General features: G+C 44.1%; 1 protein-coding gene across 1 annotated transcript; it reads right to left on the minus strand.

The window, feature by feature from the left end:
• Positions 1-11,949: 11,949 nt before the first annotated feature.
• Positions 11,950-110,932, minus strand: LOC311101322 (CXADR-like membrane protein; the record flags this gene model as incomplete). Its single annotated transcript, XM_084142449.1, has 8 exons — positions 11,950-11,996; positions 12,268-12,652; positions 13,472-13,613; positions 14,168-14,290; positions 18,491-18,658; positions 20,926-21,127; positions 24,282-24,439; positions 110,902-110,932. The coding sequence occupies 7 exons, from the start codon at positions 110,930-110,932 to the stop codon at positions 12,304-12,306; spliced, it is 1,173 nt and encodes a 390-aa protein (XP_083998575.1). The 3' UTR covers positions 11,950-11,996; positions 12,268-12,303.
• Positions 110,933-144,179: the final 33,247 nt, after the last annotated feature.

Here is a 144,179-nt window from a genome sequence, read left to right on the forward strand (position 1 = left end):
ATGAGGAAGGAAAATTATGTGGATATATTGAAGCAACATCTCAAGACATCAGTCAGGAAGTTAAAGCTTGGTCGCAAATGGGTCTTCCAAATGGACAATGACACCAAGCATACTTCCAAAGTTGTGGCAAAATGGCTTAAGGACAACAAAGTCAAGGTATTGGAGTGGCTATCACAAAGCCCAGACCTCAATCATATCTACAATTTGTGGGCAGAACTGAAAAAGCGTGTGCGAGCAAGGAGGCCTACAAACTTGACTCAGTTACACCAGCTCTGTCAGGAGGAATGGGCCAAAATTCACCCAACTTATTGTGGGAAGCTTGTGGAAGGCTACCCGAAACGTTTGACCCAAGTTAAACAATTTAAAGGCAATGCTACCAAATACTAATTGAGTGTATGTACACTTCTGACCCACTGTAAATGTGATGAAAGAAATAAAAGTTTTTTTCTGACATTTCACATTCTTAAAATAAAGTGGTGATCCTAATTGACCTAAGACAGGGACTTTTTACTAGGATTAAATGTCAGGAATTGTGAAAAACTGAGTTTAGATGTATTTGGCTAAAGTGTATGTAAACTTCCAACTTCAACTGTACATGAGGACACTACAGAAAACACGACCGCACTGCTATGCCATCTCGGTTTAGCAAGCTCAGAGTCCATGTCATCAGATAAGACCTTGTGTGCCTCCGCTACTCTATCATAGCCTCTGTTTCGCACAGGTACATGTTCATTTTTGCCAATTTACCTCTTCAGTGTCATTCAATAAATGTTTTCATCCCTTGCTGCTGTTCAAATGGACTTCTTCCTTTCTCTTGGTTGCTCTCTCAAGAACCTCAAGGGGGGCTGGATCCCTGCTTGTTTTACGTTTGTATACACAGGGCATGATGATATCTGCTCTGTAATAATACAAATGCTCATATAAATGACACATTGCACAAATACTATGCATAAAACAGACAAAATGTAATCATCATTTGTATGGGGTATGGTGGCCATTGGCTCAACTTACCCTGAGGCAAACATTTTGACTATATTAGCCCACACAGCTACAAGGATGAACTTTCATGTTAGGTTTAGGACCTCATATTGTAGCTTATAGAGACCCCAACTGATGTATAAAACAATCTTAAAACAATCCACAGTACTTTGGTTTAGATACAAGAATCATGAAACCTATAACACGATAATTTCATTTGACTTTGTGAAAAAAAAAATATATATTTTTAGCTAACTTGCTTACCCCTTTTTCCATGTGGTTTCATCCTTCAAATACTCCATGAAATGATGACCTCTTCCTTAATATTTGGTCAAATTATACATTTGATGTGTGGTTTCCTAGAAATAAGGGGTGTCTCAACCTTTCCTTCGGCTCAATTTACCCCACTCTCCCCTATATCCACAGTTTATCACATAGTGTAATGTAGGCCAATGCAGCACAATTATGCAACTCTTTCCCATAACTTAAATCACAAAGCCAACCTCAATCTAATATTTAGTTGGAGTTTATCACCTGTTCGGCTCTTAACTCACAATACCATGCATGTTTGGAAACCTCCGGTTTTCAGTATTCTACTGTTAGTAAACAGAATCAAAACAAGCATGTAGGTTACCTGTGTTGTTTTCTGTCTCTAGAAGGGGTGGTTGTTTTCCCATGTTGGTTTTGTCCCTGCTGAAAGAGAGGGAAGGAGATGCTCTTGAACAAACCCTCCTCAGCCGACTCCTCCAGCCTCAGTTGTTTATCGCAACACGTGCGCACTGTGTTTACAACATATAAACAGCCTACTGATGAGGAGGGCGCACTTCGAGAGACAAGTCTACAACACTATAAAGGCCTAATAAAAACAAGCGTTGGTACACCTGTCGCTCTTATATTTTGGTCTCCCTCCCTTCAAGCTCCTTGTCACAGCATCCTAAAGGCTCTACCCTGCCGAAAAGTATAATTGGGATGCTGATTCGCAGTTGGTGCCACGCGTCACACAAAATGCTTCAATGGAGTCGCGCACGCACTTATTCCAAATGATGAGACAGAATCCTTATGGAGGACCGCGAGCCACTGGGTAGAGTGAGAATGATTTGTTTGTTAATGGATCTGATGAGTCCCTCTTTACAATTCTGTGAAGTTTCAAATTTGTTGATTTCGTTAGAACTTAGGACATTAAAATGCATGTTTATTTAAACTGTTCTTATTTGCCTGACCTGATGCTGTCTGTCACCCCAAACTTGACACAAGGTAGGCTACCACAGACTTTCCTTTATGTTTCGACCTGAGGTTCAGCCAATGACTGTAAATACATCTGAATCCCTTCAGGTCTAAATGCTTCTCACCCATTATGTTTGCACCATGGTGATGAACGCGGGATTTGGCTAGAGAACGTACCTCAATCCAGGGATGAAAGATGCAAAATCGAGAAGATTGAAATAGGCTAGTTTTTAATTAATCTTGCGTTTTCTTCCTCATGCTAGGCCAGCTAATTCTAAAGCAATCTATTGGATTCCACATACTTCTGGTAGAAGCTCACCCCAACCCTAGGTGTTGCATTTTCATGGAACCCAATGGGCAGATTTAGGACATTTTTCCAGTGCATGTTGTTTATTTGTCCAGCAGTAGAGTCTAGCTCTCACCCATCCTCACGCTTTCTCCCCCTCAAGTAAGAGATTGCTATCACCTCCAGCTCCTGGCCTTAGCCAATCTGACAGTCCCCATTCACCTCACCCCTGTGCATGAGCTAGCCATGCTGTCTCTTCAGGCCCTGCTTGGCTAGCCAGCCTGATCCACAATCTCCAAGGGCATAAGTATGGCCCTTACCCAAACAGTCTTTGTCCAGTTTGTGAGCATAGGTGGACAAACAGATGTAGGATCTTAATTTGAGCCCGTTTGCTACAGCAATAAAATAATCCTGCAGCAACAGGAAATGTGAATTATTATGTGGATTATAATTATAATTAATGGACTGAAATTTCAAAGTGGAAATTACAAACTTCAGAAGCCTTTTTAAACCTCAAATATACTACACGTTTGCAGGAAGGTTATCCTGCAACAGGGTGATCAAATGAAGATCCTACATCTGTACATACACCCAGAATCAAACCCTGCGGTACCCAACATGACATACTGTATGTTGTCTGTCCATATGTCATCGACTAGCCTATGGTTAGAAAATAGAAGACTTCTCATATAGAATTCTGTAGACTGTCGCTAATAGCCTAATCCTCACAGCTCTGCTGATTTTTGTAGTTTTCCTGAGGAGTCTCAAATAAATTACTTTACTGTGGGCGGATAGCCTGGTCATCACTTGTATTCAATTAGCTCTCCTCCATTGAACTGCATGGAGTCAGCTCAGCATCTGCCGAATACACGTCTTAAGGGCCCAGAATAATTGTATTATGAAACCGCATGGCATGCCAATTTGGCCTAGGCCTACTCTTACTTTTCTGCACTCTGCCTCATTAGGATATTTTATTAATTGCTTTAATTTACAATTAGGCCACACAAACAATGTTGTTTTTTAAAACTTTTTTTACTTTATAGATATTAATATAACAAGTGCTCTACTTTCTTGTTTAGCATCAATCAGGTTTAGTGAATTAATTAGAATCTCGCAGATGAAGCCTAATGCAAATGGCTTAACTAAAACACATTTATGTTTACCAATGGCCCCTAAAAGTCACATGGGCAATCCTTTTGCCCAAAATAACATCTTGACCGGTAGTTCTAGGGAAACAAAACATTTGTAGCTGGAAAAGATTCCACAATATTGTGCAGTTCACACACAGGTCAAAAGGAAGGTTGGCCGCCCAAAGAAGACATGGAGAAGGACGAATGAGGAAGAGATAAGGCAGGAACCACCTGGAATAAGGTCATGAAAACTACCCAGAACAAAGTTAGCTGGAGATGCACCATTGATGCCCATTGCTCCACTAAGAGCTAAAAGGAATAAGACAAGTAAGTCTCTTCCTTTTAGCACTATGAGCAGGGCAGTATCAAGAAGAATAGTATCAAGGAGTAAATTGTGAGCAATTGAGTGTCTTCCGACTGGAATGATGTCTGCACAGTTCATCTGGATCAAGGGGGAGTCAGGGTCTCTTGATTTAAAAAGGGAATTATAATGCCAAGCGGATGTTAAAAATAGCATCCTATTAACCTCTCCATTTGACTTTATGGCAGCGCTGTAATTAGTGTAGTCGTCAGACAGTGAAATGTGCTTTAGATGCGGGTTACACTGGAATACCCATTATCCACTGAGAATCACTGAGAGAACTGAGAGGCAGACAGACATTGTTAAAAGTCTACTATGTGTGTGTTAAGTTTGACACAACCTTCAGACAAATGTATGATTTGCTCAATAGTCTTCTTTCACCAGCTTTTGGGCTTTTATATAGAGCTATAAGTATAGGTGAGTGAGGCTTTGTTTCCTATACAGCAGCAGTTACCATTTTAGATGGGAATCAATGGGCAGATGGCAGATGGTTACCAATTGTCATTTAGGCAGAATATATTATTGTCCAGAGAGATACATGACCATGATAGTTGCATGTGGGATGTCAAAATGTGTGTGCCCAGTGGGTACATACTACATTACTGTAGGTCTATATCATCATGTTCTTATCAATGCCATTTTTATTGAAGTACTCCAGTTGTTGCATTAGCAACAGATTCTCAGCAATTGTGTGAATCAGTACTGATAAAACTGTTCCTTTGTAAACTGACAAGCATATATAACCATATGTGGACAGTGACACATGCATCTCTTTTGTGTCTTTAGCTAGGTTTCCATCCAATTTGCGACAGACTTTCATCTAAAATATGCATAAAACAATATGCGCATTTTCCCACCAGATGTTTCCATCAAACTGACATTTTGCGGATAAAAAGCTGTGCGTGATGACGTAGTGCACATAAAAAATACCTTTTACCGTAGGCTACCGAATGAAAAATACAAGTTAAATGGGTTTCCATCGCATTTTCAACTCTACTGATGGTTTTGTCTCAAAAACTGTTGCGTTGTATAGCAAATGTGCCCATTCTGGTCATCACACATGGGCTCTAGCCAACACCTAGCAAATACAGTGCGGTAGGCTACCTACATTATGAGATTATTATGGATAAGAGCGATAGGTTTATTATTTGTATTTGTCAAACGGCAGGAAAGCATCGATCATCATGTCACCAGAATAAGACCCTCGATATTTATTGGAAAGGTGCATCAAGCTCATCACCTTGCACATTCACCACCCTGTGAAGTTCATCATAATTTATCTAATCTGTAGCCTAATAAACTGCATGCATTCCCGAGTCGTAGTGGGAGGACCACACAACATATCATCGCGTGACTCCAAGTTTACTTCGATATGATGGTTATTATATCAATATTTGCGCATCAAGGCGTTTCCACCGCCATTTCTCGCATAATTAATTTTACCGACATAAAAACATCCCACCATGTCAAACGAAGAAACTGTCTGTCGGCATTTATAAAATTGTACCGGCATTTCATGTTTCCATCAGCCCGGTCGTGACTTCTTTCATGCGTCAGGTAATTCATCAGCATGAAATGGTTGGACGGAAACGTGGTTTGTGAAAACCATAATACCTCTGGAGGAGGCCATATTTGGAACACCAGAGGGAGCCTCAACCAAAGCTATTCATGATTTCACTGTTTCCATCCCAATTCCCACCACCATACTGTAGTCTAGATAGTAATGTGTGGTCACTAATCACCTTGAGGATTTGTGATAAACTGATCAAGTGACTCATTTATTTTATTGCCTGATTTCTTGGTTTAATAAGTGCATGACTGTTATCACATTAGGGTCCAGCAGCATCATCACAGATGGGGTAGTTTTCGCAGAGATCTTCAATCAACACCAGGGGGCACAATTCTATAACTGATGAACAGAATCATATTTTCAGCGCTACAATTATGTACTATGGCAATCTACATACATTAACTTTCAAGATTACCACAGGAATAGAAAACACATTGTTACTTTAATGGGTTCTAACATAAATATGATAAAGAAGAGTCGTTGTGTCCTTATCTCGATGAGGAATATCTTAATCTGATCTTTTTGCCATGAGAAAATGTAATCAAACCTTATTCAACAGCAAAATGAGGTTTGATACAATTTTCTCATGGCAAAATCGAGATAAGGACTCATCTTTATCATAGTTATGTTTGAACCCATTAGAGTAACAGTGTGTTTTCTATTCCCGTGGTAATCCATTATAGTATTCCACACAAGGACTAGAATAGCTTTTTTCTTTTTCAATTACATTTTTCTAAAATGAGAGACATACAATGGCCAGTGCTTGTGTTATTGATTTTCACGCCAGATAATTAGATTTTGAGGCTTAAGTGTGTGTGTATGTATGTGTGCGCATGTGTACATGTGTTTACATAATGTGTACGTGTGTTTTTCTGTGTCTGAGGGGGTGTGTGAGTGTCATCACACACTGTTAATCATGTGGAATCAAAGGGCACAGAGGCATGGAGCAGAGAGTAAAGAAATGTGATGTGGGCTTGAAAATCTGACTCAATCTTGTTGGATATGTATGAGGGGCTCTGGAATTATGGTAACGTTTAAACAAATAGGATCAGCAACAAGCAGATGTCAGATAACACAGTCTAATATGTGGTATGTAGCCTAACCAATACCCATTTTATTGCTCTCATATCTACAGTACATTCACTTTATATCTCTTACCATTTACTTTAGGAATATATTCCATAATCCCTGTTTGTCGTGACTTGTTAACAGACATATTTTTGTATGATACCTGTGTTCCTTGAAAAATATATAAAAGTCACCCTTTATCTATGGATCCGTATACTTCATCTTGGCAGTTCAATAAATTGTCAACATAGGAATATATTTTCTGAGGGAAAATGATGAATGTCAGTCAATAAAAGGCTGACAGGTCAATAGATATCTCTGACCTTCCTGCAATAGGCATAAGTGGCACATCCAGGGGCCTGGAGAGTAGCAGTTAGGTTGAAGCCTCTGCTACTGCCATCACTGGCCATTCTGTCACAGGGAAACTGGAGATCATGAGCCCTATTAGCAACACAGAGAAAGGTGGTCCCTAGCTCTCTCACCTAAGGCACCATGAGTCACCAGTATAATACCATTACAATGTCACACACATAAGAGGCAGCTGCTATTGAATGTCAGTTTCACTGCTAGCATTTGCCTTGATTGAAGCAAAAAAAAAATGCCATATAACTTGTCATTGTATATTTTATTTGCAAATGAAATAGTAATAACTCAGGAGTCGTAAAAATATACATTTTTTACTTGTGATATTTACATGGATTGTTTTCGTCAAACAAACTGTACCGCTTTAAAAAACCAAAGAGAAGCGACTGCGAAGAAGATGGCAGATGAGTGAAAAGTAAAGAGTGGTTTATATTTCCCTTTATCATGCCGTGCTGAGCTGTCTGACATCCAGGCAAGGTCTTTACAGACAGACAACCCCCCCAACCCCCAACCCTCACCCACGATGAGCACAGCACACAAAAGTGCAAACTACATGGATTCAGAAGAAAAATAGAAAACAAAATAAAGTTTCATAAAACTTTCTGTGATATATATTTACAATAACATGATTTTAGCCAAATACAGGTATACGTTTATATCAAAGCAAAGCATTCCCCTCATCTGCTCGATGGCCTTTGACATGCAGCAACCTTTGCGTTCCTCCTTGCTAAGATGGACTTCCACCCCTCCACTTTCAGAATGTCACAACGCATCATGTTCCCGTTACAGAGGCTGGCCAAACACAGTCTGAGCTTCAATCTGTCATGCTAGACTGCTTATCCGAAAAACTGCTAAAGAACACAAACATGGTGGCTACATGAGATTAATATTCATATAATATAATGCAGGACAATCAGAATCATGAATCATTTCACTTACGTCTGAAAGCTGATAACAACATTATAGTGGTGCCACTTTAAGACCCATTTTTGAGTGTTGCAAATCTGGGGGTGGAGAGAAAGCCTAGTTTAAATTCCCGACTGCTCAGACAAAAGCCTATCAGGATTCATTTGGAGAAGCAGGTTTGACAGTTGGTAAAGCTGGCACAGATGAGGAGAAGCAACGTGAAGGCTCATAAACTGGGGAATATGCCACCTGAGACCTCCAGTTGCTGGAAAGCAAATCAAGAAGCCGGAGGAATTTAAGACAAAGCATCCTATCCTCCACCGAGCTGCTCATATAGCAGCGGAGGGAATTTAAATGGAGGAGCCTAGAGCTCTGGCTCGATTTAAATCTTGTTATACGTCCCCTCCTCTCCCACTACTCTCTCAGGTTCCCTTGAAAACTGTGTTAGAGCACTGTTTGTGTGTGTGTGTGTGTGTGTATTGTCTCCTGGGCTATGCAATGGTTATTTTTGTGCTCCCTTTGATGGGGAGCACCATCAGTCAGTCGTAATGCCCCCCGACATTACATCCATCAAATGTATTCTGAAGGAACAGAAATAACAAGGCTGACTGTTTGGGCTTTCGGTTCACTGTGTACTGTGTACTGTGTGTGTGTGTGTGTGTGTGTGTTTCTGTGTGTGATGGGAAGCTGTCAATACACAGAGACCGGTGCATGGCTATATTCAAAGACAGCATTGCCAGGCATATAGCTTCCAGAGGACTAGATGAGTATGGATTATGGACAGGCATTGTCTCGAGACACCGCTGCCACTAGCGAAGACAAGATTGCTGCCTGTGAAACTGAATTAAATTCAATAATAGGCATATACTGTAAGTCACAGAAATAAAATAACACTGTGTGTCTGCACTGCAGCCTTATCCATTCAGATAGGTTATGTCTGGCTGGTCCCCCTATTCTTCTCCGTTGAATGAGCGGCTAACATGAGAATGTGTGGGTGTGGCCCTGAAGTTTTGTACCGAATTAAAACACATCAGCTTCCCTGGCCCAATACAAACCATCTTGTTCTCATTGAAAAGGCATTTCTTTCCTCATTGGACATCTTACCACCACCACCTTGTCTATTAAATTAAACGACATCATGTGCGTATATCTATCCGTATGTACAATATAAAAGAACACTTTGACTACATAATGTACATTACTCCCTTGGCATAGATTGTTGTCTCATGTACACACTCTGCATTGTGATTGGGTTACATATAATCACACAGGATTGGCTTACGCCCCTCTCTCTGTGTTTTGTCTGTAGATTCCCAAAGCTGGATCAACACAGAAAACTCAAACCACTTCATTCACGATAAGGACAGAGAAAGAAACCGTCAAAGGGGATAGGGATTGCAAAGGTAGACTAAATTGCCTACTTGTCCTTTTATTCTAAACTTTCATTCAAACTGCACTGGGTCTGACAGATGTACAACAAATGGGATGGCTGATGCCAAAGCCTGGCCAACGTACTGAGCAGCCATCAACACAATGAGACAGTAATCGAGTGCCACTCTGTTGTTGTGGACCCAAAGGAGAGTACCTACCAGGGGTGGAACCATGCACACTGTACAATACAAGTCCCTAAAATCATACTCATTCCTCCTTTCACTCATCCACAGTATTTGGGAGATTAACTTCAAGGTCATTTGTGCCTCTGTACCTATCTTTGACTTCCTTCCATTCAGTACCTTACAAAGCAAATACAATTATTGTAGCGACCATATTTGTTCAACACACATTCATGGCGTTTTTGACAGGTTTTGGTTTCAGTAACATTGCTAAACAGCGGAGGTAAATAAAATGATTAAAAAAGCAACGATGACCCATCCTGGGGATTGGTGGCACTTCTTCAGGCTGAGACACAGCTGTCTGTCACCCTTCACAACGTTCAGACATGCGCCGGTGGGGGGAGTAAAATAGAAATAGAATAGATACTAAGCCCCCCTTGTCTTAAAGTTATTCTTATCCAGTATATTCAGTCATGTATCTCTATGTACTGTACTTTAACACTTAATTCACCCATATGTTAATTTGGGGAGGAGTTTCCATACCATACCTAACTTCAGTCCTCGGGGGCCTTATTGGTGTCACATTTTTGCCCCAGCCCCAGCTAACAAACCTGACGCCAATAATCAACTAATCATGATCTTCAGTTTAGAATGCAATTAGTTTAATCAACTGTGTTTGCTAGGGACGGGGGGGAAAGTGTGACACCCCTCCAGACCTGGGAGGCCGGAGTTGCCCATCTCTGATGTAGGATGTCCACAGAGCTGAGAGAGAGGATGTGGAGAGAAAAATAAAGGTTTCATCAGAACTCTGATTACCATGTCAGTGATACATCCTATGAATGTGGCTAAAGTTTCTCCTGTTGAGAAAAGCAGATAAGCTGTTCTCTGAATGGGGTCAGGACCATGGAACATGATGTGTCTTAGATGTCGTCATGGAGTCCGTAAAGGATCACAGCGCGTCTGGAGCACAGGAGGCTGCTGAGGGGAGGATGGCTCATAATAATGGCTGGAATGGAGTGAATTGAATAGTATCAAACACATGGAAACCATGGGTGTTTCTCAAAATGCATACTACCTTGCTCCGAGCACGCAAATTGGAGAACGGGAGGGTCGGAGTATGAGTCCAAATCAAAGTATGCGAAACGGAGTGCGGAGGGCACTTCTCGAATGTGTACTCTGTTAATACATATTTTGAAGCATGCATCGATCCAAGCTTCAACAGAAATTATGCAAAGAAATATGACGCAACCATGTGAAAAATGACACAACATTTCTTGAATTCAATGGCAGCCATTATTTGAGCTGAAGCGAGAGAAAATACACTCCGACTTCGGAATTAAATGTTGCCTATTCACATCTCATATGTTGCCTGACTATAATATTTTATCTTGATAGGTTAATAAATACATGTTGTGTTAATTTTGGCATGTTTACCTGCCTACGTCCGTAGAATGCAAGCCCATAATAAGTCAATAGGGCAAACTAGATAGCTACTACTGTTAGCTAGCCAGATAGCCACGAAGAATTGTTAGCTAGCTACCCACAAAGAATTGACATCTACGTTGCATAACATTAGTTTTAGGTCCTTTTTGCCTGTTAAACTATGTGGTTAACTACATTATTACGACTCACATATAGCTTTGTGTATATCTTGTTTCATCTCTGTTGCCATTGTCCTGGCTGGAAGAAGGTTCAGTGAATGGGTAAATCCATAGTAAGTCAGTAGGGCTAGCTAGCTAGCCACGAAGAATTGGTAGCTAGCTACCAACTAAACATTTTTCCCTGTTTAACTAGCTGGCTAGATAGAGTACTACGATTCACATATTTCTAGCTGATAATTATTAGGTAAAACGTTTGCTTTATTTCTATATTGTTTCGTCTATTGTTGCCATTGTCCTGGCTGGAAAAAGGTTCAGTGAATGGGGAGATGCAGCGTGAGGTAATACAGTAGGGGGAGTGCTTCTCAAATGTAATGTTTTATGCGTTCTCCACACTCTCTTCCTCACAAGAACGTACTCAAGAGAACATCACTTGGAGCATGAGAGTGTGGAGCACGGTAGTATGCATATTGATATATTTGATGTGTTCGATACCATTCCATTTATTCCATTCCAGCTATTTCTATGAGCCCGTCCTCCTCAAAATTAGGTGCCACCGGCCGCCTGTGGTCTGAAGGGGTGATCTAACGGTTTCTCTCCTCACAGGGAAAACAGTCTGCTCTCTGTCAGAGGGCCAGGGGTATGTATGTGGGTGTGTGGTTTGTAGCAGGAAGCTCCGGTGTGTCTGCCTGCTGGGATTGGTGCGGTTGGATGAGTTAGAGGCGTAGTTCTCTCTCAGTATTTCATGCCCTCATCCCTCCGTCAAGTCGTCAGCTGCGTGTCTCCATCGGCATCTGGCTCTGACTTTGGATCTCTCTTTTCTCATCCCATCCCTTCTTTCTTTCTTTTTCTCTGCACTCCTCCCGTCCTTTTGATTTGATAAATAAATTAAAGCTCCACTCGGGGTTTCCTTCCACCTCACCACACACAGCGCTGTGCTCGCTCACTGCTTCCCATGCCTTCAAAGTTGAAAGAAAAGTGTAAAAAGAAGTTTAGCCGAGAGACATAAACAGAAATGTTCTGTCTCTGTTTTTTTGTTTTGTTTTGTTGTTTTTTATTCAGTAGGGGGCAAGCATTTCTTATTTTCCCTTTTTAAGTATGCATTCATTAAAAGTTTTTTTGGATTTATATAATTGATTATTTTAATTACATCCTTTTACTAGTAGCATTTCATTGTTTAACGGAAGAGTTTGTGTCTTTGAAGGGGGGGGGGGGGGGGGGGGGTCTTACACTTCAACACAGCCAGGATGGGTTCTCTTCTCCTTCCTACACAGTTTGAAAGGCCTTGGTCTGGGCAGGGACCATGAGAGTGGGGGGAGTGGGCCCAGACATCTGGTTCCTGGAGTTGATGTTGTATTTGGGGGTGCCGGGGGGCTCAGGGGTCTTGTTGGGGGTTACCACCGTGGTGTAGGCTGGGGGGGACTGGGGGAAGTCAGGGGGCTGTCCGTTCTCCTTCAGGGCAGCAATGGCTGGGAGGCGAGGGCGGTGCCCGCGGGGGGCGGTGTTGTGCACCATGGACTGTGTTGAGGAGGCCCCGGAGCGGGAGCTGCCAGAGCGGGACGAGGACAAGGAGTTGGGCTTCACCAGCTTGGCCTTGGGAGCCTCTGCATCCTCCCTGTATGGAGACATACAGCAAAAACAAATAAGAGCTACTTAGATTCGGCCAGTCGTGACCCCAAGCATGCACACAGAGACAAACATAAACTTAGACAAAGTCTACGGCCTTTCTGAGGAAATCCAGTGGAGAAAACTGTCTTATACAATCAGGGAAAAGGGTTTGGTGATGCTCCACTGCACTTGCTGCATTATCATCTGGGTCTGACACAGTGTCTAAATAAAAATAGTCTTATTCGTCTTGGTCTAAATTCACCACATTACACCGGCGCCACCGTCACCAACCCCACTTCAGAAAACTACGTCACCTAGCCTGCGAGCTCCATCCCATCCCGCCCGCTCAGTGGCTAAACATGGCATGTAAACAGGAAACACCTCCCCGTAGTCTGCATTATTTACTACACAGTCTTCCCCAGTCAAGCTGCATTATTCATCTGAACACCGGCAAATAAGCAGCTACACAGCCTCCAAGCTGTGACATTTTTTTTTCTGCTGTAACTAGCTGTGCTATTAGCAGCCTGGAGGCCCCAGTTTACTGTAGCTCTCACTCTGGGAGTCAAACACGGCCTCTATCCATACCTAGGCCCTGCCGCCTGCTAAGGCCTGCTCTGGAGAGAAGAGAAGCGCTGGGCACGGGAGCAGAGAGGTGTGAAAAGGAGGTTGTCAGAAACCAATCAATACTACGCTTGACAATGAGGGATGTACTACAGACACACACGCATGTGTACATACACACGCACAGAAGTTGGTGCTTTGCTTTAGTACTTTAGTTAGACAGAAAGAGCGAAAGAGGAACAGAATAAGAAGAAAAATAACTGACCTGATCTCGTTGGGAGTCTCCTCCTCCTCATACTTCTTCTTCTCCTTCTTGCGGAAGACGAGCCAGATGATTAGGATGATGAGGAGAACACCAAAGGAAACGCCCACCACGGCACCTGCCAGCACGCCCATCCCTCGAACATCTGTGGATCATCACACATCTGTGACATCAGAAGGGCAGAGAAAAACCACCACAAATGCACCAGCACGTACAGTATCCATACTGTGCTGTGCACACATGCAAATATTGATGCTTCTCACATAAACAATCCCTTTGAAAATAATGGTTTAGTCCCGATAGGTAAATCCTGTGAGTTTGTGGATCAAATATTTTTTGCTGGTGTTGTGTGTATTATGTGTTCAGTCCCCTACAAAGCTATGAATCTAACAAAATGGTATCAAACCATTTATGTTGCTGTGTTAACTTATAAATCATGTCCCCAACAGTTCACCCCTTTGTGACCCTAAAATTCCTGTGCTTTTCTGGAAATCTATTACTATGACATTGAAACATGGCTGTTTGAGCGAAGCTGATGACCAATGTCCACTGTTTTAACGGTACAGTCCCCAGTGTTGGTTCACTGAGGCGGGGTGGGGTGGGGGGAACGAATTTTCAGGTGCTGTTGGAAACTACAGTCATTCATCACCATCGTAGCACGGTGTGGTGCGGAGCCGGAGAGCAGTTCTCGCTACTCACACTGCATGGTGACCTCGATGATGCAGTTCTCCTCGCCCACGTCATTGCTGGCAGTGCACTTGTAGACACCTGTACTGTCCTTCGTCAGGTTCCGCAGGGTGACGATCTCTGGATTCTTCTGATCTGTAGGAGAGATAGATAGACTGTGATTTAACAACCTGCTCAACCCGGGAAAGCCTAGAGGACTGGGGTCTGTGGTGCAGTTTGTATTTCCACTACAATGGTTTCATGCACTTCTACAGTTAGCGTGACCTTGAAGAGTAATTTGATTAACAGCATGTAGTAAATCCTTGCAGTGATGTACTGTACTTCATATCAAAGTCTACTCAACTCTGATCCACTCCATTCTATGATAATCTAGTAACAGACCAGCAGCAAGAAAAATGCATTATTAGGCTGTATTAAGGTGAAATTGTATTGATGAGTGTTGAGCCTAGTTAGACCTGACTCATGTTTTGGGCTAACCATTCCTGTCTGTAATAGTGTGTCAGCTCTGATGTATCACACTTTGTGGGACAGAGCAGGAGGAGACAAACTCACAAATGTTGATCTTGGCCTCTGAGAGATTGGATGTACTCAGACTCAGCGTGGCTCTGGTGATTGAAGAGCGGGCCCGTAGACACTGGGGGAATTTAGGGGGAGTTTAAAGAGTTTGTCTGAGAGAACGATGGAGCTTTACGGGGTTCAGAGTCGCTTAGTCATCCCGTCACAACAGCCACGTGATATTACCTTTCACCACCACCAATAAATAATGGCCCACAACGATGTGTTTTATCGCCCAATGAAAACTAATTAGACTGTACAGGTGTTGTTTCATGGAGGTAATTAATTTCTAGGCTTTTGGCATGGGCACGTGCCATGGCTATTGCGAATTGAGTGGGGAAATATTTAATGAAGGTGTGTTGTTGTGGCCTTGAGGGGTAGATGCATCTAGTATAGGGATCATCAACTAGATTCAGCCACGGCACAATTTTATTTTTAGCGGATGGTCAGGGGGCCGGAACGTAATTACTAATCATTTGTAGAATGCAAAATTGACCACAAGAAGCCCAAACAGATATATAACATAATAATTTCAAACCTTGCTTACATTTGTATACGATCACATATATCTCTCTATTAGGTGTGAGAATACTTTTGGACACATTTTCTAAATAAAAATCACTTGGAGCTGATTTGCTGGTGTTTTTACAGTCTTTTATGTCCCCCAATTTTTTGGCAGGAAACTTGCGGGGCCAAATAAAATCACATGCGGGCCAAAATCAGCCGCCAGTTGGGGAACCCTGGTCTAGGAGGTGGATGAAGAATGGCGGAATTGCCATTATTAGGAAGTTTTCATGCTACAGTTGAAGTCGGAAGTTTACATACACTTAGGTTGGAGTCATTAAAACTTGTTTTTCAACCACTCCACTATTTTCTTGTTAACAAACTATAGTTTTGGCAAGTCGGTTAGGACATCTACTTTGTGCATGACACAAGTAATTTTTCCAACAATTGTTTACAGACAGATTATTTCACTTATAATTCATTGTATCACAATTCCAGTGGGTCAGAAGTTTACATACACTAAGTTGACTGTGCCTTTAAAGAGCTTGGAAAATTCCAGAAAATGATGTCATGGCTTTAGAAGCTTCTGATAGGCTAATTGACATAATTTGAGTCAATTGGAGGTGTACCTGTGGATGTATTTCAAGGCCTACCTTCAAACTCAGTGCCTCTTTGCTTGACATCATGGGAAAATCAAAAGAAATCAGCCAAGACCTTAGGAAAAATATTGTAGACCTCCACAAGTCTGGTTCATCCTTGGGAGCAATTTCCAAATGCCTGAAGGTACCACGTTCATCTGTACAAACAATACTACGCAAGTATAAACACCATGGGACCACGCAGCCGTCATACCGCTGAGGAAGGAGACGCATTCTGTCTCCTAGAGATGAACGTACTTTGGTGCGAAAAGTGCAAATCAATCCCAGAACAACAGCAAACGACCTTGTGAAGATGCTGGAGGAAACAGGTACAAAAGTATCTATATCCACAGTAAAACGAGTCCTATATCGACATAACCTGAAAGGCCACTCAGCAAGGAAGAAGCCACTGCTCCAAAACCGCCATAAAAAGCCAGACTACGGTTTGCAACTGCACATGGGGACAAAGATCATACTTTTTGGAGAAATGTCCTCTGGTCTGATGAAACAAAAATAGAACTGTTTGGCCATAATGACCATCGTTATGTTTGGAGGAAAAAGGGGAAGGCTTACAAGCTGAAGAACACCATCCCAACCATGAAGCACGGGGGTGTCAGCATCATGCTGTGGGGGTGCTTTGCTGCAGGAGGGACTGGTGCACTTCACAAAATAGAGGGCATCATGAGGAAGGAAAATTATGTGGATATATTGAAGCAACATCTCAAGACATCAGTCAGGAAGTTAAAGCTTGGTCGCAAATGGGTCTTCCAAATGGACAATGACCCCAAGCATACTTCCAAAGTTGTGGCAAAATGGCTTAAGACAACAAAGTCAAGGTATTGGAGTGGTCATCACAAAGCCCTGACCTCAATCCTATAAGAAAATGTGTGGGCAGAACTGAAAAAGCGTGTGCGAGCAAGAAGGCCTACAAACCTGATTCAGTTACACCAGCTCTGTCAGGAGGAATGGGCCAAAATTCACCTAACTTATTGTGGGAAGCTTGTGGAAGGCTACCCGAAACGTTTGACCCAAGTTAAACAATTTAAAGGCAATGTTACCAAATACTAATTGAGTGTATGTAAACTTCTGACCCACTGGGAATGTGATGAAATAAATCAAAGCTGAAATAAATCATTCTCTCTACTATTATTCTGACATTTCACATTCTTAAAATAAAGTGGTGATCCTAACTGACCTAAGACAGGGAATTTGTACTAGGATTAAATGTCAGGAATTGTGAAAAACTGAATTTAAATGTATTTGGCTAAGGTGTATGTAAACTTCTGACTTCAACTGTATATTGAATCTCCACTACATTTTGGTGTTTGGAGGCAGACTGGAATTTAGGTGTTTGGGGATGAAATTTATTCTGGGAAATACTATCATCAAAGTAACATATACAGTGCCTTCGGAAAGCATTCAGACCCATTGACTTTTTCCACATTTTGTTACATTACAGCCTTATTCTAAAATGGATGAAATAAAAATAAATCCTCAGCAATCTACACAATACCCCATAATGACAAAGCGAAAACAGGTTTTCAGAAATGTTTGCAAAAAATAATAATAATAATAGCAGAAATACCTTATTTACATAAGTATTCAGACCCTTTGATATGAGACTCGAAATTGAGCTCAGGTGCATCTTGTTTCCATTGATCATCCTTGAGATGTTTCTACAACTTGACTGGAGTCCACCTGTGGAAAACTAAATTGATTGGACATGATTTGGAAAGGCACATGCCTGTCTGTATAAGGTCCCACAGTTGACAGTGCATGTCAGAGAAAAAACAAGGCCATGAGGTCGAAGGAATTGTCCATTGAGCTCAGAGACAGGATTTTGTCGAGGCACAGATCTGGGAAAGGGTACGAAAATATTTGTTCAGCATTGAAGGTCCCCAAGAACACGGTGGCCTCCATCATTCTTAAATGGAAGAAGTTTGGAACCACCAAGACTCTTCGTAGAGCTGGCCACCTGGCCAAACTGAGCAATCGGGGGAGAAGGGCCTTGGTCAGGGAGGTGACCAAGAACCCGATGGTCACTCTCACAGTGCTCTAGAGTTCCTCTGTGGAGATGGGAGAACCTTCCAGAAGGACAACCATCTCTGCAGCACTCCACCAATCAAGCCTTTATGGTTGAGTGGCCAGATGGAAGCCACTGAAAATAGATGTGCAGCAACGCTCCCCATCCAACCTGACAGAGCTTGAGAGGATCTGCAGAGAAGAAAGGGAGAAACTCCCCAAATACAGGTGTGCCAAGCTTGTAGCGTCATACCCAAGAAGGCTCGAGGCTGTAATCTCTGCCAAAGGTGCTTCAACAAAGTACTGAGTAAAGGGTCTGAATACTTATGTAAATGTGACATTTCAGTGTTTTATTTTTAATAAATTAGTAAAAATATATAAAAAACGGTTTTTGCTTTGTCATTATGGGGTATTGGGTGTAGATTGATGAGGGGAAAAAACAATTTAATCCATTTTAGAATAAGGCTGTAACTGAACAAAATGAGGAAAAAGTCAAGGGGTCTGAATACTTTCCAAAGGCACTGTTCTATGTAACATCCTCTTTAGGGGACCCGTGCTACACATACACATGGATGAAATGGGGTGCAGCGTGTGTACTTGTGGACAATCTATTTACCTCTCAGTGCCAGTAGGGGGAGTTTCCCAACACTCTTTCCCTTATCCAGCACCCTCTCCCAATTGTATTTGATAGGGTCTGAGCCGTCACTGGATTTGCAGCTCAGTTTAACGTCACTGCCCTCCAACAGCCTGCCGTCCATCCAGCATCGCGGCTTAGAGGGCTTCACTGTAGAAACAACAGAACAGTAGTTATATAACACTACAAATAACACTATTATACAAAAATAACACAGGATGGTACCTACTACGGATAATGATTAATTCATATAATATACTGTTTAGCTCAGAGTATGACATACTGTAGCAGCATGTTTAAACGTGAAATAATAGTAAAAGATTCTTGAGTGTAACAATAGCTTGCTTGTTTCTCATGGAAGTCAATGCTGGGATTAAGAGCAGTATTAAAGGCCCCAGGCCTAGATCAATAAGTGACTGTGAGTTGGTTTTGAAAGCTTGCAGACAGAGACAGGTCAGGAGAGAGTCCTGTGCTCCTAAGTTCCTGTGGCCTGGAGGTCACTAGATGGCCAGCCATGCTCTAAGCTCTGTATGGCTGCTTCACAGCAGCTGCTCCAGTCCTCCCTATATCTCTCCCTCCATCCCTCAACCCATCCCTCTATCCCTCAAGCCATTCCTTCATCACTTCCTCCTTCCTTCCATCCATCCATCCTTTCCCTCCATCCCTTCCCTTCCAGTCTAACTGGCCTGGTGAACATGCTGCTCACATGCTCAGTAAGGGATGTAATAACGGGGCTGAGGAGAGTGCTGTGGATTCTGCAGTACATCTCACAGCTCTGTCAGAGCCAGTTAGGCCGCTCTCTCTGCAGCAGGAGCAGCCAGCGCGAGGACACACACACTGACACAGGGGCCCAGCCAGCCGTCAGCTCCTCTGCCAACCCATTATCTTAACGTCGGGACTGCGAAAGAAAAATGCAAATGTTCGTCTCTCAAAATCGAAAGTGTCACTGCAAAGCTGAGGGCAATTTGTAAAAATCTAGGCGCTAACTCAATGAAATGTCTTTATGGAGGAGAGAGAGAAAAAGAGAAAGGATTAAGAGACTGTTCCATTAAATAACAAATAACCACCGGTTGAACTAATCTCCCATGATGTTTTAATAAATTGCATGGTTTCTGACATTGAGAATGATCTCACTTCCCCCACTGGACTACTAGACGGCTTTGTGGTATTGCTTCTCTCTACTTGCCTGTCTGTCCTTCAAAGCTGTTTGTCTATTCAAAGATATGCAGAGACACATTTACCACAGAACCAGTTAAAACTAAACCTTTTCAAACAGATCAGCCAAGCCTCTGTGTATTGGGGCAATGAAGAAATTTAACAGAACAGAGAATAAAACAACCATGGGGTCTTTGCCTCTGCTAAAGCAGCCCAACTGGCTTTGTCATCATACTTATGAAAGCTGAATGACGGCTCAGAACTCTGTCTGGTATTTAATAATTAAAAAAGAGCTTGTCTGCCGTATAGTTGATGACAGAAAACACATTTTCATATCATGGTAGCAAATTTTATTCCTAATGTTTAAAGGGGAAGTTCACAAATTTTTACATGTAGCCTTATTTTCACTCTTTCTGTGCTTCTAGTTGATCCCCAAACAGTTTTAATTTGTTTTGTTTTGTTACAGAGATAATTGTTTGTCACAATTTGCTGAGTCATCACTTGCCATAGACTACAATGCATTGTGAAAATGTGTTTAAAACATGTTATAAAACGCTCGAAAACACTCCAAACCACCTCATATTACATCAGAATCTCATTCTGGAGAATGCCTCTGCACTCAATTTGGGATTTTCTTTCCACCATGCCATAAACCCATGTTTGAATGATGCTGTTTACAACAACAACAAAAATATGCAAATATGGATTGATGGGACAGTGGAAAACGTTTTCTAATATGGATTACAGAGGCGTTATCCAGAATGAGATTCTGATGTAATATGAGGTGGTTTGGAGCATTTTATAACATGCTTAGACACATTTTCATAATGCATTGTAGTCTATGGCAAGTGATGTGACAACCAATTTTCTCTGTAACAAAACAAAATATAAAGAAATGGTTTGGGGTCTCAACTACATGCACAGAAAGAGTGAAAATAAGGCCACCTGTAAAAATGGGTGAACTTCCCCATTAACAACTAAATTCTGCATCATCTGTTTCAAGCTGACAAGCGGTCAATCCACGTCAGCCATTTTTAGACATAATATATTATTTACGATATGTTACTTCAATATGCCTCAACAACCACACATCTCAGAGACCCTTGCAACAGAGAAACAAGGCCAAACAAAAAATCTAAATCGAATCACTCCGTCTAAATCATATTTAATTATTAGATCAGTCAGCATGAGAGAGGAAATGTGCCGGGCTAATTCCCTATTGATTAGCGTGTGTGAGAGACAGAACTGGAGAGCAGACTCACCCAGCACTATGAGGTTGACCTGGCTCCAGTGGTACTTTCCCCCCGTCTTGACCTTGCAGTAGTACTCTCCAGAGTCGGTCAGCTGTAGGTCACTGAGGAGCAGGGAGGCGTCTCCTTTCAGGTAGTCTCCGGCGAAGGACAGACGACTGGCCTCGCTGGTCACCTCGTTGGTGTACACCTGGCCCCCGAAAAACGTGATGATCTGGGTTGGGGAGAGAGACAATGAGACACACTGAGAGAGCTGTACGCAGAGACATATGTAAAGACATTAGATCTGTATCTGGATTTAGACATGCATGGACACCACTTGCTCATAAAGACACACACACAGTACAGACATGTACCCTCTCTTTGTCTTTTTCTCTCTCTCCCTTGTAAACACACACACACACACACACACACACACACACACACACACACACACACACACACACTACTACAACAACATCAAACACAGCTGTCACAGCAGCCTATTACTCAGGGCAACTGAGAGCCTGCAGATGGGGACTGCTAAACGCTGGTGCCACAGCACATCAGTGCCACAGGAGCTGGGTTTACCTGCTGCGCTCGCAGGTGACGACTGGCCATTTACACACACACACACACACACACACACACACACACACACACACACACACACACACACACACATTCATGTACAACTAACCTTGTGGGGACACAAAGTTCAGTCCCATTCAAAATCCTATTTTCCCTAACCCCTAACCCTAACTCTAACCCTTACCCTAACCCTAACCTTAACCCCAAAACCTAATCTTAACCCTAAATCTAACCCTAGCTCCTAACCCTGAACCTAAACCTAATTCTAACCCTAATACTAATTCTAACCTTAACCCTAAACCCCCTAAAAATAGCATTTGACCTTGTGGGGACTAACAAAATGTCCCAAATTGGTCAAATTTTTGTTATTTTACTATTCTTGTGGACACACACACACACACACACACACACACACACACACACACACACACACACACACTGAGCCCTGCCACAGGCACTCTGTGATATGACCCTGGCACCTGCGCAATGCGTTTCAAGTTACTGTGCATTTGCCAATGGGCACACTCCTGCTGTGTTCATCCATTTTGGATGTGGAGTGTACAGTATTTGCAGGTGTGTATGTGTTTGTCCTTCTGGCTCTGAACATATGTTTATGAGAGGGGGAAAGAGGGGTCTGGATGATGTGTATTTGAATTGAATACAGCATCCAACACCAGAGTCTGTGGAAGGCCTCAGTATATGGGCCTATGGGTGGTTAGCACCATTAGCATTAGCATACGCACCCCCAATTTTTTAATTTTTTAATTTTTAGAGTATATTGGTAGAAGGATTACTTTTATACTATCCCAGGTATTCCTTAAAGAGGTAGGATTTCAAGTGTCTTATTTTAATTAATGGTACTTTCAATTTTATTTCCCAGTTAAATATTCAATGCAATGTGCCAGCCCCTTCAGAAGTTTTAATGTGTTAGTTGTTTTCCCCTTTCTTCCCTTCTCTCCCTCCTCCCTTCTCTCCCTCCTCTATTCTCTCCCTCCTCCCTTCTCTCCTGCCTCCCTTCTCTTGTGGAACCAAATCTCTCACTGCTAATCAACAGATCAGTGTGTTAACGAATGACTTCCATTTCCCCCTGTCTGTTGAAGTCCTCAGTATATGGGCCTATGGGTGGTTAGCACCATTAGCATTAGCATACGCATCCCCAGGTTGGCACCAGTGAACCTTGCCCTTGCTCAGGCTTTCTCTCCCCTCTGTGCTCCTGACACATGTAGCCTGTACGCTCAGCAACAGAGGCTAAATGTTGACAAGCTGCTCTTTTACATTTCAACACGGCCTTCCAGCAAAAATAAAATAATGAGTTATTCATTCCGCCACAAGCACAGTCTCGTTCCTAATCAAATTATCAGACGTTTTACATTTTTCATTTACATTTACGTCATTTAGCAGACGCTCTTATCCAGAGCGACTTACAAATAGGTGCATTCACCTTATGATAGCCAGTGGGACAACCACAAAAAACATTTTTCTAATTTTTTAATGTTTTAATTTTTAGAGTATATTTTTAATTTTCATTTGTTTTATATATATATATATATATATATATATATATATATATATATATATATATATATATATAGAAGGATTTATTTTATACTATCCCAGGTATTCCTTAAAGAGGTAGGGTTTCAAGTGTCTTATTTTAATTAATGGTACTTTCAATTTTATCTCCCAGTTAAATATTCAATGCAATGTGCCAGCCCCTTCAGAAGTTTCAATGTGTTAGTTGTTTTCCCCTTTCTTCCCTTCTTTCCCTCCTCCCTTCTTTCCCTCTTCCCTTCTCTCCCTCCTCCCTTCTCTCCCTCCTCTCTTCTCTCCCGCCTCCCTTCTCTCCCTCCTCCCTTCTCTCCCTCCTCCCTTCTCTCCCTCCTCCCTTCTCTCCCGCCTCCCTTCTCTCCCTCCTCCCTTCTCTCCCTCCTCCCTTCTCTCCCGCCTCCCTTCTCTCCCTCCTCCCTTCTCTCCCTCCTCCCTTCTCTCCTGCCTCCCTTCTCTTGTGGAACCAAATCTCTCACTGCTAATCAACAGATCAGTGTGTTAACGAATTACTTCCTAAGAGAAAAGAAATCTCTTTCTTCTGATGAGGCCTGTTGGGATTTCACAGTCTTAATGTTATCAGATGATGCATTTCATTAAGAAAAAACAGGAACAAATCAAAACAGAAACTGATACTCTAACATCTTCTGAGAGCTACAACACAAGTAATTACATTAGGGCTGTTTTTAGACTCGGGTAAATGATTCAAGGTAGGTGATAGGATGGATCCATTTTTATTCTATTAAGAACTGGCAGTATTGATGTGGTCTAATTCAAGTGTCAGGGACTGGAAGGTCTAGGTATTCTATTTTCACAGCTGGTATGGTGTACAGGCATTATTTATTAACTGTGTCTCAGGTGGACTTTCAGCCACAGTAATTTGTTTACTACTGTATCTCTGTCGTTATTGTAACACTTCAGGGAATCTGAAAAAGCCAATGTACAAAACCCTGAGCAGTTTAAATAAATAGAGGCATTAGGAATTGGGAGAGAGTAAGAGTAAACTGTAGGAAGTAGAAAAGGGTTGAGATGGGAAGGAAACAAATTGGAGGAACGTTGTGTTGTATAAGTGTGCCTCTGAAAAAGCCATTAAAATTATATCAGATTGGTTGCAACAAAGAGATTGAGGGGTGGGGGGGGAGAGTGAAAGATGGGAAGAGAGACAATGACAAAGAAAGACAGGAGAGAGAGAGAGAGAGATAGATAGAGAGAGAGAGAGAGAGAGAGAGAGAGAGAGAGAGCAGCTTCCTCACCACTCTCTGCTTGGAGTTGGGTTTCTGCAGTAGCCACTCGATGTCGAGCGACTGCGCGTTGGACTGCCAGAACTGATGGTGGCACGGCAGGGTGGTGTTGTCTCCGACGACTCTCTTCATTTCTGTCTGGGCGCCGGCCGTCAGCAGGCTCAGCAGTACTGGAGAGAGAGAGAACAGAGACACTGTCAGACAACTAGAACCAGATACACCACAAGACAGCAGCCACAGGCAGAAGATAGCTGGAGTAAAAAACCTAGTGTGATAGGAAACAGAATCAGAATTACATGGACATAATATGTAAAAGAAACAGAATTAAACAAACAAAACCATCCAAACCACAATGAGACAAAAACTGCAACTACAGTCAATTTCTCCCAAGCTGACCTAGCTGTTTGCTGTAGGACAGTATGGGTTACACTAGGCTCAGTCAGTAGCATACAGTGAGGGAAAAAAGTATTTGATCCCCTGCTGATTTTGTACGTTTGCCCACTGACAAAGAAATTATCAGTCTATAATTTTAATGGTAGGTTTATTTGAACAGTGAGAGACAGAATAACAGCAAAAAACGCATGTCAAAAATGTTATAAATGTATTTGCATTTTAATGAGGGAAATAAGTATTTGACCCCTCTGCAAAACATTACTTAGTACTTGGTGGCAAAACCCTTGTTGGCAATCACAGAGGTCAGACGTTTCTTGTAGTTGGCCACCAGGTTTCCACACATCTCAGGAGGGATTTTGTCCCACTCCTCTTTGCAGATCTTCTCCAAGTCATTAAGGTTTCAAGGCTGACGTTTGACAACTCGAAACTTCAGCTCCCTCCACAGATTTTCTATGGGATTAAGGTCTGGAGACTGGCTAGGCCACTCCAGGACCTTAATGTGCTTCTTCTTGAGCCACTCCTTTGTTGCCTTGGCCGTGTGTTTTGGGTCATTGTCATGCTGGAATACCCATCCACGACCCATTTTCAATGCCCTGGCTGAGGGAAGGAGGTTCTCACCCAAGATTTGATGGTACATGGCCCTGTCCATCGTCCCTTTGATGCGGTGAAGTTGTCCTGTCCCCTTAGCAGAAAAACACCCCCAAAGCATAATGTTTCCACCTCCATGTTTGACGGTGGGGATGGTGTTCTTGGGGTCATAGGCAGCATTCCTCCTCCTCCAAACACGGCGAGTTGAGTTGATGCCAAAGAGCTCAATTTTGGTCTCATCTGACCACAACACTTTCACCCAGTTCTCCTCTGAATCATTCAGATGTTCATTGGCAAACTTCAGACAGGCCTGTATATGTGCTTTCTTGAGCAGGGGGACCTTGCGGGCGCTGCAGGATTTCAGTCCTTCACTGCGTAGTGTGTTACCAATTGTTTTCTTGGTGACTATGGTCCCAGCTGCCTTGAGATCATTGACAAGATCCTCCCATGTAGTTCTGGGCTGATTCCTCACCGTTCTCATGATCATTGCAACTCCACGAGGTGAGATCTTGCATGGAGCCCCAGGCCGAGGGAGATTGACAGTTCTTTTGTGTTTCTTCCATTTGCGAATAATCGCACCAACTGTTGTCACCTTCTCACCAAGCTGCTTGGCGATGGTCTTGTAGCCCATTCCAGCTTTGTGTAGGTCTACAATCTTGTCCCTGACATCCTTGGAGAGCTCTTTGGTCTTGGCCATGGTGGAGAGTTTGGAATCTGATTGATTGATTGCTTCTGTGGACAGGTGTCTTTTATACAGGTAACAAGCTGAGATTAGGAGCACTCTCTTTAAGAGTGTGCTCCTAATCTCAGCTCGTTACCTGTATAAAAGACACCTGGGAGCCAGAAATCTTTCTGATTGAGAGGGGGTCAAATACTTATTTCCCTCATTAAAATGCAAATAAATGTATAACATTTTTGACATGCGTTTTTCTGGATTTTATTGTTGTTACTCTGTCTCTCACTGTTCAAATAAACCTACCATTAAAATTATAGACTGATCATTTCTTTGTCAGTGGGCAAACGTACAAAATCAGCAAGGGATCAAATACTTTTTTTCCTCACTGTACATGGGGCTTGTGGCTCGGCCCCTGGCCAGTGGACAGACTGTTAGGGCCTAATACGCAGCGGGGGCCACTGGGCTAATTTATTGGAGGATGCTGGACAGCCCCACTGGCTTGAGGGGAATTAGGGAGAGGCGTCGGGGGGATTTGCAGAGGGATGGAGCTCGGGGTGGGGGGTGGGGGGGGGCAAGGGGACATACGACTCCCTCCACCTGGTAGACCCAGCACAGGGAAAACAATGCACAGGCTCCACAGCCCCACTGGGCTTACTCCCTCAAATGCAAGATATATTTTTGGTGCTTCAGCATTAATCTAACTAGCACATTTAATTTAGTCACTTCAGAGAGCGGGCTAAGATCCTGGCTTCAAAGAGCTTTCAATAAAGTTATCCAAACGCTGTTCATGTAAATATTATGACATCTCCTTTTTATTACTCAGTGGTATGTTGCTGATTAGGCGCTGAGTGGTTCAATAAATCACTAAATATACAGTGTGGTATACATACTTACACAAAAACTGTATGGCCTGTTGCCTAGCCCTGAGTGTGTTATGTCTGGGCTTGAGTGATTCAACAGACAGCGACTCATTGAAAGAATGCCTTTGTGCCCTATCACCCTCGATGACATTGTCAATGTTCCTTGGATCTCCAAAGGTGGTCAATGCGTCAGCCGTAGGCACCTTTCTTCTCATTCAGTGGCCACCCTCTCAGGAACAGCACACGTAAGAGCTGTCAGAGCCAATGAGAATGGTCGCTAGTCTGCCCTATAAAACATGTGACTTGGTGTAAGTTTGTGGTAAAGATGGTGCCTTTGGAGAAGGGCGACATCTTACGAGTTCCGTCACTTTTACCCTGCCTTTAGTCCCTTTTACCCTGCCTTCATGTACATATCTACCTCAAATACCTCGTACCTCTGCACATTGATCTGAAACTGGTACTCTCTGTAGTGACTTGCAAAAGTATTCATCCCCCTTGGTGTTTTTCCTATTGTGTTGTATTACAACCTGTAATTTACATTGATTTTTATTTGGATTTCATGTAATGGACATACACAAAATAGTCCAAATTGGTGAAGTGAAATGAAAAAAATTACTTGTTTCAAAGAATTCTAAAAAATTAATAACGGAAAAGTGGTGCCTGCAAATGTATTCACCCCCTTTGCTATGAAGCCCCTAAATAAGATCTGGTGCAACCAATTACCTTCAGAAGTCACATAATTAGTTAAATAAAGTCCACCTGTGTGCAATCTAAGTGTCACATGATCTCAGTATATATACACCTGTTCTGAAAGGCCCCAGAGTATGCAACACCACTAAGCAAGGGGCACCACCAAGCAAGCAGCACCATGAAGACAAAGGAGCTCTCCAAACAGATCAGGGACAAAGTTGTGGAGAAGTACAGATCAGGGTTGGGTTATAAAAAAATCAGAAACTTTGAACATCCCAAGGGGGACCATAAAATCCATTATTAAAAAATGGAAAGAATATGGCACCACACAAACCTGCCAAGAGAGGGCTGCCCACCAAAACTCACGGACCAGGCAAGGAGGGCATTAATCAGAGAGGCAACAAAGAGACCAAAGATAACCCTGAAGGAGCTGCAAAGCTCCACAGCTCCACAAAGGAGTATCTGTCCATAGGACCACTTTAAGCCATACACTCCACAGAGCTGGGCTTTACGGAAGAGTGGGCAGAAAAAAGCCATTGCTATAAAAAATAAATAAGCAAACACGTTTGGTGTTCGCCAAAAGGCATGTGGGAGACTCCTCAAACATATGGAAGAAGGTACTCTGGTCAGATAAGACTCAAATTGAGCTTTTTGGCCATCAAGAAAAACACAATGTCTGGCGCAAACCCAACACCTTTCATCACCCCGAGAACACCATCCCCACAGTGAAGCATGGGGGTGGCAGCATCATGCTGTGTGGATGTTTTTCATCGGCAGGGACTGGGAAACTGGTCAGAATTGAAGGAATGATGGATTGCGCTAAATACAGGGAATTTCTTGAGGGAAACCTGTTTTAGTCTTCCAGAGATTTGAGACTGGGACGGATGTTCACTTTCCAGCAGGACAACGACCCTAAGCATACTTCTAAAGCAACACTCGAGTGGTTTAAGGGGAAACATTTAAATGTCTTGGAATGGCCTATTCAAATCCCAGACCTCAATCCAATTGAGAATCTGTGGTATGACTTAAAGATTGCTGTACACCAGCGGAACCCATCCAACTTGATGGAGCTGGAGCAGTTTTGCCTTGAAGAATGGGCAACAATCCCAGTGGCTAGATGTGCCAAGCTTATAGAGATACCCCAAGAGACTTGCAGCTGTAATTGCTGCAAAAGGTGGCTCTACAAAGTATTGGGGGGGGGGGGGGGGGGTGAATAGTTATGCATGCTCAAGCTTTCAGTTTTTTTGTCTTATTTCTTGTTTGTTTAACAATAAAAAAGATTTTGCATCTTCAAAGTGGTAGGCATGCTGTGTAAATCAAATTATACAAACCCCCCAAAAATCTATTTTAATTCCAGGTTGTAAGGCAACAAACTAGGAAAAATGCCAAGGGGGGTGAATACTTTCGCAAGCCACTGTAGCTCCATTCTCATGTATTTTATTTTAGTCCTCTTGTAATTCTATTTTTAATCTGCATCGTTGGGAAGGGCTCGTAAGCTAGCATTTCATGGTCAAGTCTACACCAGTTTTATTCGGCACATGTGACAAATCAAATTTGATTTGATTTGATTTGGTACAGGGATGTAGGTATCATAACTGTAAACTGCTTATTCAGAATTGGTTGACTGTCTCACAGTTATGACATCATTACTCTGTGAACTTTGTGTGCAGCTCTTTAAGTTTCCTTCACTTTCACATTTTCCTGCTGCAATAACCCTGGGCTCCACGCCAGTTACTCACAATAATCTGAGTCACCACTTAGACACAACCCCAGATGCCCTCTCTGACTGGCACCCAGCACCACAGGAGAGGAGGCCATGATACAGTACAGCAGGGCCCTAAGTCCGCTCAATATGACCCTGGTGACAGGACACATTACTGATGTCCTCCTACTGCTCTCGCTCTCCCCTGCTCTGTTCAAATCACTACTCAGCAGAAAAAAGGGCCACCTCTTCCCAGCCAAGGAGCTCCCAGCCCCTCTGAAGGTATCCCCATTCATGACTTTTTAATGCAGCATTTGCAGAGCTATTCATCTTGTGGGCTCCCCGCAGATATTACTTTGGATGGAAGTCATGGAGGGGAGCCTAGGAGAGAAGGATCCAGCCAGCACAGAGGACTCTGGGTATCCTCTCAGCATAGCTCCTAATCACTTTAAGGAGGAGGAGGAAGGAGGAGGAGGAGGTTGGCTGGAGTGTGTGTGTGCGAGAGAGTGTGAGTGTTGGGGCCCGGTGATGGTCGGTTGGGAGCCCAGTGCCCGCTGCTGGCCAAGGCCTGTCTAATCAGTGCTGTCTAATCAGTGCCCCCACACTCGTCACCCCGGGGCTGAACCCCCTGCTCTGTGTGCTGGGCCTGATAACAGCTAGTAGGCTCACCACTCCACCACCCGCCCACGCCGGGGAGAGTTTTGCATGGGAGCGATACAAGTAGGGCCAGTTATCAAAGGGGGTATATGGAAGGTTGTGTGTTGTATGTGCAATTAACTATTGTGTATATCGCCCACTCCTTTAGCCAACTCTCAATGACCTTCCAACAAGCACACTGAGCCAATAAAGAATGTTTGGGTTTGGAAGTAGGCTTCACTTTGTCATTTGTCAATAGATTTACCACATATGAAATGATCTAACTTTCAGCCAACAACATGACAAACATTTCAATGCCTTTATAGTGACATTACAATCAGCTTTTACATCCTCAGTTTATGGTCTTGGAGAGGGGATTTTGTGCTGTGGAATGGATAACATAGTGGTCCAAAATAAACCTGCCTTGAAGTCTATTTGCACTCAAATTTGGATTGGCCTCATTCAGTGTGCACAGCTGTGGCAGTTTGGACCGATGGGAACCATCATTTGTGAGATGCCCAGTATGCAGCATACCAGGGTGTCACAGCATACTATGGTGACTCTATATAGGAACATCAGGTAGTCTTTAGTTTTATGACATTGGCTTTCAATGCTCTTAATATAGTGGGATATTTCAGCATACTTTAATTTAGTTTATTAATTCAACCATTTAAAAAAACAAGCACAGATAAAACTTGAAAAAGCCATACATGCACATCAACAAAATCATTGAGGATAACACACAATAAAGTCAGGGACTTATTTCCATTGTGGTCCTCTTGAGACAAGATTGCTGGGCAAGACTCAACACGGTTGAACACAGTATGGCAGTGAGATAATAAAGCATAAAAACAAAGAACAACATCTATCTCATCATTACAGTTACATCGTAGGGTACATTCATATGGGCACAGAAGACATCAAACTGTTTTTTACTTAATTTTTAAGGCAACTCATTCCACTCTGAGGCTCCACTATACAAGAAAGTACCTTTCCCAGCATTAGTCCTGAACCTTTATAAGCATACATTAGCAACACCTGATCTGGTGCTGTGGTTTTGTACATCCCTAACACGGGGAAAGTAATCAGTCAGATATCTGGGTGCAGAACCGACAATATGCCTGTATACCAGACCCAGTCTAATCTGGGACACCCTAGCCTCAACAGGCAGCCAGTTGAGTTTCTGAAAGCAGCTCCTGGCTACGTAAGTACGTGGACTAACCTTCAATACTACCCTGATCAGCTCATTCTGGGCTATCTGGAGCTTCCCCTTCAGAAGCTTAGATAAGCCCCAAACCAGGAAGTACTAGCGTAGTCAAAATGGAATTGAATTAGGGCAGTGGCTAGCACTCTCATGGAGTCCTTATCAAGCAGCTTGGACTTTCTAGCCAAAAACTTGATTCCGGCATTAACCTTCCCTAGCACTTTAGTGGCCATGCTTAACCCTAGTGCCTCCAGTTTGGAGATTAGGAGACAGTGGTTAACTGTATCAAAGGCCTTCTGTAGGTCAAGCAGTATCATTCCACAAAGATTTATCTCACCAATCTCTTTCCTGATGAAGTCAGTCAAGTAAAGTAGACATGAATCAGTGGAGTATGTTTTTCTAAATCCCGACTGAAAATCATACATTTGACTTTGTTTGTTGACATATTCATAAATTTGCTCATGTACAACTCTCTCCAGGATATTTGATGTTATAATGGATACAGGCCTACAATTCCCAGGGTCAGACTTTATCCCCTTCTTATACAGAGGTATAACTTTAGCTTTTTTCATGTCCTTGGGAAAGATGCCTTGTTCAAGAGAGAGATTAACAATATGCGTAATACAAGGGGCAATTTGCTCAGCAGAATCTCTAAGAAACCTTGCAGGAATATTATCCAGGCCTGTGGCTTTGGAGCATTTAAGCTTTGCTAGCATACTTGCTACTTTGGCTGTTGCTACCTTTGCAAAATAAAAACTTGGCATAATACTTCTTGACTTGGTCGTTTCCATACGAATTAGAACTAGTGGGCAGCTTGCTGGCAACAGAAGTAAAACAAATGTTGAATTACTATACATACCGATAACATAGTAAATAGTGTGAGACATTACCTACAGTCAGGCATGGCAAAACTATCAAAACATCTTCCATCACAAGCAGACCTCGGTTCAAATACTATTTCAAATATCTCAAATACTTTCACTTACATTCAAAGTAAGTATTCAAATATATTTTATTTGAAAAGACAAGTCCCACTGGGCACACACTGGTTGAATCAACATTATTTCCACGTTAGTTCAATGAAATTACGTTGAACCAACGTGGAATAGACCTTGAATTGATGTCTGTGCCCAGTGGGGTGGTTGAATATTTTAATGTATTTGGAAATACACTTGGAAAGTATGTTACAGTATTTTCAAGTACTTATTTCAAATACTATTTTTAAATTCCTGGGTTAATTGCATGGGAGTTTATTTGAGTCAGTGTATTTGAAATACAATTTGGCAGACTATTTGGTTTTTACAAATAACCATTCAAATACTCAAATACAAGTACTTGTTTTGGGCTGTGTATTTGAAAATACTCAAATACACAAAAAAAGTATTTTAAATACCAGATACTCAAATACACATGTATTTGAACCCAGGTCTGATCACGAGGCATTCATTCACGTCTTCTTGACATTCCATAGGGCCCTGGGAAAGGCCATGTTAAGGAGGCCATCTTACATTTACATTACATTTTCGTCATTTAGCAGACGCTCTTATCCAGAGCGACTTACAAATTGGTGCATTCACCTTATGATAGCCAGTGGGACAACCACTTTACAATATATCTAATTATTTACATACCACAGATTATTGGCATCGTGAGGGAGCTTGTTCAACCATTGGGGTGCCAGAGCAGCGAACAGTTTTGACTGGGCTGAGCAGGAAATGTGCTTCAGCAGAGGTAGGGGGGCCAGCAGGCCAGTGGTGGATGAACGCAATGCCCTCGTTTGGGTGTAGGGACTGATCAGAGCCTGAAGGTAAGCACCATGGTCTTGTAGCAGATGCGGCACCTCCGTACCTAAACTCATAACTGAGAGCTGTGAGTCAAGGGGGTATTTCGCGATAAGGTAACTATGTTAATAACTTCTGGCTCCGACTAGATTCCCCCCCCACCTCCCCCCTCCTCTCCTCTCATTTCCTTTACTCTCTGGACTGTGATCAACGCGGCTGCACATTGTCATTTTTGACGAAGCTCGATTTTACCCAAGCAAAGAAAAGAGCTAAAGAAATGTATTATAATGAACAAAAGGGGAGTGGGCAGTAGCATAGGCTTAGAGAGAAACAAAGAGACAGAGAGAGAAACAGAGAGAGAGACAGAGGGAGACAGAGAGACAGAGAGAGTGAGGGAGAGCTAGTGCGACTGTAGTGGAGGAACCAATTTCCATGGAAATGCCCTAGGGGGAGTTGTGCTCCAGTAAATCCACTTCCCCACAGAATGGTACAATCTTATTATAGAGCAGCCAGTGGGACGCAGGCAGGCAGCGGATCTTTCACATTGCCCAAAGTCAAGCTCCACATCCCATTCAGCACATTGGCTTGGCTGGGGCCTCAGCACCACTAAAGCCCCTGACCTCTGGCTCTCAAAACTGAAGAGATCAGGGGAGGAAAAAGAAGAGAGGGAAAAGAGAGGAATAGAGAGGAATAGAGAGGAAAAGGTCCAATGTCTTGTGTTGAGCCCTTAATAAGTCCACTCTGTTCCCCTACAGATATCCCGGCGTGGCCATCAGATTCTGGCCACAATGAGCTTTAATCTCACCATAGCTATAGGAAAAAGCAGTGGGAAAAGTGGAGGATGCAGAACTAACTTCTTTAGAGTCCTATATGTATTTGTCTTTGTAATAAGAGTGCATCTGTGTGAGAATGAACAGTATGTGTGTGCTGCATGCTTTATGTGAACATATGCTGTCTCAGAAATGCGCTTCCATACTCCTCTATCTGCATAATAGAAAAATAAGGCATATCTCATGCTGACGGTAAATCAATGCCTTTGTGCAGACATGTGAATTAGAGTATAGCAGTCGTGGGGCATTTGGAGTTTCAAATTGCATAGGAGTTACCAGCTGCTCCACACAAGGTATGGGTCCAGACAGGGAGAGAGGACTGCAGCATTCATCTCTCAGCACTGCCACTCTATACTAAACGTTTTATCTTGCGCCACTGACAGGCTCCTCTGGCAAGAGGAGAGAACAGAGAGAGTGGACGGGAGAACTACTCAGAGAACACTGGGCTGGGACATAGAGAAATGCCTCCCGGGTTACCAGGGGCACTGTATTTGGCTTTTCTCTCTGGTATGACCAATATGTGTGAAATGCATCAGAAATGACTGCTGACATACAGTAGGTTTTAGTTGAGCTGGGGAAACATTCAGATGATGGAAAACATTGAAATATTCAGAGTTCACAGCCAGAGGTGCAGTTTGGTGTTTTAGAAAGATCAGTGAAATTAACACTGCAGTAGAGTGGGTGTGTTGACCTCCTGTTGCTATGGCTATACAAATGGTAAATACAGTATATTGGTGCTTTCTTCACAGGGAAACAGAGTTATCAGAGAGATGGGCACAGAGGGAGGTAAAGCATATGCTCTCTCTTTTACTGTTATCTCTGAGGCTTTCCAAAGAGACGGAAGGCTTGAAACACTGAAATCCTCTCACATCTCTCATGGCTCCCCAGACAAGAGCCGTGCTTTGAGACGCTAGTACAAACTGACAGGCTACAAAAACAACCCTTGTCAGAGCTCTCAAAGAGACTCCTTTATTTATACAGCCTCTTATACAGGCTCTTTTTAATTAGTTCTTCTGAAGGGGGTAAATCTTTCTAAACGCTCCCAGAGATCACGCCCAAACATTAAATCGCACACGTCGCGGGCACCAATTCTTGGTCCAAGTCAAGAATATTTTCCTCCTGTGGAATCAAGGAGGGTTGTGTTTTCTCTGACTGGAGGCTGCTCTTTGGAGGGATAAAGTACCCATAATCCTTCCCTGCATTGCGCCCGGCAACCAACAGCCCTTCTGCTGACATGGAACTTTTCTCCATGCCACTTGCAGCACTATTAAAGATCAGGGCCACTTCAAGCATGGAGAGCGAGCCGGGGCTTGAAAGGAAAACGTTTAAAAAGAGGGCCCCATCGTGTCCGCACTCGTCTGCGATGATGGATTCCTAAGAGCCTGGCTAGAGCAGATGAGTGCAAAGAAGGAATGGAATCACTTCCAGGGTAATCCTTAGGACCTGGAAGAGAGGAACAGGTAAAGGGAGAGGGTCTATGGGAAATAAGGAATGGGAGATGAAATTCCACTACGGTCTGAATAATGTAGGACCCTGTGGACGTTTTCACCTCAAGCTCTCTTGTTGCCTTCATTAGCATCTATTTCACGGGCTCGTCATCTATGTCACATCGAGTGAAAAACGGACGCCATCCCACTGACAGAATCCCAAAATAGATGCTAATTGGTTTCATGTCGAGCGCTTTGAATTCCCCAAAAGTTTTCGATAAACTCTCTCAGCAGATAAATGCCTCAAAAAAAGCTAACCCTGCATCTGTTGGCGTCATCCTGTATGCACAGGTGTTATCCAAGATCCTATGGATGTTCCATCAGCCACTTAGCCATTAGCGTTAGCTTAAACGACCAGGGCTCCAGAGTGTACCACATGTGGTACTCGAGACGTTCCAGTAAGCAGCCACCGCCGCCCCACTTCCTCCTTCCTCCCTTTACCTTTATGTGGCTCAGTAAAACCACGGCTCCACATATGACAGAGTGGAAAGAGTGGCACAGGACTTAAAAGGGCCCAAACACAAAGACACCACTGATAGTCATTGGTTGAGTTTTAATTCAAACTCAATTCATCATTTGGAATGGATGTTCTCCATTTACATTTTAATTATGCCAATGCATCTTAAGAGGCTCCAGGCTCCCTCGCAGGATAATCGCTGGAGGCCTGTATGGTGTTAAACCATTTAAGGGGTTATTTTCAGGTTGAAATAACACCATGCAAAGGACCTCCTATTTCCATGATGTGTAGCAAGGAATAGCCTTGCTGCTATTCCAGTTTCAACTGTTCTGCCTGCGGCTACGAAACCCCTACCTGTCCCAGACCTGCTGTTTTCAACTCTTAATGATCGGCTATGAAAAGCCAACTGAGAGACCTGAGCCCTAGGACCATACGTCGGGACTACCGGCCGTGGTGACTCCTTGCTGTCCCCAGTCCGCCTGGCCTTGCTGCTATTCCAGTTTCAACTGTTCTGCCTGCGGTTATGGAACCCCTACCTGTCCCAGACCTGCTGTTTTCAACTCTTAATGATCGGCTATGAAAAGCCAACTGAGATTTATTCCTGATTATTATTTGACCATGCTTGTCACTTATGAACATTTTTGAACATCTTGGCATGGTTCTGTTATAATCTCCACCCGGCACAGCCAGAAGAGGACTGGCCACCCCTCATAGCCTGGTTCCTCTCTAGGTTTCTTCCTAGGTTTTGCCTTTCTAGGGAGTTTTTCCTAGCCACCGTGCTTCTACACCTGCATTACTAGCTGTTTGGGGTTTTAGGCTGGGTTTCTGTACAGCACTTCGAGATATTAGCTGATGTAAGAAGGGCTATATAAAATAAAATTGATTGATTGATTGATTCTAAATAAACAAGCCCCCCAAATATCAAATGGCCTGGCTTGCGCAAGATAACATGCTTCAGCTGCATTGTGGGAATTGGAGAAAGACCCTCTGCTCTGCTGTGGCAATATATCCTCCCCACATCTGTCTGCTCCAAAATAAACCAGCATGTGTGTGCATTCCCTTTGCTACACATGACCAGAGTGTCTACATACAGTATGTGCTTAGCTTTCTCTTCCCAGGAGAGAGAGCGAGAGAGAGAGCGAGAGAGAGAGAGAGAGAGAGAGAGAGAGCGAGAGAGAGAGAGAGAGAGAGAGAGAGAGAGAGAGAGAGAGAGATAGGGGTATAGACCTACTCCTCACAGAAAACAGCTAACATGACTAATGTGACTAATGTGCTGGTCCTTGGCAGAATCTCTGACGCTCTCTCTCTCTCTCTCTCTCTCTCTCTCTCTCTCTCTCTCTCTCTCTCTCTCTCTCTCTCTGTGTGTGTATGTGTGTTTGCTTCACATGTGGTTGGGGTGTGGGCCTTATAAAGGCCACATCCCCCCCGGAACACACACACACACAAAGAGAGAGCGCGACACACATAGAGACACACACTAAGAGAGAGAGAGACACGCACACACACACACCCCTGCACAAATTACCCCCACCGAGTACAGTGTAGAGTATCCATTTTCATGGACAGTGGACTGAAATCCCTTGAAATGGTAAGACATTCCCAGACAGGCTAGAATAGACCGCTTTTTGCCGTTTCCAAAGAAACATTAGACAACTTTGCTGAAAATCATTTTCACTTGTGTGTAAACAATAAGTGAGGATGGAAAACAATGGCAATATTTGAAAGAGTCAGCAATTCATGATATTCAAAGAAAACAATTCTATATCCTGTTAAGAAATTACATTAATTTACCTCTATTAGGAAAACATATATTTTATTCAAGCACTTGGAAAGTTTCTCCAAGAATTCAGCAAAACTATTGTTTTCTGAGCTGGTCCTATTTTTCGCTTGGAGTGGCATTAAGTAATTTGTGTTGGCAAACAGAAAGGTTATATTCCAGGATTGTGTAAACAGAAAGGACATATTAATAACAGAGGACTTATACTGTAACAGTTAGCTGGAAAAGAAACAAGAAACAACACCTAGAAAAAGAAAAACAGTCATATATTTGCCTTTATGGGGTTCAGGCTCGGCTTGACCCTACCATCAAAACAGATGGTGCAGTCAATGAGGAAGCTGGCCTTATGAATTAAAGCACTGTTTAAGACTGCCTCGCCTGCTGCTGATAAACAGGAGCTGTCCTGTTAGGTGTTGGTATGATAGAAGCTAAACTATGCTAGGGACAGACAGATGGAGAAGCCCTGAGACTAAACATAATTGCCACAATAACCATATCAACAACCTTTTTGCATACTACTTCACAACATGCACCTGTGTGCAAGTCTCTCCATTATCCAGGACACAAAATGGACAATGTTTATTTCCCTATTATTTATGCATCTAGCTCCATTTGTGGCTGGCTGCTGGTGAACTCCGCTCACATTGTTGGTGCTGCCTGGACTTGTGCATTGACCTCCGAAGATCATTACTTCATACGCTACGGTGCTGCCAAGTCCATTTAGCTGCAATCTGCAATTTTTTATGTCCATTAGGTGGAAAATAGAGCTGACTAGGTGGATGACCACAGGAAGTGGAATGCATCGTGGTCGCCCAGTCTCTTTGGGGATGGATGCTCTGTAGCAGCGTACTGTACGACCAATAAAATAGTCAAATGCTGTCTGCCTCAAGTATTGTGCCATTAACCTTTATTAAATGCAATTCAATACTTAGAAGATAACGTTTTAAAGGAGTCTCTCTAAGTTATTTTACAAGATGTGGGTAGACAATAAAACACATGAGTGTATACAAAGGATGGTGGTGGTACGTGAAAACAGGGCTGTTTGAAAACACACTCAAAGCCTGGACTCTATTTAGAGCAGTACAAAAGCATGGCTTTAGACAGTGTAAAACAGCCTGGGTTTGGACACGCTAACGCTACATTTTGTGGCCTGAGCATGCTGCTGGGCCTCTGGATCCTTCCCTGGTCCCTCTCCTCTAAACACACATTTAATTCCATTAGTTTGTCCACTGCCACTGTTTGTCACTGTTAAGGCTCTTGAGTTCACCCAGGGTTAGACAGAGCATTTCTAAGCAAAGGCACTGAAGAGCTGGGCTGTTGTCCATGGAAGAATAGGATCTGAACAACAACAGAACAGAGTGGCTCCCATGTTGTACATTTCACAAGTTAATTGAAAACAGACACATGAAACCAGGAGTGGATGCAGGATGCTACTGCTGCTGCATGGGAGTGGAGTCACCCTATCCATCCTGTCTGATGACTGGGAGTCACCCTATCCATCCTGTCTGATGACTGGGAGTCACCCTATCCATCCTGTCTGATGACTGGGAGTCACCCTATCCATCCTGTCTGATGACTGGGAGTCACCCTATCCATCCTGTCTGATGACTGGGAGTCACCCTATCCATCCTGTCTGATGACTGGGAGTCACCCTATCCATCCTGTCTGATGACTGGGAGTCACCCTATCCATCCTGTCTGATGACTGGGAAGGGCACGTCGAGGGACGCCATCTCCATTTTTCTAACTTGATCACTAATAATCAGAATGCTCTTCTTGACCATTGATGGCCTGATAAATCCTAATCTTGGCAAACCTTTCCTCCACATCTAAATGTGATGAGTTTGCAGCATTTTTCAGATAACAAACATTAGGCTGGGTATCAGTCAAGCAAGACCTGATGAGAAGTTTGATGATATGTGCCCTAGCCTACCACACAAAGGCACTATGGATTTATTTCCCCTGGTTGACACAGACAAGTGTAATACCCTTGCTAAAACCCAGTATAGAGTTTATTTGCTATAATTAATTGGTATTAGATTTAAAAGGTGATTGAATTGCTCATGATTTGTAATCTTGTTAATGCATTTCTTTTGAAGCAATGTTTCAAAAATGTACAAGTGAATAGGTTGGTTTACTTTTAAGTTTAAGTTTCCAACGTATCTTGTTAAAGTTTTGACCAATGAGGTAACTTGTTAAGTTGTGGAGGCTTAAATATACTGATCTAGTGAGATATACAGTGGGGGAAAAAAGTATTTAGTCAGCCACCAATTGTGCAAGTTCTCCCACTTAAAAAGATGAGAGAGGCCTGTAATTTTCATCATAGGTACACGTCAACTATGACAGACAAAATGAGAAAAAATAATCCAGAAAATCACATTGTAGGATTTTTAATGAATTTATTTGCAAATTATGGTGGAAAATAAGTATTTGGTCACCTACAAACAAGCAAGATTTCTGGCTCTCACAGACCTGTAACTTCTTCTTTAAGAGGCTCCTCTGTCCTCCACTCGTTACCTGTATTAATGGCACCTGTTTGAACTTGTTATCAGTATAAATGACACCTGTCCACAACCTCAAACAGTCACACTCCAAACTCCTCTATGGCCAAGACCAAAGAGCTGTCAAAGGACACCAGAAACAAAATTGTAGACCTGCACCAGGCTGGGAAGACTGAATCTGCAATAGGTAAGCAGCTTGGTTTGAAGAAATCAACTGTGGGAGCAATTATTAGGAAATGGAAGACATACAAGACCACTGACAATCTCCTTCGATCTGGGGCTCCACGCAAGATCTCACCCCGTGGGGTCAAAATGATCACAAGAACGGTGAGCAAAAATCCAGAACCACACCCCCCGTGTGACCTGCAGAGAGTTGGGACCAAAGTAACAAAGCCTACCATCAGTAACACACTACGCCGCCAGGGACTCAAATCCTGCAGTGCCAGACGTGTCCCCCTGCTTAAGCCAGTACATGTCCAGGCCCGTCTGAAGTTTGCTAGAGTGCATTTGGATGATCCAGAAGAGGATTGGGAGAATGTCATATGGTCAGATGAAACCAAAATAGAACTTTTTGGTAAAAACTCAACTCGTCGTGTTTGGAGGACAAAGAATGCTGAGTTGCATCCAAAGAGCACCATACCTACTGTGAAGCATGGGGGTGGAAACATCATGCTTTGGGGCTGTTTTTCTGCAAAGGGACCAAGACGACTGATCCGTGTAAAGGAAAGAATGAATGCGGCCATGTATCGTGAGATTTTGAGTGAAAACCTCCTTCCATCAGCAAGGGCATTGAAGATGAAACGTGGCTGGGTCTTTCAGCATGACAATGATCCCAAACACACCGCCCGTGCAACGAAGGAGTGGCTTTGTAAGAAGCATTTCAAGGTCCTGGAGTGGCCTAGCCAGTCTCCAGATCTCAACCCCATAGAAAATCTTTGGAGGGAGTTGAAAGTCTGTGTTGCCTAGCGACACCCCCAAAACATCACTGCTCTAGTGGAGATCTGCATGGAGGAATGGGCCAAAATACCAGCAACAGTGTGTGAAAACCTTGTGAAGACTTACAGAAAACGTTTGACCTGTGTCATTGCCAACAAAGGGTATATAACAAAGTATTGAGAAACTTTTGTTATTGACCAAATATTTATTTTCCACCATAATTTGCAAATAAATTCATTAAAAATCCTACAATGTGATTTTCTGGATTATGTTTTCTCATTTTGTCTGTCATAGTTGACGTGTACCTATGATGAAAATTACAGGCCTCTCTCATCTTTTTAAGTGGGAGAACTTGCACAATTGGTGGCTGACTAAATACTTTTTTCCCCACTGTACATGGCGGAGACTGAATCAAGCTAGTCGTCTTGACTTCTTTCTTATCTCATTCTCGTTGGCACCAAAAGTAAAAAAAAGTGTTGATAGGGGACAGAATGCGGTCGGACCATCATATAATAGGCATATACATTACTCTTACTGAATTTCCACATGGACGAGGATATTGGAAATTTAATCAAAGCCTATTGGATAATAATTTATTTATAATTAGAACAAAGGAATTTATAACTGACTTTTTCAAACATAACATAGGTACAGCGAATCCCCTTATTGTATGGGACACCTTTAAATGTGCCTTTAGAGGCCATGCAATTCAGTACTCATCTCGAAAACAAAAGCAATTTAGGTCAAAAGAGTTTATACTAAGAAAGGAAATAGAAAGTCTAACAGAACAGATAGATGGCAATAAAAACTGTAACATAGAGGCTCAGAATAAATTAGAGGAAAAACAAAAAGAAATGGAGAAACTTATTCAAGAAAGATCAAGTGTAATATATTATAAAAATAAAGCAAACTGGATGGAATATGGGGAAAAATGCACAAAATTCTTTTTTAATCTTCAACATAGGAATGCTACCAAAAAGAACTTAATGAAACTGGTTACAATTGATGGAGTCACCCATAATTCACCAAATGATATTTTGAAGGAAGAAACAAAGTATTTTAAGCATATGTTTTCTTTTCAGTCGCCTCTATCTCCTCTAACTGAAGCTAATTGTAGAGATTTTTTTTTCTATTGATAATGTCAAATTAACAGCCACACAGAAAGACTAATGTGAAGGTGAAATTACAGAGGAGGAACTTCTGGATGCAATTAAAGACTTTAAGTCTGGGAAAACTCCAGGGTTGGATGGCATACCAGTCGAGGTATACCAAACCTTTTTTGATATACTAAGAGGACCGTTATTAGCATGTTTTAACCACTCCTATGTAAATTATAGATTATCTGACACTCAAGAAGAAGATCTCATTATTACTGAAACAGGATACAAGTGGAAAATATAAAGATCCAGTCCATTTACAAAATTGGAGGCCCCTTACACTTCAGTGTTGTGATGCAAAAATCCTAGCAAAATGTATAGCGCATAGAATTAAAAAGGTATTGTCGGATATTATTCATTATAATCAGACAGGTTTTTTACATGGAAGATACATTGGAGATAATATAAGGCAAGTATTGGAAACAATAGAACACTATGGAAAATATGGGAAACCAGGCCTGCTATTCATAGCAGACTTCGAAAAGGCATTTGATAAAGTTCGACTGGGGTTTATATATCAATGCCTGGAGCATTTCAATTTTGGAGAATCTCTTACAAAATGGGTCAAAATCATGTATAGTAACCCTAGGTGTAAAATAGTAAATAATGGCTATTTCTCAGAAAGTTTTAAACTGTCAAGAGGAGTGAAACAAGGTTGTTCACTATCGGCATATCTATTTATTGTGGCCATCGAGATGTTAGCTATTAAAATCAGATCCAATAATAATATCAGAGGATTAGAAATCCAGGGCTTAAAAACAAAGGTGTCATTGTACGCTGATGATTCATGTTTTCTTTTAAATCCACAACTAGAATCCCTCCACAGCCTCATAGAGGATCTAGATACATTTTCTAACCTCTCTGGATTACAACCAAATTATGACAAATGTACTACATTACGCATTGGATCACTAAAAAATACAATTTTTTACCATGTAGTTTACCAATAAAATGGTCTGATGGTGATGTGGATATACTCGGAATACATATGCCAAAGGAAATAAATGATCTCACTTCAATACATTTTAATAGAAAGTTAGCAAAAATAGATAAGATCTTACTACCATGGAAAGGAAAATACCTGTCAATTTGTGGAAAAATCACCCTGATTAACTCTTTAGTATTATCCCAGTTTACCTATTTGCTTATGGTCTTGCCTATGCCTAGCGAACAGTTTTTTAAATTATATTAGAAAAAAATATTCAATTTTATTTGGAACGGCAAGCCAGACAAAATTAAAAGGGCATATTTATATAATGAATATGAATTCGGAGGACAGAAATTATTAAATATTAAAGCATTAGACCTATCACTAAAAGCTTCAGTCATACAAAAGTTATACTTAAATCCGAACTGGTTCTCAAGCAAATTAGTAAGATTGTCTCACCCAATGTTCAAGAAAGGCCTTTTTCCCTTTATTCAGATTACAACAACTCATTTGCAGTTATTTGAAAAGGAAATCATCTCCCAAATATCACTATTTCTAAAACAAGCCATAGAAAGTTGGTTGCAATTTCAATTTAATCCTCCAGAAACGACAGAACAAATAATGCAACAAATATTGTGGTTAAATTCAAATATACTAATTGACAAAAAACCTTTATTTTTTGACAGAATGTTTAAAAAAGGTATAATCTTCGTAAATTATATCATCGGTAGGACTGGTGGAGTTATGTCGCACATGCAGCTAACAAAAACATATGGAAATGTCTGCTCTACCCAAAATTACAACCAAATAATTGCAGCCTTACCGCAAAAGTGGAAGAGGAAAGTGGAAGGGGGAGAAAGTCAGGAACTTGTCTGTCGGCCTTGCATTAAAGAACATAATTGGTTAAGGAAAACTGTGATAAATAAAAAAGTATATCAGTTTCACTTAAGGACCAAAGGATTGACAGCCGTCCCATATAGATTGCAAAATAGTTGGGAAGAGATCTTTGACGTACCGATCCCATGGCATAGTGTTTATGAACTGACACGCAAAACAACACTGGATTAAAAAATTTGAATCTTTCAATTTAAATTATTATATAAAATTCTTGCTACCAATAGAATGTTATTTATATGGGGGATACAATCTTCCCAGCTCTGCAGATTTTGCTGTGAAGAGACAGAATCATTAGATCATTTGTTTTGGTTCTGTCCATTTGTAGCTTGTTTTTGGACACAGGTCCAGGAATGGCTAAAGGATTGCAATATTTACCTGGAGCTAACCTTGCAGATAGCATTACTGGGTGATCTGAAAAGTCATAGTCAATCGATCAATAATATAATAATACTTTTAGCAAAAATGTTTATTTTTAATTCACAATCTGTAGAAGCAATGAGAATAGAAAGGTTCAGAACTTTTGTAAAACATCACAGTACGGTTGAAATATATATGACAAATAGAAATCCTATATGGATGGTGTTAAGAGATAGATGGGAGGTATTGAATAGAGTTGAAGGATGGGACTAATAACAAATAACAACAAATAATAACAAAGATAGCTAATAATGTAAGCATACTGTGTCCATAATAAGTATATAGGTTGTATGTTGGGAGCTTTTGGGAAAGAGCACAGTTAGAAAGATATGGCATATAGAAGCAAACCGGATGGACATCATGAAAATGATCGGAGAGGTTCAGAGTAGAAGAAGTTCAGGAGCAAAAAAAAAATATATATATATATATATATATATATATATATATATATATATATATATATATATATATATATATATATATATATATAATAGAATTATTGTAAAATTAACTGTGTCCATAAGGTGTAGATAGTAAGTATAGACCGGAAGTAGAGGCCTGGGCATTGTTGTTCACTAATTTACTCCAAGTAGGGAAAGAATGGCGGGCTTGAACATTAATAAAGGGGAGTATATATATAAAAAACATGGGGGATTGGAAGTGATGCAGACAATTACATTGATGGAAGATACAATCTATCTGCAATATTAAGCTGATCCACCCCCCCCCCCCCCCCCCCCCCAAAAAAAAAAAAAACTTGTTAAGTTGTGGCCAATGGGAGAGTGGACTGGTTGCTGGGAAAGAAAAGAGAGGGAGAGGTTGAAAGAAGAGAGAGGAGAGACGTTAGTGGGGTTGGTGAAGGAAAACAACTAAAGGAAACAATAAAGAGAACAAAATCATACCTACAGAGTTTTGAAGGGAAATCCTGATTTTATTTCTATAAGAGAGTGTTATTATTTCGTGAAGAAAGACCTAGTGGAGACTGAAGCTGCCTTCGCATTGTGGAGACATTCGACATCCTAGAGGTTAGCCTAGCATTGTGTGAGACTTGGAGAGAATTGCTTGTGATGATCAACGAGTTCGGGTTTCCACGGGATGTCTGTTGCTGTGAAGTAGTGCAGTTCTGTTTTTGTCGTGTGTCTGTAAATAGCCTGTAAATACCCTGTTTTTTTGTATTTTTCGTACATATTTCCCTATCAGACTTTTCATCCTTCTACAAAATATACTTTCCTGCAACCCGCCTCACTCAATGTGGAACGGATTCTATTATTGACTTACCTTTTATATAGAATCTCCAGTTGAAACTAGCTAGCCAGCTAACTAGCTACTTTCTATTAGCCACAGTTAGCGGTATTTCACCCAGAACATTGGATTTTTTTTCTGCGGGATTAATTTAATCACTGGATATTAATCACCGGATATTCGGCCAGTCTGCACAGCGCGTTATCGACCCAGAACATATCAGTTTTTCTGCTGGAATCACTGAATCACTGGACCTTTAACTCCGGATTCATCGCTACCAGCTAGCTTCAACTAAATGGACGCTATGGTCTGGCTATTCATCCTGAGCTAGGCCCATCTCCCGGCTATCTACCTCTCTGTCAACCGGACGGGACCACCTAGTGTTGACACGGAGCCCCGCCGATCCTACACGACTGGTCTGCCGACGAAATCGTCTGATGTGGTTACGACGACGTCGACCACGAAGATTCCATCTGCTAGCCCCGGCCCGCTAGCACACGCTAGCCGTGGCCTCTTACCTGCTAGTGCTTTAGCAGCCTCCGAACTATCCTATTGCTGTTCACCGGACCTTATGATAACTCAGCTATACAGCTGATGTCTGCTGGACTGTTCCTTTTTACGGTACTACATCCTGTTTATGTTTAGCCTCAGCCCAAACATGGTTAGCTTATTGTTGTTTCGGTTATTTCTAATTGTACTATTTCACTGTAGATCCCCCAGCCCAGCTAAACCTGCCTTAGATAGCTCCTTTGTCCCACCCCCCATACACGCAGAGACCGACTCAATTGATGCCTCTAGTGATACTATCTCTTTCATTGTTACCCAACGCTTAGGTTTACCCCCACTTTACTCATATCCTTCCATATCCTTGTCTGTACATAATGCCCTGAATCTTTTCTACAACACCCGGAAATCTGCCCCCTTTATTCTATGTACCCAACGCACTAGAAGACCCAGTCCCTGCAGCCCTCAGTATCACTCCTACTCCCCAGGCGCTATCATTTGCTGACTTCTGTAATCGCAAAAGTCTTGGTTTCTTGCACGTAAACATCAGAAGTCTACTTCCTAAGTTTGAGTTATTCACTGCGTTAGCACACTCCGCCAACCCTGATGTTCTAGCAGTGTCTGAATCCTGGCTCAGGAAGGCCACCAAAAATTCTGAAATTTCCATCCCCAACTATAACATTTTCCGTCTAGATAGAACTGCCAAAGGGGGTGGAGTTGCAATCTACTGTAGAGATAGCCTGCAGAGTCTCTCACTGTTGCCGCTTGCTACAGACCCCCCTCAGCCCCCAGATGTGCCCTGGACACCATATGTGAATTGATTGCCCCCCATTTATCCTCAGAGTTCGTACTGCTTGGTGACCTAAATTGGGATATGCTTAATACCCCGGCCATCCTACAATCCAAACTAGATGCCCTCAACCTCACGCAAATTATCAACGAACCTACCAGGTACAACCCTAAATCCGTAAACATGGGTACCCTCATAGATATCATCCTGACTAACATACCCTCTAAATACACCTCAGCTGTCTTCAACCAGGATCTCAGCGATCACTGCCTTATTGCCTGCGTCCGTAATGGGTCCGCGGTCAAACGACCACCCATCATCACTGTCAAACGCTCCCTAAAACACTTTAGCGAGCAGGCCTTCCTAATTGACCTGGCCCAGGTATCCTGGATGGATATAGATCTCATTCCGTCAGTAGAGGATGCCTGGTTGTTCCTTAAAAGTAATTTCCTCTCAATCTTAAATAAACATGCCCCATTCAAAAAATACAGATCTAAGAACCGATATAGCCCCTAGTTCTCCTCAGACTTGACTGCCCTTGACCAGCACAAAAACATCCTGTGGCGTACTGCATTAGCATCAAATAACCCCCGCGATATGCAACTTTTCAAGGAAGTTAGGAACCAATAGACACAAGCAGTCAGGAAAGCAAAGGCAAACTTTTTCAAACAGAAATTTGCATCCTGTAGCACTAACTCCAAAAAGTTTTGGGACACTGTAAAGTCCATGGAGAATAAGAGCACTTCCTCCCAGTTGCCCACTGCACTGAGGCTAGGAAACACTATCACCACCGATAAATCTACAATAATCGAGAATTTCAACAAGCATTTTGCTACAGCTGGCCATGCTTTCCATCTGGCTACCACTACCCCGGCCACCAACTCTGCACCCTCCGCTGAAACTTGCCCATGCCCCCCCCGCTTCACCTTCACACAAATTCAGACAGCTGACGTTTTGAAAGAGCTGCAAAATCTGGACCCCTACAAATCAGCTGGGCTAGACAATCTGGACCCTTTCTTTCTAAAACTAGCCGCCGAAATTGTCGCAACCCCTATCACTAGTCTGTTCAACCTCTCTTTCATAACGTCTGAGATCCCCAGAGATTGGAAAGCTGCCGCGGTCATCCCCCTCTTCAAAGGGGGTGACACTCTAGATCCAAACTGCTACAGACCTATATCCATCCTGCCCTGCCATTCGAAAGTATTTGAAAGCCAAGTTAACAAACAGATCACCGACCATTTCGAATACCACCGTACCTTCTCCGCTATGCAATCCGGTTTCCGAGCTGGTCATGGGTGCACTTCAGCCACGCTCAAGGTCCTAAACGATATTATAACCGCGATTGATAATAGACAGTACTGTGCAGCCGTCTACATCGACCTGGCCAAGGCTTTCGACTCTGTCAACCACCGCATTCTTATTGGCAGACTAAATAGCCTTGGTTTCTCAAATGACTGCCTCGCCTGGTTCACCAACTACTTCTCAGATAGAGTTCAGTGTGTCAAATCGGAGGGCCTGTTGTCTGGACCTATGGCAGTCTCTATGGGGGTGCCACAGGGTTCAATTCTTGGGCCGACACTTTTCTCTGTGTATATCAATGATGTCGCTCTTGCTGCTGGTGACTCTCAGATCCACCTCTACGCAGACGACACCATTTTGTATACATCTGGCCCTTCATTGGACACTGTGTTAACAAACCTCCAAACGAGCTTCAATGCCATACAAAACTCCTTCAGTAGCCTCCAACTGCTCTTAAACACTAGTAAAACTAAATGCATGCTTTTCAATCGAACGCTGCTGGCACCCGCCCACCCGACTAGAATCACCACTCTTGACGGGTCTGACCTAGAGTATGTGGACAACTACAAATACCTAGGTGTCTGGTTAGACTGTAAACTCTCCTTCCAGACTCACATTAAGAATCTCCAATCCAAAGTTAAATCTAGAATCGGCTTCCTATTTCGCAACAAAGCCTCCTTCACTCATGCTGCCAAACATGCCCTCGTAAAACTGACTATCCTACCGATCCTTGACTTCGGCGATGTCATTTACAAAATAGCCTCCAACACTCTACTCAGCAAATTGGATGTAGTCTATCACAGTGCCATCCGTTTTGTCTCCAAAGCCCCATACGCTACCCACCACTGTGACCTGTACGCTCTTGTTGGCTGGTCCTCACTACATGTTCGTCGTCAAACCCACTGGCTCCAGGCCATCTATAAATCACTGCTAGGCAAATCCCCGCCTTATCTTAGCTCATTGGTCACCATAGCAGCACCCACCCGTAGTCTGCGCTCCAGCAGGTATATCTCACTGGTCATTCCCAAAGCCAACACCTCCTTTGGCCGCCATTCCTTCCAGTTCTCTGCTGCCAATGACTGGAACGAATTGCAAAAATCTCTGAAGCTGGAGACTCTTATCTCCCTCACTAACTTTAAGCATCAGTTGTCAGAGCACCTTACCGATCACTGCACCTGTACACAGCCCATCTAAAATTAGCCCACCCAACTACCTCATCCCTATATTGTTATTTATTTTGCTCTTTTGCACCCCAGTATCTCTATTTGCACATAATCTCTTGCACATCTAGCATTCCAGTGTTAATACTATTGTAATTATTTTGCACTATAGCCTATTTATTGCCTTACCTCCATAACTTGCTACATTTGCACACACTGTATATATATTTTCTGTTGTATTTTTGACTTTATGTTTTATGTAACTCTGTGTTGTTTTTATCACACTGCTTTGCTTTATCTTGGCCAGGTCGCAGTTGTAAATGAGAACTTGTTCTCAACTGGCTTACCTGGTTAAATAAAGGTGAAATAAATAAAATAAAATAAAAATAGCTGTGTTTGCTGTGGATCTTGTGAGGACACCTGCACAGAACTGCTATACTTTGGTGAGGCATTATCTACGAGTAGTGAGTAACTACAAATGTGGGGTGGACTTCGGGACTTTGTGTATGTCGTCATTTTTTTTAGCTCCAACGCGCTCCCAGGGTTTAAGCAAGCTTGCAAATAATTTGGACATGGGTTGTGGAAAAATCATTGGGGTTTATTATTTTTATTTATTTTGATGTGGTACATTGAAAATGTGATAATATAGATCTTGAACCTTATGTCTGTTGTATTGGTGGAGTCATTTACTGTTTCAGTTTCATTTAATGCATGGGAAAGCATTTCCTTATAATAATAACCAAGTCTATAATTATTTTATCTGAAGTTAATACCCTATTTGTCATTCACCCTAGCAAGTTTACAATAGGTATTCTTATTTGAGATGTCCTTCTCACCTAATATCCCATGCTGTTCAGATATTCTAAGTAAGGTAATATCGTGAGAGTCAAATTCGAGCCTGGTGAGAGGGTTACCTTTTTGGGGGCTCGTCCGGGATCTTGGTTATTGTTGATGGGATATTTTTGACTCCCCATTTGACAATTTTGAATTGAAATTTTGGATTTTCTTCTGATATTGCTGTATAGGCATAAACCTACAACATGGATGTTGAATAGATTGTTACCTGGTGTAGAGAGAAACAGCTAGCTACTAATCGTGCAGTTGTCCTTAGCAGTGTTACAGATGATGTGTCTGATGAGGTTCTACTGGAAACGCTGACTTGTGTTAAGGCTTTTGGTAAAATCAGACTGCGTGGTCGTTGTTCTTATTCAGCTGGTAAAAAGCAGTATGTTTTGGTAGAGATATCAAACAACCTTAACGAAATAGCTGTGCCAAGTGTTGTTGGGATACCTGGAGAGTTGGGTCCCTGGCCTGTACATGTAGTTTCACATGTCGCATCTCCTGTTAAGAGAGAGGGTGAAGATTTTCAGGCAAAGCTATTATCCTTTCTGAGATATGAAGGGAAGACTGTGGCTGATGTTAAAGGCCTGGTAAGTCCCTCTGGTGCTGACCTCAATGCTGAACTGGTTACTGCCATAAGTTTACTGGTAGAGAAATGCAACAATGTGCCATCTGAGACTCAGAGTTACCGTAAGCTACGTATGTTCTCAGGTGTGAAGCCCACTCCTAGTGGAGAGGAAGAGTATGACGCATGGGCTGAGCAAACCACCCATTTTCTAGAGGAATGGCAGTGCACCGACAATGTGAAAAAACAGAGAATAATATAAAGTCTTAAAGGGCCTGCTGCTGACATTGTGAGGTTCTTCAAGACCGGAAACCCCCATGCTACAGCGATCGAATACATGAAGGCACTAGAAACCGCAATCGGTACCAACGAAAGTGCACTTGATCTCATGGTAAGGTTCAGAAACACATTCCAGAGTGAAGGAGAGAAGCTTTCAGCTTACCTGTTGAGACTTGACAAATTGCTGCACACTGTGTATCGAAAAGTAGGCATTGAGCTGTCAGAGATTAATCGCACACGCATTGGCCAAGTAGTGAGAGGTGCATCCTCACATGACATGGTTGCGCTTCCTATTCGCATGACCTATAAGCTGCGTGATCCACCAACCTTTACTGAGCTGCTGCAGGAAGTATGGGAGGAGGAGGACATGATTCAAGACAGGAACACAACGAAGAGTGTTGTGAAGTCATCACCTGTTGCTCCTGTTGCTACAGTTTGCGAAGAAGCTAATACTGAGATAGAAGTGCTGAGAAAATAGCTAAAAGGTTTGAAAATTGAAATGACACGTCTCATGTCTGCTAACGTCACAGCAGCTCACTCTGACACACAAAGGTCAGACGTTGCATTTAAAAGCAAAAAGAAAAGGGTAAATCCATCACAAGAACAGACACAGGCCGACAGAAACCCCGGAGTGTTCTGTTATAGATGTGGAGAAGATGGCCATTTCAAGAGAAACTGTGAAGATGAAGAGAACTTGAGGAAAGTCAACACACGCCTGATCAAACAAAAGCGGTCTATGGGAAACTACAGAGGGACCCAGTAAAGGAGCGGCCTGACGTCCCGGTGAAGATACGTCCCACAAAGTGCCACAAGTATGAAGACATGAAAGACATGCTACCTACTGGTTTAGTTGGCCCAAGTTCTGTAGTTTCTGTACAGAATGAAGGTGTCTATGCTAAAGCATTACTAGATAGTGGTTCTCAGATTACTCTACTATACAGATCCTTTTATGACAAGTACCTGACGCATTTGCCATTGATTCCTATAGGAAACCTAGAGATATGGGGCCTTAGCTCTGAGCAGTATCCATATGATGGCTATTTGTCGCTCAAGCTTGAGTTCTCAGGATCGGTTGTGGGCGTAGCAGAGACCATTGAAGAACTTGTGTTGGTATGTCCAGATCCGGCCATGAAAGGTGACGTGTCTATTCTGGTCGGCACAAATACGTCTGTAGTGAAGAGACTTATGACTGCTCTGCGTTCTTTCCTAGGATTTTGTGGATATTACAGGAGATTTGTGAAAGACTACTCTAAAGTGAGTTACCCCCTAAATCAGCTCTTATGTGGATATCTTCCCGCAGGCAAGAAAGGGAGAAAGTCCAAGGAAGAGGAGAAAGCCTACCTCAACCCCTCAGAACCATTTGGATCAAGGTGGAATGAGAAGTGTGAATTGGTATTCGAGACATTGAAGGAAAGCCTCACAAAAGCTCTTGTGTTGGCTTTTGCTGATCCTCAGTTGCCATACATTCTACATGTAGATGCTAGCCGCGAAGGGTTAGGTGGAGTACTGTACCAAGATCAAGGTGAGGGTCTGCGTCCTGTGGCATTTGTGAGTCGAAGCCTGACCGCTTCTGAACGCCACTACCCAGCTCACAAGTTAGAGTTTATTGTGTTGAAGTGGGCCATGGTTGATAAACTACATGATTACCTGTATGGGGTGAAGTTCGAGGTTAGAAGAGACAACACCCATTGACATATGTCCTCAAGTCCGCAAAACTGGATGCCACTGGTCATCATTGGCTGGCTGCGTTGTCTACCTATAACTTCAGTCTCAAGTACAGGCCCGGCAGGCAGAACATAGATGCCGATGCTTTATCTCGCCGCCCTCATCAGCAATATGCAGTGGAACAAGATTGGAGAGACATTCCTGCATCCGGTGTTAGAGCCATGTGCCAGATGTCTAATGTTGTTAGAATAACTCCTGGATCATCTCATAGTAGAGCGATTGATCAGTTGGGAGCCTCTATGCATGCTGTGCCTCAAGCATACTGTAACCTGAGCATGCTGACGTCTAACATGCCCAGATTGAGCACTATGGAACTTTCTGAATCGCAACAAGAAGACCCTTGCTTAGGAGAGATGTGGGTTGCTCTTAATAAACATGATATCACCAGGGTGACCAAGACCAAACATCCACTCATCTCTTTGCTCCTGAGAAAGTGGGAGAAGCTAAAGATGGAAGATGGAGTTAAGTACAGGATCACACATCCGCCAAACAAGACTCGTCGTGCTCAGTTACTTCTTCCAGAGAAGTTCAGAACTATGGTTCTCATGTCACTGCATGATGACTCAGGTCATTTAGGATTTGACAAGACGTATGGACTTGTCAGAGACCGGTTCTACTGGCCACGCATGAATATGGAAGTAGAAGAGTACTGTAAGTCCTGTGCTCGCTGTGTACAGAGGAAAACACTTCCAAAGATAGTTGCTCCACTTGGTCATATGCAAAGTGATGGACCTATGTACCTTGTGTGTATGGATTTCCTGTCCATTGAGCCTGACTCCAGTAACACAGCGAATGTTCTGGTCATCACCAGGGTGGGTGGGTGGTCCTCTGTAGCTCAGCTGGTAGAGCACGGCGCTTGTAATGCCAAGGTAGTGGGTTCGATCCCCGGGACCACCCATACACAAAAAAATAAAAAATGTATGCACGCATAACTGTAAGTCGCTTTGGATAAAAGCGTCTGCTAAATGGCATATTATATTATTATTATAACGGATCATTACACGAGATACGCTCAAGCTTTTCCTACGAAGGATCTGAAAGCATCCACGGTCACCAAGGTACTGTGGGAGAGGTACTTCATCCATTATGGTCTGCCCAAGACGATGCATAGTGATCAAGGTAGAGATTTTGAAAGTCGACTCATCCATGAGCTGCTGAATATGCTTGGAGTGGAGAAGTCAAGGAAAACACCATATCATTCTCAGGGAGATCCGCAATCCGAGAGATTCAACCGAACTTTGTTGAACATGCTTGGAACTCTTGATCCTACACGAAAGAACAAATGGAGTCAGTATGTTGGGCATCTAGTGCACTCGTTTAACTGTATTCGGAATGAAGCGACTGGCTATTCGCCATATTTTTGATGTTTGGACGTGAAGCTAGATTGCCTATTCATATCTGTTTTGGAGTCTCGAGTGATAGCTCTTCAGAGAAAACCTACCTCAAGTATGTATCTGATATGAAGAAACAGTTACAAGCTACTTACAAACTTGCTGAGAGCACTGCTGGGAAGAAAAACCAATAAAACAAACAGCGATATGATAAGAAGATTAGTTACACGCAACTTATGCCTGGAGACAGAGTCCTCATACGGTATCTAGGACTGAAAGGAAAACATAAGCTGCCAGATCGATGGGACTCTACGCCATATGTGGTGGAAAGCCAGATGTCAAACTTACCTGTGTTTCATTTGAAGCCTGAAATTGGAGATGGACCCATTAAGATTCTTCATCGGAATCACCTGCTACCACTGGGGCAGAGAGTGCACATAGAACCTGTGGTTAACATAGAACCAACACCTGGTAGAAGGACCCTGCAAAGATGGAGGATACCCAGTATAGAGTTTATTTGTTATAATTAATTGGTATTAGATTTAAAAGGTGATTGAATTGCTCCTGATTTATAATCTCGTTAATGCATTTATTTTGAAGCAATGTTTCAAAAATGTACAAGTGAATAGGTTGGTTTACTTTTAAGTTTAAGTTTCCCACGTATCTTGTTAACGTTTTGACCAATGAGGTAACTTGTTAAGTTGTGGCCAATGGGAGAGTGGACTGGTTGCTGGGAAAGAAAAGAGAGGGAGAGGTTGAAAGAAGAGAGAGGAGAGACGTTAGTGGGGTTGGTGAAGGAAAACGACTAAAGGAAACAATAAAGAGAACAAAACCATACCTACAGAGTTTTGAAGGGAAATCCTGATTTTATTTCTATAAGACATTTTACATTTTAGTCATTTAGCAGACGCTCTTATCCAGAGCGACTTACAGGAGCAATTAGGGTTAAGTGCCTTGCTCAAGGGCACATCGACAGATTTTTCACCTAGTCGGCTTGGGGATTAGAACCAGCGACCTTTCGGTTACTGGCACAACGCTCTTAACCACTAAGCTACCTGCCGCCCCATAAGAGAGTGTTATTATTTCGTTAAGAAAGACCTAATGGAGACTGAAGCTGCCTTCGCATTGTGGAGACATTCGACATCCTAGAGGTTAGCCTAGCATCGTGTGAGACTTGGAGAGAATTGCTTGTGACGATCAACGAGTTCGGGTTTCCACGGGATGTATGTTACTGCTACGGAGTACTGGCTGCATTGATAGCTGTGTTTGCTGTGGATCTTGTGAGGACACCTGCACGGAACTGCTATACTTTGCTGAGGCATTATCTACGAGTAGTGAGTAACTACAAATGTGGGGTGGACTTCGGGACTTTATGTATGTCGTCATTTTTTTAGCTCCAACGAGCACCCAGGGTTTAAGCAAGCTTGCAAATAATTTGGACATGGGTTGTGGAGAAATCATTGGGGTTTATTATTTGTATTTCTTTTGATGTGGTATATTGAAAATATGATAATATAGATCTTGAACCTTATGTCTGTTGTATTGGTTGAGTCATTTACTGTTTCAGTTTCATTTAATGCATGGGAAAGTATATCCTTATAATAATAACCAAGTCTATAATTATTTTATCTGAAGTTAATACCCTATTTGTCATTCACCCTAGCAAGTTTATAATAGGGATTCTTATTTGAGATGTCCTTCTCACCTAATATCCCATGCTGTTCAGATATTCTAAGTAAGGTAATATCGTGAGAGTCAAATTCGAGCCTGGTGAGAGGGTTACACATGCTCAGGAAAGTGATATCACAACTTAAGCCTTATACCTGCCTTCTCGATCCTGTCCCCACCACTTTCTTCAAAACAGTTTTTAATTGCATATCTGAAGAAGGACAAGCTATTGTTAATCACTCCCACTTTCCCCACTGCTTTAAAAACTGCTATGGTGAAACCCCTTCTGAAGAAAAGTAATCTAGATTCTTCAGCTCTTAGAAATTTCCGGCCAATCTCCAACCTTCCATTCTTAAGTAAAATTCTGGAGAAATTGGTTTTCAAACTGCTGAATTATTTTTTAAGTGCCAACTGTATTTAAAAAAAAATCCAATCTGGTTTTCGGCCCACCACAGTACAGAGACAGCCTTTGTTAAAGTGGTAAATTATTTTAGAGCCAACACAGATGCCAGACAGCTCACTGTCCTTGTACTCTTGGATTTAAGTGCTGCATTCGACACTGTTGACCATGATGTCCTTCTGTACAGACTGGAGAGGTGGGTTGGTTCTAAATTGTTTTTTTGTAACCTTTGGTGAACATAACTCAGAGAAAATACATATCACATGTGACATTCCATAAGGTTTGATTTTGGGTCCGGTACTGTTCAGTTTATATATGTTACCCCTTGGCAGCGTTATCAGAAAGCACAGCATTGATTTTCACTGCTACGCAGACGATACACAACTTTACATTTCGGTGCCACCAGAGGATTTTAGCTCCACTGATAAATTATTAGACTGTATTAGTGATTGAAATACTTGGATGGCTCACAACTTCGTCCAGCTAAATCAAGACAAGATCGAGGTACTTATTTTTGTAGCCAAGGCACAGAGAGAGAATCTGGCTGCACATTTTAATTTCACGGGCAATAAAGATAAAACACCAGGTAAAAAACCTAGGTGTTATTTTAGATTCTGAACTCAATTTCGAATCATACATTATAAATGTGACCAAAATAGCTTTTTACCACCTGAGGAACATTGTCAAGGTGCGGCCGTTTCTCTCTCAGGCTGATACAGAGAGACTAATCTAGGCTTTTATTACAAGCAGGCTTGAGTCACGCGTGACTACTGTAATGGTCTCCTGTCTGGTCTACCCAAGAAAGCCATTGGTCAACTGCAAAACATAAAGAATGCTGCAGCATGGCAGTGGAGGCTTGTGGGAGGAGCTATAGGAGGACAGGCTCATTGTAATGGCTGGTATGGAATAAATGGAACCGAATCAAACGTGGTTTTCATATCTTTGATGTCTATGATACCGTTCCATTTATTCCATTCCAGCCATTACAACTAGCCTGTCCTCCTATCGCTCCTCCCACCAGCCTCCACTGCAGCACGGCTAATGACCAAGACGGAGAGCACACTTTACACCGGTTTTAAGGTCTCTGCACTGGCTGCCTGTGAGTTTTAGAATTCATTTTAGGATTCTTCTATTGGTTTTTAAATCAATCCATGATTGTGCACCCTAATACATGTCAGACATGCTTTTAAGTTATGTACCCAGTAGGTCCCTCAGGTTCTCTGGCACTGGACGTTTAACTATCCCAAAGCCTAGGACCAAGAGGCATGGAGAGGCAGCCTTTAGTTATTATGCCCCCAGCCTCTGGAATAGCCTTCCAGAGAACCTGAGGGGGGCCGAAACTGTGGACATATTTAAAAGAGATGTTAAAACACACCTTTTTAGCTTAGCTTTTCCTTTGGGTGCTTTTTAGTCTTTCAGTTTTTATTGTTATTCTTTAGTTGTTTATCCTCTTATGTTTCTTGTGTAGTAAATATTTCAGTTTTTATTTTCATTGTTTTTATTCGTTTATTCCTGTGAAGAACATTGCGTTGCATTCCATGTCTGAAATGTGCTGTATAAATAAAGCTTGATTTGATTTGATCTCCCCTGAGGTGAAGAGGTGCCATGACAGCTTTCATGGGTTGTGAAAGGCGTTGATTTGTGAGGTATCTGACAAAGACAAAGTGCTCCTGTGGTTGTGGAGGGCAAACAGGAGCCAAAGCTTCGAGGAAAGGTCCCATTTATGCTCAGAGGATCGCTAATGGCCCAAGTTACCATCTGTCCTACTGGCTACTCAGGTCCAATGGAGCAGACTGACACTGAGTGCCTGCTAGACACACACAGACACTCCGTCTCATGAGCACACAGAGCACACAATCACTCACATACAAAGTACAGGCATCTCTTTACTTACTACAAGCTGGCCTAAGAAAACAATGCAGCATTTTAGTAGGCCTGATATAGCAGCCTATCAATAGTAAACAATTTAGAGGTAACCCTTAAAATCATAATTACTGTACTTTGTCCATTTGTAATGCACCATACACTAGATATCCAATAAAATAATGTATATGATGTGTTAGGTTTTGAATGGGTATAGCACGTTAAACCGGCATTGCCACCAGGCATTTTACAGCACCAGTAAACAACATGCCTAACAAGCCCTTTAGAGAAGGAGCACCAGGAAAGGCCAAAAACCTTCTCTCCTCTCTGGAGGCCAGCAGCACTAGCAGAGCAGAGGTCCCCATGCATCCATATGTGGCATAAGCTTCACAGCTCTCACACACTCCCCCAATAAAATAAGGCTGGCCTTTGGGCTGCTCAGCTCAGTCAGTCTCAGTGCAGGGTGGCCCCTCCTGGCCCGTCAGCCAGATAAGGAATTCCCACGCGGCCACATCCGAGGGCGGAGAGGAGATTGAAACCAGATGAATGGGACTTTGGTGCAGCAGGCTCGCCAGGCCCATATTTCACTCCCCAAAGCCTGATTAAACGAGATGCGGAGCTCATTGGGCCAAGGCTGAGCGCTCAGCAGGGCGTGGGCTCACTGCGACAACCCAAGCAAGGAAAACAGGGCAAAGGGCAGACCTACAGTCTCTGTGATTTGTTGCCGTAGTCTCAGGAGTTCTTTCCAGACACATCAAGAATGCACTCCGAATTTGCTTCAGACAAAATAATTGATTGACCCTGTTTTAGACTTTTCAGTTAAATGGGAGCGCTGATTAATGTAATGAAATTAGATTCTGCCTAAAAGGGGTTTGGCGGGAATCTGTCACCTTACATTGTGTTTTTATGTGGAATAAAGCCTCGCAATGCAATAAAGTAGGCCATGGGGTTGAAAGTGACAACCAACGGTGCCAAAGAAAATGAGGTCAAACTGCAACATTTTGGGAAAAAGCGAGAAATAGCAACTTCCCTGTCTAATCCAGGAGTCTATATGGATCATGTGAAAAGGGTTAAGAAAACTGACACAGATCTACAATTGCTAGAGTTACTAATTATACCTTAGAGTTTATAAATGTATAGTTAAGTTATTAAAATGACACTTTAATACCCCTGTCTGCAATTACTGTCTGGGTAACATGAATGTAAGACCTTGTCCCATTAAATGCAATCAATATACGGTAACTCACACCCTTCCCCCAAACATGAATGTTTTACAGCAATGTGGTATAAAGTTCATGTTCCAGTTGTCCAGGACATCAGATGTGCACAGGAGGGTGTTTGACTGTGCTTTAGGGGACTAGGGAAGAAAGAGAAAAACTGCACAGGGCTTGTTTTTCCAGCTTGGAGGCGATTTTCTGTTGGCCAGCGGAGGACTCTGCTAAACATGCCACGTGTCCCTTTTCGCTGCCTCACCCAGTTCATGTGTTCAGACAGTGTGTGTGTGTGAGTGTGAGCGTGTGTGTTCAGACCGTGTGTGTGTGTGTGTGTGAGTGTGAGTGTGTGCGTGTGTGTTCAGGGCAGTGGGTGTGTGTTAGTGATTAAGGGTCTACTTTAATTTGTTCTTCACAATGGCCCTCCTGCGCGAGGGAAAGTGGCATACTATTTTCCAGCCCCTGCTCCAGGACCCGTCCCTGTTCCCTCTGACATGTAGCTGGTCGGCCACACTCACAACCCAATGCCAAACACACTTCATATCCCCATGACATTTCAGCTATGTTACTGCTGAAAGAATTGTGGCTGTTTCACTGGCTGCTGCTCTGTGTTAGGCTCGAGCAAATAAAGAAAGACCTCATTTAATTCGCCGTAATGTTTAATCTGCATTTGCTTGGCCAACGAGAGGTTAATCTCATTACCCTGCGCTAAATGGCAGGCTTGGGCATCCTCTCTGACGAGACAAACGTTTTACAGTTAGTTAATTAAGAGAGCCATTAAAAAGACACTGGACCTACTGGACATAAGTAATAGGTTCCAGAGACAGTTCAGCCAGTAGAGAGCAAACCCCCCAGCACTGTAAACACACACAATAACAATAGCAGAACAATTGGGAAACCTGGCACAGGACAGGCTAGTTCTGTGGTTGAACATGTGCTCCTAGTGATGCGGTGGGAGTTTAGTTAGTTGTGGTTTACCTGCTGTGAGAGTGCCCTATTAAACTCAGCCAGCCTTGCCACAATACACATGCAGGCTAAGTTTATTATTCTCCTCCTCCTAATCAATTGGCTTCCTTCATGTGGCTGGGAGGGAGCTGCTGCTGCTGCTATCCTCTCCTCTCCTGTCATCTGGGTCTTCCCCTGTCCCCATTGGATTCCTCATCTCTCTGTGTGAATCATCAGCCAGGCCCGAGCCTCCATGACTTGATCCCCTGTGACATCACCACGGGAGACAGAGTGAGCAACACAAAGGAACACAGCCTCCCTACCTACTCTCTCTCTCTCTCTCTCTCTCTCTCTCTCTCTCTCTCTCTCTCTCTCTCTCTCTCGCTCTCTCTCTCTCTCTCTCTCTCTCTCTCTCTCTCTCTCTCTCTCTCTCTCTCTCTCTCTCTCTCTCTCTCTCTCTCTCTCTCTCTCTCTCTCTCTCTCTCTCTCTCTCTTTGTCTTTCTCTCGCCTTCTCCCTCTCTCTCCTTTTCCTCTCTCTCTCTACTTTCAAATGGGTATCAATTATGAATAATGTGCAAGAAGATATCTGAGGATATGTCAGAGGACTCTAGATATTAATTTAGCATTTGGCAAAAGCTAACATTTTTGCTTTTCGGAGAAAGAAATTAGCCTTTCTCCCTCTTCTCTTTCGTTAAGTCTGGTCTTCCCCCTCTCCTCCCTCTCTTGGTATGTCATGTAAATTCATACTTCCCATTCCTTTGTTAAAATACAGCCACACAGCCCTAGATGAGAGCTTATGTAGTGTGGCTGCTAAACTAGAATCAACACAGGGCCCTTTTAGTCATGAAAAAGCGTACCCTGGAGGTCTGAATAAATTGATTTATTTTAGGCAACAGAATGTAGAATATAAGGCCAGACATGCTAAGTGCTTTGTCTCTTATGCATCAACCCTTAGGGTAATTTCTTCTTCTTAATTAAAAAGGGAGCAAGGAGCAGAGGAGGCATAGCTACTGTTGAGGCGGGTGGAGTGTGTTGTATTTCTTGTTGTATTTCTTCTCAAAGTTTTCGGTATGATCCTCACTCTGCCGTGGAGTCTGTGGTTCTGCTGATGCAGGGACTTTGTCTCAAGATTAATGAAAGACGTTTGGTTCTTTGGCGTTTGGATCCTACACAGAGGTTAAGAACAGCCTCCAACCGGCAAAGGTTTATGCGCTACACTATACAGAATGTTCGGCACACTCAGTGAAGCAATTCTTTCTCTCCTCCTCTCCCATTTTTACCCTCCTAACAAATAAATAAAAAGCTCAGATTTATTTGAAAATGCCTACTTTTTCTCTTTCCCCTGCTGACAAATCGGATTTCAAGCAGGAAAATGAAAACCATTATCCCAAATAATACCGTTAACATGTTTTTGAAGGGCAGCAACCATGTTAGAATAGAATATCATCTGTTCTAAAAGGGACAAGCGACTTCTGATCTGGGACTGCATGTCCTTTATGTTCCTGTGAGCTGACTTGAGTTCAAGGGGCAGGGGTTGATGTACATGCCATTTATATGCCTCCCTGCGCCATGCAGCATCACACACATATCTGGACTCAAGTACTCCATATTCATAAAACATAAAAACAACATGCTGCGAATGCCATCCATCTTATATAATTCTGCATTTGACCGTGCCAGATTAGCCCTATCCCACAGCAGTAGACTGTGGGCTTTGCTTTCTGGGTGTGATGAGTACATCATGGTGTCATGACTTTACAACACAGTGAACCGGTGAGAGCCTGATCCCATCATCGTCTGGTCACATAAAACATCACAGAGAATAGGTACTAAAGCTTATAACACAAAGATTTGGCATCTGCCATTGTCCAACATACCTTTCAAAGACGATTATGTCAAACAGCGAACTGCAGCATCCTCCTATTCAGAACTAGAGTGAGGTCTGGAGGCAGACATAGTGAGGCTGTATAAAGATACTTTGTCATGCTGACTGTCTGACTGCCACCCACCCATCCCACTCTAAGAGGCACTGCATCACTAGTGGTGATACACTTCGCTCTCAGGCTACTCCCTTTGTGTGGAACAGGACCATCTCAAACCACATTCACCATCCCTGTCTGGCTTCTCTGCTGCATTGGGGATGATGTGGGTTGGGAGGCGGAGGGTTCTGGGGGGAAGAGGGTGAGGGAATGTTTTCAGGAGCCTGCAGTGAGATGTTCGTTCTTCCTTCAACCCGTTTCTGTCTCCAATCCTTCTCCACCCACCCCTTTTGCCTTGATGTAGACAAGCCTACAGCGCACACACAGAACACACACCACAACACAAACTGCATGGCGACTGTTCGGTGGAGGGGAATAATGCACTTGCCATGCATGGGTGGGCCAATGCCAGGGCAATGACAACATTCTCCCAGGGATCCAATAAACAAGAACTGATTCAATCAGCTTCGGTTCCGACCCAGATGCCATACAGTGGCCCGGTCCGTGTCTTCTGCTGGAACAGCTAGCCAGCGGATCTGAGGAGAGGACAGCGGAGCCGGGTGGCGCTGGGGTTAGCAGGATCTGTTTCAGACCGGCCCGCTCTGCTCCAGGCTTATTTATCCAACCATGGTCAATCACACAGGCTCTGGACACAATTTATATTCCCTATCGTCGGGCGGATTAGTCCAGTCTAATCTGGTCAACTCATAGAAAAAAACCTTCATCTGTCCCACTTGCATTCCAGTGATGTGCTGCGGCACAAGTCGCTCTGCGTGAGGGACTCCTCTAATAGGGGGTGGAGGGGGAGGTCAGGTAGGCACAGGACTTCATTCTGTCTGAGAGGTGTGCCTGGTTCTTAATGCAGACATAGTTGGGGAGGTTCAGGATGGGACTGCATGCTGATTATGGGTCTGGTGTAGATGAGAGGGAGAAATGCCCTGTATGATTTAATGAGCAGTAGATATTTGCCTGGAGTAGGGTCTTAGGAGGGCGCACACACACACACACACACTCACAAACACACACACACACTCACAAACACACACACACAAACACACACACACATACGCTTGCACGCACGCACAAACATATGAGTACAGAGGCAACTGGAGCTGTAAGGCTGCCCTTAGCAAAGTGCTACAGACTCCATAGCGCGACCTTCAAACCCCAATGTCCTTCCTCCCTCAGATGTCCTTCATGACAAGCCAGGTCCCCTGTCACTCAAACACAAAGGGGGACGGATATCTAGATGAATGTGGATGAGAGAGAGAGAAAGGGAGAGAGAGAGAGAGAGAGAGAGAGAGAGAGAGAGAGAGAGAGAGAGAGAGAGAGAGAGAGAGAGAGAGAGAGAGAGAGAGAGAGAGAGAACGAGAGAGAAAGAGAGGCAGAAAGAGACTTGCCTGCTCGGTATATCAAACCATATTGAATAATAATCGCTGCTGAGGTAAGCACAAGAGACCATCCCTCCCTTTCACTTCATGAAAAGCAGCTTAATTGCCAAAAGCATGGAATAAAAATGTCTAATGACATTTGAAGGGCTTCATATTGAGAACAGGTCCCCAGCTGCGGTTTTGTGTGCTGTAGCAGTGCTCCTGGCCAGTAGGTACAAGCGTGCCTGTGTGTTTGCCGGCTGATCAGCAGAGTAATGTCACTGGGTTTTACCAGAAATGTATCTTAATGTCACTCCGTCTCCCACGCTTGAATGTCACTGCCTTTTAATTGGCCCAGTAAAATGGCAGTGTTGTATGTGACTGGGAGCGACGGATGGGAGGGGACAAATGAGGTGACGGTGGTTTTCAGAGACCTGACAGGTTTTGACCACGAGCCATTTTGCAATTGGGCTGATTCTGTGGTGCATTGTTTCACTTCTGCCAAAGCAACATTAGGTTATACTGTGTGGATGAATAAACATACAAATAAATCTGAATATTCTACTCCAAAGTACATATCAGGGTTGGGTTTCAGAAAGTAAACTGAAATTCCAATTCTCCTCAATGCATTTCAATGATTTGATATGATTGAATTGAAATGGAATTGACCCCAATGATATCATTATCAGGGGTTGGAACCGTTTCGGGGAACAGAACAGATAACCGGAAAATAACTGTATAAGCATTTTTCAAGCAACAGAACCGCGAACGAAAGTGATCTATACTGTTCCGGATCAGAACCATTATTTTAAAAGCATGGGAACCGGTTAATAATGTTATTTTAAGTTCCAGGCATTTTCTTCCAGTCCCACAAAAAATGCAACAAAGTGCCTATGCAAAGCCCTCACTCTGTCACTCAGAAACACATTCTAGTGTCTGCCTGCCTGCCAGGGAAAAACATTGCCTGTGCGTGTGTAGGCAACCCACCCCTCTCCTTCCGAAGCATAGTCTAGTAGTCTACTGACATTACAAGCGTGATTCAGAAATTAGGGAGAGAGATTTTTATTGAAAGAATGGATTAACCTTTTCAGTGCTAACTAAGGATACTATAGTTATCACGTTTCACATTGGATTTATTAACTACAAAAAGGTAAGACGTGTCATATTTTAATTCTGGTGCCGCTCTGCACACACAAGCTTGTTAGCTAGCTAGCTGGTCCAACGTTAAGCCAATTCTGAAGTTCAAAGACATTCAAAGTTCCTTCATAGAAGCCGCTCCTACGTAGGTATATGTCTGTGGGCCTAATTCAGATAATGCAAACAACAAGTTGCCCAGCGCTTCAAGCCTCGTCCTCCACCCTCTCTCGCTCTCTCCCCACCCGCAACATTTCAGTCACATCTCGCGCCCTACACTCGTCTGTCCAATGCATGTAAATAGCTCGCCCGCTCCATAACAAGCTGCTCTATCTGAAATAATTTAATGTTGAGCTAAATGTAAACAAAATGACAATTTCTGAGGTTTAAAAAGGAACAGAAAGGAACGATATAAACCATGACGTTTTATTGTTAGAACTGGTTCAGAACTTTATTTTGCTGGTCGTAACGGTGGAACGGAACAAAAAAAATAATGGTTCTGTTCAGAACAAAATGATTGGAAAATAATTCAGGTTCCGGTGGGACTGATCCTTATGTAAGGTTATATCTACCCGAGTCAATAGTGTACATACATAGAATAGCGGATACCCTATAGTATTTAGTGATACTGTATGTAGGGACCTGATTGGTTGTCAGGATGATGTTGTAGAGGGGAATTGTGGGGCAGAGGTCAAAACAGTCAGCACTGCCCTTAAGCCCTGCCTGTGGCCCACCAGACCCTGGAGACACTGTTAGAGTGATATGACACACACACATCAGCCAGTCAGTCAGCCACAGCAGCAACACAGCACTGAGCATCACACGCCAACCTCCCTCCATGTCCCTTCTGACCACACTGACATGGTGATATCCCCGCTCGGCAAGGTCCCAGACTGGTGCCAGGACTATGAAAATGATCCATCTGGTCATAAACAAACAGCTCACAGTCGGAATCGTGAGTCCATTGGAAGATTAACGCAAGGAAACAGTTGTTATCTGTGGTTTGGTTTTTGAAATGCAACAGGAATGTTAGGAAAGAGCCCACTGTAAATGTGCTAGCACTAATGTTTTTGGAATGGAAATAAAATTATATCAGGTTTCTGCGTAATAAAAGTGCTTGTTCTCTGTTAGCTCGGAGGAGGAGCTCTGAATCAGAGAGCCACATAAACAAGAATCCCAGGGACGTAGAGAAGGAAGGAACAGGCTGATGAGGTTGGTGTTGTGTGGGGGCTCCCTGGCGTGTAATCCACGTGCAGCCTGAATATCTAGTCGCAGGGTGAATTTATCATCTCGCTATGACTATACATGGAAATCAGGTGAAACTGGGGATAGCCTGTCTGCCAAGAGGCTCCAGGTTCAAGTTCAGAGTGTGTTTCATCTCAAGCACTCACACTTGGATACTGACACACACACACACAAACACACTCCTTCACAACCTTCTCTTTCGCCATGACAAACAGAGTAGCCATTTGTCATTGCAGCTCCGCTGAAGCTCTTTGTTTGGATTAGCTGAGGCAGAGCAGAGCCCCGTCAGTCCCTGTGGCTGTGAACGCCACACGTCCGCCTGCCTGCTGTTTTATACACACACACGCACACACACTGCCACTCTGCTGGCCTTATACAGGCATGGTGGTGTCCCATTGCCTTTCATGGTAGAGCTGACTTCCTGTCCTCCTGAGTGGTTCTGGGATGATCTGAGCTACATCAAGATACACATACTGCTCTATTTACTATAATGTGTATGTGAGGCCTGCTGTGAAGATAAACTCTGTCTGTATTGGTTTCTTCCTGCTTTTTCTGAGCTTCAAGTATGATTTGATTTGTATTGAAGTTTGATTTGTATTGAAAGCACAGTATGCTCACACTAAAACTGAACCGGTTGTCACTATCTTTAACTGGCTTAGCTTCAAATAGGATAATGCTTACATCAACTATACTACAACACTATGCCTTACTATGATTAGGCCTCATGTACTGTATATGCTCTGCATACATTCTGACACTTCACTGGTTACACTGTCCAACAGGAGGTTCCAGTTCAGCGTACAATAAGACTCCAGTCTCCACTGTGGCTCCAGGGAGTCATAACAGGCTCATTATAAATGAATGAAGTGCTACATACAGTAACGGTATGCACATCACAACTGACATACTTTAATGGAGGGCGTTTAGATTTTTAAAAAACTAGTCATGGGAATTATGGTCAAGCCTATTGATTTGATTGAAGTAAAATGTTATGATGTCACTTGAAAGCATTGGGAATAGATGTGTGAACAGCTTGAGGGTTTTGTCCATTAACGACCATGCAAATTAAGCTGTTACACAAACCACACATTACATGAGGAAAATTAAAGGGACATGGTGGATTGTGGCTTGAGTTCCATATGAATACTGTATGTAAATGAATGACAGCAGGGGCTACGCTTGTGTAATGTCACAGGGCTGATGAGTCATGTATCAACATTGCTGCAGCCAAACTCTGTTTCTGCCATGGAGACTGGCCTTATGTACATGTTGAAGCCTAAATCTGGGATATAGTCCTGTAAACAATGTCTGTTTCATGTACATGTTGAAGCCTAAATCTGGGATATAGTCCTGTAAACAATGTCTGTTTCATGTAAATGTTGAAGCCTAAATCTGGGATATAGTCCTGTAAACAATGTCTGTTTCATGTACATGTTGAAGCCTAAATCTGGGATATAGTCCTGTAAACAATGTCTGTTTCATGTACATGTTGAAGCCAAAATCTGGGATATAGTCCTGTAAACAATGTCTGTTTCATGTACATGTTGAAGCCTAAATCTGGGATATAGTCCTGTAAACAATGTCTGTTTCATGTAAATGTTGAAGCCTAAATCTGGGATATAGTCCTGTAAACAATGTCTGTTTCATGTACATGTTGAAGCCTAAATCTGGGATATAGTCCTGTAAACAATGTCTGTTTCATGTACATGTTGAAGCCTAAATCTGGGATATAGTCCTGTAAACAATGTCTGTTTCATGTACATGTTGAAGCCTAAATCTGGGATATAGCCCCATAAACAATGTCAGTTTTATTCACATGTTGAAGCCTAAAGCTGCCTGGGCTATAGTACAGTAGAGTACACAATGTCTGTGTGTGCTAACTGAGTTGTCAGACCTGCCAATCTACCAACCGTCTATGGCTGTGTTGACTGTCGTCTGTCTGCCAACCTCTTTCATGCTGCCCCTGACATGGCGCAATTCATACCGTAGGAATTGCTGGTTGTGATTCAGGGGTAGAAAACGACCACTAAAAGAGCCATTGTCCTACAGACTGGAGGCTTTTTCCATACTGTGCTCGCGGTGTACATTTTAGCCCAAGCCAAACCCACCGGGAAAATAATGCATGTTCCATCAGTCATATACACTGCAGTGCACTGCCCCCCCACCCTCACCCCAATCCATCATTCCTGACCATGTCTGGGAGCTCTCTCTCTCTTTCTCTCTCTCCCTCTCTCCCTGCTATAGGAGTGTGTAGTGAGGAGCAGTAGTCTCGGTGGGATAGGAGCGGTGAGTGAGACTGCAGGAGGCCTCTCCCACTGTGCCTTGGATAGGCCTTAACACTGCAACTACACTCCATTTGACCAGGTTGGAGCTCGTTGTCTTTCTTTTTTCCCGGTCTCTCCCAGTCTCTCTCTCTCCCTGTCACGGTTTCGGCCGAGGCTGCTCCTTCTCCTTGTTCGGGCAGGCTTCGGCGGTCGTCGTCCCCGGAGTACTAGCTGCCACCGTTCGATGTTTCATGTTTGTTTGGTTTTGTCTGTTTGTACACCTGTCCCTTGTTAGTGTTTGATTTTGTTTCCTATTTAGTTATCGTGTGTTGGGTCAGGTGTTATGTGTGATTATTATTGTCAGCTGTTGCTATTGAGGAGTTTCCTCTCTCGTGTTGTTAGTATCGAGAGTCCGCACTGCGTGCGCCTTTTCTTGTTTTTGCGCACTGTTGTTTGTGTGCGTAATTTGTTCTTGCCTCCCGGTTGGGTTGGCAATGCACCTGTTTTTGGATTACTAAAGTCTGTTGACGAACACCCTTGTTCCTGCGCTTGATTCCCTGCACCACATCCACACGCAGCGTTCTGACAGAATCACACATCACACTATGGAATCAGCAGGAGCAGCCGCGCCAACGGACATTATGGAGGACCGTCTTCGTGGGCAGGAGGACAGGATCAACCAGATCGGTCACGCCCTGGATCGGGTGATGAACACTCTCCACCGCTGGGAGACCAGCGGGGTACCCACGCCCCCACCTACCGGACCATCCCCATCGGTCAGTCCTCCTGTCTCCCTTCCGGAACCCAGCGGGATTCGGCTCTCACTCCCGAGGGCGTACGACGGCTCCGCTGCCGGGTGTCAAGGGTTCTTGCTGCAAGTGGAGCTCTACCTCGCCACCGTACACCCGGCGCCCTCGGGACACGAGAGCGTCTCCGCCCTCATCTCCTGTCTCACCGGCAAGGCGTTGGAGTGGGCCAACGCCGAATGGAGGAGAATAGACGCCGCTACTATTACCTATGCAGAGTTCTCCCGCCGCTTCCGTGCCGTGTTTGACCATCCACCAGAAGGGAAGGCGGCGGGGGAGCGTCTGTTCTACCTCCGACAGGGGTTGAGGAGCGCACAGGATTTTGCTTTGGAGTTCCGGACTCTAGCGGCATATGCAAGGTGGAATGAGCGGGCCCTCATAGACCACTTCCGCTGCAGTCTCCGGGAGGACGTCCAGAGAGAGTTGGCGTGCAGGGATACCACGTTGTCGTTCGACCAACTGGTCGACATGGCCATTCGGCTGGACACCCTGCTCGCCACCCGTGGACGTCCCGGGTGGGGGTTGCCCATTCCACCTTCCGGCACCTCCGAGCCGAGCCCTATGGAGCTCAGAGGTGCTGGCGCTAGAGAACGGAGGAGTAGGAACCCGAGGGGGGCCGTTCCCTGCACCAACTGTGGCCGTGGAGGGCACACCGCGGCTAGGTGTTGGGGAGGGTCCCCCGGAGGAGGTGAAGGCAGGCCACGCATTGGGGAGTCCTCCCAGGTGAGTAGGCGCCCTACTTACCCAGAGCTTTCTGTCGTTCACATAACCTTGCCTGTTTGTTTCCCACAGGTTGCACCTCGTTCCCAGCATAAGGCGCTAGTAGATTCAGGCGCAGCTGGGAATTTTGTAGATCGCCAGTTCTGTGTAGAGTTAGGGATTCCTCTCCTTCCCGTTGATATCCCTTTCCCTGTACATGCCCTAGATAGCCGTCCGTTAGGATCTGGGTTGATTAGGGAGGTCACAGCGCCCCTTAGGATGAAGACGCAGGGGGGTCATGAGGAGACGATTCAGCTCTATCTGATTGACTCTCCTGCGTATCCGGTGGTGCTGGGGCTTCCCTGGTTGGTTACCCATGATCCTACTATTTCGTGGCGAGAGAAAGCTCTTAAAGGGTGGTCTGTTCAGTGTGAGGGGCTATGTCTGGGTGTTTCCATAGGGGCGACCTCGGTGGAGAGTCCAAATCAAATGCCCGCACTGCATATTCCCCCCGAGTATGAGGATTTGACACTGGTGTTTAGTAAGACAAGGGCGGCGCAGCTGCCGCCTCATAGACGGGGGGATTGTGCGATAGATCTCCAGTTAGGAGCAGCACTCCCGCGGAGCCATGTGTATCCCTTGTCTCAAGAGGAGAGGAAAGCGATGGAAACTTACATCGCCGAGTCTCTGAGACAGGGATACATACGGGCCTCCACTTCACCCGCTTCCTCTAGCTTATTTTTTGTGAAGAAAAAAGATGGAGGTTTGCGCCCGTGTATTGATTACCGCGGTCTCAATCAGATTACGGTGAAGTACAGTTATCCACTTCCTCTGATTGCGACTATGACGGAGTCATTACACGGTGCTCAGTTCTTCACAAAATTGGATCTCAGGAGCGCATATAACTTGGTGCGCATTAGAGAGGGCGATGAATGGAAGACAGCATTTAGCACGACCTCCGGTCATTACGAGTATCTCGTCATGCCATATGGGTTAATGAATGCTCCCTCAGTCTTCCAATCCTTTGTAGATGAGATTTTCCGGGACATGCAGGGGCAGGGAGTAGTCGTGTACATAGACGATATTCTGGTGTACAGTTCTACCCGAGCTGAGCATGTAGCCCTGGTGCGCCGAGTGTTGAGGAGACTGTTGGAGCATGACCTATATGTCAAGGCAGAGAAATGCCTGTTCTTTCAGAAGTCGGTCTCCTTTTTGGGTTATCAGTTGTCTGCGTCAGGGGTGAAGATGGAGGTTGACCGGGTGTCAGCTGTGCGTAATTGGCAAACCCCAACCACTGTGAAAGAGGTGCAACAGTTCTTGGGTTTTGCGAATTATTACCGGAGGTTTATCCGGGGTTTTGGACAGGTGGCAGCTCCCATAACGTCTCTGTTGAAGGGGGGTCCGGTGCGCTTGCGGTGGTCAGCTGAGGCGGACAGGGCTTTTGGGAGACTGAAGGACCTGTTTACCTCGGCGCCGGTGTTGGCGCATCCGGATCCCGCTTTACCATTCCAGGTAGAGGTAGACGCGTCCGAGGCCGGTATTGGGGCCGTCCTCTCACAACGGTCTGGCACACCACCTAAGCTCCGCCCCTGTGCTTTTTATTCTAAGAAGCTCAGTCCGGCGGAGCGGAATTATGACGTAGGGGACAGGGAGCTGTTAGCCGTGGTACAGGCCCTAAAGGTGTGGAGGCATTGGCTTGAGGGGGCTCAACACCCTTTCCTCATTTTGACGGACCACCGTAACCTGGAGTACATCCGGGCAGCTAGGAGACTGAATCCTCGCCAGGCCCGCTGGACTATGTTTCTAGCCCGGTTTGTGTTTAAAATCACTTACATCCCTGGGTCCCAGAACGGGAAGGCAGATGCCCTGTCTCGGCGGTATGACACGGAGGAGAGGTCCGTTGAGCCCACTCCCATACTACCAAAGTCTTGTCTGGTGGCACCGGTGGTATGGGAGGTCGATGCAGAGATCGAGCGGGCGTTACGCACCGACCCAAGTCCTCCACAGTGTCCAGTGGGTCGGACGTACGTTCCGCTCGAGGTACGCGATCGCCTCATTTATTGGGCTCATACGTCCCCCTCCTCTGGACATCCAGGTATCGGCCGGACAGTTCACTGCCTTAGCACTAAGTACTGGTGGCCAACGTTAGCCAGGGATGTGAGGGTTTATGTCTCCTCCTGTTCGGTGTGTGCACAGTGTAAGGCGCCCAGACCTTTGCCCAGGGGTAAGCTACAACCCCTGCCCGTTCCACAACGACCCTGGTCCCACCTCTCGGTGGACTTTGTTACAGACCTTCCCCCCTCACAGGGGAATACTACCATCCTGGTCGTTGTGGATCGGTTCTCGAAGGCCTGTCGTCTCCTTCCCATGCCGGGTCTCCCTACTGCCCTACAGACCGCTGAGGCTCTGTTTACCCATGTCTTCCGGCATTACGGGGTACCCGAGGATATAGTGTCTGATCGAGGCCCCCAGTTCACCTCCAGAGTGTGGAGAGCCTTTATGGAACGGTTGGGGGTTTCGGTGAGCCTTACCTCGGGTTACCACCCGGAGAGTAATGGGCAGGTTGAACGTGTCAACCAGGATGTGGGTAGGTTTCTGAGGTCTTATTGCCAGGGCCGGCCGGAGGAGTGGGCGAGATACGTTCCGTGGGCCGAGATGGCGCAGAACTCTCTCCGCCACTCCTCCACCCAACTAACCCCTTTCCAGTGTGTGTTAGGGTACCAGCCGGTTCTGGCACCTTGGCACGAGAGCCAGATCGAGGCCCCTGCGGTGGATGAGTGGGTGCGGCGCTCGGAGGAGACATGGAACGCTGCCCACGTCCATCTGCAGCGGGCCATCCGTCGGCATAAGACGAGCGCCGATCTCCACCGCAGTGAGGGGCCTGTATACGCACCTGGAGATCGAGTCTGGCTCTCGACCAGAAACCTGCCCCTCCGCCTGCCCTGCCGGAAGCTGGGTCGGCGGTTTGTGGGGCCATTCAAAGTCCTGAGGAGGTTGAACGAGGTGTGTTACAGGTTAGAACTGCCTATTGATTACAGGAATATTAACCCCTCGTTCCATGTGTCTCTCCTCAGGCCGGTGGTAGCTGGTCCACTCCAGGATTATGAGATAGAGGAGATTCCTCCGCCCCCGTTGGACATCGAGGGGGCTCCGGCGTACACTGTGAGGTCCATCCTTGATTCGAGACGCCGGATGGGGGGTCTCCAATATCTCGTGGAGTGGGAGGGGTACGGCCCGGAGGAGCGGTGCTGGGTGCCGAGGAGGGACATATTAGACCTGTCCCTGCTGACCGAGTTCCATCGGGGTCATCCTAAGCGCCCTGCTCTGCGTCGTCCTGGTCGTCCCCGAGGCCGGGATCGGCGCACGGCTGGAGCCGCGCGTCAAGGGGGGGGGTACTGTCACGGTTTCGGCCGAGGCTGCTCCTTCTCCTTGTTCGGGCAGGCTTCGGAGGTCGTCGTCCCCGGAGTACTAGCTGCCACCGTTCGATGTTTCATGTTTGTTTGGTTTTGTCTGTTTGTACACCTGTCCCTTGTTAGTGTTTGATTTTGTTTCCTATTTAGTTATCGTGTGTTGGGTCAGTTGTTATGTGTGATTATTATTGTCAGCTGTTGCTATTGAGGAGTTTCCTCTCTCGTGTTGTTAGTATCGAGAGTCCGCACTGCGTGCGCCTTTTCTTGTTTTTGCGCACTGTTGTTTGTGTGCGTAATTTGTTCTTGCCTCCCGGTTGGGTTGGCAATGCACCTGTTTTTGGATTACTAAAGTCTGTTGACGAACACCCTTGTTCCTGCGCTTGATTCCCTGCACCACATCAACACGCAGCGTTCTGACACTCCCTTCTTGCCTTTTATTTACATGTGTAAAAATGTCTGCACCCACCCTTCTCTCCCTCTTCTTGTTTGTTGCAGTAATCTCTACCCCACAGCTGGCTACCTCTTCCCTAACTCTCCCTCTCTCCCCCTCCTCCCTCTCTCTCCCCTGTCTCATTAGCTGACATGCACAGAGGTGTCCCTCAGAGAGGGCCAGATGAAAGCCACAGAGTACGGTGACCTTCACTTCACAGCAGGGCCACTATCAGTGACAAGCCTTCAGCTGCAGTGACACTGTGTATATACACACACAAGCACACACACACACAGGCAGGGAGACAGGCAGGCACGCACGCACGCACGCACACACACACACACACACACACACACACACACACACACACACACACACACACACACACACACACACACACACACACACACACACACACACACACACAGAAACTAGTGCACAAACAGACAGACACGCAAACCACACATAAAATTCTCACGATACAAAAGCACTCATCATCGCCAATCCTAAACGCCACTCTGCCAGGGGTGACACCAAGTGCTAACAGTCAGTATCTGGAAAACTTGTGAAATGCTTGATAATGTATGTGATATCAACAGAGAGGTATATTTTCTGGGAGATTTAAATATTGACTGGCTTTCATCAAGCTGCCCACTCAAGAAAAAGCTTTAAACTGTAACCAGTGCCTGCAATTTAGAATTCCGTAAAGTGAGTGTGGAAGAGGTGAAAAAGTTATTGTTGTCTATCAACAATGACAAGCCTCCGGGGTCTGACAACTTGCATGAAAAATTATTGAGGATAATAGCAGACGATATTGCCACTCCTATTTGCCATATCTTCAATCTAAGCCTACTAGAAAGTGTGTGCCCTCAGGCCTGGAGGTAAGCAAAAGTAATTCTGCTACCCAGGAATAGTAAAGCCCCCTTTACTGGCTCAAATAGCTGACCAATCAGCCTGTTACCAACCCTTAGTAAACATCCTCCTATTTTACTCTAAACAAATTGACAACAGACTTTCAGCACGCTTATAGGGATGGACATTCAACAAGTGGTTATCAGGATGCTATTTCCTTAGCCAAGCCCATGAACATAGGATGAGCTATCTGAGGCCGAGAGACTCAGTAACCTTGGGATATGGGGGTGTAATGGATGGAGACAGTAGACATTGACCCTGTTCCCTCATTGATCAGGGACTCTCAATCACATGATGATCTGTGAGGCCTCAGCTCATCCATGGTCTGCTCTCCAAATTAAATGGGACCAATGCAATCAGGACCACCGGAAAACACACTTGGGGGTGATAATTATAATCACAGAGCAACTGAATGTCATTATAGTAAATTATCAGGAAGAGATGTAATCAAAACAATGATTGCTAATTGCCGTAATTAGCTAGCTAGCATCTCTGCAGTATGGTGGCAAGAAATTGCTGTAATAATGTTTATCTAGTGTATCTATGCATTTAACCCTTGTGTGGTGTTCATGTTTTTGATGGACCCACAACATTATTGGGTTTTTAAAACAATACAGCCGTAACAATTTACATAAAAAATACTTAATACTTAATACTTAGATGTTGACTTATATCAATTACAAGCAATATAGACAGCATACATGGTTAATATTGGCCATTTACCTCTGCTAGATCACATTTATCAATAAACAAAAATCAATTATAATGAAGACATGGGTGGAAAAAAATCATGTTTATCTTGAACAAATATAAATGAAACAAGGTTCACATCACTATTGATGTTTATTGCTTTGAACTGAACAAATTGGATGGACAAATTTTACATACAGTATTTTATGGAAATGATAAATGAGCCCCATTGAACACAAATTCAAGGCCGGTCTACACACCACATGAGGGACATAGTTTTACTGTGTGTGTGTTGAAAATGTATTTCTTGCACTTGATGCATGTGTACTGTGTCTTCCTGTCCTTCTTGGGTCCACACACATCGCAGCGCTTCTTCTTGTTGCTACCGGCTGCAACCTAGAATGATGAAAACACTTAGTTCAGGATTTTTTCTAACATCTCACTCACTCACTCACTCACTCAAATATACAGTTGAAGTTGGAAGTTTACATACACCTTTGCCAAATACATTTAAACTCAGTTTTTCGCAATTCCTGACATTTAATCCTAGTAAAAAGTCCCTGTCTGAGGTCAGTTAGGATCACCACTTTATTTTAAGAATGTGAAATGTCAGAATAATAGTAGAGAGAATTATTTCTTTCAGCTTTTTTTCTTTCATCACATTCCCAGTGGGTCAGAAGTTTACATACACACAATTAGTATTTGGTAGCATTGCCTTTAAATTGTTTAACTTGGGTCAAACATTTCGGGTAACCTTCCACAAGCTTCCCACAAGCATTCCTCCTGACAAAGCTGGTGTAACTGAGTCAGGTTTGTAGGCCTCCTTGCTCGCACACGCTTTTTCAGTTCTGCCCACACATTTTCTATAGGATTGAGGTCAGGGCTTTGTGATGGCCACTCCAATACCTTGACATTGTTGTCCTTAAGCCATTTTGGCACAACTTTGGAAGTATGCTTGGGGTCATTGTCCATTTGGAAGACCCATTTGCGACCAAGCTTTAACTTCCTGACAAATGTCTTGAGATGTTGCTTCAATATATCCACATAATTTTCCTTCCTCGTGATGTCATCTATTTTGTGAAGTGCACCAGTCCCTCCTTCAGCAAAGCACACCCACAGCATGATGCTGCTACCCCCATGCTTCACGGTTGGAATGGTGTTCTTCGGCTTGCTATCATTCCCCTTTTTCCTCCAAACATAACCATTGTCATTATGGCCAAACAGTTCTATTTTTGTTTCATCAGACCAGAGGACATTTCTCCAAAAAGTACAATCTTTGTCCCCATGTGCAGTTGCAAACCGTAGTCTGTCTTTTTTATGGCGGTTTTGGAGCAGTGGCTTCTTCCTTGCTGAGCGGCCTTTCAGGTTATGTCGATATAGGACTCGTTTTACTGTGGATATAGATACTTTTGTACCTTCCTGTTTAAAGGCACAGTCAACTTAGTGTATGTAAACTTCTGACCCACTGGAATTGTGATACAGTGAATTATAAGTGAAATAATCTGTCTGTAAACAATTGTTGGAAATATTAATTGTGTCATGCACAAAGTAGATGTCCTAACCGACTTGCTAAAACTATAGTTTGTCAACAAGAAATTTGTGGAGGGATTGAAAAATGAGTTTTAATGACTCCAACCTAAGTGTATGTAAACTTCCGACTTCAACTGTATAGTTACAGCAGGCCAATGTAGGAGACACACACACATGCAACAACATCACTCACACTTACTTCCGGTATTGGAGTTGTTGGTTCTGTGGGTCGGGCGGATGGGGCACCAGCATCCTCCTCCTGAATCCTCCTCATGATGGCTGCAGAAGCTGGGGTCCTTAGGATATGTTGCCTCCTCTGGATTTGAGGTCTTTCCAATGCCTTGCCCAGCTCCTCGAGAAAGAGCCATCTCCTCTGGAGCTTCCCTCTGTTCCAATCTGGGTTCAAAGCCATTCAGATGACAAACGCGTTGAACGCCGAGATGTCCAAGATGTTGAAGAATATCACAAGTGGCCAGCGTAGAGTTCTTCTTTTGCAGTTGTAGCCAGTCACCAGCTTGTCTAAATTGTCCACCCCTCCTTTTGTGGCTTGTAATACATTATGATTTCTGGTTTTTGATGTTCCTGGCCACAGATTCTCCCATCCCTATGCAGCGTACTCATGAGTACCACATTTTTGCCTTTCTTTGGCACGTAGGACACTAGGGATGTGTCGGCCGTGAACACAAACTTAGAGGAATTGATAGGCCTGTTCCGTGTATTCAACAGCTAAAGTGGGAGCTCTGGCTTGTTTTTTCGTACTGTTCATACCAACTTCAGCTTCCTCTTGAGGAGCTCCTGTCCCAGGACAACCCGCATCCTTTGGTTCTTCTCAGGGGCTCCTCCATCTGGCTTCCCCATATACATTTGCAAGTTCCACGCATATGATGAAGCAGCACCACAGGCAGCCCAGATCTTGATTTCATATTTTGCGGGTTTAGATGGTATGTACTGCCTGAAGGGGCAGTGGCCCCTAAATGGCATAAGCTGCTCATCAACAGTAATGTTGGGCCCAGGGTTGTAAAACAGGGGAAGGCGGTCCACCCACTTGTCCCACACTGACCTGATTGCAGCTAGCTTGTCTCTCTGCCGCCGAGCTGGTCTGGTGTTGTCACGCCCTGACTCTGGGGACTCGTATTTGTTGAGTCAGGGTGTGTATTTTCTGTGGTATGTTCCTATGTTGTATTTTCTAGGTTTGGATCTAGATCATCTAGATCTATGTTGGCCGGTGTGGTTCCCAATCAGAGGCAGCTGTCGCTCGTTGTCTCTGATTGGGGACCATACTTAGGTAGCCTATTGGCACTAGTGGGTTGTGGGATCTTGTTCCGTGTGAGGTATGTTGTGTTGTGCTGCCTTGGACTTCACGTTTTGTTTTGTTTGTTATTTTGTCGTTGTGTTTGATATTTAATAAACATGTACGCATATCACGCTGCGCCTTGGTCCGTCCCGTCTGTAAGCGATCGTGACAGGTGTCTCGGTTATCGAAGCGGATAATCCTGGAAATAATGTGGGAATTAAGTTTTCCAGAGACATTTTTGCACTGAAAAGTTATCGGCCAGTTTCTGCATCCCACAGGGATTCTGTGGATTCCCTATTAGATCTGAAAACTCCAGCAAGGATAAAAACCCAAAAGTATGCATGTAAATGAGTTTGGTTCATTGCCTTACATCTCGCTCCAAAAACAAGCCTTCCTTCCAAATTAGTGCAGTCCAGAAAAATTTTCTGGAGGGTGTCTGGGCTAAACTGTTCAAAAGGAGACTTAATGTCCTGCACATGAGTAACCGCCATCCGTGTCGGCCCTGGTTGCATCCTTATCACATTGGCAGCCATGCGGGGTGGCTCATTCCTTAGGCAAGAAGACCATTCAATTTCACCATTAAAAAAAAACATATTTCTTCTCCTGTAGGCTGCTGATGAGCTGGTTGCTGACGGGCTGGTCCTGGGGCTGGCTGAGGGTAAATCTCATCCTCTTCTTCCAACTCACTGTCAGACTCCGAATTGACAGAGACATGATCCTCATATTCTGAAAATTCTTCATCTTCCAAAGTGGAAGATGCTCCTTCTACACTAGCCTCTCTCTCTGATTTCTAAGGCCCTCTGAGCAGAGATTATCTTTGCTATACTGCCACACATGCAAAGCTATTAATTTTTTTGTTGTGTCCCTCCCCCAATTTGCGCCTGGCTGGGGTAGAGTGTGGGAAAATAATGCATTTTTTACAATGTATTGAAATAATGTATCGAAATAATGTATTGTAATAACATTGTACAGGTTCCCGCAAGACATTGTGTAGTTTCACACACTACAAAGTGTAAAGAGTGTGAGAAAAGCGGGAGACAGGCAGACAGGCAGGGAGACAGACAGACAGACAGGTTCTTGGTGCTATGTTGAAACAGCAGGCCCAGGGAGGAGGAAGACAGAGTGAAGGCACACAGCAAACCTTTTTGTTTAATTTTTACTTGTTTTCACCTTCACACACGTTCCCACACTTTTATTACCCTCGGGTCCAGTGGACCAGAATACCACATATGTAATCTAAATGTGTAGGGGGGTGCACAGTGTGCACTCAAAGAAAATGTGATATTTTAAAATGAGCCAAGGCCAATGAGTCACAGGTTGAAAAAATATTTAACTGTATCATTTTTCTTATAGTAAACATTGAAAATGGGTCCCACAGACCTGAACACCACACAAGGGTCAATTAAAGTATGTTATAATGTTTATCCAGTGTATCTATGCATTTAACTAAAGTCATATGATGTACTAATGAGACTTGCTCCCTCTGCTAGAATACTTCCCCTTTGCCTATATGACTGACTCATGGTTTTGGACTTACAGACAAAATGCTGTTATTCATATCCTGTTATTTAGCAGTAGACTGAACTAAGCTTTAAGAGACGAGCAGGACAAATGGTTTTGGTTCCTTTTAGAAACAGTGTCGAGACAATGAGCATTGAGAAAAGACCTCACTACAGACCAACCACAGATTATCAGTTGCATAGTCCTTTCACACATCAACCAGTACTTCCTCACTGCTATTGTTCTGTCTGTTTGTCACACCACCCAAAGGGGGGTTGTAGTTTATCTTATAAAAACTGAGACCCAACTTTTTTACGTTGGGCTCTTAACTCTGCACCTGTGTGATTGTTAACCGCTCCAGAATTGCAATTCTTATAATTAAATAAGTTGTTTGAAGAATCTACAGTCTCTCTTCCTTTCTGGTTAGAATTTCCACCACAACAGTCGTTACATTCAGCGAAGCTTGTTTACTGTACTAAACATGTAGATAAAAAGCACCATTTAGACTAACTGGCTTTGCTTTCTTTTCAGACGACTGCTTTATTTTTCAGAGTGTTCTGTTGTAAAGAGCAGGCTGTGGTGAGAAAGAGAGGAGGAGTGGAAGAGTTCAGTAATGTAATCAGTGCTTGGTCGCTTTGGCATCTTGCTGCTGACTGACTGCACTGCTGGGGCTGAGAGTAGGACTGAGGCTGAGACTGGTGAGGCGTCAACACTGTGGAGAAAACAGTCTGTGTTGTGCCAAGCTTTTCCACATCTGGGAGCAGGGACCCGCCTAGGCCTTGCACGTCCGTGGACATCTGGCATCCAACCCGCACTATGAAACCAGATCTCAAGACCCCAGGCCTCCCATTTACTGTAACCAGACAGTCACCAGGATTGGTGGATGCAGACTCACACACTGCCTCCCCACCCTATAACACACCAGAACAGGGTGGGTCTGTGAAGGCTTTATTGCTAACCCTGTTTGTGGAACAGACCAAAGTCTGTGACAGAAACAATGTCATGGTAGAAAATAGAAATGTTCTCTAGAGCCAAATGTTATACTGAAGCATGACATAGTACAATGTTTTAGCTCATATGAGGTTCAGTTTATGTGAATAATAACAAATAAAGATCCATCCATTTATGACTGCAAGAGGCCTATTACACTGAACAAAAATATGAACGCAACATGTAAAGTGTTTGTCCCATGTTTCATGAGCTGAAGAAAAGAAATCCCATACGTTTTCCACACACACAAAAAGCTTATTTCTCTCAAATGTTGTGCACAAATTGGTTTACATCCCTGTTAGTGAGCATTTCTCCTTTGCCAAGATAATCCATCCACCTGACAGGTGTGGCATATCAAGAAGATGATTAATCAGCATGATCATAACACAGGTGTTCCTTGTGCTAGGGACAGTAAAAGGCCACTTTAAAATGTACAGTTTTGTCACACAACACAATTCCACAGATGTCTCAAGTTTTGAGGGAGCTTGCAATTGGCATACTGACTGCAGGAACGTCCACCAGAGCTGTTTCCAGATATTTGAATGTTCATTTCTCTACCATAAGCCGCCTCCAACGTTGTTTTAGAGAATTTCACAGTACGTCCAACTGGCCTCACAACCGCTGACTATATGTAACCACGCCAGTCCAGGACCTCCATATCCTGCTTCTTCACCTGCGGGATTGTCTGAGGCGGTGCTGAGAAGTATTTATGTCTGTAATAAAGCCCTTTTGTGGGGAAAAACTCATTCTGATTGGCTAGGCCTAGCTCCCCAGTGGGTGGGCCTGGCTGCCAAGGGAGTGGGCCTATGCCCTCCCAAGCCCACCCAGGCCTAATTTATTTATTTCAATTGACTGATTTCCTTATAAAATCGTTGAAATTGTTGGATGTTACGTTTACATTTTTGTTCAGTATAGTAATTCTCACAATTGTGTCAAAATAACTACAGTATTTGGAGCTCAGAGAGATTAACATTGAATTTCAGCTGTCACAGAAGATAGACAAAAAGAGTTAAGAGTTTGAGCTGAGTAACAGACAGACAGACAGACCTGTTAGGGTAAGAACTGGGAACATCCAGCAGTGTGAACTGCTGATTACCAGCCAGAGGATTCACACTGGGAGAGATACTGTAGATTGTCTGGAGACACTCATTTACTTTATGTTCAGTGTTTCCAACTGCTTTGTTGTGATTAGCAAATAGCAACTATGCAGATGAACTGGAGCAGAGGTATCAGAATATGAGGCCTCAAGATGTAAACTGTCATCGCCAACTGCACAACACTTTATCTAGTGCACTTCTTGCATCTCACATGCTCTCTTGTCGACTATGTCTCCATTATATTATTTATGACATGTGTTTCATAATAACAGGAATTACACTTGGCTGATTTCTTGGTACACTATAATAATACTTCCTACTAGAGAAAAAGCTAGAGAGAGGTAGAGAGAAAGATATAAACTAAGATAGAGAGAGAGAGCTAGAAAGACAGAGAGATGGAGAGAGAGGGAAAGAGCGAGAGAGAGAGATAGAGGAGGTGTATGGTCTTCAAACTAGTGACCTTTCAAAACCAGCGCTCTAACCGCTAGGCTACCTGCCGCCTTACACCATAGCATAGAAAAACAATCATGTCTGCCATTAAGAGAGCGAAGACTGTCTGACATGGTTTTTAGATGTCTAATATTTAGACTGAGTAATTGAGGAGAGAGAGATAATTTTGGTCTGGTCACATATAAATTGACAATTCACACAAACGTACACACAACCAGACATACATCCAGACACATAAACACATACAGTCATTAGGTGTTACCCCCCTGATAATTATGAGCTGGACCTAATAACTAGTGGAGGGGGGCACCAGGTGTTTTTAATTGTGTATCAGCCCTGTTTATTATGACTGACTGAGCGCTTCACAACGTGACCCGCTAAACACGTCTAAACATCTGCACATTTAGAGTGTTTTTCCCTCCCTCCCTCTTCTTCTAATGGGGCTGCCTCGTGTGCCAAGCCATTGATACAATGAGCAGAGACAGAGAGAAACTAATCAGAATGTGACAGAGAGAAGCTAATTTGAGTTGATTCACAAACATATATGTACATATTCAAACGCATATCTCCATTATATTATTTATGACATTGGTTTCATAATAACAGGAATTACACCTACATGAATAATAACAGTATTTCTTGGTACACTATAATAATACTTCCTACTAGAGAAAGAGCTAGATAGAGCTAGAGAGAAATATATCAATTAAGATAGAGAGAGAGAGCTAGAAAGACAGAGAGATGGAGAGATAGAAAGAGAGGGAAGGAGGGAAAGAGAGAGAGATGGAGAGATGGAGGAGGTGTATGGTCCGCTCTGATGAGAGTGAAGAGTCTAACTCTGTTTGGAGTCTCCTCTGATCTCCTCCTGTCCTCATGTAACAGTGACAGAGCAATCAGCACACACCTCAGGCTGAGCCAGCTTCAATCCCTCTTCCTCCCTTTCCCCCAGAGAACAGGATAGGATGAAACAGCATAAACAGTGTGGGAGCCTTTCTCTATTAGTCTCCTATAGGCTTGCTATCAATGGTTCTCTTAGTCCCTGAAATCCTTTTCGCTCTGATGCAGAGTTCACTAAATCATTTTCTTTTTAGTCATGCCTGAATCAGGAAAAATGCTACTTTATCTGTTAGTCTGCCTGGCAAACCTTACAGCGCTCTGTGACAATCTCTTTTAAATAGAGACTAAACCAAATAGGGGCTGTAAATGATTGGAAAGCAGGTGAAACAGATACATTAATTTAGTGCAGATTAACACTCTTAAAAGCAATTTACTGTACCAATGAGAGGAGGCCTGCCCTGCCCTGCCTGTGGCAATCAGGACTGGCTGAGGTGTGCCATGTTCAATTTCAGAGTAATAGGGGAGTGTCTCCTGCTCAAATTAATCATTGCGCCCAAGCTCACAGGAGATAATATGAATGGACAGGTAGGTCTATTCTCCAAGCTGACACTGATCATGCAGTCTAGAGGGGGACTGAGACAGTCTGGCTGCTTGGAGAGTTATTTGAAGGTAAAGAAAAAGGAATATAAAAAATGTGTGTGGCCAGACCTACAGTTTAACAGCTCTGGAACACATAATTAGAAAAAAACCTACTTTTAAATAATCCCTCAGGGGTTGGAATTTCTCACTATCTCACTAATTGTGTACTTTAGGAACTCAAACTCCCAGCCACCCCTGATTAATGTACCTGAGATGGTTAGTACGAGTGAGGATCAAAGGGAATATGAATTAGACAGACTGAAGGAGGTCACCCAGGCTGTTAACAGTGAATTAACATAACGTCTAATAGCACAAAGAAATGGGCAGGCAGACAACACGTCTTCATAGTTCATCCATTAAGGGCTGTTAAGTACAGATGTAGGATCTTCATTTGATCACTCATTTGTTAATGAGAATTTTCCTGGAAAGCAGGAAATGCAAACTTGGAGTGTATTTGAGTATTAAAAAGACTTCTAAAGTTTGTAATTTCCACTTTGAAATTTCAGACTTGATTTTTTCTTACGAAAAATGTATCATCCCCTACAAAAACACCCATTAATTATAATCCACACAATAATTCACATTTCCTGTTGCTGCAGGATTATTTTCCTGCTGTAGCAAACTGGCTCAAATTAAGATCCTACATCTGTAGCATTTCATTAGCACGTACATCCCAGTACTGCGCACACCGATCGCACAGAGTCTACGATAGGTTGCCCTTAACCACATGTCCCCAAAAGGCAACATCTGGCTGGTGCCATGAGAACTAAAGTGATAAGCATCTCCCACACTGGACAGTTCCCTATCTCTTCATCATTACAAATGGTCCTCCAGAAAATAATAAAGCAGGGGAATGGCATGTAATTAAGTTGTTGCTGGCGTCCACCTTTTCCTAATGAAATGCTGGGCAATAACTAATTTAGGACCTAATTATGATGGATGCGAACGTGGGATTTGTTAAACCCCAGCGAGAGAGAAAGAGTGTTAATGAGTCAGGGAAAATAACTTTCCCGCTAAAGAGTCAGCCATCTTCAGGATGTGGATCATGAAGTATTTAGATTCCGGGAACAATAAATAAATTCCCTGGTTTTCACTAAATCCCGGTTGGAGATCCCGGAATCAGGAGGGTATAAGCAGGATACCGGAATCCACCAACCAGGATTTCTGGAAAACCAAGGAATTCATTTACTTTTTTTGTTCTTTTTTTTTGGAGCTGGAGTCAGCTAGAGTTCAGAGGATTGAGTTTGTTTAGTGAGTTCCATTCTGCGGTTGAAACTGACAAGAAGGAACCCTGGGTGGTGGAGAAGAAGAGAGAAAGAAATACATGGAGAAAAGGAATGAACTTCAAAAAGCTGCGTGATACCCCCAGCGCGATGAGTGTGCTTTACACAATCACCAGAGGCAGGGCAGAAGAAAAAGCAGCTCGGCAGTCAGTCGAGGATATGTGAGATTGAGAACAACAGAGAAGAAAGAAAAAGTAAGAGAAAGATAAAGAGAAAGGGCTTTTATAGGTTAACTCTAGTGGAGGCTGCTGAGGGGAGGACGGCACATAATAATGACTGGAATGGAGTCAGTTAAATGGCATCAAACACATCAAAGACGTGGTTTCCATGTGGTATGATACCACTCCATTGACTCTCTTCCAGCCATTATTATGAGCCGTCTTCCCCTCGGCAGCCTCCACTGTTGAACTCTCTCTGATACAGACAGCCTCTAGCCTTCCTCTCACACCACATCCAAATCAAACACATTCATACGGCACCACCAATGGAATCCAAAAGACTTGCAGTACTATAATCAAGAGGACAACACGTGGCAAGGGAAGAACCATAGCATAGCAAAACAACCATGTCAGCCAATGTAAGTGAGAGAAGACTGACTGACATGGTTTTTAGATGTCTAGTGTTTAGGGCACCCTCAGTGGGTCGGTAGAAACTGGAAACATCAGGTTTTCAGGGATACAGTATCTTCAACCTAGCTTCCCCATGTGCAGGCATTTCTTTTACATCTGCTACGTTAGCTCAGTTTAGGGTGACTCAGTAATTGAGGAGGGAAAGATCATTTTGATCTGGCCACACATACATTGGCAATTTACACATAAACAGACACACAACCAGACACAACCAGACACACAACCAGACACAACCAGACACAACCAGACACACAACCAGACACAACCAGACACAACCAGACACAACCAGACACACAACCAGACACAACCAGACACAACCAGACACAACCAGACACACAACCAGACACAACCAGACACAAAACCAGACACAACCAGACACAACCAGACACAACCAGACACACAACCAGACACAACCAGACACACAACCAGACACAACCAGACACAACCAGACACAACCAGACACACAACCAGCCACAACCAGACACACAACCAGACACACAACCAGACACAATCAGACACAACCAGACACAACCAGACACAACCAGACACAACCAGACACAAAACCAGACACAACAAGACACAACCAGACACACAACAAGACACACAACCAGACACAACCAGACACAACCAGACACAACCAGACACACAACCAGACACACAACCAGACACAACCAGACACAACCAGACACACAACCAGACACACAACCAGACACAACCAGAGACACAACCAGACACAACCAGACACAACCAGACACACAACCAGACACAACCAGACACACAACCAGACAGACAACCAGACACAACCAGACACAACCAGACACACAACCAGACACACAACCAGACACATAAACACATACAGTCATTAGGTGTTGCCCCCCTGATGATTATGAGCTGGACCTAATAACTAGTGGAGGGGGGCACCAGGTGTTTTTAATGTATCAGCCCTGTTTATTATGACTGACTGAGCGCTTCACGACGTGACCCGCTAAACATGTCTAAACATCTGCACATATAGAGTGTTTTTCTCTCCCTCACTCTCCCTGCCTCCCTCTTCTTCTAATGGGGCTGCCTCATGTGTCAAGCCATTGGTACAATGAGCAGAGACAGAGAGAAACTTCTCAGAATGTGAGAATCTAAAGTAATTTAAGTTGATCGTAAACATACATACATGTACAGTATATATGCAAACGATCCTGTAGAGCTCAGGGGTTGGTTGTTTGGCTGAAGAGCATCTGGCTGTTGCCCTGCACTGTAGTAAACCGCCCCATATGTATACGGGGAGCTAATGAATGAACTGTATAATGAACTGTATGCAGCTGCACTGCGTGTCTCACTGAGCTGGCTGCTCTCAGGGCTGGACTACTGCTCACTGGGGCACTGTGTCTCAGTCTCTCTACTGCAGTTGTATAGATTGATCCATAAATAAAGAAGATCACACAATGTTTTATGCATAATCAAGTCTCTCTTTCTCTCCCTGCTTTCTCTCTATGCCTATCTCTCTTTGCCTGTGTCTGTGTCTGTGTCTGTGTCTGTGCCTGTGTCTGTCTCTCTCTCTCTCTCTCTCTCTCTCTCTCTCTCTCTCTCTCTCTCTCTCTCTCTCTCTCTCTCTCTCTCTCTCCCACTCCCTGCATGACACAGATAGCTTTGAATATATTTATTTGAAATCCACTGGGTTGCTATAACTAGGAAACACAGGAAAAGGGATGCAGATAATGTAGACAGATAACAGAATACTTTCTAGCCTGGGCCTCCTTTATGCACCACTATCATATTGATGTCTTTGTACTGGAACATTGTTTCCTCGATTGGAAAATGAGGTAAATCGGATTCACTAAACAAGTGGATTAACTTAATCACTCCTCCGCTTTGACAATGACCTTCACTTCTCAACCATAATAGGGATTAGAGGAAGTCGAGGACATATGCCATGCAGCAGAGAAAGATGAGAGTTGTCCCGTGACAGAATTATTTAAATGTACTATTCAAAATTCCTTCACGGTGCCAGGCTACAGTAGGATAAGATGAAATACGATACAGTACAAACCCTCTCAGTTATGTCAGGAAAAAGAGCAAGATACTTGTACACACCAAAAGCCTCTTTTATTTATTTTTATTTCACCTTTATTTAACCAGGTAAACCAGTTGAGAACAAGTTCTCATTTACAACTGCGACCTGGCCAAGATAAAGCAAAGCAGTGCGATAAAAACAACAACACAGAGTTACATATGGGGTAAAACAAAACATAAAGTCAAAAATACAACAGAAAATATATATACTGTGTGTGCAAATGTAGCAAGTTATGGAGGTAAGGCAATAAATAGGCTATTGTGCAAAATAATTACAATTAGTATTAACACTGGAATGATAGATGTGCAAGAGATGATGTGCAAATAGAGATACTGGGGTACAAATGAGCAAAATAAATAACAATATAGGGATGAGGTAGTTGGGCGGGCTAATTTCAGATGGGCTGTGTACAGGTGCAGTGATCGGTAAGGTGCTCTGACAACTGATGCTTAAAGTTAGTGAGGGAGATAAGTGTCTCCAGCTTCAGAGATTTTTGCAATTTGTTCCAGTCATTGGCAGCAGAGAACTGGAAGGAATTGCGGCCAAAGGAGGTGTTGGCTTTGGGGATGACCAGTGAGATATACCTGCTGGAGCGCAGACTACGGGTGGGTGTTGCTATGGTGACCAATGAGCTAAGATAAGGCGGGGATTTGCCTAGCAGTGATTTATAGATGGCCTGGAACCAGTGGGTTTGGCGACGAATATGTAGTGAGGACCAGCCAACAAGAGCGTACAGGTCACAGTGGTGGGTATTATATGGGGCTTTGGAGACAAAACGGATGGCACTGTGATAGACTACATCCAATTTGCTGAGTAGAGTGTTGGAGGCTATTTTGTAAATGACATCGCCGAAGTCAAGGATCGGTAGGATAGTCAGTTTTACGAGGGCATGTTTGGCAGCATGAGTGAAGGAGGCTTTGTTGCGAAATAGGAAACCGATTCTAGATTTAACTTTGGATTGGAGATTCTTAATGTGAGTCTGGAAGGAGAGTTTACAGTCTAACCAGACACCTAGATATTTGTAGTTGTCCACATACTCTAGGTCAGACCCGTCGAGAGTAGTGATTCTAGTCGGGTGGGCGGGTGCAAGCAGCGTTCGGTTGAAGAGCATGCATTTAGTTTTACTAGTGTTTAAGAGCAGTTGGAGGCTACTGAAGGAGTGTTGTATGGCATTGAAGCTCGTTTGGAGGTTTGTTAACACAGTGTCCAATGAAGGGCCAGATGTATACAAAATGGTGTCGTCTGCGTAGAGGTGGATCTGAGAGTCACCAGCAGCAAGAGCGACGTCATTGATATACACAGAGAAAAGAGTCGGCCCAAGAATTGAACCCTGTGGCACCCCCATAGAGACTGCCATAGGTCCAGACAACAGGCCCTCCGATTTGACACATTGAACTCTATCTGAGAAGTAGTTGGTGAACCAGGTGAGGCAGTCATTTGAGAAACCAAGGCTATTTAGTCTGCCAATAAGAATGCGGTGGTTGACAGAGTCGAAAGCCTTGGCCAGGTCAATGAAAACGGCTGCACAGTACTGTCTATTATCGATCGCGGTTATAATATCGTTTAGGACCTTGAGCGTGGCTGAAGTGCAAACATGACCAGCTCGGAAACCGGATTGCATAGCGGAGAAGGTACGGTGGGATTCGAAATGGTCGGTGATCTGTTTGTTGACTTGGCTTTCAAAAACTTTTGAAAGGCAGGGCAGGATGGATATGGGTCTGTAACAGTTTGGATCTAGAGTGTCACCCCCTTTGAAGAGGGGGATGACCGCGGCAGCTTTCCAATCTCTGGGGATCTCAGACGTTACGAAAGAGAGGTTGAACAGGCTAGTAATAGGGGTTGCGACAATTTCGGCGGCTAGTTTTGGTGTAGCTTACACTGAATTTAAAGGAATCCACTTTCACTGTTAACAAAAGTATGCTGCACCCACCAAAGCCACAAAAGCGGGAACAGCAAAGTTTGCATTTGCAGTGGGATATCGATTATGGCTACGGTCGGTGTATTCAAGAACTCATATCCTTTGTGAGCTGAATCGCATAATATTTCTTAGGGCCCATGCTATTGATTCATACGAAGGAAGGAAGTCAGTTGAAGTTATTCCTGGGGCCGCATGAAAGACAATACTGCCATGGGTCCTGTTCAATAGTACATTAAACTGAGAGGGGTCACACAATTAATAACATGCGTACACCTTTATTCTCACTTGAATGAAACCTGAGGTCACTGGACCGGGAGCTCAATGCAAATGGAGGAATGAGATCAGCGATAAGGACTATGGATGACCATTGATTTCTGGTGACAAGGGAACAATCAATCGCCATGCACAAGCATCTTCTAAATGAACGGCGCTGTTGGAAATAGATCTGTCTGTTTAAAAATAAAAGAGCAGAACAGAGAGGAACATGCTGACTTGGGACAGTGAAGGACATTGTCTCTCTCTCTGTGACGCGTGTGTCACTTCAGTATGGACTGGGATTGGTGTGATATTGTTTAATGTCAGCTGGATGGGGATAGGGTGTACGTTACTGTAAAATATGCTGATTGGGGACTGGTTACTCTGTGCACGTGTGTGTCAATGTATGTGTGTGTGTATGTGTGTGTGTACGAGTGTGTGTGAGGCAGGATGGGGGTAGGGACGATGAGGGACTGTAAATAACAACAGCCACAGGGTGGTGGCAGGGGGCAAGCATGCCACTCCCCTTCCCTTCTCCACCGACCAACACCGTACCCCCTTATACGTCCCATCCTTAAATGCAGGAGATGGATGATAGGAGTGCAATGTGCTGTTTCTGTAGGAATGACCTTAAAATGTGGTGACTGGCGTTACATAATGGCCGAGTAGGGAGAGGGGGGGGGGAGGGTGTTTATCCTAGCAGGTTGTCCATGGAGTGGTACAAGGACCGGAGGTACTGTATATGACAGGCCCAGTGACGTAAAAGAGTAACAGTCACAGAGAGGGTTAAGAAGGCCAGAAAAGCCAGCATGACCGCTGTAACAGACCCAACACCACTCTCCATAAAAGCTGAGACCAGGCCGTGTTCACTCCCTTCCTCCTATACACACATCTCTCCATCGTCCTCCTCTCCTTTCCCTCTCTCCCGGGGACCAGTGAATTGTATATTCATTACCCAGCATGTCACCTGACCTTGACACCTATTTATCTCTTTCTCCCGGTACAGCAGCTTATGATGGAAGTCATGTTCTCCCCCATATCATGCACTGGCACACACACACACACACACACACACACAGATGGAGAATACACACAGAGAAACACACATATTGACACTTGCACACAGAGAGACACCCAGAATGCAAACATAAAAACATGCACACATGTATGCATGAATGCACGCAAGCACACGCACACATACGCAAACACACACACATACACACACACACACACACACACACACACTGAGGTTGGGGAGGGACTGGCAAGACACTAAGTCACGAAGCAGCAGTCAGTCGGCAGGCAGTGCGGCGCTCACATTGTCCCCTCAGAGGCGAGCATAAACAGATTGATTGGATAGCTCCTGCTGACTCACCCGTTACATTTGCAAGCAGGGGGGTGAGGGGGAGACAAGGGGGGACGTGCTGTGTTCATAAACGACCCTAATCCTGTCCTCCCTCCCAAGCCTCTCCCAGTCAGGCCCAAGGTTATATGAGGGAGTAGCCCACCTGAAGCTGTGTCTAAATGGCGGACAAAGGAGCTCCTAACTCCGTCTCTGATTCTGTCCCGGCGGACATGCAGCCACAAAGAAGAGACTGAGAACCAGACCCACTGAGACTGAATAATTATTAATGTGGTGTCTGAGGCGGTTCTGGCGGTGCTGGAGCCGGGGTGTGTGTGATGCGGCGTTTGTTGTGTACTCTACATTTTTCTGGTCGAAAATGAGCCCAATGTCACCGTGACAGCGCCACACTCCTCTGAGGGCACCGTAGGCCAAGGGGAAACATGATGGATGAGTCGTGCTGCCTCCCTCCAACTTGGCCCAGCGTGCCCACACACACACACACACACACACACACACACACACACACACACACACACACACACACACACACAGCAGAGAGCACAGCACAGGCCTCATTACGACGGCCCTAGCTAATGCCACAAGATCAATGACAGATCCTGCCTGCCTCTCTCTCTCCCTCTCCCTCTCTCCCTTCCTCCTCCTCTCTCGTTCTCTTTTTTCTCTCTCTCTCCACCTCACTTACTGTCCCAGACTCTCTCCTTCTGTTTCTGTCACTCTATCTTTCTCTCGATGGTTCTCTCTCTCTTCCTATAGCTCTCCTACTCTGTCCCCCAGTGTCTCCCTACAGAGCATTCCTTTACCAAGCAATAGTCTCCAATATGTTCCTGCAGCCAACCCAACCCAACCCAACTCAACTCCTCCTCCACCCTGCACCCAACCCCACTTCAGAGCTGAATTTCTCCCTCACCTCCTATGAGTGATATCAAAAATATAAGCTGCCTCTGGTGAGCAGGATGCACATGGCTGAGTGGTCATCCATCACACCCTGCAGTGGCTACATATCCATAATGCTCTAACCGTACATAGCCTGTCCCTTAACCATCACACCCTGCAGTGGCTACATGTCCATGATGCTCTACCCGTACATAGCCTGTCCAATAACCATCACATGCCTGCAGTGGCTACATGTCCATGGTACTCCACCCGTACATAGCCCGTTCCATTACTCAAAGAGTGGTAAAGGACAGTAAAAACAGGTTGTTAAAAGATGAGGGAGGGGTGAGGCGTAAAAGAAAACAACACAGGTGGAAAGAAATGGCAGTGTCCCATAAACTGATGGACTATGGCTCTGCGTGTGTAGTGTTTTTTTGCTGCACAACACACAGAGATACTGGCTATGATGAATTGTAATCAAGCCGAGGCTGAGAGTATTTGGTGGCTACATTCTAAACATTAGGATTAATGGTATTGTAGGGTTAGCTGAGTGAAACATCATTCATGCTTCAGTTCCATTCAAATGACACACAGGGACACTATAATACAACAGACATTTGGGATTTATAAAAATGCATCATTGCTTATTTCTTCCGAATCCAATTATAATAGGTCAGTGAAAAAAAGGATAAACGTACGGTAGATATACTGTATTACTTTAACAGATCTCAATACCGTGCAGCTGAAAGATCTAAAGGTGAACTAATGGTGGCTTTCAAAACCCATGTAGCCTTGCCATTGGCCAGGCATGCTAATGCATTTCAATGATAATGCGTGGCATGATACATCAAAATGTCCGCCCACAAGACAGGACGGGTTAACTGCCTTTTCCCCCTCCTGCACAAATGTTCTGTGAAATCAATTGCAGGAGGTGATTAGCTTGGTGGGAGGATGGTCTGGAAGAGAGGAGGGGAGATAGAAGGAGAGCGACATACTGGTGAGGTTACTGGGTCATTCTGATAGTACAGTGCTAGAATAAACACTCTTCATTAAGCACTAATGCACCCTCGTACTGTATGGTTTCTCCTCAGAGGTAACTGAGACCAGACAAAAACCTAATTACAAAATGGGGCTAACCAGTCAGTCGATGAATAGGCTCCCCAATGCACTCGCATGCACTCCGGGTATAACGGAGCTATTGACATGTCTTCAGATAAAGCGTGCCCAAGACAATCCATCTTCACCAGTGCTGTTACTGTGGGCTATGTGAGCACTCGTTAGCTAGCCTCCTGAAACACAAAACACAGCGCATCTCCAGCCATAAGCAGAGTGCCACTGCCTGCAACATCAGACAGCACTACATTGGGATGCGAGTCCTCAGGGTGAACACTCAATACATTTCCTCTAACAAGGGAAGTAAGAAACCACTGTCTCATCCTGCCATGCTATGTGGGTCGAATATTGAATACGGAGTCATTTCTCCAGTCTAATGTCTTTATAAAGGTCCTGTAAGCAGTGCATTTGGAGGAAAGGATTACGTCTGCAAGGGAGGGAAGTATTTCTCCTTCAGCATGCTGCTGTGCTGTCAAGCACGTCTCCTGCTGGATCTGGTGTCACACCGCTCGGCCAATGACAGAGCAGACGCGGTTGGCCATTGCTCACAGGGCATTTTTGTAAGGTCTTGTCAGTTTGCCCTCCAGTTGACCTGTAACTGATACCCCCCAATCCAGCTGCCTCACTGGCGCCAATCGCTCGCAGGGATGATCTCTGGCTATGGATCCGCTCACATGATCTGCAGATGGATCTTGACACACGATATGTCACCCTTTGATGGGTTTGTTCTCAAAACTGGAGAGGATGTGGAAATCCTAAACGAAGGGACTGCCACTTGATATACTTGTTATACTTTTCTCTACAAAACGGAATCAACTGTACATGTTGTTTTATACATGTACATCAATGTACTTCCTACAACGGGTTGGTCAAAACAAGCATTGTGATTGGTTGAGACGCATTCTAAGCCATATTAAAACAACTTTTAGTACGGGTAAGCCTATGACGCAAAAATGGGCATCTTGTTTTCTGTTCCATCTGAGAAATCCCTGCGCATCCAGTGTCCCAACAGCTCAGTCAGCCAATTCATTAACTTGATCTCCACTGTAAAAAAGCATCTAGACATTATTTCCCCTTGCTTCTAGCCTAACATTTGGTTTGCAACAACGGGGGTTTGCACAAACGTTGCTGTCTGTCTCTCGACATTTGCAACATTGTTTCAATATTGAAATTCGATCTCCACTGTCCTAATGACAATGAATGTGTCAGGACGAGACGGATATCTTTTCTCAGCAAGTCGAAATCATGAATCAGCACAATTTTTATGGATACTGTATATACAAAGAAATGTCAATAGAAAAACAGGTCAAATGAAATGCAGCTACTTTGCTATTATTCTATCTGCATGGTTTGACATGACTGTGTTAGCCGTGGTTGGATAGCTAGCAAGCAAGGGATAAGAGTGTTGCCAGACAGCATGGCAACGGAACATTTAGAACGAACGACTGGGTTGCGTCCATAGATATAGAACAAAAAGACTTAACGACTGGGTCGCGTCTCTGGCAACCTAACCGATAGAATGAATGGCCAGCCGGCTTGGCTAGCAACCATAGATGTGTCGGGACTAGGCCTATATTTTCATTGAGGGATAAAATAGTAGCCTATGAATACATTGATCAAAATAATGTTTTTTTTATTTAATTGGTAACCCTTTGTAGAAAAGCTATTTTATCCTCGAGGTTGTGCAAAACGACTTTTTTAGCACGGCTGTGCTGATCTATGGTACTCAGCTCCGCCTCGTACCTTTAACCGCAGCATAGCCATGCTAAAAAAAAGTTGTTTAGCACACCCTCTCATGCACAATTGCTTTAGTATATGCATGAGCACATAACTGTACGCCCACACAAACACTCTCTGTTACAGGAGTGGGTCGCCGTTCCGGAGCGACCCACTAGGTGTCATCCTCCGACAACCATCCGCGCCTCCTCACTCACAGTCGGGACTAATTATCTTCCTATTGGTGTCACCTGTGGTTATCTGATTCACCTGTGTATTTATGCTCTCACTTCCCTGTGTTCCCTTGCTCAGTTTTCTCTGCTAGTTCCTTGATGTCAAGCATTACGTATCAGTGTCGGATCACGTGACGGAGTTACAGGTACTCGAGAAGTGTTCTCCCTGTGTCATTGTGTTTTTCCAGTCAGTTAGTATTTCGTATTGTTTGCTGTCAGCCTGTTTTTTGGAGACCTATGTGCTCCTCATTTGTTTTCGTGTATAGTCTGTTGTTTTGTATCCTGGCTTTTGGACCACCAGTAAAGATCCTTGTTTCACCATCCTTGCCTACTGCCTACTGTCTATCCTGCACCGCACCTGGGTCACACCTCACACCAACCCTTACAATTCTCATTACAAATCACATATGGATCGCTTCTCAAATGTTTCTGATCAATCACTGGCCAACTGGCTGTGAAAGAGGAGACTTCAAGCAAATCTACTGGGACGTCTCCTGTCTCTCTCTGCACTGTGCGGTGCAGTACACCTTTCCAGCGCTAATGAGCAGCCATCTTCCTTCTCCACAGAGTGAGACGTTCTCTTTCATGCCGCCTGTCAGGAAACACAAGCGATTCATTACCAGTGAAGAAGAAAGTAATCTGACGGTTAAGCCAGCTATTTGAAGACAGAAAACGATGTCCCGTAATCCCTTTCTGAGCAGCCGTAAGCCTTGCCGTTATCACCGCCTTTAAACACATTAACTTAGGCTCTAATTCTGTACATGACACAGCAGCGAGAAGCTATAGAGGCTAGGGGGAAAAAGCATGCTAACTGTTGTCACTATAATTTAATTGGGCAAGAGGAGGAATATGGAGTATCAGTGGATTTTAAACAATCAACATTAGTCTGGAATAGTGAAAACAGCCTTGAAGTGAATGAATTTACATGCTTTAACAAACATCCCCATAACACACTAGGAAGATGCAATCTAAAGAAACACATGATGCACACGCACGCACACACGCACGCACGCACACACACACACACACACACACACACACACACACACACACACACACACACACACACACACACACACACACACACACACACACACTAACACACAGGATTCTCTAGTAATGAGTGAGCAGGTGAAAGAGAGGTAGGCCTTGTTTTACTCATGAGCATCATGGGGGAGGGAGGTAAAGTAGAAACAAGCACCCTCGCACCACGCTACCTCCAGCTGCAGTAGGATCCTTCCATCCACACTGCTGCAGCCCAACGTCCCCTCCCTGAGCAGGAGCTTTTGGTGGCATGAATAACTCATGGACTAAAGGAAACATGGTAAATACTCCACTAACGGCTGGGGCGCCCGAACAGGAAAACGCTGCTGCTGCACCATGTTATAATCAGGTCAGGTTCACTGAAATACAGCAGTAAAAGGTAGCAGTCATACAGGGAACACTCTGAAGCAACACTATAAGACCATGTACTGTTTCATATCCCATCGCCAAACAGGAAGCGCACAAGCATCAATCATGGATAACGTGATTCTATGAAGCTACTAGCTGGACAACAAAGACTTCAATATGGCCTGACCCTGCTGGTGATCTGAAGCGATGGGCGAGGGTCACATTGAAGAGGGAGGACCACAGGAGGAGGGGAGGGGGGATGGAGGGGGAGTGAATCCCACCAGACAGGTCTGCTTGTGCATTCTGTTTGCAGCCAGGAGGTGAGACGATTGGTGTTTGCTGAGACTGCAGATGACTTCTCGGCCCTACACTCAGCCCGGTGCTCCACCACGGCAGGATAGACTTAATTGCCTGATTAGCAAAGGGGCTAGTGACGAGTCGGCTCTTCCACATTGTTCAAGAGTGCATCCAAGAGGAAAGGTTAATAGGGTAAATAGTGTCTTCTCCTCTACACTCTTATAAAAAGGGTTCCAAAAGGGTTCTTCGGCTATCCCCATAGGAGAACCCTTTTTGGTTCCAGGTAGAACCCTTTTGGGTTCCATGTAGAACCTTCAGTGGAAAGGGTTTTACATGGAAACCAAAAGGGTTCTATCTGGAACCAAAAAAGGTTATTCAAAGGGTTCTCCTATGGGGAGAGCCGAAGAACCCTTTTAGGTTCTAGATAGCACCTTTTTTTCTAAGAGTGTACTTAGGGAAAATGTTGGTTTTTTAAATTGGGTCCAGTAACCAAGGAGACGAGGCATGTCCTTATTCTCTCCATGCAATCCATTTAATCATATCTTCGTATTCTATTCTAACCCAATGCCATTTTTTTATTAAATGTATAACATAGCATACAATTGATGGTACAGTAGTTCCCATCGCTGTACTTTTTGAGCTTGGACTAGTCTAGAATACACAGTCATCATTGTCAACTTTAATTATTTTAAGAGCATGATTTTGCAAAAGTTGCTATTCCTCCTCCACAGCAACTCTAGACTCCAGACGGCAAATCATGCCAATGCTAACACTCCAGATTCCCTTTCTGAAATGACACAGACAATAAAGTGATGTGTACTGTTAAATACCTCACATTTAATATAAAAAAGACAAGCCGTGCCCGTCATGTTCTATTTGCTCCCAACTGAACCTTTTCTCCAAACTGAACACATTTTTGAAAAGGAACATTACATTTACATTTCACATTTTAGTCATTTAGCAGACGCTCTTATCCAGAGCGACTTACAGTTAGTGAGTGCATACATTTTCATACATTTCATAATGTCTAAGTATTTTAGTCTAGTGGGTCAAACTACGATGTGGAGCTATTCTATGTTGGGTCTTTTTTCCCATAGTAAAAGCCAACAACCACAGTAAATCAATTCCATAATCCATGAGTGGTTGATTGCTCTAGTCTGATGAGTGGTTGATTGCTCTAGTCTGAACTCCCTCAGCAAACTGTCCAGCACCAGCATGGAATACATTAAATGTGACAGTTTTGACAAAAACACAAAACCATGACAGGCATTTTAAACACAGTCCTAAGCCCAGTGTCTTCTCTGGTGGCATAATGAGCTATAGTTAGCCTGTCAGGCTGCATGAGGACCAAGGTAAAGAATCCTGGAGAGACACAGGAGAGGCAGAAGATGGCTAAACAATGGAGTGAAAATGGTAGCATCTGCAGGAAATGTAACTAGGAGCTTGGTCCATCCGGGAACACGGCAGTAGATGGCATTAATTTGCTACTCCCCAGGGTACTGGAAGCCTCCTCAGACGCAGGAGCACAACCATACCATGAGCCTCACGGTCCCAGGGCAGGAGTGTGTGTGTGTGTGTGTGAGAGAGAGTGTGAATGTGTCTGTGTGTATTTCAGGCATGCAGAATAACAACCCCACATTACATTTTTATCAGAACACAGGCCGTGGTACTGCTGCCATCTCAGTCATGGGTAAACAAAATGTGCCGTCTTTGGAAAGGCAATATCCGAAGCCTTGTAAGGTAAGAATGTAACACTCGTAGGTGTTTGGGCTGTATAATACATTGCTTTTCCTGCACGGCAATCTGCGACATGGTGGATAACATCAAACCATAGAGCTACACATTTGCATGGGCAGTATAGCGCAAAGGCTCCATTTCATCAACAAGTCAAGTCTAACGACTCTGAAAAATAAAGGTGGTGATGCCATCTGTTCTGGAACAGTTTCACGGGAAGGGAAGAAAAAAATAGCATTTTCAGCAGGGAGGGCAATCTACTGTACACTCACCATGGTCTAAGCCATGGGTGCCAAACATACAGTCCATTATTTGTAAAAAAAAATGTATACTAAAATACTAAAACCAAATTGAAACTGTGTAGTTTCTTTACTGTGTCCAGCTCGCTAATATTCACCGAAATGAAAGTTAGACAGTCAGGGAGCATTGAAAATTCAAAAAAACGATGGATAGAGGACTATTTTTTACTAATTCTGATGGTGAGGAAATATAACCAATTTTAAGTGCGGCCCTCCGGACCTCGTTGAAGACCGAATGCGGCCCCCGGTGCAAAATGAGTTTGACACCCCTGGTCTAAGCACCTGAATAAGTGACTTAATCTCCTATACAAACATAAACTTCTTCCATTGAGTGCATCTCGCCTCTTAATTGCAGGCAGCCTAGCGATTGATCAGTGATATCCAGTTTACAAAGTTTTTGCTGTGGTATGAACAGCCAAATGCCTGGCATTGTGGCTCGATAGTTAAACCATCCATCATGATGCCTCTAGTACAAGATAACAGCAAGCCACTACCGTGGGACCGAAATATTGCATTCTACAGTTACTAGTACTGAATAGCAATAAAAGATCTGCAGTCGTAATGACCAATGCATTTATCCTTAGTTAAACATTAATCAGCGTCAGTATACGTGTTTATCATATAAAGCCATTTTCATGATAAAATAATTGCAACCTATCTAAATTACAGGATAAATTAATTACAGACATAAAACAAAAGTATTGAACAATGAAAAAACTTTGGATTTTAAATCCCCCCAAATCAAAAATGGACTTGGACTCAGGTAAGAACACAGATGGTCCACAAGGTGTTGTTGCTACCTACAGGTTACCCATTCCTTCTTCCTACTTTTAAATGCACTAATCAATGGCCTCCAAATTACCCCTGCAAACTCCATCCATCTTTGGATCTTTTGAGGGTGAAGATGAATGCAAGAAGAACAGGAGGCCTCTGCTGATTACTGGCACTGACGCTTGGGGGAGAGCAGCAAGAGGGAAAAGTGAGACAATGGAGCACGCGGGTTCAAAACACCTAATGGAGTGGCCTGCTAGCAGAACTAATAGACTGTTTCAAATTGAAAGGAACAGCGGGCGTCTAAATAGTGAGACGTGGAACATTTCCCCCGTTCACTCAGTTAGCTCCCATTCCACAAAAAGAGAGAGAGAAAAAAAACAACAGGGTTGCCATTGCCTTGTGAAATATGCTTTTGCATCATGGGTTGATATTTAAAAAAAAATATGTAATCAATTTCAGTAATTAAATTACTGCTTAATGTCATATGTGGGAGAAGTATCCCGAGTGGCGCAGTGGTCTAAGGCACTGCATTGCAGTGCTAGCTGTGCCACTAGAGATCCTGGTTCGAATCCAGGCTCTGTTGTAGCGGGCCGCGACCGGGAGACCCATGGGGCGGCGCACAATTGGCCCAGCGTCGTCCAGGGTAGGGGAGGGAATGGCCGGCAGGGGATGTAGCTCAGTTGGTAGAGCATGGCGTTTGCAACGCCAGGGTTGTGGGTTTGATAAAATAATATATGTGCTAACTGTAAGTCGCTCTGGATAAGAGCGTCTGCTAAATGACTAAAATGTAAATGTAAGAAGTCAATCCGTAGTTAGGGCTGTTACAGTGACCGTATTACCGACACACCGGCGGTCACGAGTCATGATGGCAGTCAAATTCCACGTGACTGTTTAGTCACGGTAATTAGGCTTCTCCAAGCTCTGATGCTGCTGATGGTCATTAGTGGCCTACCAAACTTGCTAACTGCCTGGTACTCAGCACTCTATTGTCCCTCTAATAACTCTGACATCAATGCAAATGTGATCCAAAATCTAATCAACCACTTCATTAGAGCGTATGAGCTCATGTTGCGCAACATTTCTATAGGCTATGCAATTGCCTGAGAAAATAATGGCCTCTATTAAAAAGAGAATGATCACATCAGCTTTCTATAGGCTAGGCCTACTATATTTATTTCTCAACTTTCCTAGTCTTAAGCACATTGTTTCTCTTTACAACAAGATGGAATGAAAATTAATCACTGGAATAGCATCATCCATTCGCTATTTAAGTGAATATATTTTCCCCTGCCCATGTTTTGAGACAGGTGCATGATAATGCTGCATTCTAAATCAAAACAAATTTCACATATATATTATTTACTATATACAAAGACAAGATTAAATCAAGAATAGTCTGATGGGTGACAATATTAGCCTCTCAATTGTGATTTATATATTTGCTGCCGGGAAATTCGAGGCATTATCAAGTGCTTGTCAAATTGTGAATGAGAGACTGATGAAGTGTGTACAGCCTGCGCAAAAAATAAAGCAGAGCTCATGCCTTTCATGTGACTTTTTTCAAATCATCATTAGAGTCACATCATGCAGCATTAGAATGTATTAAAAACCGAAACATATAGCCCAACGTTTGTCTCACTACTAAACTGGCCAAATAACTTCTTAAAATTAAGCACATTCATCCGCTTTACAACGGGTGTAGAGCCTAACTGGCATACATATGCAGCGCGTGGGTTTTACATTTGGGGAAGATGATTTTCACCATAAAAATGCAACTTTAAAATAAAGCATTACATGCATAATCGCATTTGAGTCCCTTTTAAGAATGATGGTTTCCCTGCTAATGGAATATTCACAATTATAGCCTACTGCCGTGTGCACATTGCTGCGCTTATAATGTGAATAAATAGCCTAATAGTTTATCAACATTTTAAGCTAAACGTTCTGATCTGTTGCGTCAGCCTCATTACTTAAAAAAGTTTTTTTGATGCTAGTGGTATTCTTTTTTTTTTTTTTTGCATTTTCATTGTTGGATGTAAAAAACTGTAAAAACACCAGGAAATCAGCTCCAAGTAATTTTAATTTGGGAAATCTGTTCCCAAGTATTTCCACGCATAATAATGATCATATACAGTGGCTTCCGAAAGTATTCACCCCCATTGGCATTTTTTCCCTATTTTGTAGCCTTACAACCTGGAATTAAAATGGATTTTTTGGGGGTGCCTACCACTTTGAAGATGCAAAATATTTTTTATTGTGAAACAAACAAGAAATAAGACAAAAAAATTGAAAACTTCAGCGTGCATACCTATTCACCCCCCCAAAGTCAATACTTTGTAGAGCCACCTTTTGCAGCAATTACAGCTGCAAGTCTCTTGGGGTATGTCTCTATAAGCTTGGCACATTTAGCCACTGGGATTGTTGCCCGTTCTTCAAGGCAAAACTGCTCCAGCTCCATCAAGTTGGATGGGTTCTGCTGGTGTACAGCAATCTTTAAGTCATACCACAGATTCTCAATTGGATTGAGGTCTGGGCTTTGACTAGGCCATTCCAAGACATTTAAATGTTTCCCATTAAACCACTCGAGTGTTGCTTTAGCAGTATGCTTAGGGTCATTTTCCTGCTGGAAGGTGAACCTCTGTCCCAGTCTCACATCTCTGGAAGATTGAAACAGGTTTCCCTCAAGAATTTCCCTGTATTTAGCACCATCTATCATTCCTTCAATTCTGACCAGTTTCCCAGTCCCTGCCGATGAAAAACGTAGCCACAGCATGATGCTGCCACAACCATGCTTTACTCTGGGGATGGTGTTCTCGGGGTGATGAGAGGTGTTGGGTTTGCCCCAGACATAGCGTTTTCCTTGATGGCCAAAAAGCTCAATTTTAGTTTCATCTGACCAGAGTACCTTCTTCCATATGTTTGGGGAGTCTCCAACATGGCTTTTGTCGAACAACCAAACGTGTTTGCTTATTTTCTTCTTTAAGCAATGGCTTTTTTTCTGGCCACTCTTCCGTAAAGCCCATCTCTGTGGAGTGTACGGCTTAAAGTGGTCCTATGGACAGATACTCCAATCTCCGCTGTGGAGCTTTGCAGCTCCTTCAGGGTTATCGTTGGTCTATTTGTTGCCTCTCTGATTAATGCCCTCCTTGCCTGGTCCATGAGTGTTGGTGGGCGGCCCTCTCTTGGCAGGTTTGTTGTGGTGCCATATTCTTTCACAATTTTAATAATGGATTTAATGGTGCTCCGTGGGATGTTCAAAGTTTCTGATATTTTTTTATAACCCAACCCTGATCTGTACTTCTCCACAACTGTCCCTGACCTGTTTGGAGAGCTCCTTGGTCTTCATGGTGCCGCTTGCTTGGTGGTGCCCCTTACTTAGTGGTGTTGCAGACTCTTGGGCCTTTCAGAACAGGTTAATATATACTGAGATCATGTGACAGATCATGTGAGACTTAGATTGCACACAGGTGGACTTTATTTAACTAATTTTGTGACTTTTGAAGGTAATTGGTTGCACCAGATCTTATTTAGGGGCTTCATAGCAAAGGGGGTGAATACATATGCACGCACCACTTTTCCGTTATTATTTTTTGAATTCTTTGAAACAAGTAATTTTTTTCATTTCACTTCACCAATTTGGACTATTTTGTGCATGTCCATTACATGAAATCCAAATAAAAATCCATTTAAATTACAGGTTGAAATGCAACAAAATAGGAAAAACAACAAGGGGGATGAATACTTTTGCAAGGCACTGTATTTTTTATGCAATATCGGTAGATATTTTACAAATAGGGAGTTCAGGATCCCCGTAAGACATCATAGTAAAATGGAGGAATGTATTGCAACAGAAAATAGCAAAATGGCATTATACTGGAAAGATGAGTTCATCTCTGGACATCGGAGGGTTGGAGCTAAGATCAGAATGGATGGTGAATGGCCGCTGTGGGTGAAAATCCGGCACTTGCAGAAAGAGGAAATTAGGAATATATGTACAATTACCGTACGTGTGTGAAAATAGCTGCAAGTAGCAGTAGAAGTATTGTTGTCCGTTAGTTTACTCCAATCAGGGTAGGGATGGTAGGGTAGGGGGAAAAAGTATAGAGAAAAAAATATTGAACAGTAACAGGCAATAAAAATGATGCAAACAATTACATTGATAGAACCCACAATCTACAGTGCCTTGCAAAAGTATTCATCCCCCTTGGCGTTTTTCCTATTTTGTTGCATTACAACCTGTAATTTAAATGGATTTTTATTTGGATTTCATGTAATGGACATACACAAAATAGTGAAATGAAAAAGATTACTTGTTTCAAAAAAAGCGGCACCATGAAGACCAAGGAGCTCTCCAAACAGGTCAGGGACGAAGTTGTGGAGAAGTACAGATCAGGGTTGGGTTATAAAACAATATCTGAAACATTGAACATCCCACGGAGTACCATTAAATCCATTATTAAAAAATGGAAAGAATATGGCACCACAACAAACCTGCCAAGAGCGGGCCGCCCACCAACAATCACGGACCAGGCAAGGAGGGCATTAATCAGAGAGGCAACAAAGAGAGCAAAGATAACCCTGTCCATAGGACCACTTTAAGCCGTACACTCCACAGAGCTGGGCTTTACGGAAGAGTGTCCAGAAAAAAGCCATTGCTTAAAGAAAGAAATAAGCAAACACGTTTGGTGTTCGCCAAAAGCCATGTGGGAGACTCCCCAAACATATGGAAGAAGGTACTCTGGTCAGATGAGACTAAAATTGAGCTTTTTGGCCATCAAGTAAAACGCTATGTCTGGCGCAAACCCAACACCTCTCATCACCACGAGAACACCATCCCCACAGTGAAGCAAGGTGGTGGCAGCACCATGCTGTCGGGATGTTTTTCATCGGCAGGGACTGGGAAACTGGTCAGAATTGAAGGAATGATGGATGGCGCTAAATACAGGGAAATTCTTGAGGGAAACCTGTTTCAGTCTTCCAGAGATGTGAAACTGGGACGAGGTTCACCTTCCAGCAGGACAATGACGCTAAGTATACTGCTAAAGCAACACTTGAGTGGTTTAAGGGGAAACATTTAAATGTCTTGGAATGGCCTAGTCAAAGCCCAGACCTCAATCCAATTGAGAATCTGTGGTATGACTTAAATATTGCTGTACACCAGCAGAACCCATCTAACTTGAAGGTATGAATAGGTATGCACGCTCAAGTTTTCTGTTTTTCTATTCACACCCACAAAAACAATTTTAATTCCAGGTGGTAAGGCAACAAAATAGGAAAAATGCCAATGGGGTTGAATACTTTCGCAAGCCACTTTATCTGCAATATTAAAACATCATACCAGGCCTTTGGTGAGGTGAATCAACGCAAGGCAGCACCATGCCCTTTGTATTTCAGGGCAGAAAACATCAGCATTTGTCTTGTCATTTGTTCACCCTCAGATCTCTTAGACCAATCAAAGAGACCCTCATGAAACTGTTTATGTTCACTAGCTCATACCGCAAAGCTTTCCTGAAAAGAAGCAATAATTGTCCTTGCTCTATTAACTTCATGGTTATTTACATGGTTATTTACCCCAGAAAATAGTGCAGAAATCCTAACTTTTGCTCGTAAATGTCCATGAAGGCAGAGATTAGAGAAAGCCGCAGGGCACTCTTCTGTTTGAACCCCGTTTATGAACCTAAAATGGAATGTCTGAAATGCTTGATAGATAACATTGAAAGAAGAGCTTGGTGTTCAAGAATGAACGTAGCCTACTGTACTATGCATGTGGCTTGATTTAACTTGAATCTGAGCCTCTCCAGAACATCTGTCAAAAGTTAGCCGTAAAGTGAAATACGCAGTTCCTGTTCATGTGTTCCAAAATAATCTGGAAGTCATTTTGTCAGTGAAGGTTAAAAAGCGGCTGAGATTTATAGGTCAGAAAACAACACAAACCCAGTTCTGTCCAGACGTTTGTGGCCCATGTCAATGCTACATAATATTTAAAACAAAAATATACTGTATTTTGAGTCAGAGCTCTTGAAAAGACATTGATCAATGGTGAAATTGATGTCCAACATCAAGTTAGTGTATTGATGCAAATAAGATGAAGATGAGAGACACTGGGAGTTAAAATAGGCAGGATTTAGAAAAAGAGAGAGGAAATCTGTCATGCACAATTTCATCTCACCAGAATGACCTTTCCTTGTACCGAGGATGTCTTTGACTGTTAAAAATACACACAGTGGATATATTCCACAGAGAGAGCAAGAACAGGTATAAAACAGGCACTATTTCACCTAAAGTCTATCTCATTCAAAACACAGAACTAGGGCCGGGGTTCAATCAGATCGAAGACTAACCAGCATTTACCAGTGCAGGCCGGATCCACATAGCTGATGTTTTGATGTTTTCAGGTGTAACTGAGGTATGAGCTGACAGATCGGGGAGCGGCTGCTCTTGTGTCACAAACCACTCTCTTCCTTATTATCCCTACTGCATTAGAAGTTCAAAATGGCGCTAGAAAGTGTAGGCTCTATCTATGTTAGAAATAATGACTGATAAAAATGTCAAACCATTGATGTTAGACTAATGCATGTTTTCATGTTAATTTGAACGTGGGGATTTATGCCTACAAGTCTAATTTGAGTGTTCAAACGTGTAAAGCGGCTGCATGAACTTCTAACGCGGCTGCATGGGAATTGTCGGATTATAGTCGGGTGTGGTTTCATTGCATCCAATGGCAGTGATCTGCAATAGTCTTAACTGGCCTTAACGCACGAAGCTGCTTGTGGATTTGACAGCTCTAATACAGTTCCACCTCTGACACTGCCAAAACAACCACTATGCGAATGTCAGCTAAAGCGGATTTGATTGAATCAGGCCATAGGCTTGCTCTGGACGGAAAAACCTTCCTAAAAGCACCTCAATCAATGAAACAAGGTTCTTTCAGCAGAAAAAATTTAAAAGCATATTAGCCAGAAAAAACACGTTGTTATCTAAGGTCATAGGAATCAAGTAACACATAACTAATCTGGAAAAACTGCTAGGAAAGCAAATCAGTGTTAGTTAGCGATATGGGTGTATAGTTCTAGTAGTGGCAGTTAGACCTTTGTGCTCGAACATCGTCTCATTAGGCTGATCATTAGATGTGTGCTCACATGTCTTCTAAAAGGTTATTCTATCCTTTGTGTATCTCTGCAACCTATTGCTTGAAATATTTGGATTTACTATTATTAATGTTTTGCCAAAGGAAAATAAAGCTTTGGAGGGAAATCATATCTGTTCTCTCTTTGCTCTTGATGCCAAAATGCTGACCAAGGTGGAAGTCATTCATAGTGTGCATTCTGTTTGTATTTCGGCGAGTTCCAACAGGATTAATAAGTCAAATGATCAAGATTGTGTCCTCCCTCAAACACCACAAGAATGTCCAAAGCACTGTCCAGCCAAGAGTCCAGGCCAAGTATGTTAAATACCATGTGATTTTTGTCCCACAAAGCGAAACTGCCAAGTGAAACCCTACCCTAAAAACCAAAACAATTTCCAAGTAGAAAATGTAGGCTATAGGGAAAATGAATGTCAAGTCATGTTGATGAAAAGCAATATCTAGGGCTGAAGCGTTACAGATTGAGCAATGTAAAGAAATGTAAAGTCGGGTAAAATGTAAAGGTAATTTCCGATTGAACCGACATATGCAGCGTTTAAGTGAATGCAGTCTCCGCTAACCCGGGAACATTGTCTTTAAATTTCAATCCCGCTGTAACGTTGAACTTCTGCGATACGGATTGAATACAGCCCCTAGTCTATGAATACTGACTAAATATGAAATAACAAGAACTACAGCCTTAACGCTTTCTATGGTAATCTGATTTTTTTTAAATGGCTGTGTGTTTGTATGAGTGTGAGATGGGGGGGGGGTTAGTGTGTGTGGGAGTGTGATTCAGGGGCAAACACATCGAGATGTCACTTCATAACCTCTGGCACTGGAGGCTCCTGTCATCTCCACATTTGAGAGATCCTTTGTCCAACCCTGGAGACTTGCTAAATATAGAATGGGAACAGAAACCCATTTTAAACCTAGTAGCTCTTAGCATCTATCTCCATACATAACGGATCAGATGAACGATGATTAGACTTGAGGATGTAACTCAAATTCCCTCTGCCAGTGTCATAGCGCAGCATAGATGCAAGACTGCTAAATATCATAGCGGTCAAAGTGGATAAGCTCCATTTGAAATGAGGGCATTTGGGGGTTGGAAATGGATAACTCCAACGGAAGGGCTTCTCATTTTTTCCCATTACATTTCTGTCAAATGAATTACAATCTGTTATTACTTCCCGGACAGTCATTTAACATTTTCCATTCAATATCATCTATTGCTGAGGGAAGGACAGGCAGGCAATCCATCATTAAGCTCCACTACTTTGGTTTGGTTACTCTGGTTCTACTTCCAGCAGTTTTACAGGCCTTACCACATTATTTGACCTTCTACTATACTGTTCATTTTGTAATGTAAGCCTTGATAAAGGCAGTTAAGGAATTCTGTGGTGTTTAATTGTGGTACTTATCTATAATGTGAACACTGGATATTACATCTCCCACAGATATTAAATTAAGGATGTCTCAGGACTTCCAAGGCCAAAGACAAATTAAATGGAAATAAGCTCTATTAATTACTATTGATCATTCCATAATAAAATAAGCTCTTCTCTCTTAGCTCAGCCTCTGTGTTGGTCTGTTCATTACTATAAGGGAAATGTCCTTCAACCTGGTTTGCCATTATGAAAGACTGCACAGGGGGATATGTTACCACTACATGTGTGCCATCTGACTATCACATCAGCACTACACTAATCTGCCAATACAAACAATAATACACTACATGAGAAAAAGTATGTGGACACCTGCTCGTCGAACATCTCATTCCAAAATCATGGGCATTAATGGAGTTGGTCCCCCTTTGCTGCTGTAACAGAAAGCTTTCCACTAGATGTTGGAACTTTGCTGCGGGGACTTGCTTCCATTTAGCCACAAGAGCATTAGTGAGGTCGGGCACTGATGTTGGGTGATTAGGCCTGGCTTGCAGTCGACGTTCCAATTCATCCCAAAGGTGTTCGATGGGGTTAAGGTCAGGACTCTGTGCAGGCCAGTCAAGTTCTTCCACACTGATTTCGACAAACCATTTCTGTATGCACCTCACTTTGTGCACGGGGGCATTGTCATGCTGAAACAGGAAAGGGCCTTCCCCAAACTGTTGCCACAAAGTTGTAAGCACAGAATCGTCTAGAATGTCATTGTATGATGTGGCGTTAAGATTTCCCTTCACTGGAACTAACGGGCCTAGCCCGAACTATGAAAAACAGCCCCAGACCATTATTCCTCCAACATCAAACTTTACAGTTGGCACTTGCATTGGGGCAGGTAGCGTTCTCCTGGCATCCGCCAATCCCAGATTTGTCCGTCGGACTGCCATGATTCATCACTCCAGAGACCACGTTTAGACTGCTACGGGTCCAATGGCGACAAACTTTACACCACTCCAGCCGACGCTTGGCATTGTGCTTGGTGATCTTAGGCTTGTGTGCGGCTGCTTGGCCATGGAAACCCATTTCATGATGCTCCCAACAAACAGTTGCTGTGCTGACGTTGCTTCCAGAGGCAGTTTGGAACTCGGTAGTGAGTGTTGCAACCGAGGGTCTGATGATTTTTACGTGCTACGTGCTTCAGCACTCGGCAGTCGCGTTCTGTGAGCTAGAGTGGCCTACCACTTCGCGGCTAAGCCGTTGTTGCTCCTAGATGTTTCCACTTCACAATAACAGCACTTACAGTTGACCCGGGCAGCTCTAGCAGGGCAGAAATTTGACGAACTGACTTGTTGGAAAGGTTGCATCATATGACGGTGCCACGTTGAAAGTCACTGAGCTCTTCAGTAAGGCCATTCTACTGCCAATGTTCGTCTATTGAGATTACATGGCTGTGTGCTCGATTTTATACACCTGTCAGCAACGGGTGTGGCTGAAATAGCCGAATCCACTAATTTGAAGGGGTGTCCACATACCTTTGTATATATAGTGTAACAATTCCATCATACTCAACATCACCACCACCAAAACTACCACACCATCACCATCATCGTCATCATCACCATCATCATCACCATCATCACCATCATCATCACCACCATCATCACCACTACCATCATCATCACCACCATCATCCCCATCATCATCACCACCAGCTAACAAAATGAATAGCTGATAATACAGTTCACTAGAGCTATTATTGCATGTCTAAACTGTCAACCCAGTGATCCCCAGCCTATAAGCTATGGAAAATGAACACAGTGGTTATATGATGATCCTCATTATCCCAGTGATAGAGGTGCTTAAAGTGCTATGGCGTGTCCCATCCTCAGTCCAACTACTTAAGCCAGTCAATGGACGGCAACCCACATAATTTGTCTGCCTCACTCACAGGCCTATCCTTGCAGGGCAGGCTACTGAGACCTCATTCAGGCATAGCTACTTTGATATTCAGGCGTAGCTACTTTGAACATGTAATGCTCTAGCTATGGTATTTGCTGAATTTATAGAAACCTCACAGTGCAATTTAGACATTGTGAAGTTACTGCAAGAATTGTGGAAGTTGTATTGAATTTGGACAAAAGAAGACATTAGGGCCAAACTTAACATCCAAATATATTGCCAGAGGTCATGCATTTAATGTGCTATTGCAAAGAACATATATAGTCTATTACAGGTCTAAGTTTGCTGGACACATTAGGCTACACACAAAAGGCTATAGCCAACAAACTGTCATCAGACAAAACAATTGTTCTGAAATGCACCATCACAACCACGGACAGAATTGTTGGAATTTAACCAAAGGAGACAAGCCCGAGAGTATTCAACGTTTGCTTTGCACAACTCTCACGAGCTCTGACCCCGGCACACGCGGGCACGCGATATCCAGCTTCCTCAAGCCTCTCAGGGCACCAGCAGAGCCGCTCGCTCACCACCCGCCATGATCTATTAAAATATATATTTTTGAAATCGGTGTCACAGCACATTAGTTTGTGATTCGAATTATAGGTGGTGTGCCCTGTCTTTGTGCTTTCTGCTAAGAAGCAGTTGTATTTAATCTGTCATTAACAGACAATGGACAATAGCCTACAATACACTACAGTCTTTGTCCAGCACCAGTCAAGTGGGTGCCTGAAGTGCAGCCTTTGTACAGTGATCATAACACATCTGCTTTCAATTCACATTGTAAGAGTTCTTTTTTTTTAACGAGGTGAACTTTTTTCTTCTTAACACAAATGTTTCACTTGAATTAGCCTACTTATCGCAATTAAATCTCACCTCATTCACTATTTATTTTACATTTTAAAATGGCACATTTGTCAAAGTGATCTAGGCTATTCAAAAAGAACGTGAGATACATATTATGAATAGCTTATGTTACATCATTTGTAGGCTAATTTCGATATAATTCTGGATACAATTACGCACAATAGAGCGCTGTTAAACTATGGTGCATTTTTGTGAACAATACAAATTGATATAACGGCTCGATATAAATCATAATATTTGTTACACACAAAAAAAACCGATTACATATTTTATTATGTCATTGATAATCTCCTATTAAATAACGAAATATTTGCATACGAATGGGAACTCACTTACCCAGAAACAAAGAGCGAAACCTTGCAGACATCACCGCACCCGACACAACTGGATTCCCATGCAACGAAGCTGGAAACAACAATTCCGCTGCCTTAAAAATCACGCGGGTGACCCAAGTGTACAGTCACAATGAAGCAGCACATCAGAAATAGGAGAGAGAAATTAAATATAATCTACAATGAGCAGGGAACCGAAGACATCATATATTAAACACTATAAATATCAATGCCTCTCTTCACTAAATAATGCAGCTCTTTCTTATCGTAATTTTCACCATAATCGGCCGCGCGTCAAATCAAAGTTCCCTTTCTTTCTGTGTCGTTTGGGACGCGAGAGCCTCAGGTTCCCTCTGTCTCCGTGGCTCTGAGTGGTCTCCTCCTTTCCTTCCTATACCGATTTCTGCTGCACTAGAATGTGAGCGGCAGAATCCCAATAGGTGGATGTTGCTGCATGCTGGATGGAGACCTCTAGAGTCTGAAGCGCTCACATCGACTCCTATGACCACAAAGGCATCTTGGGCTGGTCTGGCTGTGGGGTAGGCTACTTGATGGCCACTTCCTTAGCAGCGCAACAAAAGGGTAACAATGTTTCCCCCCTACAGATGTCTGAATGAAAATGTTTATGTAATAGGCTACTATTTTTCAGCGCTTTAAAGACAATTGTTAATGTTCTTGCATTATTTTTACAATAGTGTATACTGTATCTTATCTGGAACAGTGGAAATGTAACATGTTGGGAAAGATTGAAATGGAAAATAAATGACTGGAATTCCATAGTATTTCAATATACAGTTTTCACAATTCCTGACATTTAATCCTACTAAAAATTCCCTGTCTGAGGTCAGTTAGGATCACCTCTTTATTTTAAGAATGTGAAATGTCAGAATAATAGTAGAGAGAATGATTTATTTCAGCTTTTATTTATTTCATCACATTCCAAGTGGGTCAAAAGTTTACATACACTCAATTAGTATTTGGTAGCATTGCCTTTAAATTGTTTAACTTGGGTCAAATGTTTCGGGTAGCCTTCCACAAGCTTCCCACAATAAGTTGGGTGAATTTTGGCCCATTCCTCCTGACAGAGCTGGTGTAACTGAGTCAGGTTTGTAGGCCTCCTTGCTCGCACACACTTTTTCAGTTCTGCCACACATTTTCTATAGGATTGAGGTCAGGGCTTTGTGATGGCCACTCCAATACCTTTACTTTGTTGTCCTTAAGCCATTTTGCCACAACTTGCTTGGGGTCATTGTCCATTTGGAAGACCCATTTGCGACCAAGCTTTAACTTCCTGACTGATGTCTTGAGATGTTGCTTCAATATATCCACATAATTTTCCTTCCTCATGATGCCATCTATTTTGTGAAGTGCACCAGTCCCTCCTGCAGCAAAGCACCCCCACAGCATGATGCTGCCACCCCCGTTCTTCACGGTTGGGATGGTGTTCTTCGGCTTGCAAGCATACTGTCACGAATTCCGCCGAGACTGCTCCTCCTCCTTGTTCGGGCAGGCTTCGGCGTTCGTCGTCCCCGGAGTACTAGCTGCTACCGCTTGATGTTCTCTATGTTTGTTTGATTTTGTCTTGTTGGTGCACCTGTTTCGTATTATGTATTGATTATGTCACCTATAAGTTTCCTTTGGTTTTGTTTGCAGTTGTGTGTTGTTGTCCGCCTGTCCGCTGGTGAATGTTATTTGTTTTCTAGTTGTTAGTGTTTTACGCACTGTTTGCGTAATCGCTCGCCTCCTGTGTTTTGAGGCCCGTTATTTTGTATTTGTCTTTGTGACAATTAAAGTCGTTTTCGACTAAGCTTCTGTGTCCTGCGCCTGACTCCAACACCGCATCCACATCAGCTTCTGACACATACCCCTTTTTCCTCCAAACATAACGATGGTCATTATGGCCAAACAGTTCTATTTTTGTTTCATCAGACCAGAGGACATTTCTCCAAAAAGTACGATCTTTGTCCCCATGCGTAGTCTGGCTTTTTTATGGCGGTTTTGGAGCAGTGGCTAGATACTTTTGTACTTGTTTCCTCCAGCATCTTCACAAGGTCCTTTGCTGTTATTCTGGGATTGATTTGCACTTTTGTTCATCTCTAGGAGACAGAACGCGTCTCCTTCCTGAGCGGTATGACGGCTGCGTGGTCCCATGGTGTTTATACTTGCATACTATTGTTTGTACAGATGAACGTGGTACCTTCAGGCATTTGGAAATTGCTTCCAAGGATGAACCTGACTTGGGGAGGTCTACAAATTTTTTTCTGAGGTCTTGGCTGATTCCTGTTGATTTTCCCTTGATGTCAAGCAAAGAGGCACTGAGTTTGAAGGTAGGCCTTGAAATACATCCACAGATAGCGTAGCAGTGCAGTCGTGTTCTCATGTAAATAGCCAGTTTTTTGTATTTTTTTTTGTATTTTCCCTATCACACTTTCATCCTTCTACTAAATATACTTTCCTGCAACCCGCCTCACTCAATGTGAAACGGATTCTATTATTTACTCACCTTTATCTAGAATCTCCAGTTGAAACTAGCCAGCCAGCTAACTAGCTAACTAGCTACTTGCTATTAGCCACCGTTAGCGGTTTTCACCCAGAACATCGGATTTTCTACCGGAATACCTGAATCACTGGACCATAACACCGGATCTAGCTAGCCGCAACCGAATGGATGTTGAATGGATGTTGCTGTAGGCTAATCACCACTGCCCCCGTAGCACCAGTTAGCCTTGACCCTTGAGCTAGCCCCGGCTATCTACCTCTCTGTCTACCAGACGGGAGTAGCCAGCTAACCAGCTAACTAGCTACTTGCTATTAGCCACCGTTAGCGGCTTTTTCTCCATTGTCAGTGGCCTGCACTACCTACCAGCCAGCTCTAGTCTGGACTATTATCAGCCAGTCTGTACTGTCTGCACAGCGAGTTATCGATTGTCTACCAGAATCACTGAATCACTGGACATTTAACACTGGATAATTGCAACTAGCTAGCTGCAACCATATGAACGTTGCTGTTGGCCTTGAGCTAGCCTTGAGTCAAGCACATCTCCCGGCTATCTACCTCTCTGTCAACTGGACGGGACCTCCTAGGGTCGACACGGAGCCCTGCCGATCCATCACGACTGGTCTGCCGACGTAATCGTCTGTGGTTTCAACAGGCTTCCCGTTGCGACGACCACGAAGATCCATCTGCTAGCCCCGGCCCGCTAGCACACGCAAACTACAACCGTGCTTCCTGCTCGCTGTCAGTGTTGGTGTGGGTGCGTGGAGAGGAGTCAGACGCAGGACACATAAGCTAAGTCGAACAGGACTTTACTAGATCCACAACCAGTACAAAATAAAGTGCCTCTAACGAGGAGGCAAAACGACAACGCAACACAGTGCGTATTAATAACAATGCCAGAGTACTGCACAGGATACCACCAACAGACAGGAACTAAAATAACACACAACTAACGAACACAACCACAGGAAACTTATAAGGCACATAATCAAGACCAAACGGACACAGGTGTAACAGACAGACCAAACCAAACGAACATCGAAACATTCAACGGTGGCAGCTAGTACTCCGGGGACGACGAACGCCGAAGCCTGCCCGAACAAGGAGGAGGAGCAGCCTCGGCAGATTCCGTGACAGTACCCCCCCCTTGACGTGCGGCTCCTGCCGTGCGCCGACCCCGGCCTCGGGGACGGCCAGGAGGACGCGGACCCGGGCGCGTTGGATGACCACGATGGAACTCAGTCAGGAGGGATGGATCTAGGATGTCCCTCCTAGGCACCCAGCACCGTACCTCCGGACCGTACCCCTCCCACTCCACGAGATACTGGAGACCACTCATCCGGCGTCTCGAGTCCAAGATGGTCCGGACCCTGTACGCCGGAGCCCCCTCGATGTCCAATGGGGGCGGAGGGGTCTCTCCTATCTCATCTTCTTGGAGTGGACCAGCTACCACATTCCTGAGAAGAGACACATGGAACGAGGGGTTAATATTCTTATAATCAATAGGCAGTTGTAACCTGTAACACACCTCGTTCAATCTTCTCAGGACTTTAAAGGGCCCCACAAACCGCCGACCCAGCTTCCGGCAGGGCAGGCGGAGGGGCAGGTTTCGAGTCGAGAGCCAGACTCGATCTCCCGGTGCGTATACCGGTCCCTCACTGCGGTGGCGATCGGCGCTCGCCTTCTGTCGACGGATGGCCCGCTGCAGATGGACATGTGCAGCGTCCCACGTCTCCTCCGAGCGCCGAATCCACTCATCCACCGCAGCAGCCTCGATCTGGCTCTCGTGCCATGGTGCCAGAACCGGCTGATACCCTAAAACACACTGGAAAGGTGTTAGATTGGTGGAGGAGTGGCGGAGAGAGTTCTGGGCCATCTCTGCCAAGGGGATATACCTTGACCACTCCTCCGGCCGGCCCTGGCAATAGGACCTCAGAAACCTACCCACATCCTGGTTGACTCGTTCAACCTGCCCATTGCTCTCTGGGTGGTACCCCGAGGTAAGGCTCACCGAGACCCCCAAGCGTTCCATGAAAGCCCCCCAGACTCTGGAGGTGAACTGGGTACCTCGGTCAGACACTATATCCTCGGGGACCCCATAGTGCCGGAAAACGTGGGTAAATAGGGCCTCAGCGGTCTGTAGGGCAGTAGGGAGACCCGGCATTGGGAGGAGACGACAGGCCTTGGAAAACCGATCCACAACGACCAAAATGGTGGTATTCCCCTGGGAGGGGGGAAGGTCGGTCACAAAATCCACCGAGAGGTGGGACCATGGTCGTTGCGGAACGGGCAGGGGATGTAACTTTCCCCTGGGCAGGTGTCTAGGCGCCTTACACTGGGCGCACACCGAGCAGGAGGAGACATAAACTCTCACATCCCTAGCTAACGTTGGCCACCAGTATTTCCCGCTAAGGCAGTGCACTGTCCGGCCAATACCTGGATGTCCAGAGGAGGGTGATGTATGAGCCCAATAAATAAGTCGGTCACGAACCTCGAGCGGAACGTACGTCCGCCCCACAGGACACTCGGGGGGAGTAGGGTCGGCACGTAACGCCCTTTCGATCTCCGTATCGACCTCCCACACTACCGGAGCCACCAGACAAGACTCCGGCAGTATGGGAGTAGGCTCAATGGACCTCTCCTCTGTGTCATACCGCCGGGACAGGGCGTCTGCCTTACCGTTCTGGGACCCTGGGATGTACGTGATCTTAAAAACGAACCGGGTTAGGAACATGTTCCACCTAGCCTGACGAGGGTTTAGTCTCCTAGCTGCCCGGATGTACTCCAGGTTACGGTGGTCAGTCAGAATGAGGAAAGGGTGTTGAGCCCCCTCAAGCCAATGCCTCCACACCTTTAGGGCCTGAACCACAGCTAACAACTCCCTGTCCCCTACGTCATAATTACACTCCGCCGGGCTGAGCTTCTTGGAATAGAACGCACAGGGGCAGAGTTTAGGTGGCGTGCCGGACCGTTGCGACAGAACCGCCCCAATACCGGCTTCTGAAGCGTCCACCTCCACCTGGAACGGTAAAGCGGGATCCGGATGCGCCAGCACCGGAGCCGAAGTGAACAGGTTATTCAGTTTAACGAATGCCCTGTCCGCTTCAGCTGACCACTGCAAACGCACCGGACCCCCCTTTAGCAGGGACGTAATGGGAGCTGCCACCTGTCCAAAACCCCGGATAAACCTCCGGTAGTAATTAGCAAAACCCAAAAACTGCTGCACCTCTTTTACAGTGGTTGGAGTTTGCCAATTACGCACGGCCGACACGCGGTCAACCTCTATCTTCACACCAGATGCGGACAATCGATAACCCAAGAAGGAGATGGACTCCTGGAAAAACAAGCATTTCTCTGCCTTGACATACAAGTCATGCTCCAACAGCCTCTTCAACACTCTGCGTACCAGGGCTACATGCTCGGCTCGTGTAGAAGAGTACACTAGGATGTCGTCGATGTACACTACCACACCCTGCCCATGCATGTCCCTGAAAATCTCGTCCACAAAGGATTGAAAGACTGAAGGAGCATTCATTAACCCGTATGGCATGACGAGATATTCGTAATGACCCGAGGTGGTGCTGAATGCTGTTTTCCATTCATCTCCCTCCCTAATGCGCACCAGATTGTACGCGCTCCTGAGATCCAACTTTGTGAAGAACCGCGCTCCGCGTAATGATTCTGTCATAGTCGCAATCAGAGGAAGAGGATAACTGTACTTAACCGTGATCTGATTGATACTACGATAATCAATACACGGGCGCAAACCCCCGTCCTTCTTCTTCACAAAGAAGAAACTCGAGGAAACCGGGGAAGTGGAGGACCGTATGTATCCCTGTTCCAAGGACTCGGCTATGTAAGTCTCCATAGCCGCGGTCTCCTCTTGAGACAGGGGATACACACGGCTCCGCGGAAGTGCCGCTCCTGTTTGGAGATTTATCGCACAATCCCCCTGTCTATGAGGTGGCAACCGTGTTGCCCTAGTCTTGCTGAAAACCAGTGCTAAATCCTCATATTCGGGGGGAATGTGCATTGCGGACACCTGGTTCGGACTCTCCACCGATGTTGCCCCTATGGAAACACCTAGACATCTCCCTACACACTGGGCAGACCATTCCATAAGAGCCCTCTGTTGCCACGCAATGGTAGGATCATGGGTGCTTAACCAGGGAAGCCCCAGCACCACGGGATACGCAGGAGATCAGATAAAACTGAATGATCTCCTCATGACCCCCCTGCGTAATCATCTTCAGTGGCGCTGTGACTTCTCTAATCAACCCCGACCCCAGCGGCCGGCTGTCTAGAGCATGAACTGGGAAAGGGGGTTCCACCGGCCGAAGGGGAATTCCTACCCTGGAACAAAATACACGATCAATAAAATTCCCAGCTGCGCCTGAATCTACTAGTGCCTTATGCTGGGAATGAGGTGCCACCTGTGGAAATCTCACAGGTATACACAGGTGTCCAACAGAGAGCTCTGGGTAAGTGGGGCATCTACTCACCTGAAATGGCTCCCCAGTGCGTGACCTGTTGTCCCCTGTCCCAGGAGACCCTCCCCAACACCTAGCCGCAGTGTGCCCTCCACGGCCACAGTTGGTGCAGGGGACGGCCCCCCTCGGGTTCTCTCTCCTCCTCTCCCTAGCGCCTGCACCCCCGAGCTCCATGGGAATCGGCTCGGCGGTGCTGGAGGATGGAATGGACGACCCCCATTCGGGACGTCCGCGTGTAGCCAGCAGGGTGTCGAGATGGATGGACATGTCCACCAACTGGTCGAAGGTGAGGTTGGTGTCCCTGCAGGCCAGCTCACGACGAACATCCTCTCGTAGGCTGCATCGATAATGGTCGATGAGGGCCCTCTCATTCCATCCCGCATCTGCCGCTAGCGTCCGGAATTCCAGGGCGAACTCCTGGGCACTCCTCTTCCCCTGTCGGAGGTGGAACAGACGCTCCCCCGCCGCCTTCCCCTCAGGTGGATGATCGAACACTGCCCTGAAGCGGCGGGAGAACTCCGCGTAGGTGATGGTAGCGGCGTCTATTCCCCTCCATTCGGCGTTAGCCCACTCCTCGTATCCCGAGGGCGCCGGGTGTATGGTGGCCAGGTAGAGTTCCACCTGCAGGAGGAATCCCTGACACCCGGCTGCGGTACCATCATATGCCCTCGGGAGCGAGAGCCGAATGCCGCTGGGTTCCGGTACTGGGAGAGGAGGACTGGCCGATGGTGATGGTAAGGTGTGCGAAGATGTGGGCACCTCGCCCGTAACCAAACGGCGCAGCGTGTTGGACAACTCGTTCATGGCGACCCCAAGTTGCTGGATCATGGTGTCTTGATTGCTGATCCTTTCCTCGAGGGACTTGGGTGCCGCCGTTGCTCTTGCTGACTCCATGATGGTGTGTTATTCTGTCAGTGTTGGTGTGGGTGCGTGGAGAGGAGTCAGACGCAGGACGCATAAGCTAAGTCGAACAGGACTTTACTAGATCCACAACCAGTACAAAATAAAGTGCCTCTAACGAGGAGGCAAAACGACAACGCAACACAGTGCGTATTAATAACAATACCAGAGTACTGCACAGGATACCACCAACAGACAGGAACTAAAATAACACACAACTAACGAACACAACCACAGGAAACTTATAAGGCACATAATCAAGACCAAATGGACACAGGTGTAACAGACAGACCAAACCAAACGAACATCGAAATATTCAACGGTGGCAGCTAGTACTCCGGGGACGACGAATGCCGAAGCCTGCCCGAACAAGGAGGAGGAGCAGCCTCGGCAGATTCCGTGACACTCGCTGTGCTGAAACACCAATTTTAACTGCTCTCGGACTCACATATTGCTGTTCACTGGACCTTATGATCACTCAGCTGCACAGCTAATGCCTGCTGGACTGTTCCTTTACACGGTACCCTGTCCTGTTTATTCTGTTTAGCCTCAGCCCAAACTTTATCGCCATTACCAGTTGTTGTTTTAGCTCTCTCTAATAACACCTGTGATTGCTTTATGCCTCTCTCCCATGTCAATATGCCTTGCCTATTGCTGTTCCAGTTAGTTCTTATTATACAATTTCACTGTAGAACCCCAAGTCCCTCTCAAACAGCCTCAAATAGTTCCTTTGTTCCACCCCCCATACACGCCGAGACCGGCTCAATCAGTGCCTCCAGTGATGCTATCTCTTTCATTGTTACCCAACGCTTAGGTTTACCTCCACTGTACTCATATCCTTCCATATCCTTGTCTGTACATACTGCTCTGAATCTTTTCTACAACGCCCGGAAATCTGCCCCCTTTATTCTCTGAACCCAACGCACTAGAAGACCAGTTCTTAAAGCCTTTAGCCGTATCCTTATTCTAGTCCTCCTCTGTTCCCCTGGTGATGTAGAGGCTAACCCAGGCCCTGCAGCCCCCAGAATCACTCCTACTCCCCAGGAGCTATCATTTGTTGACTTCTGTAACCCTGATGTTCTAGCAGTATCTGAATCCTGGCTTAGGAAGGCCACCAAAAATTCTGAAATGTCCATCCCTAACTACAACATTTTCCGTCTAGATAGAACTGCCAAAGGGGGTGGAGTTGCAATCTACTGTAGAGATACTGTAGAGCTCTATCATACTATCCAGGTCTGTGCCCAAACAGTTTGAGCTTCTACTTCTAAAAATCCACCTTTCCAGAAATAAGTCTCTCACTGTTGCCGCTTGCTACAGACCCCCCTCAGCCCCCAGCTGTGCCCTGGATACCATATGTGAATTGATTGCCCCCCATTTATCCTCAGAGTTCGTACTGCTTGGTGACCTAAATTGGGATATGCTTAACACCCCGGCCATACTACAATCCAAACTAGATGCCCTCAATCTCACACAAATTATCAACAAACCTACCAGGTACAACCCTAAATCCGTAAACATGGGTACCCTCATAGATATCATCCTGACTAATTTACCCTCTAAATACACCTCCGCTGCCTTCAACCAGGATCTCAGCGATCCCTGCCTTATTGCCTGCGCCCGTAACGGGTCCGCGGTCAAACAACCACCCCTCATCACTGTCAAACGCTCCCTAAAACACTTTAGCGAGAAGGCTTTCCTAATTGACCTGGCCCAGGTACCCTGGATGGATATAGATCTTATTCCGTCAGTAGAGGATGCCTGGTTGTTCTTTAAAAGTAATTTCCTCTCAATCTTAAATAAACATGCCCCATTCAAAAAATACAGAACTAAGAACAGATATAGCCCCTGGTTCTCCTCAGACTTGACTGCCCTTGACCAGCACAAAAACATCCTGTGGCATACCGCATTAACATCAAATAGCCCCCGCGATATGCAACTTTTCAGGGAAGTCAGGAACCAATATACACAAGCAGTTAGGAAAGCAAAGGCTAACTTTTTCAAACAGAAATTTGCATCCTGTAGCACTAACTCCAAAAAGTTTTGGGACACTGTAAAGTCCATGGAGAATAAGAGCACCTCCTCCCAGCTGCCCACTGCACTGAGGCTAGGAAACACTATCACCACCGATAAATCTACAATAATCAAGAATTTCAACAAGCATTTTGCTACGGCTGGCCATGCTTTCCACCTGGATACCACCAGCTCTCACCCTCCACTGCAATTTGCCCATGCCCCCCCCCCCCGCTTCTCCTTCACACAAATTCAGACAGCTGATGTTCTGAAAGAGCTGCAAAATCTGGACCCCTACAAATCATCTGGGCTAGACAATCTGGACCCTTTCTTTCTTAAACTAGCCGCCGAAATTGTCACAACCCTTATTACTAGCCTGTTCAACCTCTCTTTCGTATCGTCTGAGATCCCCAGAGATTGGAAAGCTGCCGCGGTCATCCCCCTCTTCAAAGGGGGTGACACTCTAGATCCAAACTGTTACAGACCTATATCCATCCTGCCCTGCCTTTCGAAAGTTTTTGAAAGCCAAGTTAACAAACAGATCACCGACCATTTCGAATCCCACCGTACCTTCTCCGCTATGCAATCCGGTTTCTGAGCTGGTCATGGGTGCACTTTAGCCACGCTCAAGGTCCTAAATGATATTATAACCGCGATCGATAATAGACAGTAATGTGCAGCCGTCTTCATCGACCTGGCCAAGGCTTTCGACTCTGTCAACCACCACATTCTTATTGGCAGACTAAATAGCCTTGGTTTCTCAAATGACTGCCTCGCCTGGTTCACCAACTACTTCTCAGATAGAGTTCAATGTGTCAAATCGGAGGGCCTGTTGTCTGGACCTCTGGCAGTCTCTATGGGGGTGCCACAGGGTTCAATTCTTGGGCCGACTCTTTTCTCGGTGTATATCAATGATGTCGCTCTTGCTGCTGGTGACTCTCAGATCCACCTCGACGCAGACGACACCATTTTGTATACATCTGGCCCTTAATTGGACACTGTGTTAACAAACCTCCAAACGAGCTTTAATGCCATACAACACTCCTTTAGTAGCCTCCAACTGCTCTTAAACACTAGTAAAACTAAATGCATGCTCTTCAATCGAACGCTGCTGGCACCCGCCCCTAGAATCACTACTCTCGACAGGTCTGACCTAGAGTATGTGGACAACTACAAATACCTAGGTGTCTGGTTAGATTATAAACTCTCCTTCCAGACTCACATTAAGCATCTCCAATCCAAAGTTAAATCTAGAATCGGCTTCCTATTTCACAACAAAGCCTCCTTCACTCATGCTGCCAAACATGCCCTCGTAAAACGGACTATCCTACCGATCCTTGACTTCGGCAATGTCATTTACAAAATAGCCTCCAACACTCTACTCACCAAATTGGATGTAGTCTATCACAGTGCCATCCGTTTTGTCACCAAAGCCCCATATACTACCCACCACTGTGACCTGTACGCTCTTGTTGGCTGGTCCTCAATACATATTCGTCGCCAAACCCACTGGCTCCAGGCCATCTATAAATCACTGCTAGGCAAATCCCTGCCTTATCTTAGCTCATTGGTCACCATAGCAACACCCACCCGTAGTATGCGCTCCAGCAGGTATATCTCACTGGTCATCCCCAAAGTCAACACCTCCTTTGGCCGCCATTCCTTCCAGTTCTCTGCTGCCAATGACTGGAACGAATTGCAAAAATCTCTGAAGCTGGAAACTCTTATCTCCCTCACTAACTTTAAGCATCAGTTGTCAGAGCAGCTTACTGATCACTGCACCTGTACACAGCCCATCTGAAATTAGCCCACCCAACTACCTCATCCCCATATTGTTATTTATTTTGCTCATTTGCACCCCAGTATCTCTATTTGCACATCATCTCTTGCACATCTATCATTCCAGTGTTAATACTAATTGTAATTATTTTGCACAATATCCTATTTATTGCCTTACCTCCATAACTTGCTACATTTGCACACACAGTATATATATTTTCTGTTGTATTTTTGACTTTATGTTTTGTTTTACCCCATATGTAACTCTGTGTTGTTGTTTTTATCGCACTGCTTTGCTTTATCTTGGCCAGGTCGCAGTTGTAAATGAGAACTTGTTCTCAACTGGCTTACCTGGTTAAATAAAGGTGAATAAAATAAATAAAAGGTACACCTCCAATTGACTAAAATGATGCCAATTAGCCTATCAGTAGCTTCTAAAGCCATAACATCATTTTCTGAAATTTTCCAAGCTGGTTAAAGGCACAGTCAACTTAGTGTATGTAAACTTCTGACCCACTGGAATTGTGATACAGTGAATTATAAGTGAAATAATCTGTCTGCAAACAATTGTTGAAAAAATGACTTGTGTAATGCACAAAGTAGATGTCCTAACCGACTTGCCAAAACGATAGTTTGTTAACAAGACATTTGTGGAGTGGTTGAAAAATGAGTCTTAATGACTCCAACCTAAATGTATGTAACCTTCTGACTTCAACTGTACACTACCATTCAAAAGTTTGGCCTCAGTTATAAATGTCCTTGTTTTTGAAAGAAAAGACATTGTTTTGTCCATTAAAACAACATCAAATTGATCAGAAATACACTGTAGACATTGTTAATGTTGTAAATGGCTATTGTAGCTGGAAATGGCTGATTTTTAATGGAATATCTACATAGGCGTACAGAGGCCCATTATCAGCATCCATCAGTCCTGTGTTCCAATGGCACGTTGTGTTTGCTAATCCAAGTTTATCATTTTAAAAGGCTAATTGATCATTAGAAAACCCTTTTACAATTATGTTAGCACAGCTGAAAACTGTTGTGCTGATTAAAGAAGCAGTAAAACTGGCATTCTTCAGACTGGTTGAGTATCTGGAGCATCAGCAATTATGGGTTCGATTACAGGCTCAAAATGGCCAGAAACAAAGAACTTTCTTCTGAAACTCGTCAGTCTATTCTTGTTCTGACCTCCAGGCCAGCCTTCCACTCCCCTCACTGCTGCTTCTCTCTGAAGTGGCTCTCTGAGCACAAGACCCCCATTCATTTCCATCCCAATATCTAGATAGCTTGAAACAATGCCCCCCCTTTCCCTCCATCTACATCAAGCTAATGTGCCAGGAGAGATATGGGGAAGTGCTTCTCTTTGTCTCACTCTAACTATGTGCTATAGCATGTGTAGTTTTGTCAGAGTGCTCCTTCATATTTTAAACAAACTGATGCGGTTTTTGTATTCATAAATGTGTCCTATTTAGACATAATGTTATTGATAGACGTTGATCTTTCGGCAAACATGTCATTTATATCATTGTATCTATTCAATTAATTGTCGAAGAATAAGAGCGTAACGTGTAACTCTGCTCTTCTAACACAGATTGTCAAACTATGATTGATGGCAGATTACCCTTGATGCTGCAATCCAAGGCATAGCCATAGACAGGCTTTGCACTGTCAGCACAATTCCAGGACAGAAGCAAAGCAATAGCATTGGGGAATGCATGTGCAGCTTACTCAATGAGCTCATGTGATAGCATGGCACAATCTCTGAGCAGATAACAATATCTGATCGTGCAATCACCAATGAACTGATTGTAAACACATATGGTACCTGCACTGAATTGTCCCCACAGGATAAGTTTGCCAGAGCTTGGGCGGCAGGTAGCCTAGTGGTTAAGAGTGTTGGGCCAGTGACCGAAAGGTTGCTGGTTCGAATCTCCGAGCCAACTAGGTGAAAAGTCTGTCAGTGTGTCCTTAAGCAAGGCACTTAACCCTAATTGCTCCTGTAATAGTAAAATGTAATGCAATTAGATGAAACATTGTGAGGTAGATACTAATGGTCATGAAGCAGGTCACCCTTCACAAATGGGGAGCAGACCCTGTCATGGAAGCAAACTAGTCTATGTTTGGTGGCTTGGCCTTTGTGCATGATATAGCACCCTAATGCAGATGGTCTTGCAGATGGCTGATATTTATACCACAGGCCCAGAAAAGTCACTAGTGTGGAAACAGGTCCTTGTCAGCACTGATTGGTGAGCTAGCATTACAATGTGCCACATTCTGTCCTCGCGTTCATTCCCCCAGAGCCGGCATTTTATGAGGCATCACTGTTGGCATTTGGATTCCATTTGTGGGAACAGACCCCCTTTAGAAATGGTGATGGTGATGTGTTTGGACTCTTTTTATTTTACAGCATGAAAATGTAATCCCCCTAAGTGCAAGGTCCATGATTTTTTAAAAAGCTTCAGACACAACATGGCTTCTGTTTTAGTTCCGAGCACTCCTAACGTATGTACTGTAGTGGATTTGCAATTCAAATATAACAAGCAATGAGCTGCAGCTCGGACGTCAGGAACGGACCTGTCGAGTGTTCTTGGTCGCTCTTACAACGTATCTCCGTGGTCGTGACATCACACAGAGGTGTAAGCATTTTCTTGACAAGCTGACGCACCACAGATGTACATGAGCTCTATGGGAAGTTGAGCCTCTCTTTGAGTCCTGACCTCAGAGCCGGTAGACAGACTTAAAAGGATTCTTGAGTAACAATATGGACTGAAAATCTATTTTGTTGGTCTCTATTTTTAGGCACCGATGGGATCCTTCGCCATTAGTGTTTCACGGCTCATAGATCTTTTATAACTTAATGAGGGAGAGGGTGGCCCCGGCAGATTTATGGTCAGCATCTCGTGGCAGCATTGGCCACTCGGCCTATTGATCCACGTTGGATGTTCGTTTATAGGTCAGTAAAGCGCATTCCCTCCTGTGTAGTAGAACACAGCCAGGCCTTTAGTGATGCTCACATCCACATGCAGGCAGCCCCTTTTAATCAAATCACATGAATGTATTATCTTCCAAAAGGTCCTTTGTTTCTGCCTCTCTCACCATGATGTAGTCATTGCAAGAGGAAAAGTGATTTTTCAGATGCATGTTCATTTCTCCAAAATTACTGCTAGGGTTAGTGAATGTTAGTCACTCTCTCTCTCATTCACTCTCTCTCTCTCTCTCTCTCTCTCTCTCTCGCTCTCTCTCTCTCTCTCTCTCTCTCTCTCTCTCTCTCTCTCTCTCTCTCTCTCTCTCTCTCTCTCTCTCTCTCTCTCTCTCTCTCTTTCATTCTCTCTCTCTCTGTCTCTCTGTCATTTGCTATTCCCCTATCTTATTTGGGGAGCAGTGCAGTTACATATTTTTTCTCAATTGCTAAAACACTAAAACCCATTGGCTGAACAAAGTTCTCAGTTGCCTGGACTCATTTAGCTAATTATGCAGTCTGTTGTCAATACCTTAAACCATTTCACATGGTAAAACACAATTTGCAGATCTCACTTAGACTTTTCAGCAAAACGCTAAACACATTCTCATTCTCAAAACACATTCTGCACTCTAATGCACATGTCATCCATACTGGTAAACACAAGTGTCAACAATCAAATACAAATAGACAACACATGTCATTGATTGAACACAACCACTCAAAATGTATTTAACCTGTTTCAAATGATGCGACACAACCAATATAAGCCAGTTCAGAGAGCAAACAGGTTGTTGAAGGTGGGAAGGAGAAAGTCTGAGAATGGATAGAAGAAACAATGTGAGAGGATGAGGACGAGTGCGTATGCGAGGTGGGCGACGAGGAGGAAGAGGAGGAGGAGGGCAAGAAAGAGGAAGAGGAGGAAATATCTGATGAAATTCGAGCAACAGTCATAGACCATGTTCTTGTCCATGGACTGACAATGAGGGAAGCAGGACTTAGAGTGCAACACAATTTGAGCCGATTTTCTGTGTCCACCATAGTAAGGACATTCAGAGAAGAGAACAGGTACAGTATACTACTGTATTTTTGTAATTGCAAATTTACTGTACTACACTATATGCAGCTGTTTCAATAGACATTTGTAAAGTTACAGTAATCACTGTATGTATTGTACTGCATGAATATGTTTTGTAACTGCACAACTACTTTTTGTAGAATTGCAAGGCTACCACATGCAGGTTGAAGGACAGCTATATTCACTCGGGAGCAAGAGGCCGTTATAGTTGGCATGGTCCTTCAAGATAATGCAATACGACTCAGAGAAATCCAGGAACGAGTGATACAAGACAACACACACTTCCAGGGAATCGACAGTGTGAGCATTTCCACAATTGACCGTGTCCTCCATCATAACAGGATGCGAATGAAACAAGTATACAGAGTACCTTTTGAGCGCAACTCACCAAGGGTGAAAGAACTGCGAGCTCAGTATGTGAAAGTAAGTGTACATTCAGAAACATCTACTGTAATCCAGATTGTCTACAGTACTAACACATACTATGTGAATGACATTACTCTTCAGTACATACAATGTATGTGAATCAGAAGTGCATACAGTAGGCCTAATTGTACTCTACAGTAGAGCACTGTCTCTGTACGACATACAAAATCCTACATACAGTATATTGTATTTCTACACAGACAATATTTGACTTGGAATTCTTGGACAGACCACATGAGTTCATCTTTGTCGATGAAGCAGGCTTCAATCTAACAAAGAGGAGAAGGAGAGGCCGAAACATGATTGGACAGCGGGCCATTGTTGAAGTCCCTGGTCAACGAGGTGGCAATGTCACAATCTGTGCTGCTATCAGCAACCATGGTGTTCTACATCACCATGTTACACTCGGGCCATATAACACCCAGCACCTTCTAAGATTTATTGCCAATCTAAGAGATATTTTATTTGAGCAGCAGGTTCAAGAGCAGCAGGGTCAAGAGCTAAATGAGAATCCCATTCCCACCAATGTGATAGTGTGGGACAATGTCAGTTTCCACCGAGCTGCTCAGGTAAGGGAATGGTTTAACATCAATGGGCAGTTTATGAACTTGTACCTACCTCCATACGCGCCTTTCCTGAATCCGATTGAGGAGTTTTTCTCCTCTTGGAGATGGAAAGTGTATGATAGACAACCCTACACCAGAGTAAATCTGCTGCAAGCCATGGATTTAGCCTGTGGTGATATAGGTGAGGAATCATGTCAGGGCTGGATACGGCACACAAGAGGCTTCTTCCCCCGTTGCCTCAGGAGGGACAATATTGCTTGTGATGTCGACAAAGTGCTCTGGCCTGACCCAGCCCAAAGACAAGAAGAAGCACATTGAACACATGTTTACTCCTTTGATTTTTGTCCCTTTTAGTATTGTATACTGTAGTACAGTGCATTGTAGGCTGTATACTGTACAATGGACAAATTGTATGGCCCTGAACATTGTGCTTTCCATTTGTTAACAGTACTGACTGCTCAATAGATTTTGACTGGTTGCAGGTTCATATCAACAAAGAACAAGAATTACAGTATCACAGAGACAAAGGACAAGTTTGTGAGATGCAGGGTACAGTACTGTAAAAAAATAGGGGTACAAGGAAGAGGAAGAACAAAAAACAAAATTGCAAAGAGCAAAGCAGAGTAGTAATTTCTGATCAATTTTGAGCTACTATGATAGAACATGTTTTCGTTCATCAAAAGACAACAACGGAAAAATATGAAATTTGTTAAAAATGTACTTCTCCCTGAGAACTGTATGTTTTGAACAATGTGTTTAAAAATTTTCGGTGTATTGTTTACTGACTGCTTGAGAGTGTATATCATTTTGATTACTATGTTTATGATTTGAGAGCAGTTTTTGATTTTGAACACAGGTAAAACTGTTTTGAGGCGAATGTTTCATTTTGCGAGAGGAGTCAGAAGTTTTGTAAATAGTGCTTGAAGATGAGGTTTTGTGTTTAATGTTTTCAGGAAATGGAGCAAGGTTTCAGAAATTGTGTTTTAGCAATTGAGAAAAACTGTAAAGGACCATTGACTTCAAAAGCAGATGTTACTCTGAGTCTGCTTTTCAATTTATTCATGAAGCTTTCATCATGGTAGAGAGGGAGCGAGAAATCGGAACATGTTTATCATGCACTGATTAAAGACAAGGGAAATGACGGAATCACAATCAAGAGCCAAACGTGGAACCAATGTTTTGTTTTACATTCGTAAGCTGCTTGAATGGATCAAAAGGGGTCAGTCGGAAGATTACTGTCAAAAAGGCTGAATTTGATCACTGTTTATGCTGAATGTCATGTTGTATCTTTAAGAGGTAAAATATACCACTGGGTCAGAGGAGGCTGGTGGGATGAGCTATAGGAAGACGGGCTCATTGTAATGGCTGGAATGGAATAAATGGAACAGTATCAAACACATCAAACATATAATGCAAACAAAGTTTGACTCCATTCTATTAATTCCATTCCAGCCATTACAATGATCCCGTCTTCCTAAAGCGCCTGCCACCAGCCTCCTCTGCACTGGGTAGTATAATGGCTGGTGCATTCAAGGTAAACAGATCAATCTCTTTTCAACATCATTTCCACTACATTGCACACAACATTAAGTTTTGTTTTCCCCAACATTGCTTGGTATTTTCAGCACCACTAGACGCAGGAAAATGCAATATCTTATTGCCAGACAGCATAACTTCATCAAAAATATTCTTAATTACTAAAATAAATACCATTTTTTAAACCTTTGTGTGGATGTTTGTGTGTGCAGAAAGCCCTCAAGGGTATTGTGTGATACTGCTTATACTAATGCTGCATATCTGGGGAACGGATTGTTTGGATATACACTGAGTGTACAAAACATTAAGGACACCTGCTCTTTCCATGACATGGACTGACCTGGTGAATCCAGGTGAAAGCTATGATCCTTTATTGATGTCACTTGTTAAATCCACTTCAATCAGTGTAGATGAAGGGGAGGAGACAGGTTAAAGAAGGATTTCTAAGCCTTGAGACAATTGAGACATGGATTGTGTATGTGTGCCATTCAGAGGGTAAATGGGCAAGACAAAATATTTAAGTGCCTTTGAACTGGGTATGGTAGTAGGTGCCAGGCACACCGGTTTGTGTCAAGAACTGCAACGCTGCTGGGTTTTTCACGCTCAACAGTTTCCCGTGTGTATCAAGAATGGTCCACCACCCAAAGGACATCCAGCCAACTTGACACAACTGTGGGAAGCACTGGAGTCAACATGCGCCAGGATCCCTGTGGAACGCTTTCGACACCTTGTAGAGTCTATGCCCTAACAAATTGAGGCTGTTCTGAGGGCAAAAGGGGGGGATGCAACTTAATATTAGGAAGGTGTCCTTAATGTTTTGTACACTCAGTGTATAGTGAACCATTCATTCAAAGATATTGACTGACATACTGCAAACTGAGTTACTATGTTAGCATAGCCCGCTTACTTCACTAAGAGATGCAAATGGATGCTTATGAATTCTCGCCTGGCTCAGTCTCTCCTCTCCACTCCCCAAAGAGCCACTGTTGTTTTTGGTGTTGTTTGTTGTTGTTTTTATTTCATCTCTATTCCACAGGGGCATCTCTATGGCACCTCCCCTCTCCTTCTCCAATCCCACCACCCCTCCCTTGTGTTCCCTATCCAGGGAATGGGGAGTGAGGGATGTGAGGCTTTGCAAGGTGCACGCCACAGCTAGGAGAGCCAGTGTAAATCAACAGGCGCTTTGCATCAGGTGGGGGGGAACACATCAATTCTCCACAGGTCTACATCAATCATGCTGCTAAATGAGGGGACCTAACTCTGCTGATGATAAATAGAACTGGTTTGTTCACCACAGCACTAAGCCTACAATACTCAAACTTGCTGTAGCATTCTCTGCTTGATGAAAGGGGTAATAGTTAATATTGGTACTAGACACCCCAAGGTCAAGGCCTCAGTCTGTCAATGTCTGGTAAAGGTGGAAAGTCCTTTTCATGTCTGTCATGGTGGGTGAGATTGAATTTTTTACAGAATTACTTCTACAGTGAAAGTATTCAGACCCCTTCCCTTTTTCCACAATTACGTTAACGGCATATTCTAATATGGATTAAACAAAATAAAATCCTCATCAATCTACACACAATACCCCATAATGACAAAGCGAAAACTGAAATATCTTATTTGCATAAGTATTCTGACCCTTTGGTATGAGGCTCGAAATTGAGCTCAGGTGCATCCTGTTTCCATTGATCATCCTTGAGATGTTTCTACAACTTGATTGGAGTTCACCTGTGGTAAATTCAATTGATTGGACATGATTTGGAAAGGCACACACCTGTATATATAAGGTCCCACAGTTGACAGTGCATGTCAGAGCAAAAACCAAGCCATGAGGTCGAAGGAATTGTCTGTAGAGCCCCGAGACAGGATTGTGTCGAGGTACAGATCTGGGGAAAGGTACCAAAACATTTCTGCAGCATTGAAGATCCCCAAGAACACAGTGGCCTCCATCATTCTTAAATGGAAGAAGTTTGGAACCACCAAGACTCTTCCTAGAGCTGGCTGCCCGGCCAAACTGAGCAATTGGGGGAGAAGGGCCTTGGTCAGGGAGGTGACCAAGAGCCCAATGGTCACTCTGACAGAGCTCCAGAGTTCCTCTGTGGAGATGGGAGAATCTTCCAGAAGGGCAACCATCTCTGCAGCACTCTACCAATTAGGCCTTTATGGTAGAGTGGCCAGACAGAAGCCACCCCTCAGTAAAAGGCACATGACAGCCCGCTTGGACTTTGCCAAAAGGCACTTAAAGGACTCTCAGACCATGAGAATCAAGATTCTCTGGTCTGATGAAACCAAGATTGAGCTCTTTGGCCTGAATGCCAAGCGTCACGTCTAGAGGAAAACTGGCACCATCCCTACGGTGAAGCATGGTGGTGGCAGCATCATGCTTTGGGGATGTTTTTCAGCGGCAGGGACTTGGTGCCTAGTCAGGATCGAGGGAAAGATGAAAGGAGCAAAGTACAGAGAGATCATTGATGAAGACCTGCTCCAGAACGTTCAGGACCTCAGACTGGGGAAAACTCAGACTGGAGAGACCTGAAAATAGCTGTGCAGCGACCCAAATACAGGTGTGCCAAGCTTGCAGCATCATACCCAAGAAGACTCGAGGCTGTAATCGCTGCCAAAGGTGCTTCAACAAAGTACTGAGTAAAGGGTCTGAATACCTATTTTTTATATATTTATATATTTATATATATTTGATAAATTTGCAAAAAATTATAAAAAAACTGTTTTTGCTTTGTCATTATGGGGTATTTTGTGTAGATTGATGAGGGTGGAAAAAACAATGTAATCCATTTTAGAATAAGGCTGTAACATAACAAAATTTGGAAAAGGTCAAGGGGTCAGAATACTTTCCGAATGCTCCAGATGCTCTTGTTTCAATGTATGGGTATAGATGGAGATGAGGAGAGCAGTTTGATGTTCATGGGAAATCCAACCCTCCCGTTGTCCTAGGGTCAAAATGACCCGCCACTGTGTTGAACCAACTTTATTTAATTTTTATATTTTTTGGATCATTTGTGAGAAGGAGGCAGTGATACTTTCTTTGAAGTCTCACTGCCTCCTTCTCACAAATGATCCCCAAAATATAAAAATTAAATAAAGTTGGTTCAACACAGTGGCGGGTCATTTTGACCCTAGGACAACGGGAGGGTTAAGGCTCATACACTGTGACTTGATTAAGGCAGAGTTTGGAGATAACACAAGGCATCCCCCAAGGTCAACTCAATAATTGCAAGAGCGGGAATAATTATGTTATTATCTGTACCTTGCTAAATTGGCAACACCATTGCATTGGAAGGATTGAAGAGGTGTTTTCATCATTAAAAGCAAACATAATCTACCATGTGAAGGACATGTACTGTTATTACTCTTAAGGAAAACCTCCAAATTTCAATACAGAGTCAATGCCTCTCACACAGTATTAAAAAGGGGACACACAGAGCTGGAGGATAAATGTACCGTACATTTTTGGAACGATAAAAAAAAGAAAAAGATATGGGATTACGATGGTAACGCTTTGGGGCCGAATAACCTTCCAAATCAGAAAAGAAAAAAAAAACATTTTCAAAGAGGGAGAATTTATTGGTCAGAGAAAATTCCTTGCCTCTAGCCGCAAACTAATCTAAAGTCCCGGCTATTTTCCAGAGCAACTATGGACTGAGGCGTAATTGACGCAGTGTCCAGCCAAGCAGGATCATTTCTTTGACAAGCCCCTACCAAAGAAGAATGACAAGACATGAAAAATGTAGCACAAAGATGATAACCTTTATCCTGGCAATGTAAGACTGTAACCTAGAAAATCCTGCATGCATTTTTTTTATATGGATGATCATATGCCTTTCTTCACGTTCCTTAATGTGCTCTAATACAAAGGCTATACCTCCATGCATCGGTGAGCCGGTTTACACAAAAATGTTAGCAGTGCTCTAAAAATAGACTGCGTTCTCATCAGAGGTTAAAGGAGGTTAAAGGTTATCTCTGTGCTGTGACATTGTCTCTTGGAATGTAGCTATTGGACAATTAGACCCATTGGCTTTTAGAGAAATACCAAAGGTTGCTTGGCTCTAGTTCCCCCCCCAGTCAAAGCTGTGAGGCGTGTGGTGTTAGCACTGTTTAACATTGTCCACGGGTGTCTGTAAATCATGCTGGGGGCACAGCGGACATCCACATGCAACTACCATCCAGGCATTTAAACAAATCAATCAATTGATCCTTTCATTCATGAAGTCACCAAACCTCCTGGTTTTGTCCCCCTCTCTCCGCTGTGTCCCCAACGGCCAGCAGGCCCAACATTACACAAACAGTTTAGGGTGGGTCTTATTCAAATACATACATGCAATGGATTACAGTAGGATGGTCACAGTTTTTTATTATTTTGGTCTCCACTTATTCAAACAAAAATAGTTCTTGTTTTTTAGCTGTGTAATAAATAATGTAATATTAATTATCTGATTCTGTGTGTCGTTGATTGTGAGTATAACAATGTGTCCTGTTTCAGATTTCCAAAAGAGAGCAGCCGACTTTAACTGCATATGGATTATAAAATTGATCTCAGATTATCATCGTTTCGATTCACAGTCCCTGGCCAGAGACACAAATCTCACTCCATCTCAGCTAGTTCTGACCTTTGGGCTGTGTACGTTTCATTTATCACTAAAGTAAAAATAGAAATCTCTATAGATTTTCCTCCCTGATGAAATCAGGACATTTAGCAGCAACGCCCTGGTGGTATCTTGCTGGAGTAAATCAAATAACTTCAGCCCAAGGCCTTTGAGGTGTCAGTCTAGTGCCCATCCTGATTTTTGACCTCCTTTCTCACAGCCCAGTTTATTCATCAGGTTCCTGATCTTTCCTGATGGAATTTCTCCATGTAGGCTACACACACTATGAAAGCTTCTACTCTATGAAAGCTTCTACTCTACCATTCATAATGATTGGATGTCTGCTCTTGGGAAAACTAGCCAGGCAAAAGGAGTGAGGGTAACCGCTTGTCTCTTGGGAATTGCTTGCTGACTTGGAGGTGGATAAGTCAACTTGGTATGAATACATATGATAATGGCAGCTTGGTCCTTCCATAAGTCAATCACATTTCATTCAGGAAGAGCAGGACAGTGCTTTTGGAACTAGCTACCACTAATCTAATTGAGGAAAGGAACCCTGAGACATGGATTGAAGGACAAATAGATAAAGTGGCAAAAAATCTGAATCTATAGGGATGGTGCCAGTGTTGTTCATCTGTGTTACAACTGAGAAGTACAGGTGTGATAATATGGAATTAAAAATCATATTTTTATGCACAACCATTGAATGCACTGTGCACATACATAATACAGCTATTACATAGTAATTACGTTGTAATGCCTTGAACTGGCTTGTCCATTGATAATGTTCCCTGAACATACAAGATGGTGTAGCAGTGCGGTCGTGTATTGTGTTGTGTCCTCGTGTAAATAGCCAGTTTTTTTGTATTTTTTGTATTTTATTCGTATATATTTCTCTATCTCACTTTCCATCCTTTAACTAAATATACACTGCTCAAAAAAATAAAGGGAACACTTAAACAACACAATGTAACTCCAAGTCAATCACACTTCTGTGAAATCAAACTGTCCACTTAGGAAGCAACACTGATTGACAATACATTTCACATGCTGTTGTGCAAATGGAATAGACAACAGGTGGAAATTACAGGCAATTAGCAAGACACCCCCAATAAAGGACCGGTTTTGCAGGTGGTGACCACAGACCACTTCTCAGTTCCTATGCTTCCTGGCTGATGTTTTGGTCACTTTTGAATGCTGGCGGTGCTTTCACTCTAGTGGTAGCATGAGACGGAGTCTACAACCCACACAAGTGGCTCAGGTAGTGCAGCTCATCCAGGATGGCACATCAATGCGAGCTGTGGCAAGAAGGTTTGCTGTGTCTGTCAGCGTAGTGTACAGAGCATGGAGGTGCTACCAGGAGACAGGCCAGTACATCAGGAGACGTGGAGGAGGCCGTAGGAGGGCAACAACCCAGCAGCAGGACTGCTACCTCCGTCTTTGTGCAAGGAGGAGCAGGAGGAGCACTGCCAGAGCCCTGCAAAATGACCTCCAGCAGGCCACAAATGTGCATGTGTCTACTCAAACGGTCAGAAACAGACTCCATGAGGGTGGTATGAGGGCCCAACGTCCACAGGTGGGGGTTGTGCTTACAGCCCAACACCGTGCAGGACGTTTGGCATTTGCCAGAGAACACCAAGATTGGCAAATTCACCACTGGCGCCCTGTGCACTTCACAGATGAAAGCAGGTTCACACTGAGCACATGTGACAGACGTGACAGAGTCTGGAGACGCCGTGGAGAACGTTCTGCTGCCTGCAACATCCTCCAGCATGACCGGTTTGGCGGTGGGTCAGTCATGGTGTGGGGTGGCATTTATTTGGGGGGCCGCACAGCCCTCCATGTGCTCGCCAGAGGTAGCCTGACTGCCATTAGGTACCGAGATGAGATCCTCAGACCCCTTGTGAGACCATATGCTGGTGCGGTTGGCCCTGGGTTCCTCCTAATGCAAGACAATGCTAGACCTCATGTGGCTGGAGTGTGTTAGCAGTTACTGCAAGAGGAAGGCATTGATGCTATGGACCGCCCGTTCCCCAGACCTGAATCCAATTGAGCACATCTGGGACATCATGTCTCGCTCCATCCACCAATGCCACGTTGCACCACAGACTGTCCAGGAGTTGGCGGATGCTTTAGTCCAGGTCTGGGAGGAGATCCCTCAGGAGACCATCCGCCACCTCATCAGGAGCATGCCCAGGCGTTGTAGGGAGGTCATACAGGCACATGGAGGCCACACACACTACTGAGCCTCATTTTGACTTGTTTTAAGGACATTACATCAAAGTTGGATCAGCCTGTAGTGTGGTTTTCCACTTTAATTTTGAGGGTCACTCCAAATCCAGACCTCCATGGGTTGCTAAATTTAATTTCCATTGATAATTTTTGTGTGATTTTGTTGTCAGCACATTCAACTATGTAAAGAAAAAAGTATTTAATAAGATTATTTCATTCATTCAGATCTAGGATGTGTTATTTTAGTGTTCCCTTTATTTTTTTGAGCAGTGTACTTTCCTGCAACCCGCCTCACCCAATGTGGAACGGATTCTATGATTTCTTTATTTTTATCAAGAACCTACGGCTGAAACTAGCCACCGTTAGCGGTCTTCACCATTGTCCGTGGGCTGCACTACCTACCAGCCAGCTCTAGCCTGGACAATTATCGGCCAGTCTGCACAGCGTGCTATCGACCCAGAGCATATCGGATTTTCTGCCGGAATCACTGAATCACTGGACCTTGACACAGGACCATCGCAACTAGCTAGCTCCAACCGAATGGCTGTTGTTGGCTAATATCCACTTCCCGACGTACCAGTTAGCCTTGAGCTAGCTTCGAGCCAGGCCCATCTCCCGGCTATCTACCTCTCTGTCAACCGGACGGGACCTCCTAGTGTCGACACGGAGCCCCGCCGATCCATCACGTCTGGTCTGCCGACGTAATCGTCTGATGTGGTTTCAACAGGCTTCTCGTTGTGACGACCACAAAGATCCATCTGCTAGCCCCGGCCTGCTAGCACACGCAATCAACAGCCGTGCCTCCTGCTCGCCTGTGCTTTAGCAGCCTACGATCTGCTCCCGGACTTACTTTGTGCTGTTCACTGGAACTTATGATCACTCAGCTACACAGCTAATGCCTGCTGGACTGTTCCTTTACACGGTACCCCATGCTGTTTATCTGTTTAGCCTCAGCCCAAAATTTCATCGCCATTACCAGTTGTTTTCTTAGCCCTCTCGAATAACACCTGTGATGTCAATATGCCTAGCCTATTGCTGTTTGGGTTAGTTCTTATTATACAATTTCACTGTAGAGCCCCATGTTCAGCTCAACAAGCCTCAGAGAGTTCCTTTGTCCCACCCCCCATACACGCGGAGACCGGCTCAATTGGTACCTCCAGTGATGCTATCTCTTTCATAGTTACCCAATGCTTAGGTGTACCTCCACTGTACTCATATCCTTCCATATCCTTGTCTGTACATAATGCCCTGAATCTATTCTACAGCGCCCGGAAATCTGCCCCCTTTCTCTGTACCCAACGCACTAGAAGACCAGTTTTTAAAGCCTTTAGCCGTATCCTTATTCTATTCCTCCTCTGTTCCTCTGGTGATGTAGAGGTTAACCCAGGCATTGTAGCCCGCAGTATCACTCCTACCCCAAAGGCGCTATCATTTGTTGACTTCTGCAACCGCAAAAGCCTTGGTTTCTTGCATGTTAACATCAGAAGTCACCTCCCCAAGTTTGAGTTATTCACTGTGTTAGCACACTCTGCCAACCCTGATGTTCTAGCAATGTCTGAATCTTGGTTTAGGAAGGCCACCAAAAATTCAGAAATTTCCATTCCGAACTACAATGTTTTCCATCTAGATAGAACTGCCAAAGGGGGTGTAGTTGCAATCTACTGTAGAGATAGCCTGCAGAGCTCTATCATACTATCCAGGTCTGTGCCCAAACAGTTTGAGCTTCTACTTCTAAAAATCCACCTATCCAGAAATAAGTCTCTCACTGTTGCCGCTTGCTACAGACCCCTCTCAGCCCCCAGTTGTGCCCTGGACACCATATGTGAATTGCTTGCCCCCCATCTATCCTCAGAGTTCGTACTGCTTGGTGACCTAAACTGGGATATGCTTAACACCCCGGCCGTCCTACAATCTAAACTAGATGCCCTCAATCTCACACAAATTATCAAGGAACCTACCAGGTACAACCCTAAATCCGTAAACATGGGCACACTCATAGATATCATCCTGACTAATTTACCCTCTAAATACACCTCCGCTGTCTTCAACCAGGATCTCAGCAATCACTGCCTCATTGCCTGCGTCCGTAATGGGTCTGCGGTCAAACGACCACCCTCATCACTGTCAAACGCTCCCTAAAACACTTCAGCGAGGAGGCCTTTCCATTTGACCTGGCCCGGGTATCCTGGATGGATATTGACCTCATTCCGTCAGTAGAGGATGCCTGGATGTTCTTCAAAAGTGCTTTCCTTTCCATCTTAAATAAGCATGCCCCATTCAAAAAATTCAGAACTAAGAACAGATATAGCCCCTGTTTCATCCAGACTTGACTGCCCTTGACCAGCACAAAAACATCCTGTGGCGTACTGCAATTAGCATCGAACAGCCCCCGCGATATGCAACTTTTCAGGGAAGTCAGGAACCAATAAACACAATCAGTTAGGAAAGCAAAGGCTAGCTTTTTCAAACAGAAATGTGCATCCTGTAGCACTAACTCCAAAAAGTTTTGGGACACTGTGAAGTCCATGGAGAATAAGAGCACCTCCTCCCAGCTACCTACTGCACTGAGGCTAGGAAACACTGTCACCACCGATCAATCTACGATAATCGAGAATTTCAACAATCATTTTGCTACGGCTGGCCATGCTTTCCACCTGGCTACCCCTACCCCGGCCACCAGCTCTGCACCCTCCGCTGCAACTTGCTCATGCCCCCCCCGCTTCTCCTTCACCCAAATTCAGATAGCTGATGTCCTGAAAGAGCTGCTACATCTGGACCCCTACAAATCAGCTGGGCTAGACAATCTGGACCCTTTCTTTCTAAAATTAGCAGCCGAAATTGTCGCAACCCCTATTACTAGCCTGTTCAACCTCTCTTTCATATCGTCTGAGATCCCCAGAGATTGGAAAGCTGCCGTGGTCATTCCCCTCTTCAAAGGGGGTGAAACTCTAGATCCAAACTGTTACAGACCTATATCCATCCTGCCCTGCCTTTCGAAAGTATTTGAATGCCTAGGTAACAAACAGATCACCGACCATTTCGAATCCCACCGTACCTTCTCCGCTATGCAACCTGGTTTCCGAGCTGGTCATGGGTGCACCACAGACACGCTCAAGGTCCTAAACGGTATAATAACCGTGATCGATAAAAGACAGTACTGTGCAGCCGTCTTCATCGACCTGGCCAAGGCGTTTGACTCTGTCAATCACCGCATTCTTATTGGCAGACTAAATAGCCTTGGTTTCTCAAATGACTGCCTCGCCTGGTTCACCAACTACTAGTTCAATGTGTCAAATCGGAGGGCCTGTTGTCTGGACCTCTGGCAGTCTCTATGGGGGTACCACAGGGTTCAATTCTTGGGCCGACTCTATTCTCTATGTATATCAATGATGTCGCTCTTGCTGCTGGTGACTCTCAGATCCACCTCTACGCAGACGACACCATTTTGTATACATCTGGCCCTTCACTGGACACTGTGTTAACAAACCTCCAAACGAGCTTCAATGCCATACAACACTCCTTCCGTGGCCTCCAACTGCTCTTAAACGCAAGTTAAACTAAATGCATTCTCTTCAATCGAACGCTGCTTGCACCCGCCCGCCCGACTAGAATCACTACTCTCGGCGGGTCTGACTTAGAATATGTGGACAACTACGAATACCTAGGTGTCTGGTTAGACCGTAAACTCTCCTTCCAGACTCACATTAAGCATCTCCAATCCAAAGTTAAATCTAGAATCGGCTTCCTATTTCGCAACAAAGCCTCCTTCACTCATGCTGCTAAACATGCCCTTTGTAAAACTGACTATCCTACCGATCCTTGACTTCGGCAATGTCATTTACAAAATAGCTTCCAACACTTGGATGTAGTCTATCACAGTGCCATCCGTTTTGTCACCAAAGCCCCATATACTACCCACCATTGTGACCTGTACACTCTCGTTGGCTGGCCCTCACTACATATTCGTCGCCAAACCCACTGGCTCCAGGTCATCTATAAATCACTTCAAGGCAAATCCTCGCCTTAGATCATTGGTCACCATAGCAACACCCACCCGTAGTATGCGTTCCAGCAGGTATATCTCACTGGTCATCCCCAAAGCCAACACCTCCTTTGGCCGCCATTCCTTCCAGTTCTCTGCTGCAAATGACTGGAACGAACTGCAAAAATCTCTGAAGCTGGAGACACTTATCTCCCTCACTAACATTAAGCATCAGTTGTCAGAGCAGCTTACCGATCACTGTACCTGTACACAGCCCATCTGTAATTAGCCCACCTACCTCATCCCCATATTGTTATTTACATTGTTATTTTTTTTGCTCATTTATCATGCACCCCAGTTTCTCTATTTGCACATCATCTTCTGCACATCTATCACTCCAATGTTAATACTAAATTGTAATTATTTTGCACTATGGCCTATTTATTGCCTTACCTCCATAACTTACTACATTTGCACACACTGTATATAGATTTTCTATTGTGTTATTTACTGTACGTTTTGTTTTTGTTTATTCCATATGTAACTCTGTGTTGTTGTTGTTTTTATCGCACTGCTTTGCTTTATCTTGGCCAGGTCGCAGTTGTAAATGAGAACTTGTTCTCAACTGGCTTACCTGGTTAAATAAAGGTGAAATAAAAAAATAAAAAAGTGAACTAGACAGCATAGCTATTTGTCGCAGAGGTGCATTCATGTTGGTGGGCTGTACGTGTTCGCTAAAACACATTACATTTACTACCCAATGAATTATGGTATATTATATATTCAAACATGTAATTTGGTTAGACATTGAACTCGAGTTTCATAAGAAAGAAATTACAACGTAGCATGCAACCTGTCAGAAAGCTTTAGTCAGGAGGGCCACCCACCAAATATCACACAGCTCATTATTCTGCCTTGAGCCACGGTTGCTGCACATTGCCTTGATGAACAAATAGCAGCTCAACATCGCACAGGGAGACAGGTAATAAGCATACTTTATGACATACCTCGAATACGTCCTGTACTCTACCCACTGAAAGAATGCCACACCACACTAGATCCACCGGATGAGAAATATTGGTGCATTAATTTTGTATTGACTGGAACGCTTGACCTAGTAATGATTGTCATTGATGTATGATTGAACTGAATCTCAGTATCATGTCATGGATAAGCTGTTGATACTCACTGCTAAGGATTTATTAGACTAACTTTACATTATCTAATTGCAGCCAGTTGATTACATTTCCTCAGTCGGGTGTGTTCAATTTCCCTCTAATCGTTGGGTTCAAACCTTGTGACTACTTTGCTGCTGTTTTATTTCAAGGCAGGTTCTGGATTCTGACTCACCTGGTACAAACAGATTTGTGGGCCCACAAGACGGATTCCTTGGCACAATGCCAGCTCTGCAGTCTCTCACTCTCTCTCTCTCTCGCTCTCTCTCTTTCCATCCTCCCCTCTGTGGAGACATCCTCTGTTACAGTCTAGATAATATCTGCCTGCCACTCCACAGGCCACCAGGCTTGGAAGAGGGTTTGGCAGACGGCACTGCAGAAGTTACTACCATGGGAGATCGGAGAATACTTATTTTGATCACTTGGCAATGCAGTATGGCGGAGCCACCGAATAAATTATATTAAAGAGAAAAGATGATTCAAGTTACAACCACTTGCTCCTTTATTGCTTTTCGTAGGGTGATTGTGGGTTCAGAACCATAAACAATGCTTTACCATGTTGAGGGGAATGGAGAGCAAACGACAGGCACGTCCACATTAAGGCCCAGGCTGTGGCTAGCAAAACAACAAAAATAGAAAATCATGTGTTATGCACCAAGCTCACGGTCTTCATGCGGTAGCCTTGACAACACAGTTAACTTGAACCACTGAACACGTTTAGCGGAATGACCTCTCTGCTCCCGTCAAAACATAGATAAGAAAATAGCATATGGGTGGCATAATTATACCTGTCACATCCAAAACTAAAAATAACACACTGGTTGCAGAACAATTATATCAAGCCCAGTCATATCATCCTAATTCTTTGTCTATTTCAGAAACACCCCCAAAACAATGTGATCAAGGAAATCATTACATGATGTTATCTGCAGATTTCTAAGATGATAATGCTATGTCCTTTAAGTCTTAGGGAGAGGGCTGAAATGGGATAGAAGAGAGATTAGTTGGGCTTTAGATCAGGGCTTTAGATCAGGGCTTTAGAGCAGGGCTTTAGAACAGGGCTTTAGAACAGGGCTTTAGGACAGGGATTTAGGACAGGGCTTTAGAACAGGGCTTTAGAACAGGGCTTTAAGACAGGGCTTTAGGACAGATCTTTAGAACAGGGCTTTAGAACAGGGCTTTAGAACAGGGCTTTAGAACAGGGCTTTAGGACAGGGCTTTAGGACAGGTCTTTAGAACAGGGCTTGTGCCTCTTCTCTTGGCTGCAAGAAAGGACATGGTTGGTAGAAAGAGAAAGAGGGGAACAAATAAAGAGATAAAGCAAGAGGGAGAAAAGAGGCAAAGGATAGATAAACCAAAGTAAAGTGAATGAAAGAAAGAGAGGGAGAGGAAGAGAGAGAGAGAGAGAGAGATAATGAGAAAGAGGGAGAAGAGAAAGAGAGGGGGAGAAGGAGAAGGAGCTCCTACTGGAGCTAAGCTCAAGTTCTCAGTCAGCCACACTGCCTTTTGGCTCTTGCAGAGGAGGGGAGAAATCTCTCTCCCCTGCATTAGCACTGCAATGTCAATGAGGACTATATATCACTGACTGTATGAATGGATTTTTGCATATTCTGTGCAAGAAGCTATTTAAATGCCAAGCAACAGCGTCCATTTGCTGGGCAGTGGTACAGCCTGAGCTGAATTAAAGGACATAAAAGTACTCTCCTAAAATAGCTGGTAGCTCGTAGAATGGTGATTCCCCTACCCTTTTTTGTTATTCAGGCCAACTTGCATGCAGCTAATTCTGTCATGTGGCCTTCCCTTCCATGCTGGCTGATGAGGAGGATGAAAGAAGAAGGGAAGGGCAGGGATGCTGGCACCTGGTGCTTTAGCATCACATCAAACCTGGAGGGGACATGGATGCAGAGAGAACAGGGGTAGAGAGAGAGATGCTGCAGTGACGCCTGGTCAGCACATGACACCACAGGGCACGCCTTGCTTCAAAAAGGAGGAGGGGTGGTGGGAGGGAGGAGGAGGGGAGGGAGGAGAAGGGGAAGGAGGAGAGGAGGAGGAGAGGAGGAAGGGAGCGAGGATCTCGGAAGGTAAAAATGGCTGCCCTCCCTGCCTTTCTCCTGTACCTTTGGGCAGTTTCCCCTAATAATAGTAAATACACACATGGAGCGCTCACACACACACACACACACACACACACACACACACACACACACACACACACACACACAAACACACACACACACACACACACACACACACACACACACACACAAACACACACACACACAAACACACACACACACACACAGCTCATGGCCACAGCAAACAGACCAACGTTCCCTGAGGATGTGCCTCCTCAGTTACAGTGATGCCTTTGGAACACAACACACACGGCTCCTGCAGGACGTATATAGTCTGTACGGTTCCCGAGCCGACGGGGAAAACAGTGATGTTTAATGAGCTTCAACAGACAGGGATGGAGTGGGAGGAGGGCACAGTGAAATACTGCTTGTCCAGAGCAAACAGGAATCACTTTCAACTGCACCATAAAACACTACTGGGAGTGAGATTCACCTTGAGCTTGTTTGACTATAAGGAGCACGCTCACGCCTTAGGGAAAGAATCACATGCATGGCCAACAAAACACTTCACCTTCCAATGAGATTATTCTAATTGCATCCATTTCAGACAGCACTATAGCAGCATCATGGTCAAACAGACAAGACCATCAGGAATAGTCTGCTGAATGATGGATGCTCCCATCCACACGCTTTAATACTAAATGGGTTCTTTAAATTCATTAAATTGTTCCCTGCTTTGGATAGACATGAACCATTATACTTGCAGATCACTCTGGTTGGCTTTGAGGAGCCAGCGACTCATTCCCAGAATTTGTACAGATCTGGCCACTGTGCTGGAATATCCGCTGTCACATGCTCTTTTGTGATTGGTGAATTCACAAATCATTGTTTCTCCAGCGTGCAAAATAAAACAATTAAACAGGGATATATTGGAATATTGTGTGAACTTGAAAGTCGTGCTCCAAGGAGCACATTT

The sequence above is a fragment of the Coregonus lavaretus genome (genome assembly GCF_964263955.1).
Source record: "Coregonus lavaretus genome assembly, chromosome: 26".
NCBI lineage: Eukaryota > Metazoa > Chordata > Actinopteri > Salmoniformes > Salmonidae > Coregonus > Coregonus lavaretus.